Source organism: Cryptomeria japonica, chromosome 10, assembly GCF_030272615.1.
Source record: "Cryptomeria japonica chromosome 10, Sugi_1.0, whole genome shotgun sequence".
NCBI lineage: Eukaryota > Viridiplantae > Streptophyta > Pinopsida > Cupressales > Cupressaceae > Cryptomeria > Cryptomeria japonica.
In genome coordinates, this window is record NC_081414.1 from 806676318 (window position 1) to 806820496 (window position 144179).

General features: G+C 35.3%; 2 protein-coding genes across 2 annotated transcripts; both read left to right on the top strand.

Annotated features, from left to right (window-relative positions):
* Positions 1-36118: 36118 nt before the first annotated feature.
* LOC131859440 (MLO-like protein 6) lies at positions 36119-114422 on the top strand. The gene is made up of 13 exons (XM_059213181.1): positions 36119-36247; positions 36368-36425; positions 36509-36768; positions 36852-36968; positions 37038-37098; positions 37355-37443; positions 37540-37614; positions 37687-37775; positions 37885-37934; positions 38022-38062; positions 113937-114110; positions 114198-114233; positions 114351-114422. The coding sequence occupies exons 1-13, from the start codon at positions 36119-36121 to the stop codon at positions 114420-114422; spliced, it is 1251 nt and encodes a 416-aa protein (XP_059069164.1).
* Positions 114423-114659: 237 nt separating this feature from the next.
* LOC131859292 (MLO-like protein 2) lies at positions 114660-115171 on the top strand. Its single transcript, XM_059212884.1, has 2 exons — positions 114660-114740; positions 114824-115171. The coding sequence occupies exons 1-2, from the start codon at positions 114660-114662 to the stop codon at positions 115169-115171; spliced, it is 429 nt and encodes a 142-aa protein (XP_059068867.1).
* Positions 115172-144179: the final 29008 nt, after the last annotated feature.

Genomic DNA, 144179 nt, shown 5'->3' on the forward strand with positions numbered 1-144179 from the left:
ACTATGAATTTATGTGGGAAAACCCTTTTGGGAAAAAATCCACCACCGACAACAATAGTTTATTCACAATAAAGAATCTTTACAATAAAGTATGTTATCAAAGCACAAATGTTCACTCTGATCACTTTGGTTACACACCACAGTATACAACTTATCATCAGAACAACCACCATTTTTGAGTCTCCTCTTGGCTTCATATACATTTTCATGTCGACCATTTAACTATCAGTTTGCACTAATTAGTTAGACATCTAACTGTCTGTGTCGGTCTGCATTCATGTGAAAACAACTATACCAAATGCATCTAGCAACCAAACCAGTTCGTATTCACAAGTACCAGCTCAAACAAGTCGACTCCATCGGGTATCGAAGTAGCTTCAAAAAATACATCTCTGATGACCGATGACAGACCCGATCGCCGAAGGCGATTCCATCGGGTATCGGCAAGACCAACAATCAGCTATCCCGAATGTTTGATCTTTCTCTCTACGCTCTACCATGTGGCACCCCCTGATTGGTTGTGGGGTCCCTGCTCTAATATCTTAGTACGGCCTCACTATCCACCAAGAATTCTTCTTTGTTGCTGGGTCGGGATTGAAAGTATCACGAGAAATTTCCCATCGCGACCTAGCAACCACCATCGGATCTTCTGTGATCGCCATCCGATCATTTCTATTTGCATGACCCTTATCTCACCTGGACCACTCACTTATGCTTGGCCCCACCATGGTTGCCAAGTCGCATGAAATAGCATACATGCATCTTTCCATAGTAGTAAAGCGATGACTGTTCGATCTACATCTAAACTGCAAATCTTTTATCCTTTCGTCCATCCGATAACCGATGCTACCTCGATGACCGAAGACAACTTCATCAGGTCATCGGGATGACTTCAAACCTACTACTCCAAGTTCTGATATATCGAGTTCATCGGCAAAGGTTAGACCGATAGAGTTCACAAATTTTATTCACATTGTTTCATCAGCCAGAGTTAACCCGATTAGTATGAGCAAAGGTCAAGTGAATTAGAGGCATAATTCCAACAAGACTACCTTAATGATCTCCTAAAATTTAGGGAAAAATATTTGGGACCAGGTTGTATTCTAGTTAGACTAACCAACTTTTCTCTGATTTTCTAAGGATGTGAGTTAGCATGATTGTAATGCTAAATCCAACTTGGTAGCTGAATCCAAGATGTGTAAATATGTAAAATATGTTTTGAAAGTTGAAATTAGGGTAAGATTAGAATTAAATTAGGATTAAAACAATAAAAGGCATACCTAGTATCAAGGGCCCAAATAAGAGTTTGATAATGTAATAAAGTGGAATAAGACCCATAATATTAATTTAAATCAATAAAGGTCATATAATGCATAGAGAAAAGTGAAATATTTAAATAGGTGCTAGGAGAGTGCCAAATTGGACACACTAATAAAGGTGTACAATTTACAATGCTACAATTAATAATTCAATTATTTAAACTCGTCTGCTAGTTTCAACCAACTAAAAGTTAAGCTCATGAGCTTTGGACATGATCTACTTGATCCGTGCATTATAGAGGCATATTTATTTCTATGTTACTCTATATAATAATGTTACAACATGTTGAATATTAATATAGATAGATGAGAAGATGTATGTATGTATATGTATGTATATGTATGTATATGTATATATGTGTATAGGTTTACGATTATATCGTAAGCATTAGGTCTTGGTATATATACTAATATGATCTCAAAGTCATGATGTCTAAAATTTAGCATATTTCTAGAGATTTCTTTTTGGAATGTTCTCAACCATGTTTGACAATGCTATTCCATTGTGGATGACCAAGAAAATAGCTTTTACTAAAAATTTAATAATCTTTATTAATAATATTAACGAATATGAATTATTTGCTACTACTTTCCAAACCTAGATTAAGATTTGGTTCATGAAACCAAAGAAAAATTGTTAGCATAAAGGTATTGCTCTTTACTTTAAGAGATTTTTTTATTTTGGAAGATTTTGTGTGGCTTGTTCAAGATTTACTTGTAGAATTCGAAAGATTTTAATCATGTGTATAGATTGTGGCATAATGCCACCTACATGGTACAAACATTGAAGTAGGGAGGCACTGAAACAAATTTTGGCCTTTGCCCTCTCAATCCACTATTTTGATTTAGTCAGAAATTTTGTTGACTCATTCAACAAGATATCTAATAGTGTTAATGATAATGATTCAATATCTTCACCAAATTACATGCATTCTATCACATAGAAAGTGACTTGTTAAGAAAACTTGAATCACATAAACATGTTACGTATAGTGTATCTAAATTTGATAATTGAACCTTCTTACAAGACAAACTTTTATAATAATGATTAAACACAATTTATTATACATAAAATCATATGTAAACTAAATAAATATAAAATAATTCTATATAGATTTCTATGGCCTGTCCAAAAATAATAGATTTTGTGTAGATCCGACTTTGGCGTAAAAGCTTGGCAAACATGTCCATCATTCCGTACATCCGATATACGGGCACGGCGAAGATTATTTTTCATAATGCTATGATTGTATTACAAGATATTGAAATTAATGGGTTTTGACTTTAGCCATTTGACTTGACTTGGGTGCTTGATCATGGGCGTCCCTCCACTTTTTTCTTCAAAACAAACATTTTGGTTCGTGTTCCAGATGGAAATTAGAAAAATAAATGGTGCACGATATGTATGATGTGTATTTAGTGCAAGTTTTGTATTTCTGAACTTTTGTAATGACTTTTTCTATCAGATATTAATTTAATTCTATTTTTGTATCATTTAACACCTCTTTCGAAATAGAATTTTTTTGGGACTTCTATGTACACTTCTAAATAGTTTTGTATTTCTATTGATTATTAAATAGCATCTCCTACTTATCTAACAAATGTTATCCAATCATACATCATACATTGTAAAAGTGCACTTATAATGAAGTGCCAAACCTTATATATATGAGATAGTTATTGTAATGAGAGTTGGTATAAAGGTTTGCATGCTAATTTTATGAGTTAATATTGTCATCATAAAACATTAACCAAACTAGGAAAATGCAACTGCAAATCCTAGCAAGATATAATCTTTAAGCATTTTATGTGGGTCAAATACTTGCAAGTTTTTTATAGATTAGTTCCTCGACCCGCTTTCAATTGGTACAAAGGTGTGATAAATGGACTAAAAACTAAGATATGTCTAGAGATTTCAATGATTCTTCATTTTTAGAAGATCTTGTGATAGATAGTTTAACATCTCTTGAAAAATTATTGTCATTTTAATATAATTATAAAGTTTGAAGTTTGGAAAGATCTTACTTGTCAAGTCGATATATAGATTTATTTGATGGCCTTAAGATTTAAGTTAATTTTGAGACTAAGAACTCCTCTACACTAGCACCTATAGATTTATCATTTTTTTCATGATTTTAGGATCCCTTCAAAACCTATTTTACCTTAATCAAAAATATTTTCTAAATTATTTCATTATGTAATTCTGTAATATATTTTTCTTACACTCCCAGTGCTTCACCCCTGTGAGCATCACCTAGATGTAATGAGTGCTAAGTGAACCATTCATTCTCATGAGAGATGTGTTCTTGTGAACCACTACTTATGAAACATGGGTCAATGAGTTTGACTCAAAAACTATATGGTTGAACCCTAATAGCAATATCATAGTTTGACTTGCTGTGGAAAATACCTCCTACTTATTAGTAGTACTCACCGCTAGGCTACTACTATTGCAATTGATTGCACCCAACTTTCATTAATTCGTTATTATTCAATTGGTTTTCCACCAATTATATCTATGAATTATTTCATTTTTTTAAATTTTTGTGCATCTCCTTCTTCAGGTGCTTCAGGCGGTCTTGCAGTCCTTTGGAAAGATTCTACTGTACATTTTTCATTAATTGCTTCCTCATCCAATTGGATGCTTGGTCTGGTTAGGAGTAGGATATCAAATTTGAAATTCTGGCTTTTTAATGTTTATGGACCATCTAGGGTTTTAGAAAAAAGAAACCTTTGGGAATTTTCGGTTTCCCTTGCTGCTTCGCTGCATAATGTTTTTCTGATTTTTGAGGGGGAATTTAATGCAATTGCTAGTTTGGATGAAAAGGCTGGGGGAATCATCCCTAACAAACATTATATGTCAGACTTTTGCCACTTTATTCATTCTTTGAATTTGGTCGATTGTAAACCTCTTAATGGGCCATTTACATGGACCAACATGTAGAGAGACTTTTGTCAAATCTCTGAAAGCCTGGATCACTTTTTGGTTTCGGAAAATTGGTTCAATTTGGGTTAGGATTTTGTTTCCTCAGTTCTCCCCTTTACTGGCTCTAATCATTTCCCTATTGTGTTTACTATTTTTGAGGATAGGGCACCTAGGAAGTTACCTTTTAACTTTGAGCCAATGTGGTTTTGAGATCGATCTTTTTTACCTTCATTAAAGCAATGGTGGCGTTCTACCCTATTTTTTCTTGGGTCTCGAATGTTTGAGCTTGTTAAGAAACTGGGCTTTTTAAAGCATAGGATTAGGGATTGGAATGTGACGCATTTTAAGAACATTTTTGGAGAAAAGGCCAGGATTCAGGAAGAAATTGAGCAGCTTAATAAGAGAATTATTACTTTAGGTATGTCCTCTCTATTGTATAATAGGCTAAAGTTGTTGAATCTTCAATGGAACGAGACCTTGGCTAGGGAATTATCTTATTGGAGGCAGAAGTCTAGGGACCTTTGGCTCTCTGAAGGGGATAGAAATACTAAGTTCTTCCACTCCTTTTCTAAGCTTAAGAGGCTTCGCAATCAAATTTCTTGCATTATTGATTCTAATGGTAACAATCTGGTTGATGAGGATGATATTGCTTTCGAAGTCGTTAGGTTCTTTAAGTCACTTCTTACAACGGAACTGGTTGCGGTAGATAATGAGTTTGTGAATTTGATCCCCCCATTAGTATCTCAAGAAGATAATAAGATGTTTATGGCTCCCTTTTCATTGGTTGAGCTGAAAGAGATAGTCTTTTCCATGCATCCAGAAATGGCCCCAAGCCCGGATGGTTTTACGGCTCTATTATTTCAGAAGTGTTGGGAATTTATAGGAAATGACGTGTTGTTAGCCTTGGAGGAATCCAGAAGAAGTAGGTTGATATTGAGAGAGCTTAATACTAATCTGATTTCTAATTATTCCAAAAGTGGACAATCCTAGCTCTTTCTGGGACTTTCATCTGATTGCCTTGTGTACTACTTTATATAAAATTTTTACTAAGGCAATTCTGGTTAGGCTTTCTAGGCTCCTTCCTTGGATAGTTTCCTTGGAACAGGGTGGTTTTGTGCCTGGTCGGGAGACATCTGAAGGTGCAATTGTAGCTCATGAAATTCTACACTCCATATCTCAACAAAAGGTTCCGGCCATGATTCTTAAACTAGACATGCTTAAGGCTTATGATCATGTTAATTGGCAGTCCCTTGTGGTTGTTTTGTATCATTTGGGGTTTTCATGATGTTGGGTCAAGTGGGTGTTTTCATGCATATCTTCTACTCGCTTCTCAGTTTTGATTAATGGTTCTCCTTCAGGGTTTTTCTCTTCCTCCCGGGGGCTTAGGCAAGGGGATCCCTTGTCTCCTTTTTGGTTTATTCTTTTGGCAGAATCATTAAGTAGGGCCATCTCTAATTCTATGACATCTGGTTTATGGTCAGGTAACAAAGTGGATGGCCTCCTTTCTCCACAATCCCATAGCTTGTTTGTTGATGACACGCTTTTATTTGGGGTGACCTCTATGAGGGAGGCTCGAGTTATAAAGAAAATTATCTCTGACTATGCTGCTTTTTTTGGGCAAAAAATTAATAATCAGAAGTCCAAAGTCTTTTTCGTGAATGTCTCCCCTCTAGTTAGGGATAAACTCATCCGCTTTTGGAGTTTCCAAGTAGGGACTTTTCCATGTATGTATTGGGCATTCCTTTCTTTCTGGGGTCGGAAAATGCCTCCTTTTGGGATAAAGTTTTTCATTCAATAACCTCCAGAATTTCCTCCTGGAACCACAAGTGGCTTACGATGGCTAGTAAGATTCTTTTAATCAAATCAGTTTTGAATGCCATCCCTACATATTTGATGTCTATTTTGCAGGCTCCCTCTCAAGTTATTAAGGACATTAAGGTTTCCCTTAGGTCCTTCCTTTGGAATGATAACTTGGGAGGTAGGAAGAAGATCCCTCTCCTTGCTTGGGACAATATTTGTCATCCCAAAGAGCTGGGGGGTGCAGGTTTTCACAATTTAACTGTTCAGAATAAGGCATTAGGGAAAAAATTGGTATGGAAGTTATATGCAGGCCCTCATAGAAAATGGGCTTCCATCATGCTTGCTAAGTATTTAAGGGGAGCTTCTAGAGAAAGGATTTTTACTGCTACATCTATTCTGAAGGGTTCTTCATTATGGAACTTTTTGGTATCTTGTAGGAGGGTTGTTTTACCACATTTATCTTGGGTTGTCCATAATGGGAAAAAGGCCCGGTTATGAGATGAAGTCTAGAATGGGCATCTTTCTCTTTCAGCTATCCGAGACTGGTCCCCTTTGCCCATTATTCTATCAGATCTTTGGGGGCCTTTTGTTACAAATTATTTTAACATTGTTCCCATAGGTCCATGTTTAGTGGCTAAATGGAAGAATATTCTTCCCTTGCCTATTGATAATGATCTTATACTTGCTTTTGTGGAAGAACTTCACAAAAGACCTCTTGTTTTTCACAATAAGGAGGACTCCTTGGTCTGGATTAAGAATGTTGCAGGTTCATATTCAGTAAAAGATGGTTATAATTTTTTGGTTCAGACCTCTTCACCCTCTTGCTGACCTACTAAGCGATTTTGGCATTCGGCTTATCTTCCTAAGGCAAGGTCTTTTGCTTGGTTGGCAGTCCAAGATAAAGTCCTCACTAGGATGCGATTGGACAAACTTGGGATTACAATAGTATTTTCTTGTGTTTTTTGTGGTTATTGTATGGAATCCATGGATCACCTTTCCCTATTATGTCCATTTGTTTATGAGTGTTGGTATTGGCTGTTTGGCGTGCTTGGTTGGTCTTCTTCTCTTTGTCCTGATCTATTTTAGTAATTCATGGCCTGGCCCTTGTTGTTTTCCTCTTCGTTCTATTCATCTCTTTGGGTTGTGGCCCCATCATTGGTGATCTGGAATCTCTGGCTTGAAAGGAATTCTATAATTTTCAAACATAAATCTGCCACCCTGATTGATGTAATTGGTAAAATCCAAACCTCCATTAGTGAGGTGGTACTTTCTTTCATCCATAAAAATTTAGATCACCTCAGGTCTTTTTCTCATTTGGATAAATGGGTCACTTGGAAATGGTCTTCACTTCATGTGATGCCTTCCCATGGGGCTATATCAAATGGACTATGTTCTCTTGTTAAATGCAAGATGGCTAAATGAAGTCCTCCTCCCTTCCCTTCATTCAAAATTCAATTTGATGGGGCTTCTAAGGGGAATCTGGGAAGGTATGGTGTTGAAGTTTTTATTTTTTATCATTCTTCGAAGATCATCAAAGCCGTGGGAAAACATATTGGTCAGGATACCAATAATGTGGTTGAGTTCTAGGCTTTATCCTTTGGGCTTGATCTCGCTCTTTCATTAAACATTAAAGATATTGTTATTGAAGGAGACTCAATGGTGGTGTTTCAGGCAGTTGTAGCCAAAAAATGTCTCTCTTGGCATTTGTAGTATTTTTTAGATCACATTCTTGTGCAACTAAAGTGCTTTTCCACTTTCTCTATCTCTCACTGTTTCAAGGAGATCAACATCATTGCAGATTTCTTAGTGAATAAGGCTATTACTGAGGGTGTTGATTTCTTAGAGGTTTCTCCTTCAGAAATTCCTGTTTCTTGCATGAAGTTTCTTTCTTAGGAAGCCCTCCTTTCAGAAACCTACTTCATTTTATATTCTTGGTGGGTTTTCTTTCGTAAGTGTCTGTAGTGAAGGTGTTGGTCTTCAGGACAATATCTTTGTGGTTGACATTTCCTATTAGAATTTCCTCATGGAGTAGGGAGATTGTTGTGGCTTCTACTATTGGATTGAGATTCCCATTATGCTATTGTCTTCTCCCATCTCCTTGCTTTGTGTGGTTTTTCACTTCCCTATATGGCTATAGGGGGGGGATGTTGTCTTGCCTTATGGCAACATCTCTGTTGTATCTATATTTAGTAGTACCTCCTCTTTAAGTATGGAGGATGGAGGGGCAAATTTTGATTGGCTGGTAGTTCTAGTATTGAATGGGCCTTTGTTTTGCTATCTATCTATTCTACTTGGTTGTGTGCTTGGTCATTGGGGATATCTTTGTCAGTGGGTATCTCAGTTTTCTTTTGATATTTTGCGGACTGTTTGGTACCGACACTCATTACATGCTAATCATTATCTACTTGGTAGGGGTATGTTAGCTATATCTGTTAGATCCTTTTCTTTTTTGGTAATCATTTTTCTTTGTGGTCAGAAGTTGGTGCCTTTGGCATGGGGTTTCATATCATAATGAAAAGAATTGGTCCTTTCTTTGAATCATCTAGCATCGTGGTTGATCTACTATTTAGGGAGTTACAATTTAATGATTGGGGATGTTGTGAGGCATGAGTTAGTTTCATCATTGGTTGAGCAACCTCTTGCTCACTATTTTCTCTTATGATGGAAAGATAATTATGATCTGGTTATCTCATCCTCTATTATATTCTTGATGGCATGCAAATATGGCATCCATTCTATCTTTGCATTTTTTCTTTCTAACACAAAATGCTCTGTTTTCTATGGAGAGTTCTTGTCAAAATCAGTGGATGGTGGTTTTTTCTGAGGAATTGGAAAGAGCAGTTAACGTGGTGTTGTAGATGGTTTCTTATCTTGTTGTTACTTCTTTGGCTTTTGCTTTGGATTATTCTTTGGATCGGTCTCATCTTGCTTCTTGAGGGTTTTCATTATCCTTCTCTGCTTCTTATCTGGATTGGCATATATTTTCTCACCATATTTGTGTTGGCAGGATCGCTTATTCTTGTTTCTCTTCTGGCTTTGAGTTTTGTTCTCTTCAGAGCCTTGGACTCATGTGGTGTATAGACAACTTGGCTATTGGGGTGATGGCACTGGTTATGGTTGGACATCATTGGCTCCATTTTGAGATGTTCTCTTCTAGACTGGTTCTCACAACTTCCTTTATATCTAATGCGGTTGGCTATGTATCTGGGGGGTTTTTATTTGGGATGCCTATGGGCTTTTGTAATGGGTAGATAGGCTTATGTTCTCTTGAGAAATATTGAAGGGTTTTCATACTGGTTCTTTCCCTTTAGTGCTCTTTGAACCAGACACCTGTAAAAAATAAAACTAAAGATTTAATATAATTTTAGTGGTTTCATCTACTTTTATCAAAAAAATAGCTAAGATGCTTGATTTTTAAGTTTGCAAATTACAAAAATTATTTTTTTCAATCTAATTGGCTCAAATAATTTGCATCTCATTGCCATATTTCCCGGATCCACTTTTTGTATGAGTTTTTTTAGGCAAATTTTTTAGGTCACTAAAATGAGATTTAATATGTTTTAATTTTTAAGTCCTTTAAAATATTTTGATGCTAATTAATTAATCAATTTAGATTTAAAAGAAATAAATACTCCATGACTCCTTTCATCTTGAATATAATTTTAAAATATTTAATAAATTTAGAAAATAATTTCACCTAATATTCATATTTGTGCATTCATTTGACTCAATAACAATTATATGTGTTCATAAATTGAATATATACATTTTGATGTGTTTTAAATTATTCATAAATATTTTATGTTACACTCCAAGTTATTATTATTCTATCAATAAGATGATGAAAATTAAATTGTATTTGCTCAATTTAGATTTTTAAAAAAAATACAAGTGCTCTACATTTAATACTAAACACTCCTTTCAACTTTATTACAAGGTTAAAACAATAAATTAATTTAAAATATAATTTCACGTAATACTTGTATATGTTGATCTATTTGGTTCAGTAACTAGTAACTATTATAGAATGGTAAGAACATTATTTTATACATCTACGAAATCAATTACCTTAAAATGTTGGTAAATTTAAGATCACAACTCTTTAACTGTATTAGAATTCCTTAACTTTATGTGAATACTCTTGATTTTAAATCTTTATTTTAGTTCTCCTCATTCAATTTGACAATGAATCTATTTTTTTATATATTTGATATTCTTTTAAGGTAATTAGCATGACAAATAAATTTTGCTTGAAAATATTTTGATGCTAAATATTATTAATTAATTATGAAAATCTATTACAAGTAATAAATATTTTACTTTCTAAGTAATTTATAAATAGCTCTTTGTTGGTAGGATTAAAACAATAATAGAATAATAACATAATATAATATAAAACATTATTAATATAGTCATAAATATTATAAACAGTAATGTAACGTTTAAAATAAAAATATTCTAATAATTTACGTATCAATATTGATGATAATATAATAAGTCAACAATATAATATATTAATAATTAGAATAATAAATAATAATAGTCTAATAATTTTAATATTAATAATAAGAAATTAACATTTTTATAATACAAATAAAATATAAGATTAGATTATGCTTAGAATTGAAGAACATTTCATTGAATAAATATTAATGTAAGATTATACACAAAAAAAAATGTTTAAAAAATAACACAATGAATATTGGTGAAAAATAATATAATAAATATTAATACAATGCAATATAAATAAAAATTGAAGTTTTAATATTGATGATACTATAATAAGTCAACAATATATTATATTAGTAATTATAATAATAAATAATAATAATCTAATAATTTTAACATTAATAATATAAAATTAAAATTTTATAATACAAATAAAATATAAGATTAGATTATGCTTAACATTGAAGACCATTTCAAAATTTTGAATGGACCTGGCTAGAAAAGTTGAAACTGGTATCTGTGCTAGAACCTCTGCACCTCCATCGCATGTATAGAAGGATTCAGACACACATGTTGAAGTCCATGCGGATGGAGAAAACAAGAAGGAAGGGGACCCATCTAGGGACCCTCCTTTTGACCCTAGATATAAGGGGGAATCAATAATGTGGTCTCGAATGCAGAGGGAATATCGAAAGAGGGACTTGAGCAAGAAAAGACTATTGTATAGAAGGATCCCTCAAGATCCCAGGTCCGTATTGTTGGATCAAAGGCAAGAATACATGGGTTGAAACCCACTGGAAAATAATTCTTTCCCAGTGTTTTTGACTTATTTGACAAGGTGATGGGTAAGTTTACTATCTCTATTCCTGTGGTTGTCATTAATCATAATATATCTCTAATAGCCTTCACCGTAGTTGGAAAATTTGTTGGTCCAAGACCAAATATTGATGTGGTGAGATATTTTGCCAAAAAGAAATGGCAATTGAAAGGCCAAGTTGAAATCTCTGCAATGCCTAAGGGGCTTTTTGCCTTAAACTTCTCATGCTTGGAAGATTTGGAAGGTGTTATGTGTGTATGTCCCTTGATGGTTGGGAGATCATCTCTCTCCTTATAAAGATGGTCCCCTAACCAGGAGTTAAAATATTCCTTTTTTGACTCAACGCTTGTCAAGGTTTGGTTGCCTAGTTTGCTGATGGAGTTTTGGTTTGAAGATGTCTTCAAGGGAATTTCCAATTCCTTTCAGGATCTTCTTGCCATAGACTCAATGAATGCATCTAGAAAAAGGTTGGTGTATGCTTTGATTTTTGTTAATGTTTGCCAGAATACTGATCTACCGTCATTCATTAATATTTTCTCGAAGTTGCGGAAATGGGTCCAAGCCATAGAGTATGAATCTTTACCCTCTATTTTCTTCTATTGCAAAAAGTCAAGACACTGGCGAGCGGGTGTCCTAGAATTAAGAGGAATCTTCCTAATGGAAAATGATGTCATAAACATATTTGGATGGAGAAACAAAATAAAGATGATGGTATCTTTCAAGAGGAGAAGAAGCAAAAAAAGGGGATTCCATCCCCGACCTCTATAGGCTCTGCTGAGGAAAAATGGTAAACACTATGGTCCAAGAGATAGCCCCTTTTATAAACAAACAGGTTCCCTCTATCTCTCAAATACACATATCAGAAGATTTGGGGGTCGACGGAGTTAGACCTATAGGTGAAGACTGCTCTGCCATGCCTCAAGCTTGAATCCTATTCCTATTCTTGATCATGAGGGTATTAAAGAGGCAAATAATCTCTAAGAAGGAGAAATTGAAGTTGCTCTAGTTAGTGGAGAAGATCCAATATTGGATAGGGGAATGTCTGTAGTTCCTGAAACTGATTTTTCTTTTAATGGGTTGGATGGTTTGTGATCTCAAGACTCAGTCAAGTTGAAGAAGCCTAATGTCCTTAAGGAGAATCCCCATACTCTGGGTTATGGTGGAGGTATTTTCCAAGATCAAGATGATAAAATATCTGCATGCAATGCAGAAGGTGATGAAGAATCTTTTACAACGGTTGGAAGAAAGGAAAAAAGAAAATGGGTCCTAAAAGTGGAGTGCAAACCAGAACCAGGGATAAAGCGGATGTTGGATATTCTAAATCTCCACCACGAAGGAAATATTATAAATGGCATAGAGAATTTAAAAGAAAACAAAACATTGCTGATGGGATCCAACGAACTATTTGGGAAACTTGTTCTGCAAGTAGAAAATGAAGATTATTTCGTGGAACATCAAGGGCCTTAATCACCTCCACAAAGAGGATATTGTCTGGAATCTGGTAAGAGACCATAAGTTAGATTTTGTTTTAATCCAAGAAACTAAGATGAGTAAAGATAAAGTTGAAAAAGTTAACCTTTTCAAATTAGGAGGGGCAATTGGTAGTAGCTCTGATGGTGCTTCTGGTCATGTTGCTATCTTCAGGAACAAGAATACCATTGAGGGTGAAGCTATTGTAGTAGATTGTAACTTGATCTCTGTTAGATTACACCATAAAAGGGATGAATTCTATTGGGTCTTATCTAATATCTATGCCCCCAATACTAAGGTGGCTAGGTATAGGTTTTGGAAAAAGATTGAGAAGATGAGGGGTACTTTTTCCCATGAAAGTTGGTTGATTATGGGAGATTTTAATACCCCTATCCAAGAAGCTAAAATATTTGGGGGATCTATAGCTCATTTAGACATCAGAATGGATTTTATGGAGTTCATCGATAATATGGCTCTTTTAGATGTTGAGCTACAAGGGGCTTCCTATACTTGGTAAAATAGGAGAGATGGTGATGAGTTGATCCAGGTAAGATTGGATATGTCCCTAATTTCTAATGAATGGCTTGCTAAATACCACTATTCTTTATCCACCATTAATAGAGTTGGGTCAGATCATTTCCCCATCTCCTTCACTATTGATAATCTCATTAAAAAATGCAACTTCCCATTTAGACTTGAGAAAATGTGGTTATCTCACCCTTACTTGGAGGAAAATACATTTTGATGGTGGAATATTAGTGTGGTGGGCACTGAGATGTTTAAAGTGGTTAGAAAATTAAGATTTGTCAAGGACAATGTCTGATATTGGAACAAAGAGGTCTTTGGAGACATTTTTGCTACTAAATCCATTTTACAAATGGAGTTAAAATTGGTTCAGGATAGTATTCAGAAAGAAGGATATAAGTCTATCTCAAGAGCTAAAGAAAATGAAATCCTTGCTAGATATCAAAGTATTATTGCCAATGAGGAAGAATTCTGGAGACAAAGGTCAAGAGATTTGTGGCTTTCTGCGGGGGATAAAAATACTAAATATTTCCACACATGTCTACTATGAAACACAAAGCTACAAACAAAATATCCTAGCTGGTGATAGATGGAAATGTCATTTTAAAAGAGGAGGAGATAGCAGTTGAGGTTGTTCATTTTTTTGCTTCTCTTTTGACTATTGAGCCTAATCTCTATATGATAAAGTTGAATAAAGGAAACATAAGAGAATAACATCACATAACACCATGATGATCTCAGAGTTCACCCCTAAAGGGCTACATCTCCGGGTCTGCTCAACTGCAAGACCCCTCTGAATAATAATAAAGTTAAGAATACAAGAGGTTACACCATTACAATCCAGCCACCAAGGCGAAATATAAACAATATACAAACGACCACATCGGTCAATAATACATAAACGATCCCTGAAAAGAAAAGGATCCAGCTGAACATAACCAAAGCTAAAACAAAGGTCCATTGGAGCATCCACAAAATTGAGCCATCACTACCCAAGGTCTAACATGAAACTAGGTACTCACAAGGGCAAAGACAATAGGACGACTGACAAAAGTACTCCTAATAGGACAAACGACAACACACTAGCGAACGTAGGGACAAGTGTCATCACACAACCTGGTATGGTTACCATGGCAGGCCTTCATAGGTCCCGGCCCCATATGCTGAGTTACCCTGGCAACCTAATCCGAGCCTCCGGCCCATCCAAGCCTCATGTGGACCCACACATCCTCTCGTGAAGACAAGGATGATGGTTTGCCATTTCAGGCCTTCTCACAACATGTCAGGCCTATGTTAGCACTCGTCCCATGTGTGAGGCACATTATCTTACTTAGAGATTACGTTCTAATCTACTGTTAGGTTATCACTTATTAGACTCACTTTCGATGGGTTACCCAGCAGCCACTTTGGGTGCAGCCCCCAATCGAAAGCCACTTTCCCATACGACACTAGACTAAACTCAGACGAACTCAAAAACCAAGGAATGCACATGGTCAGACGAACGGAGTTCAAGAAAGAGGGAACAACCAACTGGTCAAACATGACTCATCATTCAACACCTACACAAAGGATATGACCAATTACGACACAACCACAAAACAACAGTCAACTCAAAACTGAGGACAGAAACAGGTACCCCAAGTCAATCCATACGACAGGGTCCTAACAAACAAAGCATGACTTGCCATTACATAAGCAAAAGCGAATACAGAAATTAAACTCGCATAGGTAATATTCAGCAGATACAATCTTTCTGAATTGATCTAAACATTAAAAGTCGATCAAGCTTTCTACAAGAGCTAAAAGAGATTGCAGTTATCTACCTCATTTAAAATACAGGTTGTTCTTGATTTTCTAACTCTCTAAGGTACATTGCATCGAACATACAAAAGATATGCCATAACGAGTTAATTTAAAATTAAATTTAATCATATTAAACTATAATATATATATATATATATATATATATATTTTAAAAAATACATAAAAAAAACGTTTCTTTTTTATACATAAAAAAATAACATAAGTATGGGGGAGGGTACCCATGTGGACCCCCACGTGGGCCCCCCCCCTTGGGAGCACACGCTGCATCCCATTGGGAGCACGCAGCCCCCATGGGAGAGCTGTTGTTCCCAAAGGGAGCACGCAGCTTCCCATGGGAAGCGCTGCTGCCCAATGGGCACGCAACACCCCTCCACGTGGTGGGGTACTCTCCCACGTGGTTGGGGTTTCCCATTTTTAATATATAATTTTTATTTTTTTTATATTTATTTTCATTTTCCAAACAAAACTGTTTACTGTGTTTTACACAGTCTAAAAAAAACAGTCTCCCTGAGACTAACAGAAATTATTTCTATTTTTTTTTTTTTTTAATTAAAACCAAAACCCCATTGATATATTTTTAAACTACCCAGAACAGGGAAGGGGAAAATTTCTCCAAAAACCAACAGCATATTGGCCAAATAAGATTGATCTTCACAAATTTAACCTCTAATCTGCCAAACCCCCAACTAAATTTCAAATTTTATTTATTTTAAATCATTCTTAGCGAACCAGAAATTGATTTGAAAACAAAGAATGAAATCAAAGAGGGATAATTTCAAGATCTTACTCCCATTCTACTCCAATAATCAATCAAACCGATTTTTCAATAACAAATTCACTTCTTTCAACCAGAACAGTAAATTCTTTTGGCAACAAGAACACAATTTAGAATCCTACCTTCATACGCAATCCTGATAGAGATTTACTGAAGAGCCCAACCTGCAAGCTCAAGAATTCCTCCTCCTTCCAAAATCCCCAAATTTCATCCCCCCCAAAATCCTCCAACCAAAATATTTTCCAAAAATATCCTCCCCCCAAAAATTTCCCCAAAATTTAGGTTATATGGAAGAGTTGACCAAAATTCCATTTTTGGGAATTAAAATTTTTATTTAAAAATAATTCTCAAAAATTAATTCTTTTCTAACTATATCAACAATTAAATTGCTTTCCAATTAAAAATCGATTTTTCTCATTTAATTCAATTTACCCTTTCTAATTTAAAAGGCCAACAGAAAACAATTAAATCTATTGCAATTAAATAGAGAACTTTCTTTTTCGACAGCATATACAAAATGCATTTAATATTCAAAATCAGCTATTTAATTGAACTTACTCCCAATTTAACACGAGTAATCCAATATCAACGAAAATCGCATAACGAAATCCCAATTAATCCAGTCCATTAATCTTCAATGCACAAACACATATATAATCAAAATAATTACTAAGGACTAATTAATCAATTTAACCATACACACCAAGCATGCAAATCGAGAAAGTCAACCAAACAGACGACTCACAAACCCAACCAAAAAGGTATTACCGACGACGACTGACGATGCTCACCTGAGCACGACTAGGGTCAACTAGGGTCTTACGACCACCTAATCCAACTCTAAGGATTAAAGAGGTACACTCAAACCTGCAAATCCAGGTGAAGACGAACCTCGCACTCATGCGGCGTTGTACTTGAAATCTGCTGCAACCAAGAGTCATACATGCATACATATATAAAATTTAATGAAAGCGTTAGTCCGATATCAATACCACGAAATAGGAACACTAAACAACTTGCATACAACTAGTGCGAAAACCACATCAACAGCTATGCATTAAATCAAACATCTGACTATAACATTATATTAAGATAAACTAACCAAGATTAAAAATTGATTAGGGCAGGGGTACTACAGGGGATCCCATCTCCCCCATCTTGTTTACTATCATGGCAGACATCTTGAGTAGATATCTTCAAAAGATGGCTAGTATAGGGGAAATCATAGGTTTGAGACCCTCTTCTTCTAATATTGTTTGTTCATATCAGTAATTTGTGGATGATACCATCCTCCTTGGTTCTGCCACTACCCATGAAGCTAAATATTTCAAAGGTGCTTTACATTTCTATACTCAAACCTCTAGTCAAAGTATCAATTGGAATAAAAATTTGGTCTTCTTTACCAGTACTCCCCCTCAGAGGTAGAGAAAAATTGTTGACATCATTGGATGTTCAGTGGAGTCATGTCCTTCAATTTACTTAGGTCTCCCGCTAGGATCATCCCCTCCTGACTCCTTTTGGAGTTCCATTGTGGAAAGGCTCAATAAGAAACTGATAGGATGGAAAGGTACATTGCTTAGTCAAGCTAGGAAATTGTAGTTGCTAAAATCTTCGTTTCAAAATCTTCTTGTTTATGCTTTGAGTCTATTTATGATCCCCTCCAAATATGTTGAAGCTATTGAGAAAATAAATAAAATATTCTTATGGTCTGGAGTGGAAGATAGGAAAAGGATGCCTTTGGTTGCCTGGGAGAAGGTTTGTATACCTAAAGCTATCAGGGGTCTAGGCTTAAGGGATATTAAAGACTATAATAATGCTTTGTTAGATAAATAGGTTTGGAGATCTTATGGTGATAGAAAGGAATGGATTTCGGTGTGGTTCAAAAAATATCTTAATGGTATTCCTCATATGGCATCTTTCTTTCATTCCTTCGAGATGTTCCACATGGTTCTTTCATCTAGAATAATATTCTCAAGGCTAAAATGGTGCTTGAAGCTGGAGCTGGTTGGGTTTTAGGTAAGGGTTTTTGTATCAGATTTTGGGAAGATGTATTGATATTTTATGAACCCCTCTATTTGTGCCCTAATCTATTGCCCTTTTTTAATATTTGCAAATCTATATTTGTCTCTTTTGTCTCTGACTACTGGCAAAATTCTACTTGGGTTAATCTAGAGGAAATCAATGTTGTCTTTTCTCCCATTCAGCAGGCTCTATTGTCCTTGTTTGTTAATCCTACGGTTGAAAATTATTTATTTGGAGGTTAACTTAGGATGGATCTTTCTCTATGGCTTCAACTATTTATAGATTGGTTTCTCCCCTACCCCATCCTCCTATTTGGGCCAAGGCTTCTAGGTTAAAAACCTTACCTCTAAAGTTAATATTTTCTTCTGGCTTTTGCTCCAAAAAAAAATCCGTACTACTCACAACTTAAGTAAGAGAGGATTCTTGATCATAAATAGATGTCATTTGTGTCTCAATGTCGAAGAATCTGTCTCTCACCTTATGCTTCACTGCCCCTTCATGGTTGATATTTGGAGTTTGATCTTGACGAAATGGAAGATAGCTTGGGTGTTTCCAAATAAGGTGGAAGATTTCTTTGTTCAATGGAAGTGTCCCTCTTACAACTCTTTTTATCAAAATTCTTTGGTCCCTACTATTTCCCTATGTATCATGGCCTGCTTGGAAGGAAAGAAACAATAGAGTCATTAGGGAATCATTTTGTTCAGCTGAGATTCTTTTTGACAAGGTGTGCAGATCAATTAAAGAAAATCTGAAGTTAATTTGCAGTGGTATTAACCACCTTCCTTCCACTTCTATTTCTGAGGAGGATAAGAGGATCTCTATGGAGTTGGGGTTGGAGAATGATATTAGAAAATTCAAAGAAAATAATTCTAGAGACAATGTTGTTTGGAATTACCCCTCAGAGGAATGGGTGAAAGTTAATATCGATGGGACAACTAAGGGGAACCATAGATGTGTTGGAGGGGGGGAGTGGTTAGAAATTCTAGATGGTGCTATGTGGTTGTGGTGGCCCTGCCTTTGGGCTCCCAGTCTAATCATATAGATGAAGCTATGGCAGCTATGGAGAGTCCTATAATCATTGAGAAATTGTATTTTAAAAAAGTTTGGATATAGGGGGATTCCTTAGATATTATGAATTGTCTAAAAGGTTTGGTTAAGCCTTCTTGGAAAATTAAAAATATTATTATAAGGGCCCTTAAAATTATTGAAGGCTTTGATAGGTTTGTTATAGTGCATACCTATAGGGAAGAAAATAAGGTTGTAGACACTTTTTCTAACTCAAGAGTTAAGTTATCATTCCCTTTTATTTGGCAAGGTGAAAGCAATATGTCTTTAGAGGCTAAGGAGGAATTATTTTTTGATCGCATAAATGGAAAGGTTGCTCACTTATTCTCTCATGATGGCCCTCAGATCGAGTTGTTTCATTAATGACGGTCATGCTGGCGGGAAGTTTCTAGACTGCATGAGGTGGAATACCATGCACGCTTTGTGGGCGATTATGTGTTTTCTCTGCCTTCGCTCTGCTATTCTTTGTTATTTTTGTAGAGTCTATTTATTCTCTGGCGAAGGAGGGGCGATTGGAACTGCTAGAACCACGGGGGCAATATTAATAGGAATGAGCCAATAAGCTATGAAGGCTGGAAGAAGGAACATAAAGTTTGGAGAAGATTACAGAAAGGGGGGATAATAGGTTATATGGAGAGGCTACATGGGAAAATGGAGTAGGTTTCCAAACTCTTTGTCAAGAGATGGAACAAGAAGAGAGTCACTCTGTTTGGGCAGATGGTGAAATTGGATGAGAAGTTGGTTGCAGAGGTGACAAGGTTGTCAATGGAAGGGGCCAAATTCTTCACAGATAGAAAATTTGCTGATAATGTGGTGAAGACTTTTCCCAAGGACAAAGACAAAAAGGAGAGGCTTGCCAAGCACGACAGGACTTACTTCGCTCCCAACCAGGTAAAAATCTTTTGGCATAAAATGTTGAAAGTGGTTATGGAATTTCACTAATACATTTAGCCTAAAATTCCAACGGATGTTTCCGACAGAGAAGGTATATTGTGATCAAACTTGATTTTTTTTTGAAAAAATGCTTGATTTCATCGAAATTTTGATGATAATGCAAAATTTGGCTTTGATGGAGAAGGAATTGGCAATGACATTTGGGGTTTTTTAGAAAAAGTGCCTGTGTTCATTGAAATTTTGACAATCGCGTGCATTACTTAAAAAAAAAAGAAAAGACCAAGTCATTTCATAAATCCCGCCTCTTTACAAAATCCCACCTCTCATTCGTCTCGCTTCTGTAGCGAACCTGTGGGTTTAATCGTGGCAGGGAAGATCATTGGTGTGAAACCAACTGGTTCTGTAGCTCAGGCTGGAAGTGGCGATGGAGTATGATTCGGTGGAAGTGGAGGCAAACACTCACTATCGAATCTCTATCCATCTTCACTGGCTTCAACCACAACTATTCACGTAAGAGTCCCAGCGCTGGTTGATCATGGGAAACAACGATCTGGCCGACCAAATTCCCTAAGCATGGGCAGCGCAATGCAGCCTGGGGACTACAAGTTTGATGGGAAAAGCGATGTTGGACACCCTTCTAATAGTAGGGTCGAATATCACGGCGATCCTCCTTTTTCAACCCATGCTTGGGACTTATTGGACTCGGTTCAGAATGATCACAAGATTGGCCACTTTCTATAAAATAATTGAAGAAGGATGCTTTAGGGCCCTACCTCCCTACCCCTCGATGCTGATGCCACTGCTTCAACTCCAGCCAATCGAGAGGTCGACTTCCCAGTGCCACCGCCAACTGCAGATAGTGGTTTGAGCTCCCCCTATCTATATTTGATTGCTACTTTTGGACCATGTTATTTTCTTATGGTTTTGAAAATCATTTCTAATTTCTCATTTTAGGCTTGATCTATTTGGTGGATGTTTGGGATAAAGATGTGAAAAAATTATATTTTGCAACAATTATTCAACCAAAATTTCTCAAGAAATGGTTGGTAATTAAGATAGAGGAGCAGATGCTCTATGAATGTATTGTGATGATGATAATTGTGACAATACATTGAGTGATCCTTTTTTCCTAAGTTTTTGTTTGAAAGGATTTTTCTAAGGTATCTAATGTGTTATGTTATCTTTTGTGTGTTGATTTTTTTTGCATATATGTTGTTTCCTTATAAAATTGTTAGATGCAGCATTTCAAATATTAGCATATATATTCTCTTAGGATAAAACAAGAATTTGCTACTTTTACCTAGATTCCTTTCAATAAAGATGATCTTCATGTCTCTCATCAAAATTTTCACATGTTTGAAACTCCTTCCTAAGAATTGAGAAGTAATCTTATTCATCTTGATTCAAAGTGACTCCTATAATCATCCATAAAGAGACTAAAGTAGAGAAGATCCATAGTAAAATTATTATTCATGGCATTGTCTATATATGCTACCAACTCTTATGGGCTATCTTATAGGTGGCATTCTATTGTCCTACTCATTTAAGACCTTTTACACTTCTAAAATATCAAAAAAATTCATGCATATGAAAGGTTTTGCACAAAAAATACTATATCTGTCAATTATTATGAACTAATCAAATCAATTTCAACAAAAAATCAAATTTCCACATAATTATGAAATAACTCAAAAAAAAAACTCGTTGTTTATCAACTAGAAATATTTACCATAATCATTTTGATACAATCTAAAGAAGTGCTTGAAAACAAAAACCTTTTGTTGTATTGATTCCTTGATGCCTATAATAAACCACCTATTGAAAGAGAAAACAAGTGCATTTAGAGACTTAGGAATTATATAAAAGGATTTCTTACTTGCAACCTTAATCAAATCTACTAATATGAGCCCACCAAAAGCATTAGTGCTCCCAAAATACCTTTTTCCTTAAGAAGAAAATTTGTAGACAAAAAAAATCAAGTATTAGGCTGCCTCAACTACTTTGCTGAAAATGAAGATGGCGTACTTGGGTTCCTCTTCGAACTCACTAAGTTTGGAGGGTTTTATTGTAGAAAAGAATAGAAAAGCATTTTATGATGAGACCTAAGCTCTACAATGAACCAGTGGTGATATTCTCCATGGAATCACTGGTGACTTTTAATCGCTTTCATTTCCAATTGGTTTCATATTACGGGATCAAAATGGGGATCACAATAGGGAGCATGCAGGTAGGGGCCATCCCCCAATGAACACGAAGGAGGGAGGTGGACATAGTTCCCTATGGGTTTAATCACTGCAGGAAAATGGTAGGGTATAATCAACAAATTCATTGTTATACATATTCAAATATTTAGATTCAAATTTTATTATATATTTATCAGATTAATTGGCAATAGCAGAGATGGTGAGAGGTTTCTGTAATATGATATGATCGATTTAAAAGAAGAATTTCTTACAAGACCTAAACCGTTGAACAATTCTACAATCATGTATTATTTAAACACTGCATTTTAAATAATGAACAATATAGTTAGCCTGAAACATATTAACACTACTTTCCATATTTAAAATATATCCTAATTAAGGGGATGGATGACCTAAATCTGCATGATCAAGTGCCATTATGTAAAATATATCCTAATTATGGATGCTAGTATATATGGTAGTGACAGAAAATCCCTGCTATAGAACTGTGAGAGCAATGTGTAGTGGTCGAGTGCTATTTTTTCTCGGTGTTTTGGAGGGGAGCATAAGTGTACTATTAGGAAGGTGGTATAAAATGGAAGCTAAGAGGTATAAGGTTATGAGGTGTGGGTTAGGATAAGATAGGGAGGTAAGTGATGAAGGATGTAATGGTAAAAGAGCAAGTTAGGATATGTTAGGGGTTTGTAAGGTAGGAAAGTGGATGGGGGGAGATAAAAGGATGTGAAGGATGGAATGGGGTTAGGTAGGTGAAGTAAAAGTAAGTGTGTATGAGGTTAAGGTGTAGGATATGATGTAGGAAAGTGGAGGAGGTTAAGATAGGGGATATGAAAGGTAGATGGAAGGTAATAATGGTAGGAAGTGAGGTAAAGGTTATGAGGTGTGGGTTAGAAAATAGGGTGTAGGAAATGGAAGGAAGGGTCATATCACTTTGAGAGTTTTCACCAAGATGAGTAGCCCGAGTATGGACCTCAAATCTTACAAGCCATGAGGATCCACTTGTAGTAGAGGAGCATATACTTGCATCTTGGGAGCTTCTTAGGAGTTCGCCTTGAATTTGGGAAATACATATACAGGAGATAGAATATTGATCAATACACATTACCTAGCCTCATCATGCATAAATACAAGAGGTATAGACTATAGAAAGCACATATCATGAGCCAAAGGATCATATTCGAGAGTTGCTTCATCTCCAATCCTCTACATTTTTAAGATCCACAAATGGGGTTGAGGATAAGTCTTGTTTACTAATTAGCTTGGACTTATGCTTTGGGTTGCATCTATATGTGACCAACCTAAAGGCATAATTTTCAATGCAATTTTTGAGAGGACTTGCTTCCACCTTGTGGTACTAGGAGGATAAAATGCACCAACTCACATTGGAAACCCTCTCCAGATACCATTTTGGAGTGCTTTAAAGTGTGTTCTATTTCAAAATATTTTTGACAGAGATGCATAGATGAGTTTCACAATTTACATAATAAGGTTTCATAGTGGCTCAACATGAGAGTTAATTTTTGGAGTTCTTGTAGTTTGTAGATTACAATCAAGACAAGTTGTCAATTATTTCATTAGGGGTGGAAAGCCCAAAATTTTAGTTTTCCTAAACATGGCCAATCCAAATGACTTTAGGGTTGCTATGGAAAAGTCTCTTATGGAAAAGCAGGTACATGGGAGGACACAAGAGGCATGAGAGAAGTTTGTAACCTTTATTAAGGGACTAAAGTGTCCATAGGCCTCCCCATCCTTCAAAGGATAATTTAGACTTACTATATGATTTACAAAGAAAAAACCAATAGTATCAATATTAGGGACAAAGGTCTACTAGAGCATAGTAGGGGCCATAGGGTAGTCACATTTGACCGTCATAGATGCAAGGATATTTTAGGTATGAGAGACTATAGGGCTATCAAGCTAGGCCTTCTATGACTCAACAACCTTTTAGGGGAGAATCTAGTGTTTTTAGTAATTAGGATCTTCTAATTAAGGTGGGGCCTAGCCAACATAGGGTTATATGAGAGGCACATGTTATGTATATGTTAGTATTAGACAGAGAGTGCCCACAAGGTTTTAGAGTAGATGGACACCATGCTAGGATGTCAAAGTAGATAGTTGATATGTGGGTCTTTATCCTCCCAACCACTCAACATATACCACCATGGGTCTTTACCCTCCCAAACACACAAAGGTCAAAGGAAGCTTCACTGCTGCAACACTCACTTTTTGTGACAGTCTCAAGCACTTAGGACAGTCACTCCTTTTGTGGCCATTCTTCTTCACACAACACTCTCTAAAATTAATTATGATGATAGTGTACCTCCTTAAACCTTCCACCAACACCTAACTGAATACCAAACTCTTTCCCAATCTCGCTAATGGATTAATTAACTGAATTCACTATGAAATTGTGACGATCAATGCAAGGTTTAGGACAGTAGTAATTAGGATCTTCTAATTATTGTGGGGCCTAGCCAACATAGGGTTATATGAGATAGGGGTAAGTTCAATAGTGATTTCTCCTCTACAACCTTTTCCAGTCTGTGTGAAAATGAGAGCTTGACAACATTCTTTCACTTTTAGCTAGCTCAATTTTTCAAGAATTTTATCTCTAGATTTAATATTTCTTTTCTTACATGAATCTATTAATTTTGAGATAACAGATCTTGCCTTCATGAATTGATCCTAGTTTATCCCATTAACCCTGATTAATTTATTTAAAGTGTTTAGTTCCATTTTAATCCTTTCTTTTACAATTAAATATTATTAAGAAATTGTATTATTGTTCCAAATTTTGTGGATATTTAGGAGACACAAATAAAATATAAATGTAATCATTCCATATTTTTGTAGGAGATATTGGAATGAGACTAATAGGAAGAGTAGTAAACATGAGTCACAATGAGCACTTTAGAATAAATCTAAACATTATAAGGAAGAGTAGCTTGGAAAAATAGAAGCGTAATTTATTTTCCAATATGCAAGATTATTACTTGGGAAAGAATATTAAAAGAGGATTGAAAAGATTCCTTGAGCTAACATTGTCTCACTTATCCAAAATTATGAGGAAGGATTCATTAATGAAATGGTCATTAACAAGATGGAGAGAATAATAATTAGGAAGAGATAGATTTCACATGCTACTAGGTGACCAGATTGGAGAGAAACTAGAGGCAAATCATTTAGCTTGGCCATGACACAAAGTCTTAGAATAGATGCCAACCTTGGTGAATGGAATGAAAATCCCAAACAATTAATGAGTGGTGAGACAAGTAGAGGCATCTATAAATTTTGTTTTGAATAATTTTAAGAAAAAATGGGACTAAAACCAAGGGAAATGCACATGGAAAGGATATGATGAAAATCAAAATAAATAGTTTGAAGATAATATTAGTTACCTAAAGGATATTCCACTTGATTATTTGGTATATCATAACTATTTTGACAAATTTTGAAACCATTAGAGGTACCTTTTGCTTATGTAGATGAGGCATTCATTCATGTTGAAGTTGTGATAGCTTATTTGCCTCTTTATAGACAACAAATTATCCATACGAATTATCATATATACTTGTAACCTCCATCCCAAACCACCTATTTCACTCTTCTTCCTTTGTGTACCTCTTTTATTCTTCCATTACCTCTTCGCTTACCTAAATTCAATCCAAAACATAGTGTATATAGCATCAAAAAATTTCCATATTTCATTAATATTATCCACAACATATCGAAAAGACAAATACCACACTTACTGTGTCATCAACCAAAAATAATTTACTTACATATTCAAAGAGTTCAATAATGGAGAAACATCCATGCGGTGCTCTACACATGTCCTTGAAGGTTCAAGAAATACTTATCCTCTATTGGTCCAAACTTTAAATCACTTTCCATGCATGAAAATAATTGCAACCATACACAATTTCCCACCCAATAGATTCTCTCAAACTAATTTACTATCTTAACATAGGGTCAAGGAAAAGTGAGCCAAAATAGGAATCCAAGTGTCTTAAAAGCCTTCAAGACCATAGTGGTGAGGATTGAATTTCTTTCTTTAGTGGTATCTTTCTCTAGATTAATTAGTTGGGGATTCTATTAGGACCTTTTCCTAATTAAAAAAAAATATAAAGATTACATCCCTAAATATTGCATTCGTAATAGAATAAATTTCTGCAATATTGAGACTAAATTCATAATAGATTTATAGTGATGAATAGAGAAATATTTAAGATTATCAAAAAATTGATGTTTTCTTTCTCCCAACCGTCATTGGATATTGGGTGATCTTTGAGGCATTATGTCAAATAGTTCATGTGCCTTATCTAAGCTTACCTATTTTGCATACATGTGTACCTGGGTAGTTGCACTACAACATCTATACTCACTAATCACATTTGGTTGGAATTTTCTAAATCCATTTCAAACACATCTTGTGCATATCCTGCAATCATAGCATTCCATTAGATCGTGTTTCTTTGATGCATCTCACTAAACAGTTCATGCGCTTTCATGTCTATACTTCCACATTTTCCAAACATGTCAAACAAAGCATTTCCAACTGTAAGCATCTGATATTAATTGCCCTTACCTTCTGCTTTGATGGAAGCCCATACTTTGTTCCAAAGCTCCCACTTTGGCACAGGTAGAGAGTACGTTGGCAAATAAAACTGATCGAAATGGAAATCTATTTGTTGCATTGACTGCATTGTGAGGACGCTTATGTATTCCATCGACAGCATAAAGCAGGAAAGGACATGAGAATATCTCCTCGGGGAGGTATTCTATGACAGCTGCGAGGTAGATGAGAGTTTCTTATGCCATTTGCTTTGTTCTATGTAGTCAAACACGAGAACACTGTTTGAATTCAAATGCTAATGGTGATTGTCTTTTTAACAGAAACAGATGAGAAGGGACGTCAAGGGAAGGAATGGGCCCACAACACACCTAAGTAGTCAAAGCTTAGTGTGTGTTGTTTAAGGCTTCCCCCTTAAGACATCATAATTGATTGGCTCTTCACTCCTAAGACCTTCAAAAGTCTTTAATGGCTTCATTGAGTCTTTTTGTCTTCCAAATGCACCTGCACCAACTTGAATTCTCCTTCAATACTTGATTGCCTGCTCACTTGGAATTGAATTGATTTTATAACTAAGAGATCACTTGAATTGTAGGTAGACCCCTTCAAATGATAGGGTAGGCTTCCTTTTATACCTTATATATGTCTTGAAAGCATTTTATCCTGATGGCTTTCAATTAAAGTACTTTCTCTTCTATCTGGTATTGGTGGAGAAGAGGTTGCATTGCATCGTCCTAGGATACATATTTCTGCAGATACAACACAAGTTAACTTTATCCCAGGTTGATGCAAAGCAACCTCTGCTCCAGAGATCACCAAAAAATAGAGAAAGAACTTTAATTTAATGCCATCAGGATAAAAGTCTTTAATCAAGACAGATAAATGGTATGCAACTAGATCTATTTGGAATGCATTACCCAAACACCGCAATCAATCATTCACCTTTGGAAAGAAAGTGGTATGATGAAATATTTAGACATAAAATAGATGAAATGCACTCCATACTATTGCTACACAATATTTTGGTCGATGATATTTTTAAAATAGTAAAGGAAGGTGTATGGAACAACCAAATTCTGATCATTATAAATAATGAATATTTTAAGATCCTTTTATGATATGTAAGTTGAGAATATAATATGAAAGGTCCCTAAAAGAATACACTTTAAACTGATTTTAATATACCTTGAAGTGTGAAATATGGAAGGTTTGTATTCTTAATCTCCTACCCATTTCTTAATTTAAAAGATGATATCTTTATTAACTTGATTTCTCCTTCAATTCTTGATGAATGCTTGATTGAATGTTCACTTGGAATTGAATTGATTTAATAATTAAGAATCACTTGAATTATAAGTAAACCCCTTCAAATGATAGGGTAGGCTTCCTTTTATACCTAATATATGTCTTGAAAGCATTTTATCGTGATGGCTTTAAATTAAAGTACTTTCTCTTATATCTGGTATTGGTGGAGCAGAGGTTGCATTGCATCATCCTAGGATACATGTTTCCGCAGATACAACACAAGTTAAATGTATCCCAGGTCGATGCAAAGCAACCTTTGCTCTAGAGATCACCAAAAAATAGAGAAATAACTTTAATTTAATGCCATCAGGATAAAATTATTTAATCAAGAAAGATAAAATTTGAGTTTGATTGTCATCATTTACTTTGCCAAATTCTTCACACGTAACTCCTGAATCAATTTCCTACTCACAAGAATTTTATTATGTCTCAAATATAGGGAAACAAAAGGCTTCAAATAGAAAACTTGAACATGAAACTAAATCCATTGACTAACCAGAAGAACAAAATTAATAAACGGTTTGATCATCTGAGAGATCTTGTAGACTTGCAACTCATCAGCTAAGTTTTTGTGCGTAAGAATTTTTTTTGTTTTGGTTATGGTTGTGGTGTTTATAGGGAGACATTTACAAATTTATATCTATTTTCACTATTTAATGGTTAATGGGTTTGTAATGGTAATTTAATGCTCTTTCATATTTTTGTATATATTCTTTATAATAGCCTATTATATTGATGTGTTCTATTATGCAGAATGGTTTGGGTCAGACGACTTTGCCATCGGTGCATGAAAGCATTGAACAAGTTCTACTTTTAAAAATTACATGAAACATTTTTAATTTATTTGATTCAGTTTTATTTGCAAAAAATGATTATCAATGATGTTTCCTTTCTCCAAGAATTGTCTAGGATCTTTCCATCAGATAATATGTAACATCGAATGACTAAATATTTTCATTACAAATGCTTATTTAATTTAATTATTATCTGAGCATGAATTAAAATTTATATCTGTATGAAAGCAGAACATACAAGTTGAAGAGTCATGTGCAAGCAAATTTCCTAAAAGAAAGCAAGTAGGCATTATCTTGAATGACATGGAAACAAGCTCATCAGCTACCTAGAAGAGAGCAATTGGAGAATGGCAGAGGAAAGTGTTTTAAGGGTGATAAATAGATAGATAGTATGCAATACAAACAAACAATGTCTAGAGTGTCTGATGTGACATCTCTAATTTATGTCCAGAGGGACTAACTGGTTTTGGAGTTCCTGTGAAACCTATTGGGCAAAGCTTGGAGGAAATCAATGTGTTCATGCAAGGAGAACCTTTTTTCTATTATGAGAATGATACTTTTGCACCGAGGGATATTTGGAAGTCAATATCCAAAAATTTCTATAGTGTGGAACCAGAGTTGGCAGACTCGAAGTAATTTTCAGCTTTCAAAAGACTAAGAGGTTATGTACACAATCTCCCAATAGAAGGGAAATTTCAAGCATTACCTCTCCCCCCCATGACTATTTAGGAAGCACTTCCTCAGACAAAGGACTATTGGTCTCCATGGGATCAAAGAAAAATATTGAAGCATAAACTCTAGATGATGTGGTGGTGTCCTTCGTGAAGAACTCTGCACTATAATTGAAAATTCACAAGGGAAACTGGAAGATAGTGAAGAGAAATACAATCTTGAAAAGTGGGAAGAATGGCTCTTGGTTTGGATGGGGCCAAGTCAGGTGGCTCCTCTAGAGGTTGATGAGATAGAAATCATATTAGGATTTGGAAAAGATCACACTCGTGGAACTTTGTGTGGGAGTGATCGATTGTGGTGTTTGGGTAATGCATTCCAAATAGATACAGTTGCATTCCAAATGGGTAATGTCTTGATTAAAGAATTTTATTCTGATGGCATGCAACTATATCTATTTGGAATGCATTACCCAAACATCGCAATCGATCACTCGCACATGAAGTTCCACGAGTGTGATCTTTCTCAAATCCTAATATGATTTCTATCTTGTCAACCTCTAGAGGAGTCACCTGACTTGGCCCCACCCAAACCAAGATCCATTCTTTCCACTTTTCAAGATTGTATTTCTCTTCACTAACTTGCAGTTTCCCTCATGAATTTTCAATTATAGTGTAGAGTTCTTCACGAAGGACACCACCACATCATCTAGAGTCTATGCTTTAATTTTTTTCTTTGATCCCATGGAGGCCAATAGTCCTTTGTCTGAGGAAGTGCTTCTTGAATATTCATGGGGGGGAGAGTTATTTCTTGAAATCGCTCTTCTATTGGGAGATTGTGTACATAACCTCTTGGTCTTCTAAAAGCTGACAATTATACTTCGAGTCTGCCAACTCTTGTTCCACACTATAGAAATTTTTCGATATTGACTTCCAAATATTTTTCAGTGCAAAACCATCATTCTCATAATAGAAAAAAGGTGCTCCTTGCATGAACACATTGATTTCCTCCAAGTGTGGCCCAATAGGTTTCGCAGGAACTCCAAAACAAGTTAGTCCCTCCGGACATAAATTAGAGATGTCACATCAGACACTCCAAACATTGTTTGTTTTTATTGCATACTCTCTATCTATTTATCACCCTTAAACACTTTCCTCTGCCATTCTCAAATTGCTCTCTTCTAGGCAGCTGATGAGCTTGTTTCCATGTCATTCAAGATAATGCCTGCTTGCTTTGTTTTAGGAAATTTGCTTGCACATGACTCTTCAACTTGTATGTTCTGCTTCCGTACAGATATAAATTTTAATTCACGCTCAGATAAAAATTAAATTAAATAAGCATTTGTAAAGAAAAAATTTAGTCATTCGATGTTACATATTATCTGACGGAAAGATCCTAGACAATTCTTGGAGAAAGGAAACGTCATTGATAATCATTTTTTGCAAATAAAAATGAATCAAATAAATTAAAATGTTTAATGCAATTTTTAAAAATAGAACTTGTTCAATACTTTCATTCACCGATGGCAAAGCTGTTTGACCCACATCATCTCTCATCGTTGGAATTACGATGGCCTCCAGGAGAGTTCCGATGAGGATGATGTGCATCTGACGACACTCCTCTATCAGAATTTTACCCTTTGGAGTCGGAATTCCGATGATAGGCCAAGATCGCTACGGTATTCTTTTGGGGTATGAGCATCCATGGCAGCCATCGAAAAGGTTGGAGGAGATGTCAGAATTGCAACGACCACACAAGGATAGTTGAAATTTCTGACACAAAGTTTTCGACGACTTTTTTGTCGGTAGTCTGACGAAATTGTGTTGGAATTTCGATGATTTGCTGTCGAAATTTTGACCCGAATGTACTAGTGTTTGTTACAGTTGATGGGAGGTTTACTAAAGTTTATAGCTACCATTTTGTGTCTCTAAATCATTTTAGATATGGGAACAAGGTTTCCTTTCCCTTTTATCTGGTTTCTTCCCTTAATGACTGTCTGGCTAACCATATTAAGAACCCTAAGTCAAGCCCTTTGGCTCATTAAGGGTTAATCATTTTAATTTATGAGCATTTGGAAGCTAGGGTTAACAGGGTGAAGGCTAGTTTGGATGATAAAGAGGAGGATTATATCCTTAGTCATGGTTTGGATGATTCTGAGTCTGATGTCAAGGTCATCGCCTCTAACACCCCTAAGAAGAGGGTTAGAATCCCCAAGAATAACAATGATTTTTTGTCAGCGGAGGAAACCTCTAGTTGCAAGGTGAAGCCCAAGGGGAAGGGTAAGAGGATTATTTTATCTAATTTTGATACTGGGGACAAGCAGCATCCTAAAGTTTCAGAAAACTAAGAATCAAAACCAATGGACTTGAATTCCTAGGGCTTACAAGACAAGCCTGAAATGATGTTCGATATATTGGGAACTTCTAGAAGTTCCTCAGTTGATCTATATTGATTCCAACATTGGGTGTTTCATGAAATTAAGACCTTGCATCTTAAGAAGAGAACTTCCTTAGCTAAAATGGAAAGGATTGAAGGGGTTGTGGAGGAAGAGGGTCAAGCGAGAACAAAGGAACAGGGCAAAGGAAGTGTTTCTGAAAGAAATGAGTGTGCCTTGTGCACAGAAGATGAAAAAAGAATGATGTTGGATTTCCTTCAGAAAAATGGTGAGGCTATAGAGCTTTTTAAGTACAAATATGATGAAAAGTTTGGGGAGATCAGCCTTAAAATGCAGTAAATTATGACTACCCTCAAGAAGATCATGGAGAATAGTGTGGCTATGTTGAAAGTGTCTACTACCAATACGTCGAATATGGTGGCTAGATTGGAGAAAATGCACAATGACAGGAGCTTCATGAATTTGGAGATGGATGCTAGGGTCTCTAGCTCCAAGGATATCCCTCGCACCAAGGTTGTGGAGGTACCTATGCCTCAGGATCTTCTCGACCTCAAGGAAGCTACAAAGACCATGTTAATGCTGGAGAAAGAGGCTACTGATAGTCTCTATATTTTCATGTAGCTGGCTAGTTGTTTTTTGTTGCTTCTTTTTGCCAGTATCTTGCTGGTTTTTTGGCTGTCTTTCTGGTTGTTGTGTTTATGTTGTTGTTAATTTTGGTCTAGATACTTTATTGATCTATCTTTGGATTTGATGTACGAGGTTTCGGGTCCCCTCCAAACCTATTTTTGCTTAATCAAAAACATTGAAGATCATTTCATTGAATAAATATTAATGTAAGATAATACAAAATAATAATGTTTAAAAAAATAACACAATGAATATTAGTGAAAAAATAATATAATTAATATTAATACAATGTAATATAAATAAAAAGTGTTATCACTTTCGTCTACAGTAAATATTTAGATTTTCTTTATTTATTTAAATTTTCTTTATTACTATTTAAGTATAATTTATGATTTGTTTGCTAATCACATTCTCAAATAAATATTAAATTACTAAGTCTCTCATTTATATACTACATTTATATGTACTAGTTTGATTGAGTTCTAATTAGGAGATAGGGTGAAGGATCAATTAGCCTTATAGGCAAAAATTTTGATTTAGGGTTAAGGTTAAATTATGGTTAAAATTCAAAGAGGTTATGAATAGAATTCAATTATAGTTAGGGTTCAAATAAGATTACAATTTAATGTTAAGATTCAATTAAAGTTACCATTACAAAATTATTAATCTCTTCTATTTGTTATAAAATACAAGTGCTAGCCACTACGTGGTACTTGTTTCAATATATAAATAAATTTTTAGTACTTTCATTTATCACCATTTAATGAATAAAGAGAAATTTTAATAAGACTAAAAAAGAGGTAAATCATTTTGACATCTAGTGGAGTAGTAATTTTTTTTATATGTATTTCCCTTTCTTCCTTTCTTCTCCTCTCTTTCTATTTTTAATATATATTCTATTCTTAAATATTTTGTAAAAGATGGTAGAAAGATTTTCTTAAGCCTATGTGTATTAAATTTTTTCTTGTAAATATATTTTATATTTAATTTTATTAATATTTTGATTTAGTCTAAGGGGTTATGTTCTATTGGTTAAATCATTGAGTTCTCATTGTAGAGATCAAACTTGAAATCCAAAGGGACATCTCATATGGAATTCAAGGTTGTGAGAATTTGTGACTCTTGGTCTTCCATGTTGTTCAAAATGAGCTAAGATTCTAGTGTCATGTAATGGTGGTGGATTCTAATTTGTGACTCTTGGTCGGGTTGATTCTAGCATCATAAAAATCTATATTTATTTTTTGTTCTATCTTTTAACTTATTTTTTTCAAAAATTATTGTTTAAATTTTATATTATATAACTATATCAAATCTAGTGAATTATAATGAAGTTTTGATAGATAATTTTTTTTCCTCTCAATCCTAAATGTTGTTTCATCAATCATATCCTATTTTCATTAAGCTTCTCATGTCAGATGTCCATGGCATTTGTTTATTTGGTGAGAGAAAATAATGATATAAATATAAGAAAATGTATCCCTTAGCATTTGAGTTATGTTCATAATATTCTTTTTATCCATTGTAGCATGTTGATATTTGTGTATAGTTATGTTCTACTATCCCTAAAATTTACACTTTCATTGTAATATTTGATGTAGCAATAAGGTGCTACTGACAAACACCTTTGTGAGTTTGTTGTGTAAAGATCTTATGCTTTAACTTTAAAAAAAAAAAAAAGCACTTTTATTGTGATATTTCACGTGACAATAAAATAATATTGACAAATACCTTTGGGAGATTCTTGTATAAATATTAAAATATGAATTTCCTTCCCAAAAATATAATAATGAATTCTTAGAGAGTTTTATCCTCCATTTTGAAGAAATGCTTCTCAAAAGTCTTTTTTGGCTACTGCATTTTACTCACAAACCCTAAAATGGACGACCTCAATCGTCATTGAAAATTGTCACATTGAATTTAGTACGCTCTCAAAAGTCTTTTTTGGCTGCCGCATTTTATTCACAAACCCTAAACTGGACGACTGCAATCGTTAGTGAAAATTGTCACATTGAATTTAACTACGGTTGGTGGTGGGTTGTAATCACAATAAGTTGAATTTATTAGGTACGGCCGCATTGAAATGTAAGCAAAATGTAGTATTCCATGTGTTCATACATGGATTCCAAAATCTGGTTAACCTAAAAACTTGTTTTGAATGATTGAATATTAAGAAATTAGAAAGAGAGAAATAATTTTAATAGTTTGACACGTTTTCAGTGTGAATTGAAATAATAATACATGGATTCCTAAGTCTAGTAAACCTAAAAAAATTGTTTTGCTTCTTTATAATCTGAATTGGATTTAGTAAGAATGATTTAATATTAAAAAAAATAAGATGAGATAACAAATTTTAATAGTTAGGTGCGTTTCTAAGGCTAATTGAAATAATAATATAAATTTTAGAAAGAAATATTAGATTTTATAAGTTTATATATTTTATTTATTGTTTAATATAATCATTACAAAACTTAATTTCAATTCTACATTTATAATGCTAATGGATAAATAGTATCTATACATGTTATAATGAAATCATTTTTATTTTTAATACATATTTTTTTAAACTATTATAAATAAAAATATCATTAAAATTATTTTTTAAAGACTTTATTTATGATAATGAAAGACTAACCTTTCTTTTATAATTATCAAGAAAATTTATACAATAATAATAATAATTTATTAATCAAATTATGACTTCTTTTTTAAATTTCAATATAAATCACCAAATTGAAAACCAATAAACACTATCTAATCGATAAAATAAATACACATTTAATCTTAACTAATAATTAACTGAAATTTAAAAACGTGTTAAATTTTAAAATATTTAATCAACTTTTGTCCCATTCAAATGTAATAAGTTTTCAAATTGAGCTTATTTCTAAGCTTTCAAAAAAGCTGAAAGGTCACTACATTTATGTCCTCATTAGAAATTGAAGAGACAATACAATATTGAAAAGTTATTACATTTGAATGGGACAAAAAATTGATTAAAAATTAAAATATTTCATTTAATTAAATACTCTTACTTATTTCTGATCATATCTTCTCTTGTTGCATCAATATTATGATGAAATCAAACCTCCATAATAGAAAATTGCACACAGAAATGTGACACAAATTCATAAACATGTTAAAGGTGTGCATAGTTGCAGAATAAACAATGCCTCGTAATACACATTTAATCTTAACTAATAATTAACTGAAATTTAAAAACGTGTTAAATTTTAAAATATTTAATCAATTTTTGTCCCATTCAAATGTAATAAGTTTTCAAATTGAGCTTATTTCTAAGCTTTCAAGAAAACTGAAAGGTCACTACATTTATGTCCTCATTAGAAATTGAAGAGACAATACAATATTGAAAAGTTATTACATTTGAATGGGACAAAAATTGATTAAAAATTAAAATATTTCATTTAATTAAATACTCTTACTTATTTCTGATCATATCTTCTCTTGTTGCATCAATATTATGATGAAATCAAACCTCCATAATAGAAAATTGCACACAGAAATGTGACACAAATTCATAAACATGTTAAAGGTGTGCATAGTTGCAGAATAAACAATGCCTCGTAATTTCTCGCTTGGAATATAAAAAAACATAGAATGGTTAAACTGACAATCAATCTTTGAAGGACGAAAATAACGAGTCTTTTGTTATGGCAGGAGGGGGCAATGCAGATTTTCGTTCCTTAGAACAAACGCCCACCTGGGCTGTGGCCATTGTTTGCTTGGGCTTTGTACTCATTTCTATACTCATCGAAAAAGCTATTCATTTCCTGTCAAGGGTATTCTAGCAATCTATGTATCTTCCATTATAGTTTATCTTGTTTTTGCATATGTTGCATGCAAATTGTTTCATGTTTGGATTGAATTGCAATGTTTTTGTGTGTGTTTTTGGAATGCAGTGGCTCAAGAAACGCCAAAAGAAATCACTGGGAAAAGCACTAGAAAAGATCAAAGAAGGTGAATAATTTGAATGTCATAATCAATTTCAGTCTCAGTTACCTGAAAAAGTACTTATATTGGTTCTTCTGATGGGTATGCAGAATTGATGCTGTTGGGATTCATCTCCCTTCTGCTTACTGTTGGGCAGAAGCCAATTTCAAAGATTTGTATATCTGAGGGCTTAGGAGATTCTTTCCTTCCCTGTTCAAAGGAGGAGGTTTCAGCAGAGAGTGTTTCTGACAAGATTGAAAAGTTGGCATTACTTGCGCACCATCGTAAGCTCCTGTTCTTAGCTTCAGAAATACCATTAAGGCGTACCTTGGCAAGAGATGAGACTGAGGATGGTCACTGTGCTAAAAAAGTGAGTATTTACGCTTAGTATTCATAGTATTTCTAAAGGAAATGGATTTTTTTAGTGTCTTTTTCTGTGTTATTTTGATGTAGGGGAAGGTCCCTCTGATATCACAAGATGGACTCCATCAACTGCACATCTTCATTTTTGTATTGGCTGTTTTTCATGTCTTGTCATGTATTGTAATCATGACGCTCGGATGGGCAAAGGTATGAGTTGCTAAACCTCATTCTGTGAGTTCTATGCAAAAGAAATTTGTTATAACCTGGCATGTGCAGATGAAGAAATGGAAAGCATGGGAGGAAGAGACTAAAACATTGGATTATCAATATTCTACAGGTTAGTTTAAGATTTTCCATTTCCTTTATTTCCTCATGCAGCAATTTAAGTTTTTGATTTCTTCAAAAGTTTAATTGTTAAATTGACAATTGATTTGTTGTTTTTGATTATCCTTGGAGTTGGAAACGTAAGTAGACATATAATTGCCATGTTGTAGATCCTTTTCTTTAAAGATTTATTTGTTATCTAATTTGTTGTTTTTATTATCCTTCGAGTATACGTATAATTGTGAGGTTGTATAATTGTGAGGTTGTAGATGTTTCAAGGTTTAGATATACTCGTGAAACTACTTTTGGAAGGAGGCATATGAGCTTTTGGTCCAAAACACCAATCCTCACTTGGATTGTAAGTAAACTTAGCAATTCAAATAGTCATTCTTTATTCCAAGTTTAACCTCGATATAATTTCGATGTACTAAAGCCCCAACTCTTGGCTTTGTAGGTATGTTTTCTTAGACAATTCGTCCTATCTATGTCCAAAGTGGATTACTTAACATTGCGTCATGGATTTATACTTGTAAGCATTCTAAGGCCACACTTTTAAGGTTTTTAATTGTATACTTAACAAGAGGAATGTTTATCGTTGTAGGCTCATTTTGCTCCACATAGTAATTTTGATTTTCAAAGATATATAAAGAGATCATTGCGGAATGACTTTAGCGATGTTGTATCAATTAGGTATGTTTCATAATTGTATTTTAATAATGATATCAACATATTTTACATCAATGTCCATCTCTTTCATTCAAAAACTAATTAATTAAATAATTTATATCATTGTGTGCAGTCCACCTCTATGGTTTTTCGCAATCTTATTTCTACTTCTCAAGAGGAATGGTAAATCTACTAGGCATTCTATTTATTTGTATTCATCATTTCTAATAGAATAAGGGCATGCCTGACATGTAAATTAATTTGTTGTAGGATGGTTCACATTCTTTTGGCTATCATTCATTCCATTAATTGTAAGTAACACAATACTTCTACTTCATTTAATTGGTTTGATTTAATTAAGTAATTCTAGAAGACATAAAATATAATTTTTTTTAACTTAGCATGTGATATTCTTATGGTTGTTCTCACCATAATATAAATCTTATTTACAAAATTATAATTGTTCCTTATTATTTATTTTCGATCATTAGATTGCCAATAGTAGCATGTTGTGATGGTTAAGTTGTTGTGTTGTTGTTCTTGCCATCAAGGTTCAAGCCCTACCGGTTCATAGCTCCGAATTAAAAAGCGTTTACCCGTTAATAAAAAAAATAAAAATCAATCATTAGATTTAACTCATATGGTATCTTTTTAAAAATAAGAAAATAAAATAATTTTACATATTTGTTAAGTATGACAAACATTAGAGTTGGAATCCAACAAAGAATTAGAAACTAAAATTATAAGGAAAAAGATTAGGTAAAAAAGAGTTTGTCTATTTTGATATTTGATTGAATTTAGAAGTTAGTAGAAGACTAGAGAATGAAGCAAGCAGTTCTTTGTACAAGGATCTCAAAACAGTATGACAAGTAACCTAATTAGAGTATTCATGATAAATATGAGTAACCATCTCTAACTATTTCTTCCTATAGGTACACTGGTGATCTTGTTTAGGAATTGGTCTTTAATAGAGTGGTTGGAGTTTGATTATGAGATGGTGACCCTTTGTAAACAACTATACCTTTACTCATGTGGTCGTACAAATTTTGAGATTTTTTTCCTAAAAAAATGCTTACATGTGGTACTTGTAAAATATAGATACATACTAGAAGGTGAGTAGAATAACCTACCAAATTTAGGCTGGATAAAATTTGGGACTAGAGATTGGAAGATAGCCTTAGTTAAACCCATTGTTAGTATGTTTTAACCTTAGATCTGACAATGGATTGGGTGTATGGAAACTACAAAGTGGGTGTGATAATGATTTTTACAAATGATGTAAGTTAAAAACCCTAAAAGCTTTACTAGGGTGATAGTGGTGTGTGTATTGCAATAGAAGGGATATGTGGGTAACGACTTCATAAGGTATACCAATGGGAGGATGTTGAAGTAGTTGAAAATATAGGTTCCTAGAAAAGGACAAAAAGTTGTAGAAAACAATATTGTGTTCTATATATATGATAGATATTACCAAGAAGGTAGAAGCAGAAGAATAACTAAAAGTAGACCAATACATATTTTAATAGGAAAATATTTAATAATAAAGTTTTTTGGAAAAGATAGAAATTCTGAAAAAAAATCAATTTAAATTAGGATTTTTTTATGTTATTTGTAAGTGATTTGATTTCAAACTAATTGGAGCCACTAGCGCATGGGTGCTAGTATCTAAGATCATGAGTGCAAGCACTAGTTTATAGAGAGATACAAAACTATATCTAGAAAGGAAAAAATATTTTGATAGTAGGGAGATTATAGGTTGAATGATATGAAAAAGATACGAGGGATTGTGAGATTATAAAATGATTCAAATGAGACATAACCATACAAAAGGGTGATAGAGACCCAAATGAATTGTAATAAAAAGTATGTGCACGAAGATAGATGACCAAAATATAGTATTAATGAATTTAAGCTATCATACATGATTATTCAACTTGATTGTATGACAATGATATCCTAGGCCTATGGATGCAAGCTATAATCTAAAATCTCCATGGCATGTCATTAGTAACATAAATGGGATCAGATATAGTCCTTATAAGAGAGCTAAAAACTTGTACTTCTTATTCATTTTGGTACAACAAAGTTTGGATTAGCATATGATATAGGGCTAATGATTATAAAATGATAATTAATTGCAATAATAATAAATTAAAGACTAGAAAGTAAACACAACAAGAAAAATATAAAAATAAGATATATAAAGGAATCTGGATATGAGAACTAGAGCTTAATATGCTAGACATGGGTTTTAGGCCCCCTAGTTTGAAGGTAGCTATGGCAAACATAAAGGAGTAGAAATGTAGTTACTATGTCCTATAGGTGTTTCTCTCAAAAATATAGTCAAGAACAATTGAACAAGGATGCTAGTGTCTGAGTCCAAGTTTTATCAGCATCACAACTTGTGATAGTCTTCTTTGTGCTTCTATACCACTTTCACTATTGTTAGCATCCCCTCCATTTTGAAACTTAAAATCCTCGCTTTCCCTTTATTATCGGTTATGCCTTTATTGGTAAAACCTTAAAAGTCCTCAAGTTCTATGTTGACCCGATGTTGTGAGTCCAAGGAGGAGATATTATCTATTGGGTGACTAGGCGACAACAAAAAAATTGTGCTACTCAAAATGCCCAACCCTTCCCAATGACCGATACTCCCTTAGAGGTCGATGTCGGAGTATTAGAGACTTCAAAAAAAAAATTTGCATACTCTATCAACTCTCAGGTCAGCCAATAGTCATTAATTACACAACTACCAAGGAACAAATCAAATGAACATTTGCAAGTACCATCTTTATTGGTTGATTAAATGGCTAAAGGAATGTAAAGGTTGTGGCATGAGTCATAGCATTTGATATTGTCACCTTTCCAGATGAAATTTAATGCGCACCCTTTGAGCTAACCGAAGTAACACACACTATCATTGATAATAAATTTACTTTGTCAGAATGGTTTTGCCTTGCGATAACTAGTTGTCGGTTGTTGGTCCTAATCTAAATTGGCCAATAGTGAACAAGGGAATATTATTCAAGTGCTGCATGCCATTGTGTGGAAACAACAAACTGATTTTGTGGAATATAAAAAGACCATCTCCTTATTTGGTAAAATTATGAAACATGCTAAAAATCATGAACAACGGTTGCAAGAAGAAACCCTAGTAATTAGTTTTCCGACGATAATGAAGGTGGTGCTCAAAGGGAAAGATACAGTGATACAACTTGATGGCGAATCTGCGCATGAGGACATCCTCTTCAATTTAATCATTTTTTACTGATAATGCATACAAAATGAAGAGGAATTTGCCGTGGTTCTCTAGGTGCTGATTGAAGAAGAAACAAAGGTAGTGATGATTGAAAATCAAATTTTAGGGCGGAATCTATTGCCTGATGAAGAAGTAAAAAATTAGGGTTATTTATGGTATGGATTTAGTATTTAAGATGTTTATGATGAGTTTTTCTTTTCTTATGGTCATTTTCAAGATCGTTACCTTCCCTAAAACCGTTGCTTTGAAACTACAAATAGATGTTAGTTATAAAAAGGGGTTTTATATAATAGTAAAAGGTAGGAAAAATGGGGAAAGGAGCTTATCTTTTGATACAGTCTTGTTGTACAAAGGGATGAGTCTGTGAACTCATGTTCTAACAGTGAAGAATAAAAGAAGATATTTTTAAATATTTGAAGTTTTTAATGTTTTCTTTAAATTGCAATGAACATTGTTTCTTTGTAGTTACCCTTGAATTTTGTTATGCTATAATGAACTGAATATGTGTTTAATTCTGGAGCTTTAAATTCAGATTAAATCATTTTTTGAAAAGAGTTTCCTATTCTTTCTTTTCCTGGGTAACATCCGTGGGTGTGGAATAAATAAACTTTGTATTATTTATCTATATTCACTTTATTTTAAGTCCAATCTTCACATCTAATTTTATGGTTATGAGTAGGTGTCGGTTTACCTTTTCTTATTTATGGTGAAAAACATAGAATGTCTTCATTCATTGCATATCTTTCAAAGGTAGTTGCCCTTGTAAAATAAGTAGAGAGCATTTGCAAATACCATTGCATGTGACTCAGCTATTGGTTATATTGTCATTGATATGAGCAAGAGAATATAAAACTAAAGTGATAAATTTGTTAACCAACAATTGTCAGATCTAAGCTTGCACACATAGAAAATGGGGAAGAAGGATTATGATGTTCAAAGGCTTACCAAAGTAAAACTTCATGTTAGTGTTTCCACATCCACAATAGTTATGATGATAAAATAGAGTGTATGCCCTAGGGAGGATAGATGCAAAAAAATAATGAAATAGTGAAATAAAATAATTATACTTCAGGTATGAAATGCTCTCATAGAGTTTCACATAAAGGTGGTGATGTGATTCTCTTTATGGAAGTCATACAAATTTTAATGCGATAGCATGATGATATGTATGGAAATGAGATCCTAGGCCTATGGATACGAAATAAGATCTTAAATATCCATAGCATAACGTTAGAATAGAGACTCACATGGAAGCCTCATTCTTGGCTATGTGGCAAAATTTAGAAGCCAAACTTTGAGAGTGGCTAAAGTGGAAATGGTCTATTATAGGATAATTGTGGCTAGGGAAAAGGGGCTTAGATCCCTCATTATTGAAGGCAATTCTCATAACATAATTATGATTCTTAAATGGGTGGCTAAACCAGACTAGAAATATAAGTCTTTCATCACCAAGTATCATGCTCTCCTTCCTACCCTTGGTGACATTAGGTTCTGCCACGTGTGGTAGATAGGTTGGCTGGGTTAGGTGCATATGTTAATAATTTTTAAATCTATATTCACTTGCATAGAATCTTGGTTGAGGCTCGTGCCATGATTTTAAAGGACTTTTCTATTAATGATGAATAACCCCAAGGTTACCTTTTTGGTACTTACCTTTCTCTCCTTTTCCTTTCCTTTCTAGTTAAGGCGATGAGATTTAAATTTTGTTGGTACCACCTACCACTGTATCCCTCAGGATGGTCTCTTTCTCAACCTAGTTTCTTTTTTTGTGGACATGAGTGGCGATTTAAATCAGACCAAACTCAATGAATTCCTAGAATTGAAGAATAATGGAGAGATTTGGAATAAGATGGTTCAAGGCAATCCATATACTTATGTGGAGGGGATGACTGACCACGACCCTAAGCTCTCTATCATATTTTTTTAAGCCTATGATAATGGTGTTGTGAACATTAGCAGTGTCACCTTTCTGGTTTCTACAGAGACCATTGTGAAGGTGACTGGGCTAACCCTTGATGGCATTTATTTTCCTAAAACTCCCAAAGGAAATAATGAAGAGGACTTTGATCATTTCTTTGAACCTAGGGAAGCAGTTTCCAGACTTGAAAGTGGTTATAATAGGAATGAACTATGAGGAATTTGGAAGGAGGTGGCCCTATTGTTCATGAAATACTTCACCTTGAGCATAAGGAAAATGAGGTTCCATATGCAGATCTTTCCCATGTTAAATCATATATGCCACAAGGTAAGAATTAAATTTCCCTTTTGGGATATATCCTCTTTGTCTCAGTCTATTTCTAAAGCCATTGCTAAGGGTAAAACCCCTCTCCATCAAGGCCTCATTCGTAGATTTCCACTTGGCTTTATCCCCCTCTGGTGGGGTCCCTTCTAATGAGATTGGGTTCACCTATGAGCACAATTTATATGTGGATCTTATTGTTACTCCCTCTAATTCTAAATAAGTGCCTCTTTTGGGTTCTAAAATTTCCAATAGAAACAACTCTACTAGAATGGCCAAATTTAAGGCCATTGTCGCCACCAAAAAGGACCAAGAAGTGGAGATTTCTAAAGACTTTGGCTTTAAATATCTTTCCTCAGATGATTTAGACTCCTCAGACACCATGAGGTTGGAAAGTTCCCTTGATAAAAATAGTGCTAACCTTAGACCTTCCACCATAAACCCTCCTTCCTCTACCTTTACCAAACCTCTGAGATCTATCTTGGTTCTTACCAAAATTGTGAAGGTCCTGCATGAGGACGTCAAAAGAAAAGATGGCCTATTGAAATGGCTCTTTGCATAGATGAATGTGGTCATCAAAAAGATCAATCGATCGGAGGTGGTGGCTCAAGCACAGGCTAGGGCTAACATTTGGGTGGATTATTTGGATGAGGAAAAAGTTTAGAGAACTACCAATGATCTTGTGGGCATCATGAGGCAGTGGGATAAGGTGGGTGGAAAGATCGATGATATGGACTCCAAGATCAAGATGGAAGGTACTAAAATCGATCTAGAAGAGGTCAAGAAAACCCAAGAGGCCCTTAGAAAGAAAGTTGAGGAGGTCAACCTTAGTTGCAGGATCAGAATTGGTAAGCACAATTCCTCCCTATAGGCTATCCTAGATGAGATGGAAAGAAAAAGGGTGAAGAAAAGAAAATGCATGGAGTCCTTGGCCATGGGCTCTTGCCCCACCATGTCTTTTATTAAAGATGCCCCTGATTTTGCATTGATCTCCTCTATCTCTATGTTTGGGTCGAGTAAAAAAGTGTCTTTTTCTGATAAATTGCCAAGATTGGCTAGAAAAGGGTACCCCCATGTAGTAGACCATCTCTTTGTTTCTATGCTGGGTGGTTGTCCTATGTTTTGTGGTTGCTCTGTCTTTTAGTGTACAACTATTGGATCTTTTAATGCTATGAGATTTCCACAATCTATGTTGTATTCTTTTGAACTTTTTCTGGATTTGATTGTGTGTGTATTTTTTTTCCCATCAATGTTTCGAATCACACTTTGTGATTCATCATCAGGATGAAAAATAATTACAAGGAGATTTTTCATCTCCTTGGAATTATTTTTCATCGTGATGATGAATCACAGAAAAACCTCCTTGGAATTATTTTTCATCATGATGATGAATCACGGAGTGTGATTTAAAATGTTGATGGAAAAAAAAAATACACACATAATCAAATCCAAAAAAATTCAAAATGATATTGGCTCTTTATTTGCCCTGTTGGGTTTTGCTATGTTTTGGTGAGATTTTTTTGTTGTTGTTTGTGAATCCCTCATGCGTTCTTGGTGTCACTCTATGGTTATGCAATGGTACATGCCTATCTCGCTTTTATTAATCAAAACTTTGGAACACAAATAGATTTACCTATAGTCCTAATAGGAGAGTTGATCACATTGGTTACATTCCTTTATTAAAATGGCATTGAGATTGTGAAGTGTGTTTATATAATTAGGTTTAATGATAGGAAAATGATGACTTTCAGCAATAATAGTAAATTAAAAAACAAAAAACCAACAAAGTAGGATAAATTTGGAAAGAGGAAATAAAAATGACTCTAGATTTGCATATTGAGGCTGAAAATGTTGGAGTGGTGTGCTGAGAACCCTAGTTTGGGCATCTTTGAACTTATAGAATGAAACAAATTTATAATTAGGGGGTCTAGTAGGTTTTTCTTTCCAAAATTTAGCAAAATTATCTGGACATGGATGATGGGCACAAAAGTCCAAGGGTTTTCTCCTATTCAAAATCTGCGAATGTGTGACATAGTCTACTCTACACTTATATAGCACTCTTGGATATTGGATTTGAACTTGAACAAATATAAATAGGAAAAGAATGGTTGTGTTGTATAGGGGCTTGCCTAAGTTAAATCCCATGTAGTTGTTTCCACCTCCACAACAACTATGACTGATGTAAAAAACTTGTCCTAGGAAGGACAAGGCTAAACAATAATGAAAAATATTAAAATTTAATGATTATAACTTAGGTATGAAACCCTTTCATGTAGTTTCACATAAATATGATGATGAAATACTCTAAGTTAGACAAGTCTTGCAAGTTGTGATGTAAAGAAAGGTGATGAGGAGATCAAGTGGACAGATCTACCCTCCTCAAGAAAGGGGTGAAACTTTCACAAAGGATTATCTTCAACGTCTCACGCACATTACATTTAAAAGAGGGGGTTGAATTCACTAGATCCAATCTCAATGGAAAGAGATTGAATGCTAAGTGAATTGACAATGAATTTGAAAAGTAAAGTAACCTCTCTTTTAGAATGGACAAGTTGAATTAAGCAATTTGAGGCTAAGTCTAAAGATGACAAATAAATGATTATAACTTGAGATAGAAATGCGGGGTGAAGCTGTGCACGTAGAATTAGCAACAAAATGCCAAGACAAAACTCTCTAGTAAATTTTAGCGAAAGTTGCTAGGACCAAGTTGAAAGTGTATTTGGTCCTTCGAAAAATCCACACGGCAAAAAGGGCTTTTTCGTCTCTAAAAATGAAGTCTAAACCTGCAAATACAACTGTGCACCTACAACCTACACACATAAAAGAGGAAATGTTATTGGGATTGGGGGTTTGCCTTTAGGTTAAACCTTGTTTTGGAATTAACCAAATGATGAAAAATACTTGCAAGTAAATGACAGTTAATGTTTGAAGTGGAATTAACCTTTAGAGAGGATGCAATTGAAATGTAGATAGAGTTGTTTGAAAGGATATATGAAGTTGAATGCTTTGAATGTTGATAGGGATTCCCTCTTCTTTGGTTGAATCCTTGACTTGAATGCAACACCTAGCCTTGATAGGAGACTCGAGATACTCAATGGATGCTTGAATGCTTGAATGCTTGAACACTTGAATGCTTGATTTTACCTATTGAACTTATTGAATTCATGTATATCTTTGTACGAATAAGAGGAGAAAATGTGTCTTATATACTTGTCAATTAGGGTTTGTAAGTGATTTTTCATCTTAGGCCGACATAGGGAAAGTTTTCCCGCTTCACAATTGACAAGTCAAATGCAAGGTTTAAGTGAATAGGGTCCCAAAATAGGGAAAGGACAAGGGAACCATGCCCATGTCCTAGGAAATGCATGTTTCAGGTGGTATGAGTATGTCTTGGCTCTCCAATCAGACTTAGGGATCTGTTTGCCAATGTGAAGATCGAAATGCGGTCGAAAATGCAAGGTCACGATTTTATGATGCTGCATTTAGCCTCCACCTTTAGAAGGAGTATAAGCATATGCCAATACGACCAGTAAAGTACAAGGAAACAATATTGAAATACTTTTACCATGTCAAGGAGGCAAGATACACAAATCCCCCATTCGAATAAGGAACTTACGACTTTGATTGACAAAGTAAAAGGGAAGATCAAGAGGGAGGAACCATGACTGCTAGTAGCAAGGTTCACCTCATGATGAGTCATGAAAAATAAGGGTTGGGATACCAAGAATTAAAAAGTAAAGCCAAGTTCACTAAGTAACTTTGAGTATCGAGAAGGAAAATATGAGCGAAGTGTATGCCCCCACGTTAAAGTGATCACACACACCTTATCGAGAGTGATTTCTTTAAGGTAGGACATACCAAAGAGAGAGAAAGAGAGGGAGCACATTATTGCAAGGATTTGGCCCCCAATCGAGGAATACACCCAAGGATAATGAACACAAAACACAAAGCACAAGGTAGTTTTGCTTTCCTCGAGGTCAGTATGCTTGTATGATAACTCATGTATATCATGTATATATATATATATATATATACATTTAATAGTCCTCAGTCCCCAAAGAAAGGTAACTACCTTGGAAGAAAGGGAACACAGGTGTCTTTTGAGTCAACATGAAAGAGACCAAAAGAGACCTCAACCCTTTGCATCGTCCTCAAGAAGAAATTACTAGGGAACATAGAAGAGTAGGGATATAGATAGAAGAATGGTCACAAAAGAGAAAGAAAAGAGAGAGAGGTAGAGAATCTGCAGTGCTAATGTAGCTAGTTCAGCATGATATCCACCTCCTGATCTTGCTGATTACTATTTTGGCAAGGCTGGAAACACCCCAGAGGAGCAACATCGAGCACAATAGATGGAGTCGTCACAAGATCCAAAAAAGGACTATGCTCATGTGCTAAGTCACTTTGTTTGATTCTAGGAGATAGAATTAAGGCTTTTGAAAATTTTGCAGACAAATGTTTGTCAACATCAACGTATTCATATTCACCATTAGAAGCATTAGGAGTTGTATTGCCATCATGAATAATATTTTCACCTATTTCTTCATAAATATTTATAGAAAGAGGATCTCGAACATGAATAGAGGTAAAACCATCACATGTTTTTTGCAACTTATGATTTTTATATTTAGGTTCAACATATTGCTTAGGAGAAAATGGAATCATGTCAATTGTTGGTATTTTTGGAGATTGAATATTTTGAGGAACAACTTCAAAAGCTCGAGAACAACATTTTTGTTAGCATTATCTTGCAAAACTATTTCGTCGAGTCTTAGCAGAAGGTTGAGAAGAAGGAAGAATATCTGTTGAAGGAAGAATATATGTTGAAAGAGGAATATTTGTTGGAGAAGGAATATTCTCATCTTTGGTAGTTGGAGGTTTAGGCTGAGGTCTTTTAGGTTGAACAAGTGCAGAGGTGGGTGTCTTCTCTCTATAAGAGAAAGGAGGTGGAACTACACCATACAAAGGAAAAATGTTTGGTGTAGGAAGGAGACTAGGTCCATCATAAGGAGGTACAGGTCTAACCTTAGGAGAAACATTATTGTTCTTCTTAGGAGAAGGCATAGTTTCATCCATAGGAATAGGTTGGGAATCTTCCATAGGAGGAAGATTAGTTCTATCCATCAAGGGAAGAACTTCATCCTCAAGAATGATGGGAATATCAAGTTTTGGAGTGTGAGGTTGGCTCAAGGATAGGATCATATCTTTCTTCCAATTTTTATAAGATTGAAAGAGAGCATCGATTCTTGGTACAAGAGATTAAAATTGTTGAGGCCAAAAGTAATCAATAGGAATGTTTGGGCTTCTTTTGATTGGTCGAAATAAGTTATGGTTAATAGTTATGATTTCTCCATTGTGGGGAAATTTCAAACACTTCATGGAAGATAGCCAACGATAGCCTTACTTCACATAAAATTATTCAGATGAAGGAATAATAACAAAGTTGACGTCCATATATTTAGTGTGAACCTCAATAGGGAGTGTGATAGAACCAATGGTAGGACAAGAAAATTCATCAAATAACTTAATGACCACATTTGTATCATCATAGATTGGTTTAAGAAAATGTAAAGTATAAAGATATTCCCTTATAATGATATTAACCATGAAAGAGAGATCAATAAGCACACCACGACAAGGTTTGTCTTGAATCTTTGCAACTATGTATAAAGGGCCATCAAGTGCTCTAATGGTCTCACTAGGGTCAAATGTGATACATGAATCCTTAGGTGTTTCTTGTTTCTCTACCATATTCACCAAATTTGGAGTCATGGTAATAAGACCGGAGGGAGAGAAAGAGGTATGTTGAGTCTCAATCATATTAGAGGTATGAGAGGGTAAAGGATCAGTGAAAATATTAAGATTTTGATTAGGAGGAGCTACTGATTTGTTTCCCTTATCATTCACACCTGCCACATATATAGTATTATTATCAATCAGGTCTTGAATCTTACTTTTTAATACAAAAGATTTCTCAGTATCATGACCAAGTTGACAATGAAATTGACAAAAAGAATTACTATCAAAGTAAGGTGACGCTGCCTTAGAAGGGTCAACTAGTTTTATTGGAGGAAGTTTGATAATATTTCGTTGTAATAACTAAGACATGATGCTATCTAAAGATTGATTCAAAGGAGTAAATTGTCTTTCTCTTTTGAACAATTTAGAAATAGGAGGCACACCTGTTGTAGCATTCACATTGTTGTTGTTAATGGTGACATTGAATTTGATGAATCCTTTTCTTGGTTTGAAATTTGCAAACGGTTGTTGAGGACTATCAACCTTATCACTTGGAGCCATATGAGTGGATTTCTCTAGTTGACTCACAATTAGTTTGATGCAATAGCATCCCCAGTCGATGAGTAATCTTGCATCAACCAAAACATTTCCCTTTCTTGTTTAGTTCTTTGTGCAGTTTTAGTATTCTTACCAGTATGTACCGGTAGTTTCTTGTTCTTCATGGAAGATCTTGTTTGTAGTTTCCTGCAGTTTCATGTGGTTGATTTTATATTTCTTGTTCACTTGGGTTCTTCTCTGGTCAGTCATCGCTTCTAGTTGGCTATTTCTTGGTTCTCAGGATAGTTCTTGTGCTTATCGGTTGGTTTTCCTTCATTACCGACGTGATTTTTGGCATGTGGATCCATCTTGGGTCTTGTCCGATGTTACTTGGTGTGTGGTTGACCTTCCTACTAATTCACATCGCTTGGTTTTTATTTTCTGGAAAGATTTCTTAAATCTTAGGGCCGACCTAATTACACTTTTCTATTTCTTGCATTGGTGAATGTAATCTTTTGAGGCCGACCCGGATAGGTTCCAGTGTGTACAAATATGATTTTATGTAATCATTTGAAAGGATAGAGGAAGTAGAACTGAGAAAAAAGGATTGAAATTCACATGTTGTGATCCGGTTGATTCTTAGAGTCTCGGTTGGATTGTATCTGGCTGGAGGCTTGCATGTAACCAGTTAACTACTGAATATTCTTTGATGATAATTTGATGATTATCGGATGATTGCTAGAAGTTATATGACTTGAATATGATCTGTTTATATGAATTTGTTATGTTTTCTTACTGCTTTTGTTGTGTCTCTCTTGCTGCATAAGTCGGTTGACTCTTTTCAAGGTTCTTATCGGTTATGGTTGAATCAATCGGTATTAGAGCTAGTAATGGACCGGCTGGTGGAAGAACCATTTGTGATCATTGAGGCATTCCTTGAGGTTGACAGATCATCGATTGGAGGCAGGCTATGTGTATTTTCAATAGATCACCAAGGGGAGGCAATTGAAACCAGTAGTAAGATTGCCAGGTTGAGGCAGTTTGTTGGAGTGGAAGGAGAGATGCGGATGAGGAGAACAAACCCCTAGGGGGTAGAGAAAAAGATGGAAGACTTCAAGAATGAAGTGAGGAATGAAATCCAGAATGGTCTAGCTGGTTTGCGAAGAAATCCTGACTCTAAGGATGAGTATGAGGAAGCTGAAGGACCAGAAGATGAGAGAGAGGAAATATTCCTAAGAGGATCTAATATTTTTGGAAAGTTGAACCTAGAGGATCTTCTCTATTGGATCGGAGAGTTGGAGGGCTACTTTGAGTTTGAGGATGTCAAGGACCCGTAGAGAGTTTGGTTGGCAAATACAAAGTTGAAAGGGAATGCTTCCTTGTGGTGGAAAGAGTTGTAGAAAGATAAAGTGGAGAATGGTGAATTGAAGATCAACCGGTGGAGACAGATGGTTGCAACGTTGAAGGCCAAGTTCATACCAGGAGACTATGAATTGGAGTTGTTCAAGAAGTTGTAGAACCTGAAATAGAGAACAATGATTGTGAAGGAATATACTGAGGAATTCTACGAGGTAATCAAAAATAGACATAGAGAGATCGACAAAGAAAAGGTGGTGAGGTACATCAATGGACTTGCTTTTAACATTCAATATGAGATGAGCATGTTGAAGGTTTCAATAGTTGAAGAAGCTTACCATTATGCTTTGAAGGCTGAGGAGAAGGTGAGAAGAAGACAACAAAATAAGGGAAAGGAGAAATTCAAGATGAATGATAGTATAAAGAAACCGGTTGAAGAAGAGGAGTCAAAAATTAAGTGGAGTAAAGAACCAGAACAAAAGACACCAAGGAAGGGTAGCAGTAGTACCGATAGAGAATTCCCTAGCAAATGCTTCAAATATGGAGAAACTGGAAATAGGTTCTATGAATGTAAGAAAGGAATGGCAAGAAGTTGTGTGGCAAGTGAAGAACCAGATGGTACTGGATCTGACTGTACACCAGAACAAGGAGAATCCCTTATGTTCAAAAGAAAGGATATCGGATCTACTTAGAGGAGGAGTCTTTTCTGGACTGTATGCAAATCAGGTGGTAAGTGTTGCAAGGTCATTGAAGATAGTAGAAATACGGTTGAGAAGATTGGGTTGAAGAGGCTTGGGCATCCTTGTTCTTATGAGGTAAGCTGGTTACAAGATGATGAGAAGGTAGAGATAAAGGAGCAGTGTTGGGTGAGTTTCAATATTGAGCCTTTCAAAGATGAAGTTTTATGTGATATTGTGTCAATAAATGTTTGTCATATCTTGTTGGGAAAACCTTAGCAGTATGATAGAGGAGCTATTTATGATTGTAGAAGAAACCTAGTTACTATTGAAAAGGATGGGTAGAAGTTCACATTGATTTCTTTGAAGGAGAAAGAGAAGGAGGTGAAGAATCTGAGTCCTGAGAAAAGTTGCAAGAAACCGGTAGCAGAGGTTATATCGGAAGATTTGGCCAAACTGGTTACAAAGGTTATATTGGAGGATTTAAAGAAAGATTTGATAGAACCAGTTGTAGAGATTATACCGTAAGGTTACATGAGTTGGCAAAAGGATCTGACAAATGAGTCTAAGAGACAGATGGAACCAGTCGACAAAGGGCTCATGGTAACAAACCGGATGAAGTCTTGTGGCAAAAGAAATCCTGAGTTGCAGAAAAAAGAAGGTAGTACACAGGGAGAATGTCCAAATCTAAAGAAAAGAAAGAAAACCAAAGGGGGTCAAAGGTTAGAGATGTTGGTTGAAGCACCAGGAGAGAAAGAACAGAGATTGGCAGATAAAGAAGATATTTGGAAAAAAAATGAGCATGGGATCTTCATCCCAAATCCTTTTAGATGATCATGAGTTGCCTCTCATGGAACATATTTTTCTACTTGGGTTGTCTGATGCAGGAGCATCTCCGATTGATGAGCAATCTTGTATCAACCAAAAACATTTCCCTTTCTTGTTTAGTTCTTTGTGCAGTTTCAGTATTCTTACCGGTATGTACCAGTAGTTGCTTGTTCTTCATGGCAGATCTTGTTTACAATTTCCTGGTGGTTTCATGTGGTTGATTCCAGATTTCTTGTTCACTTGGGTTCTTCTTTGGTCAGTCATCACTTCCGGTTGGTTGTTTCTAGGTTCCTGGGATAGTTCTTGTGCTTACTGGCTGGTTTTCCTTCATTACTGACATGATTCTTAGCGTTTGGATCCATCTTGGGTTTTATTCGATGTTCCTTGGTGTGTGGCTGACCTTCTTTCTGATTGGCATCACTTGGTTGTTATTTTCCATATAGATTTCTTAAATCTTAGAGCCGAACCAATTCCACATTTCATTTTCCTACATTGGTGAATGTAATCTTTTGAGGCCGACCCGGATAGGTTCCAGTGGGTATAAATATGATGTTATGTACTCATTTGTAAGGGCAGAGAAAGTAGATCTAAGAATAAGGATTAAGATTCACATGTTGTGATCCAGTTGATTCTTAGAGTCCTGATTGAATTGTATATGGCTTGAGGCCTGTATGTAACTGGTTAACTACCAGATGTTCTTTGATGATAATTTGATGATTGCCAGATGATTGGAAAAAGTTCTATGACTTGAATATGATATTTTTATATGAATTTTTTATGTTTTCTTACTGCTTTCATTGTGTCTCTCTTGCTGCATAAGCTGGCTGACTCTTTTCAGGGTTCTTACCGGTTATGGCTCCATCATAGTTAATAATTGTGAAGTGTTGCGCACAACTACGAAAAGGAAGAAAATCAGAATGGAGAAGTTTATCTCTAATATTTTGTTGTAAATTAGAAATGAAAATTCTTTGAATATCATTATCAGGCACTGGAAAAGAAATTTGAGAACACAAATTCTTATATCTACCAATGAAATAAGTCACTTTTTCTTTAATACCTTGTTTACAATTTATTAAATCAATCAAAGTAACTTTAGGACCTATGTTATTTTGAAATTGTTGAATAAAAGTATTTGCTAACTGTTGGAAAGAAGTAATCAAATAGGAAGGCAAAGATCAATACTATTGTAAAGCCTTCTCTCTTAATGTTCTAGTAAACAATTTGGCAAGAAAACTTTGGTCATAAGAAAAGTCAGTATAGAAAGTTTGGAATGTCTTGACATGTGTTAAAGGATCACCTTTTCTACTATAAAGTTTCAATTGAGGGGCTTCAACATGTTTAAGAGGGACAACTCTAACAATATCAAGAAAAAGTGGGCTCGCAACATCAAATCTAGGCACACTAAACCTGGATTGAGTCATAGAAGTGATTTGTTGTTGCAATGATGACACAATTTTTACAAGATTATTAATGGTTGCTTCAGTTGAGGATTTCATGTTAGACATGTTTGATTCAGAAGGTGGTGTGATGTTGTTGCAAGAAAGAATTGATTGAGAATAAGGTGGAGGAACACTATGGTAAGCAGACATTGGTGATGATTGAGTAGGAAATGGGACACTAAAAGGAGGGATAGAATGATTGGATGAATTGCCTCCTTGTGTCACATTGATTGTGAAACAATAGGAATACTTATTGAAGGCATAGATAAAAATGGAGAGTTTATTTACGAAGAGGGATTTCCCCCATGACTAATGTTTATTGGTATAACATTTTGAGTTAATGTAGCCATGATGTGTGAAGTGAAAGAAGGGATACTCATCACTGAAGTGGTCAAAGGAATATAATGATTGATTTGTGTAGAAGGTTGTGAATAACCTAAGGTTTGAGCACAACTCTTTATAGGCATGATATTAGAATGAACAATATGGGCAATGCCACACAATTGTTATCACTTTGAATCATGCACTTTAGACCTTGAATTAATGGATGAGCTTCACTATTAGGGTATTCTTGGGACATCCATTGTTGAAAGTTGTCAAATTGATTGTCCAATTTTGAAAGTTGATCTATGGAAACTCAAGTCAAATCTATTTCTTCATCATTAGAATCATCAATTGGGTAGATAGGAATGTTATTAGGATGGGAAGAATTAGCATTATCCTCATTAAAGAAGTCACTCAAATTAGGCTCCATCTCTTCAGGAATTAAATCTTGGGAAGCCTTAATTCTAATGCTTCATCCAACGAGGATAGTATAGGTAGGACTAATAGTGGTAAAACTCATGCACTAGAGGGAAAATTTGAATTTTGAATTTTGAGAACAAAATTTGCAAAATTGAATAATGGAAAATTCAAGGAAATGATGATTTTACAATTTGAACTTTGTGGAAAGAACAAAAATGACACAATTTTCAAGAAAAAATATGAGAAAGAGAAATTGAAATTTTTAAAATTAGGGCCAATGCGATACCACTTAATTTAAAAATTAAAATTGACAAAATTAGGATTTTAAAATCAAAGCAGATTATAATTAACAACTTAATTTTTTAAATGTTTCCTTGAAAGTTGTGATGTTGAAATTGGGAAGTATTTTTTATTTTAAAGGGATCAAAATTTGACAAAATCAACCAATTTTCTAGATTTAAGCAATCAAATACAGTCATAACAGTCTCTCAAAAATTTGGGAATAAAGCCAAGGACTAGGTTGAAAGTGGACCTGGTCCGCCCAACTTTTTCGGAAATTTTCAGGGATGAAAGTTACGATGATTTTAGAGCTAAACCCAAAAAATTAGTTGATTTTATGAAGTTTAGATAGGCGAATTTGAGCTTTGAATGTGAAAATAGGACCCTATTAGGGTTTTGAAAAAGAAAAGAAATTGAATTGCAAATTTGAAAAAGGTCAAACCTACTGGATAGGGCCACCTTGAATAATGTTTAGAAAGCTGAAATTGGTTGAAATTGATTGAAATTTACACAAAATCCAAGTAAATTTGAAAATTAGGGTTTTAGGACCTAACTACTGAATTTTTAAAAAATTTGAATTTTGAAAAAAGGAGGGAAAATGAAAATTTGAATTTTAAGCAAGAAAAAAAATCTGAAAATAGTCCTAAATTTGAAAATTAAATGTGAATCCAATTTTTTGCACAAGTTCAAGTTGATTTTTGAAAATTAGGGTTTTGACAATTAACCACTTAATTTTGTAAATTTGATTTGCAAATTGAACAAAACAATGAAGAAATTGAATTTGACAAACAATGCAATTTTCAGATCTAAAACAATAGATAACAACTTTTGCAAAACATAAGTTCAATTTTAATTTTAACAACTAGGGTTTGATTGAATTAACCATTAAGTTTTGCAAGAAAATTAAACTTGTAAATGAAAAATATGCAATAATTTTGAATGTAGAGCATGTAAGATGTCGGGTTCACCAAAATGTGATGTGGAAAAAGGTGATGAGGAGATCAAGTGGAAAGCTTTACCCTCCTCAAGAAAGTAGTGAAAGTTTCACAAAGGATTCTCTTCAACCTCTCACGCACATTATATTTAAAAGAGGGGATTGAATTCACTAGATCCAATTTCAATGGAAAGAGATTGAATGCTAAGTGAATTGACAATGAATTTGAAAAGTAAAGTAACCCCACTTTTAGAATGGACAAGTTGAATTAACCAAATTGAGGCTAAGTGTAAAGATGACAAAGAAATGATTATAACTTAAGATTGAAATGCGGGATGAAGTAGTGCACCTGGAATTAGTAGTAAAATGGCAAGATGAAGCTCCCCTGTAAATTTGAGCAAAAGTTATCGGGACTAGGTTGAAAGTGTACTTAGTCCTTCAAAAAATTTGCATGCTGAAAAGGGTTTTTGCATCTCTGAAAATGAAGTCTAAACCTGCAAATACAGTTGTGCACCTGCAACCTACACACATAAAAGAGAGGAAATGTTGTTGGGATTGGAGGTTTTCCTTTAGGTCAAACCCCATTTTCGAATTAACCAAATGATGAAAAATACTTACAAGTAAATGAAAGGAAATGTTTGAACTAGAATTAACCTCAAGAGAGGATGCAATTGAATTGTAGATAGAGTTTTCGAAAGGATATATGAAGTTGAATGCTTTGTATGTTGATAGTGATCTCCTCTTTAATGGTTGAATCCTTGACTTAAATGCAACACCTAGCCTTGAGATGCTCAATGGATGCTTGAATGCTTGAATGCTTGATTTTGCATATTGAACTTATTGAACTCATGTATATCTATGTATGAATAGGAGGGAAAAAATGTGTCTTATATACTTTCCAATTAGGGTTTGTAACTGATTTTTCGTCTTAGGCCGACATAGGGAAACTTTTCCCACTTCACAATTGACAAGTCCAATACAAGGTTTAAGGGAAGGGGGGCCCAAAATAGGGCAAGGACAAGGGCACCATGCCCATATCCTAGGGGGAACAGGGGCGCTACGCCCTTGTCCTACCCTAATTTAGGATAGAAAGCAAGAACAAGCAGTGTGGGGTGCAAGGAAATGCATGTTTTAAGTGGGATGAGTATGTCTTGGGTGTCCAATCAGGCTTAGGGATTCGTTCGCTAATGTGAAGACCCAAATGCGGTAAAAAATTACAAGGTCACAATTTTATGATGCTACACAAATGTTAATGCAATAACATGATAAACAAAAATGGAAAACATGATATTATACTTGAATTTAGAGTGTTGCGATCTACTGCTCAATGTGTTAATACTCAGTTTTGAAATGTTTGAATTATCTTAGAATCAATTAGCCCTATGAATGATAGAAGAAGTTCTTTATATATGTCCACTAGGCATTTTTGAGTTCAAGCTAACACAAAATGGTCTTGAGTACCAAAATCAAGACTAGATTTGAAAATGTGATGGCTGACACTTGCACTAGATACAATTTCAAGAGATTTTGGTAGGGCTATGGAGCTGGGCACCTTGGTCTCACCAAAATATGGTTTCCAAAAAGGGAGTCACAAGTGTTGATGTGTGTAATGTTAGATCTAGCCTTAATTTAATTATTTTATGAAGTTTCGATTGATTAAAGTGGGATAGGCCTGAATCTTTTACATAACCACTAAAAAGGAACTACTTGGGGCACATGAGGGGTGCATGCCCAGCCAAAAACTAAAACCAAAACACACACAAAATTGACAGATAACGAGATTAGAACTACTACATAGAAAAATATTAGAAAAAGAAAACAACCAACCACCCACCATAGACACAAAAGAACGGCCTAATGACTAGGGGCATTATTATCTTGCCAATCATGGCATAACATTTTAAGCCTAGAATAGGGTCCAAATAAGTTTAAAATGATCAAGGAAAAAGAAAATTAAAGTAACTGTGCCAAATAGAATACGAAATTTTAAATAGATTTAATTTACTACACTACACATGATAACAAAAAATGATAAACATGAAATCATACTTGAATATTGAATGCTGTAATCTACGGTTGATTACTCAAATCTGTAGTGCTTGCTCAATAATAATGCCACTTATAACCTTTTTTTTGGAAGTAATCGAGAGGATGAGGAGCGACACAGGTAGATGTGATACCCATTATAGGCATTTTTGAAATCCCAGCATCACAGAATAGCTATTTTTTGACTGCCAACGTATTCCAAATAGCGTTGGGAGATAGAAATAGACACCATATATCTATGTCACCACAGTCCATTGGACAACACACGATCATTCTTGGGCCCACTTCTTTCTGCAAGGTATTCGGTGGTTGGAATTTGGCAAAATTTTCAAGTACTATTGTTATTCCACCAAACTTCCCTTTTGGTGGCCAATTAAACTGTTGCTTGCATGGAAAAATTGGTCGGCTTCATTGAAATGACAGTTCAAAAATCAAACTATTTATTTTTTAAGTCCAAAGCAACTAACAAAAAGTTTTCAAATTACCAGTCTGTGAAACTAAATGGGCACAAGGGTTTGACAAAGAAGAGCACCTTTCCTCATCAATATTTCACTCATGGTAGCCCAACTAAGTTGCACAATCCTCAGATTCTAGAGCACCATCTAGGGTATACTTGGGGGTTCTCATAACTGGATCCCTCTCAGTCACCGGTCACGTTTCCCAACAATATCCCGCTACTCAAATATTTTCTAAATAACATTAGTATACACAAAGGTGCTACCTCTACTCAATCTCAAAATATTTGCACATATAATAGTTAAAAAGGTGTTTATCATTTTCAATGCAGTTGAAGTAATCTTCAAAGCCGCTTTTAGGGTTCTGAAGAGTCCTGAATGTAAGAGATCTCGAAATCTAACTGTTCGGCCAAATGTTGGAAGGTCGCCATTTGGAAAAACACGTTACATTTGTAGAACATTCTCTTAAGCCCCAGATTGAGGATCTTTGCCAAGATACTTTAATCTATAAGTTTTAGATATTCACTTTATCTATTCAACTTGTACAATATTGGGTTTCTGAACATTGTTCTGGAGTGCGTGATTTAGTTTTCATAGACCAAGGGCAAGGATTTTTTGTCACTATCTGTTTATCCAAAGGGGAAAGATATTTGGTTTTTAGGAACAAGTATTCGGTAATCAATGGGGTATGGTTATTCATTCAACCTTGGGTTCCAAACTTTATCCCCTCACAGAATCACATAAAATTTGTCCCCTTCTGAATACAATTACATTCTCTTTTTTTTTTTCTTTTTTTCTTTTTTTCTTCTTTTTTTTTTGAGTAGTGAGAACTTCACATTGTGGAAAGCCTAGAAATTAGATGAGAATCTTCATGAAGCATGATTATTTTTTTCTAAAATCCTGATACTAAAGACATTCTAAAATCCTTATAAATTAAATTCAAATTTGGTTTGCATTGTAAAATTTTTTTTTTTTGAAATCTAGGAGAATGTTTGTCATCACTGTTTTTTGTAGGCGATTAGAGGGAAGATTATGAATAGAGGGAAAAATGCCTGCCTCGGGCTTGTGAAGGTGCAGAAACCACAATGAATCTCAACAAAGACTCTTTTCTCATTCTTGGAAGTAAATCACTCCTCATCTCTTGGGGGAGATATGGCATTGCGTAAGATGTCAAACTCCTTTGTCATAGATTTGCAATTAGTGGGTTTTCAAAAACAAAGTCATCCCACAAAAAGTATTAAATTTCTTATTACTGAGTAGCAAGGAGATATTATAATATCCTATTCAAAAGGCCCAAAGAGCTCAACAGTTGGGAAGAAAAACTCTTTTACTTTCAACACAAGTTGTCAGATTTTGAAAGTGATAGGGTCATCTAGAGGATTCCATTATGGCATCATAACTTTTTTGTCATATTCCAATTTAACCTAGACAACCTTAGAATTATAGCTAAGATTCCAAACTCAAAATAAGAAGTGTGGATGGCATCAAATCCAATTTGTGAAGAAATTAGATTTTTCAACTCAAAATAAGAATTGTGTGGGTGGAAAAAGTGTGAAGAAAATAGTCAGCAGTTAGACTCTTGAAGTGATTTCCCTCTAGAATCAATATATTTCATGTAATTCTCTCCAAAGAACACAACCTCGCGAATCTAGTAGATAAATTTACTTTTCATGTAGGCAATCTATTGGTTAGTGAAATTATTAAAGAGGTTCTTGAAGAAGATTCATATTTGTATTATTCTCAGCCTCTTTCAATATCCAACTATTAAGACAACCTTACAGAAAACACCTGCTAGAAGGGGGAGAAAAGCTCTTGCAGTTGATATCTAGGAAGAAATAGCAATAGGTATACAAACAACTTTGGATAAAAAAATCTCATCCTCTCCAATGAAGAATGCTAGATTGTGGAGAGCGTTTCTCTCTCTACAATCAATATAAAATTATTATCATGAAATTTTAGGGGCATTTTAAATAACCCTAACAAAAGAGCCCTAAATAAGAAATAAATAGATACTTGTGGGGCTGCCTTTCAGCTACTACAAGAAACAAAATTATCTATAGATTTGACTTCTCATATTTGAAAAAAATAGAAAAAATGAGAATTTAGTGCTTCTCCATCTCATGGTGCCCTGAGAGAGCTGGGTATCCTATGGAATCCAATGTCTTTAATGACAGAAGACTTTTTTTGTGATCAAAACTAGATGATTTTGAAAGTCTCATATTTCAATATCTCATTTTGGGTTATCAATATTTATAGTCCTACTTCTATGTTGGATAAAAAGAGGTTGTGGGAGACTCTCATAGGTCTTCTTGACCAGTTGGTAGAACAAAAAGTAGTGAAGAACACAAATGGACACTGAGAGGTGGGTGAATCAGTGTATTTTAAAATTTTAAGTTCAGTGTGCAGATTTAAACGATGTACTACAAATATAAACACACATATATAAGAGCACATCACATAACACCAGATGTATAGGGAAAACCCAATTTGGAAAAAACCTCGGTGAGAATAGCTACTGGAGTCTACTACTCCAATCCAACCTCACAATAAATAATAGTTTACAATGTTTAGAGCACCAACCCCAAAGTTTATGAGCACCTACTCAAAGGAGCACCTACCCTTCCTTTGAGCACCCACTCAGAGATTTAAAGTGATTCTTCAAGTTTACAATGCAATGATAAAGCCTTGTTACAAATAAGTTTTGTAACACTTACAAAATTCTCATATCTTGAGAATGACTTTCTTTGTCTGGTGAAGTTTTTCCTCTGTTTCTCCTCCTTCCTCTATCTGGTTATCTTCTTCTCTTTACTACAACATTACTCTCCAAAATGCTTTGTTCTTGCTCTATTTTTTCTTCGCATGAACACACACTCTCTCTCTCAACAGAAACACTCTCTCTCTCTCTCTCTCTGTCAATAGGAACACTCTCTATACTTCACCGTACTACTTCAAAACAATCGACTCAGGGAGATATATTTATTTCCACCTATATCTCTGTCTCTATAGACACACTTGCCAAAATGAATCACATTTATAGCTATTGTTAGATTAGATCGACTCTATACACATCAGATTTTTCTTCTACTACAATCTTGAATATTTTATTCAAGTCAATTGTCTTAGAGGTCCTGAACTCAAGAGATTTTATTCTCTGTCCTGAATTAAATGCATCATGTCTATCTTCAAATAATTCTCTGTTCTTGGATTACTAAGTTTAGTAATCTTCCTCTGCCCAAAACAATTTGCAATCCTTCCTCAATCCACACAGCCTACGTGCAACTTGGTCATCATTAAAGATTCTTTCATCCTCTCTAAAATGTTCAACAACTACCACACTGAAATCCACCTTCACCAACTTTAGCATATCTGATTTGTTTTTTGTTCATCAGGGGGCCTCATGTTTTCATATTATCCATCTTGATCAGATGGTCAAGGTCAGTTGGCCACCATGTAGATCATTTTTCCTATCGGCATGCAAAAAAATTATTATTCAACATCCAAGTCACTTGTTCAATCCTAGTCAATCATCCACGTGGACTTCTGAGTCTATCATCTTGCAAATATGGCCACAAAGTCTATCACAATCTTCAATTATGTTGGCAAAATATCCTTTCATCTTTTCGACAAGTGTCCTCTGATTTTCTTCGTTCATGCCATGTCGTTAGGTCAAACTTGGTCAGTGCTTGTGTGGACTATTGGGATGCTCAGTTTCATTTAACTCCATGTGCATCATATCTATGTTCTACCCATGTGGGATAAGCTTCTATTATTCTTAAGAATCCTTCACTTTTCCTTATTATCCTGCATCACATATGGGTAGCTTCTTAACCTATGTGGGATAAGACTTTGTCTTTTGCCTTATTGATTTCTTATCCCATAGCCTTTTCCTTATCACCATGGGGATGCACAAGAAACCATTCTTTGTCCTTTATAGTCTTATCGCAGAATAATTTTCTTATTGTTGTGAACCCTTGTGCGATAAGTATTTCCTTAGTATCCTTTTCTTTTTCTTGTCTCGTGGGACCACCACATAACCATCTGTCTCGTGCGGGATAAGTTTTTCTTCATGGCATGCTTTCACTTGTTAGCCCATACAATATTTTGTGTGCCTCTTAACCCATGTGAGATAAGGTTTTCCTCTTTTATTTTTTCTTTTCCTTATCCCGCAAGTCTCCTCTCATCCCTACTTGCTCACGTGGGATAAGGAGACCCTTCAATGCCTACTTCGATTTTCCTTAGCCCATGGGATTTTTCACATGCTATCTTGTTCACGCAGGATAAGAGGCCCCTCAATTCCTTTTGTTTTTCTTATCCTACGTGCCCACTGACATCATTTCCATCTTATGCAGGAGAAGCGTCTTCAACCAATCTCCCTTTGATTTCTAATCAGGCACGAAACCAATATCTATTCAAGTTTGTACGACGTGGGATAACAAGGTGTCTTATTTGCCCTCATTAATTGTTATCCCATATGACATTGTGTGAGCATCATAGCATGTGCGGGATAAGGGAATTTGCAATATTCCCTTTAGTTTCTTATCGCGTGTGACTTTTGTTGGTCACTTTTGACACTGCAGGATTAGAGAGAACATCTCTCTACTTTGACCTCCTTTGACTGTCTTATCCCGAACAACCATCATTGATCACTTTTGACAACACAAGATAAGAGGGACCACTTTGTTCAACAAGTCACATTTTGACAACATAGGATAAGGTATAACACTGTTTTCTTTGTTGGCAATTGACACTCATTCAGGTTAATGGTGTTGTCATTGATAGCAACACACATCAATTTTTGGTTGGTTACTTATCTGGTACTCACCAGTATTCATGGTTCAATAACCAACATTCATGCAACTAGCATTCAGGGTAACTGGCAAACTAGGAACTGGTACACATAGGCTGACATAGAAGATTGATCCGACAAGCGCAACGTGGAGGTGGAAATGGTCCCATAAATTAATGTTTATATATTTTCTAGGTCGACATGTAATCACTTTTGTAAATATGATTGTAACCCGACATAAGGAATTTATGTGTATACATGTAAATGGGTATATTAGTCAGTCCAATTAGGTCACTTAGAAGATATAGATGCAATAGGTTATGTGAGTAATATTTTGATCGACAAAATGCAAATGTAATGATCCGTAGTCGGTCTTGGTTATTTGTCAAGAGGATTATGAAGCGAATTAGGTTATCGGTAAAGAAGGAAACTGTGTGAACTGGTATAGGCACTACTAGAACCGAAACTCATCTAGGATGTCGGATGCACATTCAGAGTTTAGATTTTATTTGTAATTAAACATTTTGGATCTGTAGTTAGTGAGGCTCCTTTGTAACAAGTAGTGTGCTCTAGATAGTGTGCCTTCCTACATGTGTAGGCCCCTCATGTAATATTTATTCATTTGGCTAGTGGATAGATATTGTGGGTCGCTAATCACATTGTGGTTTTTCCTCTTTGAGGTTTTCCACCTATAAATATCTATGTTATGGTGTTGATTCTTGTGGTTGCATTGTTATTACTTGATATTACTTTCCTTTATGCATATTGGTTAATAAGTGGATTTGTTAATAAGGCTAAAAATGCACTAACCGACAGAACATTGATTCACCCCCCCTCTAAATGTTCTTAGATTCTAACAATTAGCATCAGAGTGTGGTGCCTTGGAATAAGTTTAATAGCTTGAGGAAGATCCTATATCCGGAATCCATGGAGATGAGTACAGAGAAGGAACTTGAAGTAGCACTTGAAGACTATGATGCTAAAAGGTTGAAGAACTTGAAGCTACAAGATTAGTTGAATTCTGCAAAGGAATTCATCCATACCCTACAGGAGAGATTGTCATCTGCTCAAGCTAAAAGGAAGGAACTTTTACAAATTTTGAATGATGAAGAAAAGAATGCACTTAAGGAATTGTGTCAAAAGCTGAGTCACGAGAATGGTGTCATGAAGAATGAAATGTAAGCCCTAACCATGAGGATGTCCAAGGAGATTGAAGACTAGAAGAAGAATGAAGAAAATCTTGCCAAATCTCTGAAAGACAGATCTAAAGAAAGCATTAGGTTGGCGCATGAGAATGATATGTTGAAAACTAAAATGGTATAGTCTCAAAACAATGAGCAAGAGTTGGAAAGAATGATGGCAGTCCTAAGAGGAGATTTTGATACTGCCAAATGAGTATAAAGATAAGTTTAAGGCTAGTTCTGCAAAGCTTGATGAATTATTGAAGGATCAAAGGCACAAGGGAGACACTAGAGGTCTTGGATTTGAGCATGGAGAAAGCTCTGGTACTACAAATGAAGATAAAATAAATGGTTAGAAGAACAATCAAGAGAATCAACCTATCAACCGGAATTCGAAAACACCTGTAAGACAACCCAATGCACATAAATTAAATGGTAGATGTTTTGTTTCTAAACAATTTGATCATAGAGAAAGTCAATGCTGAAATAGAGAAAATTTGAATAATAATTCAGTTCCCAATCAGTGTTCCAACTGTAAAAAGTATGGTCATAGGACAAAAGATTATAGAATGAATGTGAAATGCCATGCATGTGGAAAGTTTGGACATATGGCTAATCAATGAAGGTCAAGGAATGATCAAGGATACAACAAGGCAATTCAGAAGAACAATGTCACTTGCTATGCATGCAACAAAATAGGACACATTGCTAAATATTGCAGAAGCAAGAACAATTCGATAGAAAATGATGAGAAGGTAAAGAAAAAGGTTGATGATATCTAGAAGGAGCATGAGAGGAAATGGATTAGAAAATCTGAAGATCAACCGACAGAGGCAAATACACTGGTTACTCAATCAGCAGAGCAAAATGTTCCTACATTGGCAGGAAATTCATCCGAAAACTAAGGCATTAGCCTTAGGGGAGGAAAATTATTGATAGATCTTACAATACCCCTAGTAGTGGTCTGAAAGCTTGTTTCAGACTTTGGTGAAGTGAATTTGAAGGTTTAGCGATGCATAAATAATGGATTTTGAATCTGGTATGATATGCCAGCATGCATTAATGTCAATGAGAAATTAGGGTTCCATGGAATAAAAAGGAAAATCGCTTCATTTTTTATCACATAGCATTCAGAGTGAAGCAAAGCGAGTCTAAGGTGATTAAAGGTGATTAAAAGATTTTTCTAGGGTTTTCACTCACGAAGGTTGTCACGTATTTTCTTCATTTTCAAGAATCTTTCTACGATCGAAATGGTAACTAGATCTACTCCCACTTCGATAGATGTAGCTACCTCTATTATGGTGGACATTAAGGATCCTCCACATTCAAAATTCAAGAAATATCCCCAAATTGCAAAGGTCAATGACTTAATCGGTGTATTTTCTAGGGTTTCAAATGGAGTTCTTTATGTGGAGGTTGTGAGAGCATATATTCATTGCACATTGGAGGATTTGGGATCTTCAGAGATTAAGACAATACACACAACTACCTTGCTGAATAGGGACGGGGTAATGAAACTGGAATTTCAAATTCTAGAGAATCAGGGTTTCACGAATATTCTGGAGATGCCCGAGTTCGAGGATGAGATGATCTATTATGTGCTAAGACAAGTACATAGAAAATTTGTATGGCCAGACCGGCCCTAGAAAATCACTAAGGAGGCTATTCATGAAATTACTAGACTGCCCCAGGTTGGTCAAACATCGAGAAAGAAGAAGATTTCAAACAATGAAGTAAACAAGTTAACTAGTGCCACCTTTGACAACCAGTCGATCCGAATCAGCACCATCAAGGATAAAGACGTTCAATTTGCCAGCATGATCATCGGTTACAAGGTAACCCAATCCAACTGATTAAACTTTGTTTCTAGTTCATGTATCTACTATGCACACAAAATGGTTAAGGAAAATGAGAAATATGATCTTTGTTAGTGGATGTGCTATTAGTTAATTTTGAATTTGGGAGAGAAGAAAGGCACACTCCGATATGGGAATCTCATTGTATATTTGATGTTTTTCTTTTTAAATGAGTTACAGGGATCCAATAAGAGACAATGGGTCTTTGGTATACCAGTAGGCAAGCTAATTAAGGATACTTTAAGGAATTTGGGTCAGAAAAAAGACTCCATTATGTGGGGTTATTTTAAATCATTTAAAAAGGCAATGAAGAAGAGAGTAAGAATTCCCAAGCATATAGTTGACAAATACTCTTCTGATATATGTTTTATGGTGAAAAGGGATGAAAGTTTGATAGAGGGAGTGCAACCCAGAACTATCTGGGTAACTGAGATGGGATATGAGGTTGATGAACAGATCTTGGAATTGTACGCCAAGATTCTTTTTGATGACCCAGTCAATGAGAAAGAGAAAACCTTTGGAATAGCCAAACAAAAGGAATCTGAAGTACAGATATGTTTTAGTAAGAAGAAAAGGGAAGGGAAAATCAAGAAGGTTGGACAATATGTCCAGAAGATGTCCTTTGAAATTAAACAAATAATTGGTTTAGCATAATCATCTTCTTCGACAATAGCAACCAGCAAGAGTGTAATGAAGAGGAAGAAACCAAACACTTATATTGTCGCTATTGCATCTGGTTCTAGGACTGAAGATGAGCCCCCTAAGATTCCTAAGTCTTGCATATAGATTAAAAGGAAGAAGCCTGAGGAAGGGAAACAATAGAAAGAAAAGGTCACCCATTCGGAAGCCCCAAAGAAAATTTTGAAGGAGAGGAAGCCTACAAAGAAGAGGAAACTGATTAAGGAGTCTGTTTCTACTCCCAGTAAGAAGAAGAAATCTGACTTGGATGTAGCATTAGAATCTGGTAAGAGTGTTAAGGTTATACCTCCTTTGTTTGTAGATGAATTAGTAGATCAGATTACAAAGGATGGATTTTTGAATAATATACAACACTATTATATACACATGGATGATAAGGAACAGACACAAATTAAAGAAGAAATTTTATTATATCTAGACATATATAAGAAAGCATTTATTGAGGTAGAAAAGAAAATATCGACATAATTATACAATAAATTAGATGCTAGGAGATTGTTTGCTATTGAAGAGGATACACATATAAGGATGCTGGAATTGTTAAGTATTTGTGGAGCTATCAGTGATGAGGGGATGCAGCAATGTCTCAAATTTACAAATAAAATATTTTTTTGGAGTAGACACCGACATGTGAGTCACATGGTGGGTAGGGTAAATGAAATAGTCAAGGAAACCTATGAGGCATGGGTAAATTTTTTAATAGATAAAACCGATTTATTTACTCCATCGGTATTCCCTCCTAAGTCAGGTATTCAATAAATCTCAGTTGATGATAAGGGCAAGGGAATATTAGGTATGGATCCACCGATTTTGGAACATAAAATAATTGAGGACATTCCTCTAGTTTAACCACTTGTAAAGGTTGTTGAGGCTGGTTTACCAGCAATTGATGTTGTAAAGGTTAAGTAGGTAACACTGAAATAGATCACTCTGGATGTAGAGGTCATTGATGTTGAAAAATAGGTTGAGGACATTGAATCTCGGATAAAAAATGTACATATGGAAGAGGTCAAGGTAGAGAATGTTATTGCACCAAGTGGCAACACCACCTGTGCAAGTCATAAGGTTGAATCCTCAGGCAAAATTTTGGATAGTCATTCATTGTTGGTACTTGACTCATCTAGTCAAGATTTTGAGAAGAAGAACATTGAGCAATTGAGTTGTTTTGAACTAATGTTTCTTGCAACACAAAAATTAAAAAAGGAAGTGTTGGCATTGTGTTGTCATTGATGTCAACTGGTATGGGATGACTACCGATAGAAGAGATGTATGTGCAACACTGCTATGGAGGATTACAAGATGTGATATCTAGGGTATCACCTTGTATTGCAGAACACCGGTAAGGTAAGGAAGATGATCTCAGGAGTCACCTATATACAAGTTAGTGCCTTACTTGTGTGATCAGATAGAAAGATGTTTGAGCGGTGGTTTGCGATGAAGAGATAGAATGTTGTCTGTATCACATCAACACTAGAAGAGGAACATATCACAGGTATGTCATGAGGTTGCAGAACAACAGAACTCCCACCTGATGAAGATGCAGTCATCATGAGAAGCAATGACTCACAGTGAATATGCTCACATCTGATCACATGTCCCTGTTTAAAGAATGTTGCATAAACAGGGAAGCCACTTGAGTACATTGCAGGATGCAAAAGATAAGGTGTCACTCCACCAGTAAGTGGAGATTATCTCTTATTGTGCACTATGTGCATAAGTGTAAAGAGGTAAAGGCAAGTACTTGAAGTCTCACATCGGATCCACTGATGAATTGAGGGAATGCCTTAAGTACATGAGATCAGGACCAACAAAGAAGGAATGTTAAGATAGCAGTTTAGAGGAAGTGAGAAGTGTTTGTCACCTTGACAAACTGGTAGAGGAATGAACATAATTGATTAGAGAAAAGGTAAGGCTAAGCAGATGCAGTTAGAAATAGAATGACCTAATTAAAGATGGAGTCTTGTGAAGGTTGATGACATGGTGTGATCAAGAGTGGTAACCGGTATGTAAGTCCATCATTAATATGGATAAGGTGTAAATACTTGATGGGAATGTGCATGCATAGGTCTATAGGTCTAGCATGTCTAAAGACTAGATTGAGGGTTACACTGGTAGAATAAGAAAGGTCACGACAAGAAGGAAAATTGGCAAGGTGTCATATGCCAATAGGGTTTGTTTATCGGTAGATAGAACCGGTTGTTTGAATGTTTTGGTGACTAGGCATGAACCAAGAGAACAGTGTGATGAGGTGGATATCGAAAATGATGCCACAAGAGGATGAAATGAAAAATATGCATGGGGTGGTGAACTTGCATCAGATAAAGATGGAGTGTACATCGACGGGGTAGGTGTATAGTTGGTGACTATGATAGAAGGTCCCACAAATCACATCACATGTTGCAGATTGTTGTAGGGGTTTGTGGCTTGAGGTCTGAAGGACAAATATGAGCCAGCTAAGAGTGATTGAGGAGATTGTGTCAGATGAAGGAAACAACACAACCAAATCCTGGTGTTTGACCAAGAGACCAGCCGATAGGGTAAAAGCAAGATTGCCAAAGATGGAAGGCGTGATCTAGGAGGCACATAAATGATAGATTTTTGCTAATTGGCAATCTTGAAGATTAGATTGGACAAGATCTAATTAGATTTCGTTTGCCTTGAGGGTGGTGAAGAAACCCTAACTGCCTAATTTTGAAATGGTCTTTTGGCATGAAACCAGTCTATAAAGATGAAGGCAAAAGACATTGTTAAATGCTGATGTAATACAAGAACATTGTGCTACTACAAAGTGTGATACTTCTAAAAGTAAGAGCAAATCATCCTAGTGCTTAATGAGCATCTAAGAATTGAGTGAGAGTGAGAGAGAACCTGGTTGAAACGTTTAACCAATAGGAGAGAAGAACCCATAGTGTTCATACTGGCAGAGCAGAAATGAAGGAGGCTACAGAGAAGGAAGACAAAGAACTAGAAAAGTGTTATACTAGTGAAGAGGAGAGAGTAAGGTGGAGATTCAATAGAGTAGAAGAAGAGGATAAGTGTACCGGTAGAGTTCATCATCAGTTAAGCAGCAGAAGTGAGCAATAGAAGAGTGAGTCGGTGTAGCAGAGAAGGTATCTCACTGATAGAGTAAGACATATGATAAGGTTGCAAGATTCACTTGTAACAAGATAACTACTTATGTATTTTATGTTTATATTGTTAACATTGCATTGTAGCTTGGTGCAGGGGTTGGTGCTCCTTGGGTAGATGCCTTGAAGGCAGGGGTTGTAGCCCATAAATCAGGTATGGGTTGTAGCTCCTTGGGTTGGTTCCCTAAACTTTGTAACTGTGTTTTCATTGTGAAGCTGGATGTGAGTAGTAGACTCCCACAAAATTGCTCACTGAGGTTTTTTCCATCTTGGGTTTTCCTCATATATGCTAGTGTTATGTGATGTCCCTTGTGTGATTGCATTTGTGTTGGTCTCCCCACTAATCGGTCAGTCTACATTGAGGTAGATCTATGCTCACATTGGATTAGTAAAGGGAAAATATATGAGAACCATTGATTCACTTGCTCCCCCTCTTAGTGGTTGATGTATGGATGTCAGTAGTTGATGGTGTCCCTAGAAAGATAAGTCTTCCTACCAGAATTGTAGGAAAAAGAAGAAATCGGTGCAATGAAGAGGCTATGAAGGCTACATTCAGTGGGCTCTTCATTCATGTCTCTTCAAAGGTTGACAAGTGTAAAACAACAAAGAGCTTATGGGAAATATTGAAGAATCTCTATGGGAATGAACCCTCAACTATAGAACTAGCAATTGAAAGAAATATGAGAAATACATCTCATATTTATCTGGATGATGAAGATAGATCTGCTGGCAGCTATAGTAGTGATGAAGAAGGAACTCACCTCTTCATGGCTCAAGAATCTGAAAGCAGTTGGGCAGACAGTTCCCCCTGATAAGATGTGTTTGGTAGTGATGATGAAAAAGAGGAAGACATGGTAGATATCTATTTAGCCATCAAGATCCATTTGATAATTAAGAAGAAGCAGAAGTTTACCTTGAAGGAGAGCTTGTAAATGCACTTGAAGAAATCAATAGAGTTAGAAGGGAATACAAGCTATTCAAGAATGTTGCCATAGTAGAGCAGAATTGGCTATAAAAATTCCTTGAGGAATTTGAGAAAAGCCTCTTAGAGTTGATGTCTCAAGAAGAAGACACCAAGGAGTGTCGGTGTGAAGATCTAGCATTTAGGCTAGAAGTGAACAATGAAGAAAATCAACAGTTGCTTGGAGAAATGAAGTTTCTCCAAAATAACCTTGACAAGTGTCAAGATGAGCTCAAGGTAAGAGTTTGGTTTGATGCCAGCAAAAATGCCTTGGACAAGATAATGAAGAATCAAAAGCATGCCAAGGATACTGAAGGTTCAGGAAGTGGTGTTGATCAATACACCATTAGCAAGAATGTCCCTCACAATGACATTATGTTTGTCTCCTCCAATGGAGAAAACAAAGGCCAAACCTTCTCAGTGAGAAAATCTCCCAGGAAGAAGATTGATCTAGATACAACTAGTGAGGACTTGCGGACAAGAAAGAAGACTGGTGCTGCCAGAAGAAGGAACAATGAATATCCCAAAGGAAAGGGGAAGATGAGAATAGAAAGCTTCACTAGAAGAAAGAAGATGAGGAAGCAGCAAAGAAGACCTCCTACTGGCAGAGGACAGAGAAATGCTATCACCCACATGGGAAAGCAAATGTGGGAGAAGAAGAGACCAGATGGAAGAGCTGCACAGAATGGAAAACCAAGGATCCATTCTCAAAGAAGAAGAAATGGAGATGCAAAACCAGTAAGATCTCCTCATGCATGGAAAAATAAATTTGTAAGTCATATGCCATCATTTACCGGTTACTATTTTGCATGTAATGCCTATGTCCATAGGGAAGAAGAATGTAGAAAGAGATCTATAAGGAATAATCTACAATCTCATAGACAACATGCATATGAGTAAAATGTATCCAGGAATAGATACATGCATGTCCCCTCTCCTGGTTTTGTAAATGTTATTTGTCATGACTGCAATGGATCTGGCCATAGAGAGTTTGAATGAAGGAAGAGGAACCTGCAATCACATGTGTTGGGTCTCAAATCAACAGATTGGATAGGTTCTAAGGAAATGCCAACTCCTATGATCAAACCCTCCAATTGACTTGGCCAACTTATAGAGTGAACCTATTTGGTTACTAACTCTCTCACTTTAGGCTCTGCAGGACCTAGGCGGGTATACCTATTCACTGAATGTCTCCGGTAACCAGTGCTTTTTATAGCAGATGTATTATCCTAATCTAATATCTCCTGATCTTTGAAATGGCATGAGTTCCTTGGATGGAGATATAGCAGATGAGTTCAAGATTGTTGTTGTAGAAGCTATTCGATCTATGTTTCCTAACTACTTCTGTTTGCTTTTTGAAATAACAAATGGTGAAATATAATGATGAGTGTAATCTGTTTTGACCAGTGCCTTCTTTGCTGTTTGGGCTACAGAGTCATTGCACTTTCTTCAGGACTTATTATGCGAGCCTGTGAGACAGTTTTTTAATCCACCCTTTTGTAGACCTATCGGTTATTATTTCTTTTGAGATCAATTTGAATGCTTATATCATGTGTTAATTGAATGAATTTTAACCCTACCTTTAAGGGACCAATCAATGAAGTACTGCAAGGAACAATTACAATTCGCAAGCAAAACTTTTGTTTCAACGTTATAACATGAAGCACATATTTGATTTCAAGAATATGAATAACCTTATCACTTTAGATAATATCACAGACGATTGCCAAAACAAAGTGAGATAATCCACAACACATACGCAAAGAAAAGCAATAGTTCATAGCATGTTTTCCATCGAAATTTGTAAAACTTACAGGCTATCATACATCGCCATCTTTCTTTTATCTAATCTCCCTCTTTTTTTACATTACAAAAATCATTCTCATATATATATGAGGATGAAGGCTTTTCACGAAGAGACACGACTTTTCAAAATACTATTCGTTAACTTGAGTGTTTCTAAACTTAAGCAAAAAGAGATTTAGAAGTCCTAGATGATGAATATAGTCATCGTCTCTGAAGGTTTTGATTCGAGGAGTTTGTTTTTTCAATTCATCTCCCAGTGACAAATATTTGAATATTATCTGGTTGACAGTAGGAGCCATATCTTTACTTCAATCTATCTCTGATAAGGCCCAATCCTTGACGCTGGTAAGCTCTTTTCGCAAATCCTCCAAAGATATCACTTCCCCCTCTTTGTAGACGAAGGGCATTCCAACAGGTTTCTCATCATCTAATTCTTTTAAGTCTCTTCTCAGCGTATCTTCAAGTTTGACATGATTTTCTATATACGCATTCCCCTCAGCCTTTTCCTCTGGTGTCATGGTATCGACATTGTTTAGTACTTCCTGCAATCGTGCTCTTAACCTTTCATGCTCTGTTAGCGCTTTTATCGTTCCGTTGTATACTATCCAATATGGTTCGACCTGTAAGAGCATGGTGTTAAACCGATGTCCTATGATGTCATTGACCAATTTGTCCATCTTTTGTTGGATATTGTCTGCGCGTTTATTGGCCTTTTTTGCTTGATACTTCCAGTACAGAGCATCGGAGACATCGTCCAAGCTGCATCCCGCAGGGTATGAGGTGTATTCGCTGATAGGAGTCCCCATCTCTAGTTGCAATACTTTTGCCTGCAGCTTCTGATTTTCCTCCTTAGATTTTTCATACAGTCCTTTATAGGTGACGTTCTCTCTGATCAAAAACTCTGTCTGGTCCAGGTTCAATCTTGCAATATCCAAGTTGAGCTTTGCAGTGACCCTAGGATCAGTTTTCCCAACCTGATGAACCATGAGGTGTCCAAAAGTTTCTTCAATGTCTACAATGATAGGCCTCTTCCCCTTTGGATACAGTGCCCACTGTAGGAGAGCTTTCTTGTCTGGATCATATCCAGAACCTAGGAACAATTTATCTACCTCCTGGGGCAACACCTGTTGATTCAAATCTTGTCTCTTCAGGAAGCCATCAAATAAGAGTGCTGAGTTAATATCCCAACCGGAGAAGATGATTACACCAGCCTCTTTTAATAGTCTCCTCCCTTTCTCAAGAGTCATGTCTTTCATGAGGACATCAATTTCATCCTATAATCTCTTCATCTGTTCCTCCTCTGGTCTTCCAGCCATGCTTCATTTTACATGAGCTCCTTTGTATTGGTACAAAAATGAGAGGAACTCCCTAGAAGAGGCAAATCCATCATCAGCAATGAAGTCTTCATGCTCAGTCATTCTGATATCAACAACATCCTTGATGTTAATCTCGCCAGTGTCCATATTCATTTCTGCTTCAAAACCAGGGGGATAATCTTCCCTAGGAGAATCAGGTGGGATACTACTGGCAGTCGACTTTGGTGACATGTGAGCTAGGGGCTGACTGTCCTTCTCAATATTAATAAAATGAAGGAATTGCGAAGGCACTCTATGCATAATTTCTGCTTCATGTTGAAGCAGCCTTTTAGCTACTTCCAGAGGATCTTGGAGATTTCCAATTAGGTCTCCATCTATCATTCCCCTTGCCCTTTTCCATTTGTAGGCCTCCCAAACTAACTCACTCTTTCCTTTTAAAGCTTTGGCCTCCTCTCGTTCAAGGTTCTTGATTAGGTCATCTGGCATTTTGGCCACATGTATTCCAGCTTTGAGTTTCTGTGAGGCTCTGGCGGCTCTTATATATCCTTCAGGATCAAAATTCTCCCTAGGCTCACCCAGAGTCATACCATAATAGTCTAATTTATTCTGAAGTAAATGATAACTTTTTGAACTTTTGACAATGAAATCAGAAAAAACTAATAAACCTGGAACAATAGATTGTTTACCGAAATCAGTTAAGTGTTTAGCACTGGCAATAGACAATTGCCTTATAATCTCCAAGCTAGCCACTCTGTTTGGTACCGTAATTGGAAGCATATGGGGTTGCCCTTCATATCCAAATACCCTTATTTCTGTGTGATTATGATGGCAATACCAATCACCCCAATTATGTTCAATCTGTGACTCTGGAGAGAAGTCCTTTGGTCTGAGAAATCTCTTGATTTCAGGAGACAAAGTGTAATCCCTGTGTTGCCCAAAAGCTGCACTGAGAGGTTTCACAAAGTATTCTTGAAAATGCCAATATTGGTTATTCATGAACCTCTGGTCCCATGCTGATACCCATAACTGAACCGGCTTCTTCAGACCATTCTTATCATAAGATCTAATGCTGAACTCATCTGGCCAGAAGTTAATTTCTTGTCCACAATAAAGAAGGATATGCATTAACATGGAGTATAATGAAAAATGAACATTCACAATGTCTCCTTTCAATTTCTCCAGCCCATGATTCAAGGCATCTGCAACATAAGTGGCAAAATCAAATGACCTAGGGTCTTTTGATTGCAAGTCGGCACACAGAACCATAACCCCAATATCCATGAGTGGATGAGCCTCTAGGCCTAGTACTTGGGCTGCAGCATAATATGTATACTTGAAATAGGGATGAAAGTGGTTGACATCAAACGGCACCTTGTCATCTTTGCCGAACTGAACAAATGACCCACCCACTTTTGGCCTGTGAACAGGTAGTCTCCAAGTCTTGTAGATATTTTCCAAACTAAAGAATTCTTGTGAAAGTTTCTTCATATCGATACTCTCCTCTACTTCCCAGTCCAAATCAAAAACCATATCAATAGTCTATTTGTTAATTACTACTAATGTATTCCCTCTGTAATCACATATGGTTTTGGTTCTTGGGTTGTAGCAATCTACCAGAGCTTTCATTAATTCTACATCTACAAACACATTTGGGACTACTAATTTGCCTAAGTTCTTCTTCCATAGATTGCTTATGGGTTCAGGTGCATCCCTTCTTTTGTAACCAAACAAAAATAATTCATGCCCTCTTATCTCGGTCCAAATGTCTCCTAGATTTTCAAATCTGTCCTCTAATCCTTCTTCTTCACTTTTAATCTTCTTGGACCTCACACTAGACGATGGACACTGGTCTAACAAATCCTGAGTCAGAGCTCTCCCTTCTTTCTTCTGTCTCTTGGGCTTCTCTTCAGGGTTCAGCTCTTTTCCTTTCCTACTCTTTTTAGAAGAAGAAGATGAAGGTTCCATAATCACAGTAAATAAGAAAGACAACACTTACTTGGTGGAATGCTCAATTCTTCTGGTTATCGCTCGCAAGTCTCCGCAAGTTCTTTGCAATTTTCAATCTTTTAGCATCGATCTGGTTCTTACGAAAATTCACTCAGTTCAACTGTAATCGTATGGGCAACTTGTGTACAGTTAATGTTCTGCATCTATAACGGCTACTCAAGTGTTTAAACTTAATTGTAGATGTGACACTCTTCAACTGGGCCTTTAACTCTTTCGCGGGAAGTACAGTTCGCTCAAAATGCTCATATCTCAAGTTATCGATGAAACCCTTGTCTTCGGCTGAGTGTTTGAATCTTCCATCGAAAGCTCATTTTCTTCGATACTATTGTTTCGGTGAAAAGCTTATGTCGAGAAGCCGCTTTTAAGACTCATCGAAATCACTCTTTTCGGTGAGTTTCTTTCTTCGGTGAAGGCCTATGTATGTTCATCGATATCCCTTTTTCATCGATATCTCTTTATCGATGAAACAGTTTTGCCTTTGCTTGACGTCATGTTCATCGATGAAAACTTGTATTTCGATGAATGCCTTTTGAGTTTCTTCGGTAATGATATTCCTTCGAAATCACCTTTTTGCCTTTTCGCCTTTTGTTTTCACTTTTTCGATGAAACTTAGAGTATCGATGAGTGGTTTTCTACGTTCATCGAAGGTAACCTTTTGCCGAAATACCTTTGCTTAGTGCTTGTGTTGATGAAAACACTTCTTTTGATGAAACTTCCTCTGCAATGCTCGATACAGTTTGCTGGTCGAAATATCCATTAGTCTTCATGCTTATGGAAACATACATTTTTTTTTATATATTTTTAATTTTTAAAAATAGTGCTCAACAACATGGAGGCTAAAAAAATGGATATTCTCTATAGAAAAGTGAAAATAGAGCATATGGAAGGCAGAGACCTGCATGGAACCAAAGGAGAGATCTCCTTGCAAGAGCAAGAGGTCCACTAGTTTTGGCTACTAGTCATAGCAACATGAGCAGGAAAAGATGGTCAAACTGGTATGTCAAGAGATTTCCCAATCATGAAGTTGGTATGGATGTTGTGTGCTACTATAGCATTGATTTTGGCTGTGATGGAAAATTAGGAAATGGAAAGACCCATGAGCAGAAGAAGGAAAGACCTACTTCCCAGACTGAAGATGGGAAGATGAATGAGATCAGTCAAGTATGGAGGAAGAGGACAATGGACCAGCAATGTACATCCAAGGCACATGTGATATCTCCGAAGGCCTAAAGGAGATGCAGGACCCCAGGGGGGATGACATATTGAATTTATCATTCACCCTCTCAGCAAACATGGCAACATGGAAAAATAGGTTGTTGTCGGTGCAAAAGAAACAAGGAGAAGATAAGTGTGTGTAGAAGCTTCCTTGTCTACGCATCTACAGATCAATGATGGATCACTACCGCATAAGTCAATAGGTGGAGGTTAAAAATTAGTACCAGATGTTAACCAATATGTGCAAGATGTTACTGGCATGTATGCTAACAGGTACTTGCAGGTTATGTAAGACAATAAAGTTGGAAGTTCATTGCATCAACCTCGGTAGCATAGAATGTGGAGTTCATGTCTCGAGTGGCATCGAAAAAGACCTGAATGAAATTTGTTGGCCCCATGGTTGTACATCCAAGAATGCATGCTTTTGGGCTAACCGGTTTGAATCTTGGCATGATGATAACATTTTCTGGCATTGTGTAGATCCAGGATCATGTCATAGGTTGTGGTGGATATAATGGAATTAAAGGATCATTAGATGATCACATATGCATAGCTAAACTGGTATATGGAGAAGATCAGAATCTTGGTAGTGTATCTGACCGGAGATAAGAACTTGAGGTGTATGACTCAGGGGGAGTTCAAATGCTCATGATGCAGAGCTGGCTTACCTGAACTTGTAAGGATACTGACTGCCAAACTACAAGAGATGGAAATTGCAGAGGTGTTTCAGGTTGACCAGTAGATGAGTAGTATTCACTCACACATCAGCAATTAGTATCAGTCTTTCTACAAATTGAGTTCAAATTGCATCAGACTTGCATGCTCAATTGATATTAGCTGAAGGTTAAGTTCCCCATCTCAAGTGTTGTGACTTGAGAAGATGTAACAATCGATGACAAAGATAACAAGTGGTATCAACGGAAGTGTTACATTCAATGAAGACAAAGGGGGAGAAATAATTCTGTCAGTGACCAATAAACATAGGGAGGAATGATATCCTGACAGTAACCTTTAGCATTGTTGTAAAGGGGGAGAAGGATTCTGTAGTATGTCAAATACTACATGAGTTGACATCAATGCCAAAGGGAGAGATTGTTGGCATTGTGTTGTCATTGATGTCAACCGATATGGGATGACTACCAGTAGAAGAGATGTATGTGCAACACTACTATGGAGGATTAAAAGATGTGATATCTTGGGTATCACCTTGTATTTCACAACACTGGTAAGGTAAGGAATATGATCTCACAAGTCACCTATACACAAGTTAGTGCTTACTTGTGTGATGAGATAGAAAGTTGTTTGAGCGGTGGTTTGTGATGAAGAGGTAGAATGTCATTTGTATCACATCAACACTGGAAGAGGAACAAATCATAGATTTTTCATGAGGTTGCAGAATAGCGGGACCACCACCTGATGAAGATGCAGTCATCATGAGAAGCAATGAATGACAGTGAATGTGCTCACATCAAATCACATGTGCCTATTTGAAGAAATGTTACACAAATAGGGAAACCACTTGAGTACATTGCTGGATGTAGAAGATAAGGTGTCACTCCACTAGTTTGTGGAGATTATCTCTTATTGTGCATTGTGAGCATAAGTGTGAAGAGGTAAAGGCAAGTACTTGAAGGCTCACATTGGATCCACTAGTGAATTGAGGGAATGCCTTAAGTACATGAGATGACGACTGACAAAGAAGGCATGTTAAGATACCAGTTCAAAGGAAGTGAGAAGTGTTTGTCACCTTGACAAACTGGTAGAGAAATGAACAAAATTGATCAAAGAAAAGGTAAGGCTAAGAAGATGCAGTCAGAAATAGATTGACCTGATTAAAGATGGAGTCTTGTGAAGGTTGATGACATGGTGTGATCAAGAGTGGTAACCAGTATGTAAGTCCATCGTTAATGTGGACAAGGTGTAGAAACTTGATGAGAATGTGCATACATAGGTCTATCATGTTTGAAGACCAGTTTAAGGGTTACACTGGTAGAATAAGAAAGGTCATGACAAGAAGGACAACTAGCAAGGTGTCATATGCCAGTAGGGTTTTTTTATTGGTAGATGGAACCAGTTGTTTGAATGTTCTGTGACTAGGCATGAACTGTAAGAATAGTGTGATGAGGTGGATACCGACAGTGATGCCACAAGTGGATGAAATGGAAAACGTGCATGAGGTGGCAAACCTGAATAAGATAAAGATGAAATGTACATCAACGGGGTAGGTGTTGAGTTGGTCGACTGTGATAGGAGGTTTGACAAATCAGGGGACATGTTGCAAATTGTTGCAGGGGTTTTTGGCTCAAGGTCTGAAGGAAAACTATGAGCCAGCTAAGAGCAATTGAGGAGATCGAGGCGGATGAAGGAAAAAAAACAACCAAATCCTGGTGTTGGACCAAGAGACCAACCAATAGGGTAAAAAGTAGACCGCCAAAGATGGAAGGCATGATCTAGGAGGCGCATAAATGATAGATTTTTGCAGACTGGCAGTTTGGAAGATTATATCGGACAAGATCTTATTAGATTTGGTTTTCCTCAAGGATGGTGAATAAACCCTAACCGCCTGATTTTGAAATGGTCTTTTGGCAGGAAAACAGTCTATTAAGATGAAGGGAAAAGACATTGTTAAATGTTGTTGTAACAGAAGAACATTGTGCTACTGCAAAGTGTGATACTTCTGCAAGTAAGAGAAAATCAGCCTAGTTCTTGATGAGCATCTAAGAAGTGAGTGAGAGTGAGGGATAACCTGGTTGAAGCATTCAACCAGTAGGAGAGAAGAACCCATAGTGTTCATACCAACAGAGCACAAGTGAAGGAAGCTGTAGAGAAGGAAGACAAAGAACTGGCAAAGTGTTATACCGGTAAAGAGAAAAGAGTAAGGTGAAGATTCAACAGAGTAGAAGAAAAGGATAAGTGTACAAGTTGAGTTCATCGTCAGTTAAGTAGCAGAAAAGTAAGTCGGTGTAGCAGAGAAGGTATCTCACTGGCAGAGTAAGACATATGATAATGTTGCACGATTTAGTTATAATAAGATAACTTGTTATGTATTTGATGTTTATATTGTGAACACTGAGTTGTAGCTCAGTGTAGGGGTTGGTGCTCCTTGGGTAGATGCCCTAAAGGCAAGGGTTGCAGCTCCTGTTGGCATTATGTGAACCGGTATGATGACATGATGACACTGTATATTGTCATTGATATCAATATCCTGAAGAAGAGAGAACCGGTATGTTACCAAGAACTGGTATATGTGAGAACTGGTATAACATTGTGAACCGGTATATGTGCCAAAGTGAAGCGGTGTGTTTGTTTAAGGTGAATCGACATGTGGTTATGGGAACCGGTACATGGAAGCTTTGTATGACTACCGGTAGGTAGTCTCAACTTCAGGGTTTCTGGTTGAAGTGCTTCAAGCCTGTGTGACTCAATCAGAGACTTTGTGTGATGAGTTAGCATTGTAACGAAGAATAGATCATGTTGCCACGTCAGCCTTGTGTGCATGAAGGATCTTGCATGAAGGAGATTGTTCCTATCTACCTCAAGAATGTGCGAAGTCTATAAACGGTGAAAATGCATGATGGGTTATCAGCCGCCATGAAAGCGGTGGAAAACAAATGATGGAGAATGTCTTGAGATAGGTTCAAGATTGTTGCATTTAATGCAATATGCTCAATGGTTAGGATTGAACCATTTGAATTGCTTAACCTAACAGGTTTAGGGTTTAGGGTTTATGCTACTGACCTATCTGTTTCCTATAAGGTCGATGTTGTGTTTCTTTCTGAGGTTGTTGGCAAAAGTTTTGTGTGTGTATCCAAAAGAAGAGATACGTGATTCTTGCCAAACCAGAGGAGAGAAGTGATACCTGCAGAGTGTAAGTGCAGAAGGTGAAGAGGAGCTAAAGCGGATCTACATTGGCATTGAGTGTTGTTACCAAATCATTGTAATACCTGTTGATCTCTAACCACTTCAACAGTTGGGAAATCCCTTAACAGGGTAGCTTTAACAGGCTTACTGTAAATCCTTTGACAGGGTGACTCAAAACCATTGATTTCTTGAAATCCTCTAACAAGATAACCTTTAACAGGGTTTAACCCTTAACCGGGTGATCCCTAACAGGATCGGTTCCTAATAGAACCTATTGTATCAGTCTTTAACCAGAAAAGGCTCCTAATAGAGCGGACTTCTAAAGAGTTCAAAAACAGCTTGTGGGTATTCATCCCCACCGTGGTTTTTCCCAGTTGGGTTTCCATGTGAAAAATCTGTGTCATGTGCGGTGTTATTCATGTGATAGTTTAAGTGATGTTCATGTTGATCTAGCTGTTTATATATTCATGATGATAGATTACCTATTCATGCACTAGGGTGAAATGGAAATGAATTATTAGATTGTATGAAAAGATAAGTGTTAACCGGTTTATGCTTGTCTCAGTTATTCTGGGTTTTTGTCGATTGTACTTTGTTTAAGACTAGTGTTACTGTTTGCCTGCCAAAGCGTAGTGTCTGCTGAAAAATCAGTTTTAGGAATGTGTTTTTTTCTATACTAATTCACCCCCCCTCTAAATACTGATTTGGTACTATCTATTCATCATTGAGTTATCAATTGGTATCAGAGCATCCTCCAGGTCCTCTATATTATAAGCTTAAACACTTGAGGAAAAGATCCCAGTCTAATGATGAAGAGGGAAGGTCCAAAGTTCAACAAAGATAATTTCAATATATGGAAAGATAGAATGAAGATATACATCAGAAGCATGGGTGCTCAACACTGGAGCTATGTTGAGAATGCTTATGTTGCCCCTACCAGTACTCTCACCGATGACCAAAAATGAGAGATGCAGGACAATGGGCAATTCATGGAAGCTCTAATTAGTAGTTTATCTAACATTGAGTTTATTGATGTCCAAGATAAAGTAAATCCCAAAGAAGTATGGGATACTTTTGAAAATATTTATGGCGGTGATGAGCATGTAAAACAATCTAAGGAAGAAAGCCTTAGAGGGAAGTTTGAAGACATGCGGATGGTTGAAGGTGAGACCATTCAACAGTATGGAATAAGAATCAAAATTGCTGTCGGAGATATCAAGAGTGCAGGTGGTAAAATGGAAGATTCTGTTGTGGTAAACAAAGTTTTAAGATCCTTATTATCGATCTATGCAATAAGGGTTGCTGCTATTCAGGAGTTGAGATCAATAGACAAGACTAAGGTATCCCTAGACTCCATCATTGCAAAGTTGATAGCCTATGAGCTAAATAGTTTTGATGGTAGTGTTAAAAAGACTGAATCAACTTTTAAAGCTTCTATTGTACCATCCAGAAAAGGAAAAGAAGCAAGCACCAGTGGTGAACCAAGACAGAGCAGATAAATGGATGATAAGGAGATTCTGATGGAATTTGAAGCTCTTCTTGCCAGGAAACTTCCTAAAGGAACTGATAAATACAGAGGTAAGCTCCCTTTGAAATGCTTTTCTTGTTACTGGATAGGACATATTGCTATAAACTATCCTAATGGTGACAACAAGGACAAACTGGAAAGGTTCAAGAAATTCAAAGGAGGAAACTGGAGAAACTGTTTTGTGGTAGTTGATGAAGATGTTACAGATGAGGAATCAAAAGATGAAGAAAATGAAGATATTGTGTTTGTTGCTATCAAGGAAGATGTGTCAGGCAAGAAGGCTCTTGCCTCCCGCCTTGATAGTTCCAATGAGTGGATTATTGACAGTGGTTGTTCTCACCATATGACTGGTGACCAGAGCAAGTTTCTATCCTTGGAAGAGTATGATGGTGGTGTGGTTTGCTTTGGTAATGATGCACCATGTATGGTCAAAGGCAGAGGGTCCATCTCTCTGAATGGAAAGAGTAGTGTTGACAATGTGTATTGGGTTGATGGTCTCAGACACAACCTTCTAAGTGTTCCCCAACTGAATGATAGTGGTCTCACTCTGGAATTCAAGAATGGAGTATGCAGAATCAAAGGAAAGAATGGTGAACTGGTGGCCACCGGCATGCAGACCAAAGGTAATCTATTTCAGCTGAATGCAAATGTCAGTACATGTCTTATGGCCAAGTTCGATGATAGGTGGATATGGCATGGGAGACTCTATCATGTAAACTTTGATAACATTGTGAAGGCCAGTAAGATCAAGGCAGCTAGAGGGTTGTCGGTGCTGAGAAAACCATAAAATACCTTGTGCAGAGAGTGTCAACTGGGGAAAATGTCTTCCTCAACCTTTGAAGGTAAACCTTTCACTACTAATAATTTACTTGATCTTGTGCATACTAATTTGCATGGTCCTATGAAAACTAGGAGTGTGTAGGGTGATAGGTACTTCATGATTCTCACTAATGACTGCTCAAGAATGATGTGGGTCACATTCTTGAAAGATAAGTCTGAAGCTTTTGGAAAGTTCAAAGCTTTCAAAGCATTAGTGGAGAAGGAAAGTGGTAAGAGGATCAAGTGCCTTAGAACTGATCAAGGAGGGGAATTCACTTCCGGTAAATTCAACAAGTACTATGAAGAACATGGCATCAAGAGGCAACTGTCTGCCCCCTAGACTCCACAACAGAATGGTCTAGCAGAGAGGAATAACCGGATTGTGGTTGAAGTAGCAAGAACAATGCTGATCCAAGGAAAAGTTGCTCACACCTTTTGGAGAGAAGCGGTGAGCATTACAGTATACACAATGAACTGGGTACTCATCAAGAAAGGTAAGGATAAAAATCCTTATGAGTATTGGACCAGTAAGACACCTGTGGTTAGCTACTTTAGAGTGTTTGGTAGCAAATGTTACATCAAGAGGAGCGAACACCAGAGAAAATTTGATGCGAAATGTGATGAAGGAATATTCCTAGGGTATTCCACCAAGAGCAAAGCTCTCAAGTGTTTCAATAATAGGAATTAGAGAATTATGGAAAGCATTAATGTGAGAGTTGATGAAACCTCTGAGAAAACTGAGGAACCCGACAGTGAGCAAGCGGTAAATGAACCGGTTGTAACCTTTTGGGAACCGGTTTCTAGACAACCATGTACCAGTAATAGTGTTCCTACACTGGTAGATGTAGATGCTGATACTAATGGAGATGAGGATGAAGAAGAAAAGCAAGAGGAATCTGTTAGGACTATTCCTCGGTATGTCAAGCTGAATCATGATCCTAAGCAGATCATAGGAGATAAGGATGCTGGAATCCTTGCAAGAAGAAAGGTCAGAGAAAACTCATGTATGATCTCTGAATTTGAGCCTAAATCATTCAAAGAAGCACATAAAGATGAAGACTGGATTAAGGCAATGGAAGAGGAACTTGACCAGATAGAGAGAAATGGTACATGGTCTTTGGTACCCAGACTGGAGCATAAAATGTCATCAGTACCAAATGGGTTTTGAGAAATAAGCTAAATGAGGATGGCACAATGATTAGAAACAAAGCCAGACTGGTGTGTAAATGATATGCCCAAGAAGAAGGAGAAGACTATGCAGAAATGTTTTCTGCTGTAGCCAAATTGGAAGAAGTTCATATGCTTCTTGCATATGCAGCTTTTAAAGGATTCAAGTATCAAATGGATGTAAAATCTGCATTCCTAAATGGAGTACTTGAAGAGGAGGTATATATAGAGCAACCAGATTGGTTTGCCCTATCTAAAGATAGTGACATGGTGTGTAGGCTACATAAAGCCTTATATGGTCTAAAGAAGGCACCTAGAGCATGGTATGAATGCCTGCACTCCCATCTTGTGAAGATTGGATTAGAGAGAACAAGCAAGGATAGCAATATCTACTTGAAATTTGAAGGAGATCATATCCTAATATATGAGGTATTTGCTGATGACATTATCTTTGGTGGAGATGACAAGATGAGTCATGAGTTTGCAGATGAGATGAAGAAAGAGTTTGAGATGTCACTCATAGGGGAGATTAAGTTCTTCATTGGACTGCAGATTCAGTAGATGAAAGATGGAATCTTTATAACTCAGTCCAAGTATGTCGAAGAGGTGTTGAAGACCTTTGGCATGGAAGATAGAAAACCGGTTGGTACACCGATGGTGACCGGTTGTAAACTATCCAAAGATGATGACTCTGCATTGGTTAATGAGAAGGAATATCGATCCATGATTGGTCAGTTGCATTATGTAGTGCATAGCAGACCAGATATTGCACATGTAGTTGGCATTACTGCAAGGTTCCAGAAAAGTCCAAGAGAATCCCACTTGGTTGCAGTCAAGCAGATTCTTAGGTATCTGAAGGGAACTATTGATTATGGATTGTGGTATCCATATAGAAAGGATTTCAACTTGAAAGTATTCATAGATGCTGATTGGGCAGGTAATGTGGATGACCGGAAGAGCACAACCAGTGATGCATTCTTTCTTGGTGGTAGACTGGTCACATGGATGAGTAAGAAGCGAAGTTGTATCTCTCAGTCTACAACGGAAGCAGAGCATGTTGCAGCTTTCATGAACTACACTCAGACAATTTGGATGAAGCATGTATTAAATGGCTTTAAAGTTCCTGTATCTAAGCCAGTAAGTATATTTTATGACAATACTAGTGCAATTAACATCTCCAAGAATCCGGTTTTACATTCTAGAACCAAGCACTTTGAGCTTAAGTATCATTTCATGAGTGAAAAGGTTCAGAACAAAGAGATTGCACTAGAACATGTTTCCAATAAGGAGCAGTTAGCAGACATATTCACCAAGCCTCTCCCAAAGGCTACATTTATGTACTTAAGGGTGAATTAGGGTTGTTGCCCCTTCAGGAGGTGAACTAAAGGCATATGCTCCACATCAGTCAGGTATTGCATAGTCAAAAAATTTTAGGATTGATGTGTTGAAGGATGCTACTCCTCAGGGGGAGCAGCATAATGGAATAGGGAAGCTTGTGCCTCCACTTTAGCATTGTTGTCAAAGGGGGAGAAGAAGTGAAGCGGAGAAGATATCTACAGAAATTGGGGGAGAAGATGTGAAGCGGAGAGGTATCTTTGTATATTGCCATCAATGCCAAAGGGGGAGATTGTTGGCATTATGTGAACCAGTATGAGGACATGATGACACTGTATGTTGTCATTGATGTCAATATATTGAAGAAGAGAGAACCGGTATGTTACCAAGAATTGGTATATGTGAGAACCGGTATAACATTGTGAACTGGTATATGTGCCAAAGTGAAGCGGTGTGTTTGTTCAAGGTGAACCAACATGTGGTTATGGGAACTGGTACATGGAAGCTTTGTATGACTACCAGTACGTAGTCTCAACTTCAGGGTTTCCGGTTGAAGTGCTTCAAGCCTGTGTGAACAGATCATGTTGCCACATCAGCCTTGTGTGCATGAAGGATCTTGCATGAAGGAGATTGTTCCTATCTACCTCAAGAATGTGCGAAGTCTGTAAATGGTGAAAATGAGTGCTGGGTTATCAGTTGCGATGAAAGTGATGGAAAACGAATGATGGAGAATGTCTTGAGATAGGTTCAAGACTGTTGCATTTAATGGAATGTTCTCAATGGTCAGGATTGAACTGTTTGAATTGCTTAACCTAATAGGTTTAGGGTTTAGGGTTTATGCTACTGACCTATTTGTTTCCTATAAGGTCAATGTTGTGTTTCTTTTTGAGGTTGTTGGCAAAAGTTGTGTGTGTGTATCCAAGTGAAGAGATATGTGATTCTTGCTAGACCAGAGGAGAGAAGTGATACCTACAGAGTGTAAGTGCAGAAGGTGAAGAGGAGCTAAAGCGGATCTACATTGGCATTGAGTGTTGTTACCAGATCATTGTAATACCTATTGATTTCTAACCACTTCAACAGTTGGGAAATCCCTTAATAGGGTAGCTTTAACCAGCTTACTATAAATCCTTTGACAGGGTGACTCAAAGCCATTGAGTTCTTGAAATCCTCTAACAAGGTAACCTTTAACAGGGTTTAACCCTTAACCAGGTATTCTAGCCATCCCTTAACCGGGTGATCCCTAACAGGATTGGTTCTTAACAGAACCTATTGTATCAATCTTTAACCGGATAAGGCTCCTAACAGAGCAGACTTCTAAAGAGTTCAAAAACAGCTTGTGGGTATTCATCCCCACTGTGGTTTTTCCTAGTTGGGTTTCCACGTGAAAAATCTGTGTGTCATGTGTGGTGTTATTCATGTGATAGATTAAGTGATGTGTGTCTAAAGGTAAATCATGTTGATCTAGTTGTTTATATATTCATGATGATAGATTACCTGTTCATGCACTAGGGTGAAATGGAAATGAAGTATTAGATTGTATGAAAAGATAAGTGTTAACCGGTTTACGCTTGTCTCAGTTATTCTATGTTTTTGCCGGTTGTACTCTGTTTAAGACCGATGTTACTATTTGTCTGCCAAAGCGCAGTGTTTGCTGACATACCGGTTTTAGGAATGTGTTTTTTTCTGTACTGATTCACCCCCCCCTTTCAGTACCGGTTTGGTACTATCCGTTCATCATTGAGTTATCAGCTCCTTTTGGTTTTAGCCCATAAGTTAGGTAGGGGTTGTAGCTCCTTGGGTTGGTGCCCTAAAGTTAGGGGTTTGTGTTCCTTGGGTTGGTACCCTGAACTTTGTAACTATGTTTTCATTGTGAGGTTGGATTGGAGCAGTAGGCTCCAACAACATTACTCACCGAGGTTTTTCCCATCTTGGGTTTTGCTCATATATGCTAGTGTTATGTGATGTCCCTTGTGTGATCGCATTTGTGTTGGTCTCCCCACTAACTAGTCAGTCTACATTGAGGTGGATCTATCCTCACATAGGATTAGTAAAGGGAAAAGATTTGAGAACCATTGATTCACCCCCTCCCCCTCTTAGTGGTGAATTGTGTCTAACAGGAAGGATCTGAAGATTAACGGGTCATTGAGCAAACAATTTCACTTTTGCAGCAACTTGCACCGGAATGTAAGATAGATTATGTTGGAAGCCCATCCGGTAAGTTGAGAGGTTTGACAGAACATATTTCTAAAGAGTATAAAACTCTACAACAAGTATCAAACCAACAACTAGTAGAGAGGTACAATGCGGCTATATTGGTCACCTGCAACAATATGATTATTTCTGACAAGATTAGTTTGATAGAGGAATTATTAAGGATTATGAATCTCTTCATCAATGTAGTCATATATACTGGTCTTGCACTAACACAAAAAATTTAGCAGTAGATCTAGATAATAAGATAAAAGGAGGATAAGGATAAAATTGAACAACTTCTAGTCAGTTTTGATAGTACAGAGTCATTGACCAAGTTCGTTGATGGTAAAATTATTCTTTTTGAATATGAGATTTCAACCCTGGAGAAGGATAAGGATGATCTGATCTGGTGGGCAAGAGATCTAAGAGGATTGGTTAGTCCTCGACTTAATACATTATTGCTTCATAAGAGCGAGTGTGTAGAATAGATGGGTAAGCCCACATTGATAGGTCTAATAGAGGTGGAAATTTATGATTATATCTTGAATGGCCTGGTATCAATTTTGAGGACCTTAAAATCTGGTTCGGATACTTGACATTTTTGAAGGGTTCTTATTCGGACATTTTCAAGCACATTCAGCTCTAGTAAACACAATTTTGATTTCTCTTTCATTCATTATTCATTTACCCCAACTTTGGCAAAGATGTCAAAGGGGGAGAAGTTGATGTGAAAAATGTTAAGGGACATAAGCAGTAATGTATAGCTCAGGGGGAGCGAGATCAATTTTGAAGATCATTTTTGGGAAGGAACCATAACAACACTTCATTGATCCATTTTTCACATGAGTGTTGCAATCAATGCCAAAGGGGGAGATTGTTGGGAATTGACACTCATACGAGTTAATGGTGTTGTAATTGATGGCAAGACACATCATTTTTTGGTTAGTTATTGATGTGGTACTCACCGGTATTTATGGTTCAATAACCGAGATTCATGCAACTGACATTCAGGGTAACTGGCAAACTAGGAACCGACACATAAGCCGACATAGGAGATTGATCCAACAAGCATAACGTGGAGGCAACAATAGTCATATAAATTAATGTTTATATTTTTTCTAGGTCGACATGTAATCACTTTTGTAAATATGATTGTAAGCCGACATAAGGCATTTATGTTTATATATGTAAATGGGTATGTTAGTCAGTCTAGTTAGGTCATTTAGAAGATATAGATGCGATAGGTTATGTGAGTGATATTTTGATTGATAGAATGTGAATGTAATGATTTGTAGTTGGTATTGGTTATTTGTCAAGAGGATTGGGAAGTGAATTAGGTTATCGGTAAAGAAAGAAAGTGTGTTAACTTGTACAGACAGTGCTAGAATCAGAACTCATCCAGCATGCTAGATGCACATTCAGAGTTCAGATTTTGTTTGTAATTCAACATTTTTTATCCATAGTCAGTGAGGCTCCTTTGTAACAAGAAGTGTTCTCTAGGCAATGTACCTTCCTGTATGTGCAGGCTTCTCATGTAGTATTTATTCATTTGGCCAGTGGATAGATATTGTGGGTCACCAATCCCACCATGGTTTTTCCTCTTTGAGTTTTTCCATGTATAAATCTTTGTGTTATTATGTTGATTCTTGTGATTGCATTTTTATTACTTGCTATTACTTTGTTTTGTGCATACCGGTTAACAAGTGGATTTATTAATAAGACTAAACATACTCTAACTAGTAGAACATTGATTCACCCCCCTCTCAATGTTATTGGATTCCAACACTCTTCACTTAAGCGTTATCCCATAGGGTATTTAACACTCGTCCAACATACTACGGGATAAGAAAAAACATCATGTGAACCTCACATGTTATCTTGCAAGGTAAACACTCTCTCTCAAGAACATAGTGGGATAAGAGGATAGCCTAATTGATCCATCAACAATGTTATCTCATAGGGCCTGTTCCCTGCGTTCGAGCATACCACAAAAGCCTCATATGCATGTGAGCCAAACAATTGCTGCCACATGGAAATCATGACATACTAACCACAACACATGAATCGATGACTGTTTTCGAATGACCAACGTTTGAAGATGACAAATCTGGTTGAAAGCCTTGCAATATAACATGACGTTCAACTACTACCTACATCACTACAACCTTTCTTGAGATCCTTATGAGCAAATTTTGTTTGCATCACTGTAACCTCCATTGACATCCTTTTGACATCAATGATAATAATGCCAACAATCTACCCTTTTGGATTGATTTCAACACACTAGCCGAATTATTCACAGACCATGTCTTCGACCATTTCTCCCCCTTTGACAACAATGGCAAAGGGTGTTAAAATCCATTGTCAATTGTTCTTGAATGCCCCCTTTGATTTTCTATAGCAATGAATGGAACTTCCAATTTTGATCATGACATATATGCAGTACATTAAAAGTTTCCTTTACAACTTCTTAACCTCTGCTGCTTATAGCTAGATGAGCCATTATTACAATATAAAAAGCAGTACCAATACTACTTACAAAAATTCAGATCTCCCCCTGAGACTCTACATGAGGTTTAAGGCAGTAAGTGTAGAAGCAATATGCTCCCCCTGAACCAAAGATCTCAAATCAATGCTTTAAGTGTAGAAGGAGGGTGAGACAACACCCAATTTTTGTCTCAAGTACACAAAGATATTCTTGGGCAGTGTCTTAGTAAAGATATCAACTATTTTCTCACCAGTACAAACATATTCAACTTTCACTTCTTTCTCTACAACCTTTTCTCTAAGAAAATGATATTTGATTGCAATGTGAGTTGTCACACATGATGGGAATAGGATCCAAAAAATCCACCTGAATGTCCTTGAGAGTTTTCTTCATCCACAAAACTTGTGAGTAACATGTGGCAACTGCTATATATTTTTCTTCAGCAGTTGATAGTGAAATGGACTCTTTCTTCTTGTTATGCTATGTCACCAATCTATCTCCAAGGAATAAAGCTCCACCACTGGTGCTCTTCCTGTCATCTACACATCCTACCCAATCTACATCAGTATAGGCTTGCAAACTTAAATATCCTTTCTTTGGATACCATAAGGCATAAGTGTGCCTTGCAGATACTTGAATATTATTCTTACTGCATTAACATGAGATTTCTTAGGAGCTACTTGAAATCTTGCAACCATACATATAGCTTGAACTCTATTAAGCCTTGAAGCTATGATATATAATAGGCTACCAATGATGGATATATACAAGGTCTAATTCACACTAGGTGACTCATCATCTTTTCTCAACTTGCATCCTGTCAACATGAGGGTACTAACTAGTTTGATGTCTTCCATCTAAAATTTCTTCAACATGTCTTTAGCATACTTGGTTTCAGAAATAAATATGCCCTTATTCTATTGTGATATTTGCAAACCAATAAAATAAGATAACTCTCCAAGTATGGACATTTCAAACTTTGACTACATCTGATCAACAAATTATTTGCATAAAACATCTTGGTTACCTCCAAAGATGATTTCATCTACATCTACTACAACTAGGATCATGTGGTCTCCATCTATCTTGATATACAAATTGCTATCAAAATTTCCTTTTCTGAAACCTTGTTGATGGAGGTACGTATCCAACCTACAATACCATGAGCTAGGTGCCTGCTTTAGACCATATAGTGCTTTCTTCAATCTACAAACAAAGTTCTTATCTTCATGCAACTAAAAAACTTCAGGTTTCTCTATGTAGACCTCTTCTTGAAGATTGTCATTCAAGAATGCAGATTTAACATCCATTCGATATACTTTGTATCCTTTATATGCTGAGAATGCCAAGAACATCCTTATAGCTTTAAGTCTTGCAACTAGTGCAAATGTCTCTTCAAAATCTATGCCCTCTACCTAAGCATATCCCTTGCCACATACTAGGCTTGCCTTGTTCCTTATTACCTCACCTTATTCATTCATCTTGTTCCTATAGACCCATTTAGTTCCAATGATATTCTTTTCAGCTGGCCTAGGAACTAATTCCCATGTTTTGTTCTTTTCTATCTATTGCAACTCTTCTTCCATTGCCTTCATCGACTCTTCACTTTTTCTACCCTCATCATATGTCTTGGGTTCCATTTTGGTCATAAGGAAGAAATTTACTTGCTCAGTGTTTCTTGCTCTCCTTCTAGTTTGCACACCCTCATTTCTGATGCACATGATTTGCTCTTCAGGGTGATTCTTTTGTACATATCTATTTGGTGCTTTGCTACATGCTTCTTCTTTACGTTCACTCTTAGATTAATCTTTATCATCAACATATAGTTCTTCAGTCTGAGTAATTGAGTTTTCCCTTCCTTTATGTATATCTTCATCTACTTTCACATTTACACTCTTAATTACCTTAAATTTTTGTTGAAACACTTGGAGGTCTTGCTATGAATAGAGTACCCTAAAAATATACCTTCATCACTTCTAGAATCAAAACTTCATAATCCCTCTTCATATCTTTTGATGAAGAACTTGCTACCAAACACCTTGAAATATTTGACTAATGGTTTCCTATCATACCATAACTCATAAGGTGTCATTTTGTTGTTCACCCTTAATTAAACTCTATTTAATGCACGTATACACCAGTATGGATTGGTTATTTCTAGTTTACATCAGGTAAATTAGCTTCATTCAACATTTTATTGTCATCTCCTTGACTATCATATTTTTCCTTTCAACAACACCATTTTCTTGTGGTGTCCTAGGGGATAAATATTGTCTTCTGATTCCATGTCTCTCATAGTAGTCTTCCAATTCATTTGATGTTAAATCACCTCCATGATCTGATCTTAAAATTTTTATCTTGTATCCACTTTCCTTCTCAACCATCTTCCTAAACATTTTGAATCTTCCATAGGATTGAGTATTGTCTTGCAAGAAGGTGACCCATGTCATCCTAGAGAAATCATCTATAAGTAGCATAAAGTATCTTTCTCCATTTAGGGCTCTTGTTCTTGTAGGCCCACATAAGTTAGTATGAAAAAGTTCTAGTGGTCTTGTAGTTGAGTATTCTTAAGTCTTGAAACTTACTTTAGTTATCTTTCCTCTTTGACACTCATCACAAAAGGTGCTTGTGGGTTTGATAATCTATGGTATGTACCTAACATACCATTTCTTTGTTACCTTAACAAGGTTATCAAAATTGATGTGACCTAGTCTTCTATGTCATAGCCAACTCTCATCAACTTGTCTCATCATACATTGAGATTCAAAGCATTCCTTAAGATTATATACATTGCCATTTATCTTTTTTCCTTCAGCAACAAGTTGTCCATTTCTTTCTTTTATAATTTGACATCCTTTTGAATCAAATGCAAACTTATATCCTTTGTCACAAATTTGAATCACGCTGAGTAGATTGTGTTTTAGACATTCCACATAATATACATCACGATCTTTCAGTTTGCCATCAATGTTTACTGAACATTTTCCCTTGATTTTGATTGATGAGTTATCTCTAAACCTCACAGAACTACCATTCCAATCTTCCAATTTGATGAATTTCTTCTTATTAACAGTCATATGGTTGTAATACCCACTGTCAACTACCCACAAGTTTTTCCTTTCAGCATGTGGGCCACTTTGAACAATCAAACTTGACTCAGCCTTGTCCTTTTCTTTTTCTAACCAAACTTGATTTGATTTCTTCTTTTGTTTTGCCATCCCATTTTGTTCTATTTTTGCATTAGGTTTAGATGTTGATATTGTCTTCTTTTTCTTAGTTGTCCTAATCTTATAGTGTTTTGCAATGTGGCCCAGTTTTGACAATGATATCATTTTACATTTACATTGAATGATGAATTTGAAAATATATTGTGGGATTGAGATACATTTCTCCTACATTCATAACTTCTATGACGATACCCAATACAATGATAACAAATAAAATTCATATCTCTCAAAGTAGCAAATTGATTTCTACTTTCAAAACTATGTGGAGACCTATACATAAGCCTGCATTCTGCAATCCTATGACGATAAGTATTGCATTTATAATAGTATCCATGGAACTGAGATACATACTAATTATTAGTGAATTTATCTCATTTGTCTCCTTGGAGCAGCATAGTTTGGTCTTCTTGAGCTCACCCTTCATGTATCCTTGACCTTTGTGAAGCCTCCATTATCAACATTGGCTTTTCTTTTAGGATCAACATGTTGGTTAATTGATTGATTCTTTGTAGCAGCAACATATATCTTGTTCTTATTGAGTTTGCTGACTATGAAGGTTTGTTTGACTTCACTTTCACTTGAAGAGGTGAAGAGTATCTCCTTGTCTAATGAATCTTTACTGTTAGAACATTGTCCAGCCACAAATCCAACACCTTTTGTGTCTTTGAAGTGTTTTTTCTTTCTCAACATTTTATCCAAAGAATTAGTGCTGCCCTCATACTTGATTCTCACCTTGAGTTCATCTTTGCACTTTTCAAGTTCCTTTCTCAAATTCACAATTTCTTCCTCCATCTTTCGATATTCTTTCTCTTAGTTTTCTAAATCTGATTTAGTCACTTCATACATTCTTTTAGCTTCATCCAACTGAGTGGTTAAGGCAGCAAGATTTCTATTTGATTCTTCAATATTCTTGTTTAGTAAGTCATGCTCCCTTATGATAGACTTCTTGTATTTCTTGAACTCTTTTCTTACTTTGTTGAGTTCTTCAAGAGCACAAACCAATTCTCCTTCAAGGTCAACCACAACATCTACATCTTCTTCCTCACTATCATCTATATTTTTAAATTGATCACCACTATGTCTCTCATTAAGGATCTCTTGAGCCATGAAGACACTAGTTTGTTTTTCATCTTCACTGTATTCCTCAACTGACTCACTTTCATCGTCAAAGACATCACTATCAATTGAGTAAAAAACTTTCTTCTTTTGAAAAAATTCTTCTTCTTGATTTGTAAAACCTTGTACCCTTATCCTTGACAACTTCCACATTGTTTTCTTCCTTCTTCTTCTAGGAACACTTAGCCACAAAATTTCCTATTTTACCATAATCAAAGCATTTCAAAGGTAGATTTCCTCTATATTTGTCTGATCCTTTCTTGTTTTTTCTAACAAAGTTAGCTTCAACATCATGAGAGTCATTTTCATCTTCATTGGTAGCTTGTTCTTTTCCTTTTTGTGTGGTATTGAAGGAAACTTATCTCTTTGAAGGGTTAGAACTTATTATTCTCATCTCATAGGTAGACAGAGAACCAAACAATTCTTCCCTAGAGAAAGTCTTTAAGTCTTTAGCTTCCTCAATAGCAGAGACTTTTGTATCATAATTTGAGGTTACTGATCTTAGAACCTTCTTGACAATAACTTCATCTTTGACTTCTTCTCCAAGTCCTCTTATAGAACTCACAGTCTCATCAACTCTTTTGTAGATAATCAGCTATCTTCTCTTCTTCTTTCATTTTTAGATTTTCAAATTGAGTTCTTGGATTTTGTAGTTTGGCTTCTTTCACTTTGGTATTTCCTTCATATACACTCTGTAACTTGTCCCAAGTTTCTTTTGCTGATTTTCAATACATGACTTTGACAATCTTTGTTTCTGACAGACCACTTAAGATTGCATTCTTAGCTTTAATATTATTTCCATATTCCCTTTTATCATTAGGGTCTATAGGAGGAACTTGAGGAACAATGTAACCATTTTTTATTGACATCCAGACATCAAATCCTAAAGAGGACAAGTAAGTTTCCATTCTTCTACTCCAAAAGGCATAGTTGGTGCCATCAAACATAGGGGCTCTAGAGGAGGACTAATTTCTAGCCATTGTGTTCATAAGACATGATCTACCCAAGCTAGAGAAAGATTTTACTACAATGGAACCTAGGGCTCTTATACCAATTGAAGAACATAAGTGGACACTGAGAGCGAGGGTGAATCACTGTATTTCAAAACTTTAAGTTCAGTGTGTAGATTTAAAGGATGTAATACAAATATAAACACACACACACAAGAGCACATCACATAACACCAGATGTACGAGGAAAATCCAATGTGGGAAAAAAATAAGTGATAATAGATACTAGAGTCTATTGCTCCAGTCTAGCCTCACAATAAATAACAATTTACAATGTTTAGAGGACCAACCCTTGAAACTTTAGGGCACCAATCCAAGGAGCACCAACCCCTGATTTTATGAGCACATACTCAAAGGAGAACCTACCCCTACTCTGAGCACCCACTCAAATATTTACAGTGATTTTTCAAGTTTACAATGCAATGGTAAAGCCTTGTTACAAATGAGTTTTATAATAATTACAAAATTCTCATATCTTGAGAATGACTTGCTTTGCCTGCTGAAGTTTTTCCTCTATTTCTCCTCCTTCCTTTGTCTGGTTATCTTCTTCTCTATGCTACAATATTAATCTCCATAATTCTCTATTCTTTCTTTATTTTTTCTTCGTACGAACACTCTCTCTCTCTCAACAACTACACTCTCTATACTTCACTGCACTACTTCAAAACAATCGACTCATGGAGATATCTTTATTTCCACCTATATGTTTGTCTCTATATCCACACCTACCAAAATGTTGAATCACATTTATAGCTACTATTGGATTAGATCGACTCTATACACATCAGGTTTTTCTTCTACTGCAATCTTGAATATTTATTAAATTTGGTTGTCTTGGAGGTCTGTACCTAAAGAGATTTTATTCTCTGTCTTGAATAAGATCTCAGATTAACTTCCTGAATTAAATGCATCCTATCTATCTTCAGATCATTCTCTATACTTGGATTACTAGGTTTAGTACTCTTCCTTTGCCCAAAACAATCTGCAATCCTTCTTCGAGCCTCATAACCTACCTGTAACTTTGTCGCCATTAACGCTTCTTTCATCCTCTCTAAAAAGTTTGATAAATACCACACTCAAATCCACTATCAATGACTTTAGCAATATCTAATTTGTTTCTTATTCATCAGGAAGCCTCATTTCTTCATATTCTTCATCCATATTAGATGGTCAAGGTTAGTCAACCACCATGTCCATCAATTTTCTATCAGCATACAAACATCTTTTTATTCAGTGTCCAAGTCACTTGGTCAAACCTAGTCAAACATCCACCTGAACCTCTGAGACTATCGACTTGCAGATATGGCCATAAAGTCGATCACAATCTCCAATTCTATTTGCAAAATACCCTTTCATCTTTCTAACAAGTGTCCTCTGATTTGCTCCAATCATGCCACATTGTCGCGTCAAATTTGGTCAATGCCCATGTGGACTATTGGGCTGCTCAGTTCCATTGAACTCCACGCACATCATATATGTTCTACCCGCGTAGGATAAGCTTATGTTATTCTTAAAAAGCCTTCATTTTTCCCTATTAGCCCGTGTCACGTATGGGTACCTTCTTAACCTACGCGGGATAAGCCTTTGTCCTTTGTCTTATTGATTTCTTATCCTACAGCCCTTTCCTTATCACCGTAGGGATGCACAAGATAAGGAAACCTTTCTTTTTCCTTTGTACTCTTATCCCATAGAAATTTTTTTACTATTGTGAACCCTCACGGGATAAGGATTTCCTTAGTATCCTTCTCTTTTTGTTGTCCCACAGGACCACCGCATAATCATCTGTCTCATGCAGGATAAGGTTTTCTTCATGCCATGCTTTCACTTGTTAGACCGCACAATATTTTGTTTTCCTTTTAACCCACATGCGATAAGGTTTTCCTCTTTTGTTTTTTCTTTTTCTTATCCCATGAGTCTCTTCTCATCCTTGCTTGGTCACATGGGATAAGAAAACCCTTCAATGCCTACTTCGTTTTTCCTTATCCTGTGGGCTTCTTCACATCCCATATTATTCACATGAGATAAGCGGGCCCTTCACTTTATTTTGTTTTTCTTATCTTGCGGGCCCACTAACATCATCCTTGTCTCATGTGGGGTAAGTGTCTTCAAGCAATATCCTTTTGATTTCTTATCTCATGAAACTAATCTCTCTTCAGGTTTGCACGATGATGGATAACGAGGTGTGTTATTTTCCCTTATTAATTGTTATCCTGTATGATATTTTATGAGAATCTTAGCATGTGCAAGATAAGGGAACCTACAATCTTCCCTTTAGTTTCTTATCTTGCATGAATTTTTATAGTCACATTTAACATTACGGGATAAGAGGGAACATCTTTCCACTTTGACCTCCTTTGACTATCTTATCTGGAACAACCATCATTCATCACTTTTGACAATGTGAGATAAGAGGGACCACTTTGTTCAACAAGTCAGATTTTGACAACGTGGGATAAGATATAACAATGATCTCTTCACTTAAGTGTTCTTCCATAGGGTATTTAACACTCGTCCAACATACTATGGGATAAGAAGAAACATCATGTGCACTTCACAAGTGTTATCCCGTGGGGTCAACACTCTCTCTTAGGAACATCGCAGGATAAGACGATAGGCCAATTGATCTGTCAACAATGTTATCACGCAGGGTCTCTTTCCTACATTTGAGCACACCACATAAACCTCAAATGCACATGAACCAAATAGCTGCTACCATGTGGAAATCACAACATATCACCCACAACACATGACTCAATGAGTTTTGCCGACGTGATCGACATGTGAATATGATGAATCTATTCGAAACCACAATGATGAATCTAGTTGAAACCTCTCTAGCATAACATGACGTGCGACTACTTCCTACATCACTGCAACCTTCCTTGACATCCTTATGCATGACTGTTGCCTGCATCACTGCAACCTCCCTTGATATCCTTTTGACATCAATGAAAATAATACCAACAAGTAATTCTAGCTAGAGATTTTAATGCAAGTCTCTTTGGATGATAGAAAAGGAGAAATCTTTCCTCCTCATAAAGAAATGAATTTTTTTTCCTCTTTCATTAAAAAATAGCCTTTTAGATTTGGTTCCAACTAATGGAAAATTCACATTGTTAAATAAAAGGAAAGACTTTAATTAAATAGTTGAAAGACTGGACATATTTCTCATGAGTTTGTATTGGCTATTGGATTCCATTATTGTTTTTTCTCATAAATTCAAGAATTATCTTGTTTAGATCACTTTGTCATATCTTTTCCTATAAGCATAAACCAATAGGCTCATTCTAGAAATCATTCTTTCAAATTTGAGACTTTTTGGTTTAGGGACTCTCATTTCTTATCCCTTTTACAAGAATGGTGGATGAATACTCCTTTTGTCCTTGGTTTGAGAATGTATCAACTTTACAAAAAAAACATTTTGTCAAAAGTCAAATAATGTTTTAGAATGTTCACTATTTTAGAAACTTTTTTTACTAGAAATGTATTTTGCAAGAATAGTGTTAGAAAATAAATAATCATTATAGCACAATTTATGGATTTTTCTTTATATGAAATTCAAAAGGTAGTCCAATTGGAATATTAATAAGTCCTAATTGGAGAAGAGATTTATGGGAGGAAAAAATCATGGGAACTATGGTTAAAGGAAGGTGACAGCAATAATAAATTCTTCCATGCCTCAACAAGGATCAAAAGGAAATTGAAAATAATTTTCACAAGAAAAGATAGTACAAATGGTGATCCCTTATACAATGAGAAAGATATTCAAGATGAAGAAATTAAATTCTTTTTGCTATTGCTAGGAAAATAGTCAATTGAAACTTAATATGTGGAGCAAAATAGACTGGATTTACTAGAAAATGTCTCATTTTTTATATCTCAAGTGGATCATGACTGTGTAATGAAACCTTTCACTTTAAAAGAGTTCAAAAAAGTATTATTTTTGTGATCCCCTAACAAGGCCCCAGGGATAGACGACTTCACATCCATTTTTTTTCAAAAATGTTGGGCCTTCATAGGTATGGATTTGCTAAGAGCATTAGAAGAATCTAGAAAGTATAGAACTCTATTGAAGTAGTTAAATTTCACTCATATATCAATTATCCCAAAGATACAAGATCCAAAGACATTTGCAAAATTTAGGCCAATTTCTCTCTATAATTCAATTTACTTGATTTTCATGAAAACAATTTATATCACTCCGGTTCTTAAATACCCAAGATAATGTTAGAGGAGTAGCAAGGTTTTTTTTTATGTAGATAAACACTTCAAGGGTCTTTGGTAGCACATTAGATACTACATACTATCCATTTTGAGAAACTTTATACTTTTGTTATCATAGTGAACATGATGAAAGCATATGATAAGGTACATTGTGTCTTCTTGATGCAAGTTTTAAAGAAATTTGGTTTTTCCTCAAAATGGTGAAAGTGGATTCTTTCTTATCTAGAGCAAAGTTTTCAGTTATAGTAAATAAATCTCTAGTGGGATTTTTCAGCTCCTCCCAACGTGTTAGGCAAAGAGATCCTCTGTCTTCTATTAAATTTGTAATTCTAGATGAGGCTTTGAGTAGAGATTTACACAAATATCATGAAATAGAAAAGTGGCTAGGTATAACAATCTCAAATTCTACCTTGTCCTAAACTCATTCTATTTTTGCTAAGGATTCTCTCTTTTATGCGACAACATCACTTACAGAAGACAAATAATGGCAAATAACTTTGGGCAAATAAACCATATATTTGGTCAAAAGGTTAATGTAGGGAAATACCAAATGTATATTTTCAGTACTCCTACTTGCTTGAAGGCAAAGATTGTTTAGAATTCGGGCTTTCAAATAGTAGAATTACCAAACCAATATCTAGGTATTCATTTTTTCTCAAGAGAAAATAGAAGTTCATATTGATAGATTGTATTATCAGTCATCAATAATAAAATTTCTCCATGGAAAAGTAGGTGGCTCTCTTTAGCAAGTTTCTTACAGCTAATTAAATTAGTCCTCTATGCAATATCCAATTATTATATGGTAGTGTTGAAATCTCCAAAAAAAATTCTTCATGAGAAAAAAAACAATCTATTTTTTTGTGGTAGTGTAATATAGACAATAAGAAAAATATTTCATTGGTTGCATTCGATAACTTGTGTCAAGACACACAATAAGGGGAAGTAGAAATACATAATTTGGAGGAAATAAACCTTTCACTAGGAGCTAAAATGGTGTGTCACATGTATACTAAATGGAATTCTAAATGGTATAAGATAATGCAAGTCAATTATTTTGATTCCATGGACGAAATGAGAATTTTTACAATCACTAACACTCCTCAAGGTTTATTTATGTAGGAATTCATGATAAATTTTAGGGAGAACATAATCCTATTTTTGACTTGGCAAATAAACAAAGGTGGCGATGCTATTTTTTGGGAAGATTATTGGAATGACCATCCATCATTAATTTTTTTAAAAATCTTTCACAAGGAAGACACATTCTAGTAGAATTATGGAGAGCGAAAGCTAGTGACTATTTCCATTCAATTGAGGAACCTTCAAATCTTATTAGATGGAAATTCATACATAGTTTTCCATTTCCACCTAATCAATAATTATTTCTGCAAAGTATTTTTAAAACAAGGATAGTATTTTTTTCTAACAAGCCAAACAAAATTATATGGATTCCATCTAAAATAGGAGACAATACAATTAAACTTGGTTACACGACAATAATAAAATAGGGGGCTTTAGAGGGAAATTAGAGAACTTTTTCTTTTTGTTGGAATGATATGAATCTTCCTAAGGTGGGTTTTTTTTCAAGGTTGGCATTGAAAAATAGAATTCTTACAAGTTTAAGGATAGAGAAACTAGGAATTTCTCATTCCTTCTAATGTGTCCTTTGTGGTGTTACACAAGAATATTTTAATCAATTTCTTTTAAATTATGAGTACAAGCATGTTGGCAGGAAATTTTTAAAAAATTACATTGGTTGTCTCCCCTTCAAAACACTCTATGGGGTGTATTATCTAGTTGGCTCATTTTTTACAAGACAACTCTATTTTCAAGCATTTAGAACATATGTTGGGAACAAAACATGAGGATTATTAGGTATGGAAAATAAAATTTAGACCAAGTAATCTAGCAAATAGAAAAAGAAATCTTAGAGGTAATATTTTCTGTTGTGAGAAAAACTAAATAGGTGAATGATCACTTTCTAGTTAGGGATGCTACTATGCTCAAAGAGTGTCCATATATAAAGTTACCTTTTCAAGGAAGTATTTTTCAAAGCCCAAAGAAAATATTGGATCTATCAAAGATTGCTTAGATTCCTCCTCCCATGGGTAAAATGAAGCTAAAATTTGATAGCGTAGTTAAAGGAAATCCAGAGAAAGTAGGTGGAGGATGTGTTATCTAGGATCACAAAGGGAGTATTTTAGCAACATAGTCTCTAAATTTTCTATCAGCCTCTAATAACATCTTTGAAGAACTTGCACTTTATAAAGGTTTAATTATTTATTTGTCTATAAATATAGACAATAATTAGATTGAGAGTGACTTTAAAAATTCTAAATACACGTAGAAAGAAAGAAAGCCAAAATTGGAAGATTATTTACATCCTTCAAAATGTTTGGGAAATATTAGATAAATGTGATTGATGTGAGTTGAAACACTACTATAGGGAAGGGAATAGGTTGGAATATTGGATAGAAAATTATATTTGTAACTAATAGGGGGAAAGAGAGAGTTACTCTCATTCAAGTATGAAGGACATTCAAACTTCTAGCCAAATAGTTCAAAATAAAAGTACAGGTTATAAAGTTTATCTTTGGCTTTAATAGACAAATATTTAGGATCATTTGATTTTCATTTCCAATCTTCATTTAAGTTTGGAGATCATATTACAACTCTCATGAAAGTATGATGGATATTAAAACTGCTATCTAAATAATTTAGAACAAAACTCATAGGTTATAAAGTATATCTTTGATTTTAATGGATAAGTTTTGAGGATTTGATTTGTATTTCCAATCTTTATTTTAGTTTGGAGATCATATTAGTTGGAAGGGACTGGAATAACAAGAAGCAGTTATTGTACACAATAGATGTCGTCAATGCATATGGGAATCGATAGGATGGCTTGGCATCTTTGTTGATTAATCTTTGTTTGAGAAAAATTTATAAAATGCGTCAATCATTGTGAGTTGGATGTGGAAACTTTCATGAAGGAAAATAGATTTGTTTAATAGTATGGGAAATAAAGTTGTAACATACTCATGATGACTCCTATCATTAGAATGGATCAACACATTCCCAACCTACCTCAATTATGTTTGATGATGATGGTTTAGCGAGTTGCTTTTTTGTTTTACTAACTTCTAATTTTTTGTGTAGGTTATGATATATCATCATTAATTAAAGTACTAGAGGTTATACTGGAAAACATTTTCCCTAAAAAGGGGATCATAAGACCTACCATATATCAAGAAGAGAATTGAAAATATAAAAGAAAATATTAATCACCTAATGACATCAAGAGGAGAGGCTTTCACAAATGGAATATCTCCATACAATTATAGAATCTGTGAATTAGATGACAAAATATGTGAAACCTAAAATTGAGGAATTTCATAGAGAAGATGATTAGTATCATATCCTAATATACTGCTGATCAAATTTCAATGGACTATAATCTATAAATAACTGAAAAAGGTAGAGAAATAAGTACAAACTCTACTTAATAGTCGCATTGGGGAAACCATGAAACTTAGAAAGGACTTGGAATGACAAAACGAATGCAATGTAGGAATGTTGAAAATAATTGAAAGAGTGAGAAGGTCCAAGTAATTTTGAGAATAAGAAAATATAGGAGACAAGAAAATGGTTTAGAGTTGGAAAGAGAATTTCAAAAGGGCCAAAGAAATTACACCACCATATTTGTTTTATATATGTCATTTTAGGTCTATAGTCGCACAAAAAAATTTGTAGAGGGCTAATAAAATTTAGAGGACAAAAGAGGAAATCATATTAAGTGAGAAACAAAAAAAGAACTTATACATCCACCTCCATCATCATTCAAATAACTCGGCATATAGACAAAGAACAAAATTTGAGATCAAATTTCTGTGAAGCAAGTAAAAGATTTGAACGATTCAAATCATTTTCAGAAGACTAAGGATTACATGTATCCTTTTGTATATGCTGATGAATATATATTGTTCTCTAATGTTATGATACTATCCATATATTCTTTGCTACTTAGGATTCACTTAAATTTCTATCCCTATCTTAGGTTTTCCATTATTATTTTTGCAAATTGATCAAAATTTTGTAGCTAGTAAGCTCTAGTTGCATTGCATTGAGATAGGTTTGAAATCAATATCATTATAACCCACTAGTATGGACTTATAGTTGTAGCTTTGGTTATAATCTATTGAGATAGGCTGCATATATTAATATAAGGTTCTCCATCTATTAGGTGTTGTGATCGAATATTGTGACAAAATAGGTGATAACAAATAGGTTCAACTTTTACAGTCATGAAAATAGGAGAACCAAGTAGCTCCCACCACCTTGGTCCTGGGAATTCAGCCTGATCTACTAATAGTGAATTATGTGTGTTAGGCTAATCTAAATAACAACTTTCTTCTCTACCCTAAAGTTGTAGGACCAGGGCGCCCTACCCTCTTGGTCCCGATAATAAATGTAGTTGTTATCTTGCTTTCCTAATTCAATTTTAAATTTAATTCAAGATCTCCATAATGTTCCTTTTTGTGCTTATGATGATAGTTCATATTTCTCTTCATCCATAACTATGATTTTCTCTCTCCCCAGGATCCTCTTACCCTTAAAGACACTTTAGTGCAAGAAGAGATTATTAGCGCTTCTTTTAAAACTTCCTCTCCTAGGAATGAACTTTTGATGAATGATGTTTATCTTTCTCCTAAGATGTCCCACTCTAATAAGGATATCCTAGAGGAAGAGTATGATATCATAAATACCTTCCTTAATGTCGCTTTCACTTCCTTACAGGGTATTCCTCCTCGAGATGAAGAATTAATGAGTTCTTGTACCCCTCCTAAAATACCTTTTATTCATGAGGAAAAAGTCAATACTCCTATCAATTATCTCTCTAATGAAGGAAGCATTGAAGATAAAAAAAGACACATTATTATTCTCATAAAAGTACTTTAGTGGAAGGGGGTCAAGTTAAACATGTTGGTATATCAATCTCTCTAGATCCTTCTTATTCTCCTAAAGATTATCTTGATCACCAACATATTTATCGGAAATATGATGTTATATACTTTATTCATGACCTATCTCCTAACATAAAATTGAGCAAAGATGAGGCCTTAGATGATGAAAATCCTCCTTCACAATCTTCCAAAGGGTAGATAAATAATGATGATAAAACAGGAGAATTTCCCTATAAAGGATATCCCTTCTTCATATAATTATCCCTTTGACCCTTAAAATTTTCCTTACACAACAAAGTTTGAAGAAATACATAATGAAATACCTTCTCCTTTAAAATTGAGAACATCCTATGAAGTTAGATATGATATGATTTCAAAACAAGGCTATAGAGGACAGGCACTTGGAAAAAATGAACAAGGAATTAAGATCCCTATAGACCCGCCCACACAATTTAATAAAGAAGGTCTGGCATATCCTAATTCTCAAACATCTACAGAGGATGCTCGTAAAATTTGAATTCTTAAAGACTATTTTATAAGTCATGGAAACTATCGTCCATCCAAACATACTTTATCAAATAATCCTCCTTATTCTTTACTAGTTCTCTTTCCTCAAGAAAACAATCCTTCTCCTTCCACTAGAATACCTTATCCTATATCTCAAGAGAAAAGACCTATCCATATTGACAATTAAAAAAAATCAGTTGTACAAGAATCTTTTGGAGATTGAGGTATGATAAGCATGATATTTTTCCTTTCATAAAATATAATAATAAGAACAAAGAGGGTGATGAGCATTGTCTTTTTAATCATTTTTATTACCATTCTCATGGAAATTGTAAAGCTTTTAAAGAATTTTTTAAATACCAATATTATCAAAGCTCGCATAGCTTTTACAACTAATTTTTCATTTTTTCTTGGTGAAGAGGTAGTACCATAGCACTACATTAACCTTATTATGGTGCTCCTTACCCTATGACATTATTAGCTTAACTTTATTGAGGGATCTTTGTCATGTGTAGTGATGCATCTTCAATTCCAATCATACTTGGAGAACAACATAATTATTCCTTATCTCTTTTCTTGTGGAGAGAGGATAATATATTTAATTCTCTCTTTTTCAGAGATTGCATTTTCCTTTGAGTTATATTTTTTGTAACTTGAAATCCTTTCTCATATTTAATTACCCTTCATTTGAGTACATGTGTGTTTCTTGGTTAGGACCTATTATTTGCTTGAAATGGTACATATTTAATGTATAATCTCTCTTTAGAAGGAGTTTAATTCTTCTCTTTGTTTGTTTTCTTTGGGGGTATTGATTTTATCTTCTATGTCCTATGCTTTCTAAGGATCCACTTTTCTTATGATGAGTGGTATTTTCTTATGATACAATGTCATTCCTTGTGTGAAGTTGTTTGTTTTCTCAAGGATCCTCTCTTATGCAAGAGGTGTTTATCCTTGAATACAAGCTCTTCTTCACTTGACAATGTATGTCTATAATAAGTGAACCCCTCACTTAGGGTCAAAAGTGTGTTATCCTTGATCAAGAATGCCTTTACACTTGTTGCAAGATATCTCTTTAACAAATATATTTTCCTTTCTTATAAGAGTCATTCTCCTTTAGCTTGGATTTATGTACATTGTTTCCTAAAGAATATATCCTTGGTGATGAAGCTGTGTATCATTGTTTCTATCTTCCTTAAGCTATCAACATACCATTATGTTGACATCTTAAGGGGGCCATACACCACGCCCTCCTTGTACCATATTTTTTATTCAAAATTGTAATTTTTTTAGAATAATGCCTTGATAGGCTATCTTTTTATATGTTTTATATGGGTTGTTGCATGCTCGAAACTAGACCTAACTTTTAGATGAGATGCCTCATTCTCAAGACTAGAACCAGTCCTTTTGTATATCTTATGTGAGGTGTACATTCTTGTAACTAGATCTATCTCTTAGATAAGATGTTTTCATTCTTTAAACCAAACATATTGTTTTTCAATAACATGTCTTATACAGGTTGTTTCATGCTCGAAACTAGACCTAAATTATTAGATGAGATGTTTAAATACTAAAACTAGATGATGACATATATAGCAAGGTGAGTTGACTAGAATAATGCTACTTGCTAGACCTTTGAGCTCTTCCTTTTTCAACTTCTTTATGCTAGGTCAACTAGCATAACAAAACTCGCTATACTATTCAACCCTCCTTGTGTGGAATTTTTGAGATGAGTAGAACTATCATAATACAACTTTATAAACTATTATGAATCTCCTTCTATACATCAATCACACAACATAACATAACTTGTCATATGAGTAGTCATGTTCCCATGGATCACCTATAATAACACAGCTTACTAGCTTATGAATTCCATGATCTCTTTTTCTTTTTTTCTCATGGATCACCTAGCATAACACATCTTGCTAGTCTACAACATCTATGTTCTCTCCTTTCTCCTACCCATGTTCTCATACCTTTTCTACTTGTTGGATCATGGTCCATCACTCGATGCATTCTCTTTTCATGTGACCACTTGTGTTCTTGTAATGGTACTCCAAGAATAAGATTAGTGGTTAAGATATTTTAACTATCTGATTTTATTTAGCTAGTTAACTTGGATATTTTAGTACTATCCCCCTTTATTGTGTGTCTTTTGTCATTGTTTACCTTTGTTTATCTTTTTTGTCTTTGTCTTGTTTTGTGTGTCCTTGCATGTGATTGTGTAAGTTAAGATCCTAAGATTGGGGGCTTGCTTCCTCAAGATTATTGTTGTCCTAAGAAATCTTTGTGATCTTACTTCTAGCTTCTCTTCTACCTCTTCATCATCTTTATACTTTACCATAAGTATTTGTATAGGATCATACTCTTGTTAAAGTGGGGGATAAACGTAGCATCATAAATGGTAACCTTGTACTATGCTCCTACTTTAGTATTTCCTATCTTCATTACCCCTATGCTCATTTTAGTACCTTTTTACTCCAAATCCGATGTCACTTGATTGTACAGTTGAGTGGGCCCCATTCCAGGGCTATGACTCCTTATTTCCTGGTCTATTTGTCCTATTTTTGGAATACAAAGGTATTAGGGTGCCCCTATCTAGACTAAGATTCCCCCACCACCTTGGTCCTCCTTAAATAAGACCCATTTCAAATATGGGTAGGCATTTCTCCTCACCAATATATTTTGGTCCCCATGGCTCCACTTGATCATTGGAGGTTGGCCTAATTGGTAATTTAAATAGGAAACCCTATATAAGGACATTTTATTAGATTATTTTGACACCCACACTCTATCACTCTCATATCCCACCATTCATGCATTCGTCAAGCATTTGTCATCAAGAATTCTCAAGCACTAAAGGTAGAATTTCATCCCACCATTTCCTTCGAGCATCATGGAGAAAAGTCACATCAATCTGCATTCAAGCATATATGTTTTATTAGGTCATTCATGTGTTTGTCATGTTATTGCATTCAACATTTATGATCACATCTAAAGATCATTGTATCATCAATCTTCTATCAGCCATTGTAGATCTAAGGTATATTTTTCAACATTCACTTCAATATTTAAATTTTTTATTTCAATTCAATTGAAGGTTAATTCCTAAACTAGGGTTTGACCCAAGACAAAACCCATATACATAACCCTTTTCTCTCTTTTTATGTATAGGATATTGATTCAGGTGTTGTGATCAAAGATTCTAACTTAATAGGCGATGAAAAATAGGTTTTTCTTTTATTGATACAAAAAATGATGATTGGGTAGCTCCTACTGCCCTAGTCCCAAGAATTTAGCCCAATCTTCTAATAATGAATTCTATGTATCTTCCTAATCCAAAAAAACATCGTGCTTGTCTGCCCAGAAGTTGTAGGACCAAGATGCACTAACCTCCTAGTCCTGGCAATTTGGCCTAAATTTTCAGCTATTAGTTTTGATCCACTTTGTCTTCTTAGATCTCTATTTGTGGTTCTGTGTGAAGTCTAGAAAATTTTATTATTATTGTTTTAATTCAATTCTTTATTGTTTTTCCCTATATCTTGTACAATTTAAAATATAATTTCAACTCAACTCAAGGAGGAACACTAGTATGATCTACATTCAATCTTTTAGACAATAAGATCAATCAGATTCACCTTTCCTCCTTAATGTTGGTGTGGATCTTAGTGGCCTTATCGATTCTCTAGGTGGTAAAGCCCTACAATTTCACAAACCAAACAATGCTAAATTTAGATTATTACACCTTTAGATTGGTGATGCAATTCTCCACAGATAAGCCTCTAGGTGTTGATGTAGCAACTTGATAAATCATAACAAAATCCATCATGAAAACATACTTGAAGATAACTTGTTGTAGCTTAATGATGCTTGTACTTATATCTTCTCCTGAATGAAGGAATTAGAACTTGAAATCAAACTTGTGAATTATGAAAGATGATAAAATGAATTCAAAATGATGCCTTTATTAAGGTTTCTCAAGGTATTTTCACATTTAGGTTGAATTTGAATGGTTAATATCAAATTATCAAGATCAAATTATATCTTCCAAGAATCAACACTTTGTCACTTTTGAATTTAGGCCCCTTTTGGAGGGACTATAGCACTAGGTGCCATATTCCATCCAAAAAATGAGCAAGTAAGGGTGATTCAAGAGTGCATAGGCCTAGGATATTGGAATAGGTTACCGCATAAGAATATGACAACATTTTGGATGAGATAAGGCAAAAAATAGGATAAAAATGATCCAGAAGGAGGAACAATAAAGAAAGTGCCCAAAAAGGAGTGAAAATTATAAAGGGTGAGAATTTATGACACTACAATGTGTGACCTCGTTTATATAGAAAATATTGAGGGATAGGAATAACTAAGGTGGTGACAAGTGTATTATAAGATCACCTATTTACAAGATAATTCTAGAAATATTCCTAATTCACCAAGTAAAATTAATATGTGAACATGTGTGAAAATGTCCTAACTAGGAACTAGTTAGATAATGTGTGTTGTTTATACTACAAAGAGAGAAACTTGATAGGAAATACCCTTGTTCACACCAAGATCTCTTAAGTGCAACTTAGGAAGAATGGTGAAAAAACAAAAATGATATAAGGATGGGTCCTAGATACTAGACCATATTAGGTACACATGTACAAATGTAATCTTTCACATATGGAGAAAATAAAGAAAGCCAATGGTACATAATTTTTTAAAGATACCAAGAATACATATAAAAATGCTCTTAAAATATGTGAAGGAAAAAAAATCGATGCTAGGGAAATATTCCCACATAATAGAGAAGAAGATAAAATATGGAACCCCCTGACTATACGATATATTGCAATGTGATATTCAAAATTTTACATAAACAATGGTCCAATATTGTTATATAGCATTCTTCTGATTAGGAAGAAACAATACAAAAGTTGTATAACTAATTTCTTCCTATTCCTCAAATAAAGAAAATGGAAGAAATATTAATATGCATGTATTATTTGAAAACTACTTGAGTGTCCCCATGTGGATCTTGAAAGTTTCCCCTTCCAAATCAAGCATTCTAGGCCACATTGACAAAAATGACAATGCAAAATCTAGCAGATATGTATGTAGAAATTATATAAATACTTAAGTATATCATCTAAAGAAAATTATGCCACCCTCAAATGGCTCTCAAAGGTATACATACTCATGTCAAACTGTGATAATGATCATGTGGCAAATCAAAAAGTATGTTTGAAGGTTTTCTTCACAACAACAAAGGAATAATCATCTCCATCAAAGATATGATGAAAATCATAAATTGTGTCTTCTAACCTAAAATATGAGACTCTACAAGAAAACTTACAATGTGTATGAAGTAATCATCTCAAGTAGCCATATCAAGGAGATAATGTACATCTTGGTACACTAAATCATAAGTAGTCTTGAATGTAGAAGCACAAGAATCATCAAAAGCAGTAGTAGATGGAGAATATGAGATCTTAATACTTACCATTGGACTATTATTTTCATACCCAAATGATTTTGTGTTGAAACTAGATTCTTTAGTGTGAGCATCTAATGTTGGAATGCATGAAGTATTTAAAGGAGAAGTAGAATATTTTATGGCTCTTTTGTATTCAATATTTTTATAATAATTTAGCACTTCTAATATTTTTTCATCATACGAAATAATATCAGAATCATCTAGGAGAATTAACATATCCAAAACAAGATCAGCTATGATTGAAAATCATTTAGATCTACATACATACTCAAATTTTTTAATCTAAGATGAAATGGGAGAATTAAAATATGAGAAAATATTCCTTGTGTTGGTCTTAAAATTAAGATAGATATTTTCAAGAATATAAATAGTATTAAAATATGAATTTCATTCTCCCAATTATTTGGTGATTGAGGAACCACTTCATAAAAGTAAACAAAGAGGTTAAGAAATTTGAAATTCTTCATCATACGATGTTGCCACACATTCTAGTTTTTATTTATTAATTCAATTATATAGCTTAATATATTGGGACATCCATGATAAATTCCTCAACTTTTATCACAACAGACTAATCAAGAGAGTCAATCCAACAAAAGTACAAGATTAACCCACAAATTCACTCAATCAAGAGACCTCTCAATAATATATAAGGTTGACATGTTCTAGTTAGTGTAATTAAAAGCGTCACTTGACAAAAATAGTGAAGTGGATTCGGTTCTAGTATATGCATATGTTAAATCTGGCCACATAATCTAAAAAACAAAAATTTAAAAAAATTGGGATCAATTTGATCACACTATTATAAAATACAAGAAAAAATATGTTCTTTTAAGAAAATGTACCAAAAAAAACTCTTAGGAGCAAGAATGCAACTAGTTCAATTATGTTAATGACAACCTTAGATTTGCACTAACAAGATCCAAATTATAGTTTGAAAATATTTACATAAAGAACAAACCCGCAGATTTGATATTTCTATCAAGTTTTTTTAATTGTCTAAGTCATCATTCAATGCAAGAGAAGAGCGTAATCAAAATTTTAAAATCCAATAATATTTGTAAACTTGCAATAAATTTTTCTTAAATCACTCTCAAATTTGAGAAGGGCGTTTACATAGCAAAAGCTTTAATACTATGTTAAAGTCACTAAAGGAATCAAGTTCACTTGATCAACGAGAAAACCATAATATCCTTTTAAAATAGAGAATCTAGCAAGAGCATAAATTGGAAATAATAGATTTAAAATATATTTTATGTAATGTAATCAATGATGTGAATATTTAGTCTATGGAATGTATGAATGAGACCTTGTTTAAATAGATAATATTGAGAGATGTGACTCAATAGGATGATGACAAGTGTCTTAGTCTTATGTCATGTGACAAAAAGGGATAAGACACATGACTACAAGATATTTCTTAAAATATTTCTAACTCTTGATTAAACTTAACATGTTAACATGTGCGAAAATGTCCTAATGAAGAGCTCGTTAGATAATGCACATTGTTCACTCTATAAAGGGGGAAACTAGATAGGAAATGTACCTATTCACACCAACATATTTTTTGAGACCTTTTTGCAAGTTTTAGATTAAAATAGGCATAAATTGATTAGTTTTAGTAGTGAAAATAGATTTGTTATCTCTTGTTGATAAATATTTCAAAAAATTGCATCTAATTATGATATATGGGATAAAATCTATGCCCTTAGAAGAAACAATAAATTATTCTAAAATAGAAAAAGTGAGATCTGTTTAGATCTAGGATCCACCAAATGAAATCACTTGGTAAAACATATCTATTGTGAGAAGTTTCTTCTATATTTAGAGCATTGATACTATGCAAGAGTTTACCCATTTGACTCTCATAACCTGTTATATCTTGTAGAAAAATGATACGCATTTCGCAAGAGATTTATAGAAAACGAACATGTAATGATATTATTGATATAATATATGCAAACAATTAGATATTGGATATAAGAAAGGGGTGAGGTGAGAAGGTAGGTGTGGATTCTAACCACTTTGTATGTGCATAAGACATGTGTGCCTAATTTGTCATGTGCAAGAGTTAGGTATTAAAAAAAATGGTGAGCATGTGTGTCATCTACATAAGTTGAACAAATCCAAAAGTTCAATTGAGCTAGTTCGAATATATCTTACCGAAAAATGGTAAAAACCACTAAATGTGAAATTACCTTGTTTCTACTAGGAATTTTTAGCCTCAACTATAATAATAAATATAGTGCATGGAAATCCTAGACTATAGGTGTGATAATGATATAAGAAAAAAACTTGTAATGTCCTCACCCAAAATTTATGACTAATTTTATATTTGATAATTATAAATTTGCAATATAAAGTATAATAACATTGAAACCACAAAAACTAACCAGCTAATCTTGCACTGAAAAGACTAAATTAAATAAAACTTAATATAATGCCACTAAAATTGATCATTTTTTTGAAATGGAAAAGACATAATTAGATGTGAAATCTAATTTACAACAGCAACAAAGATTATAACTCCAAACCCCAAAATTCATGCACAATAACTATTACAACATTGCCAATGTCATTGTGAAAGCTACAAACTAATACTATTTGGTTTACAAATGAAAAATACATAGCGATGGTATTTGATAAGCTTAATAATAGTTTTACAAACCCTTGCACAACACACACAAAACACCAAACTATAAATAAAATTTCTTAATTATGCTAAGAAACTCATTACACACTATAACCCACAATACCGAAACACTTATGCTCGACAGATTCTTCTAATAGTGGGAACAAAGTTGCAAGTTATCATAACGAAAATGGCGTTGGACATCCAAGATAGAAATCCTGTTGTGCGAGGAGCTCCAGTGGTGAATCCCAATGATCAACTCTTTTGGTTCAAACGACCCCGCCTCATTCTCCATCTCATTCATTTTTCCCTATTTCAGGTTACAAATTTTTTTTCTGAAAAGCTTCTTTCAAGTTTCATCTTTCTATGTTTCACAAATTGTAATCGTAGAATGCTTGTTTTGCAGGGCGCTTTTCAACTCGCTTTCTTCTTCTGGGCATGGGTAAGGAAGAAACATCTACGTTCAAAAACTATCATTTCTATTTTTAGATAAGTTCAATTCTTGGCTTGATAGAATTTTCTATGCCCTAACAAATTCATACTCATATAATTGACGCAGTATGAGTATGGCCTGGAATCCTGCTTCCACAAACAGATCGCCAATATTGTAGTTAGAGTAAGCTTGGGGTAAGTTTATTTGACCTGCTAAATCTTTTGAATGCATGAGGCTTTTACAGTTCATAATAATTTAGTTTGATGATTTTTATATTTGATTGCCTGAGATTATTTTTCATCAACGTTTCAGATCAAGCTTCATGATCTATCTTCAAGATGAGAACTAACAAGAAAAAGATACATTAAATATTTCACATCAAGCTTCATGACCTATCATCAGGATACATTAAATTGGCATATTTTTAACAAAAAAATGTGTTTTTATATGATTAGGGTTACAGTTCAAATACTGTGCAGCTATGTAACTCTCCCTCTCTACGCTCTTGTTACACAGGTATGTATTGATAGCTGAACAGATTTCATTTCTTGTTTCTAAAGTAGCATTGTAAGATTGAAATATGGGTTTTGTTATTGCAGATGGGTACAGACATGAAAACAACCATATTTGGTGAAAGAATAGCCACGTCCTTGAAGAAGTGGCACCAGAGAGCTACGAGGAACCTTAGGGAAAGGCAAGAAAATGTATCAAGTGGACCAACAAATTCACCTGAAGGATCTTCTCCAGTTCATCTTTTCCACAATTACAAAAGTGTAAGAGACCCAGAAAGCTTAGAGCAAATGGAACAATTTGAACATAAGCTTAGACCTTCATCTTCTTACGATCTTCGCCTGAATGCCAATAATGATTCCAAGGAAGAAATACAGGGAGACACACAAGACGTTGAGACAGATGCTTCTGATTTCAGCTTTCACTTATCCAAGTAACAATGATTGTTGCGAGAAAAGAGCAACAAAATGATGGCAACTTTCAAAGTTTTGCTATATATGTCAAAAGACCTAAACAACGAGGGTTCTCTTAAGTCAAGTAAAACTATGTACGTAGAAGCAGCATGAGTCAACAAATAAGAAAACCAATGAGGTAGGGTTTATTATTTAGCCTCATAATAAGGTAAAAACACCAAAGTCAATAACTGAGAAAACTTCTTTAGAGATAGCTTATGTGCTGTACAAAAATGTATTTAAAAAAATGTTAATAGTTACTATTTGTAATTGATCAAGTGTTATAAGAATAGAGAGAAGGAAGGGTGATACATTATTATAGTTATTATTAAATGATATTCATATATTAATATTTATAGATTTATTGATGTGGTATTATGTGAAATGATTGATTGTTCAATATCTAGAAGTGTAGTACAAAGCCAATAAATTTTAAATAAGAATGTTTATAAGTTATTTGATGGCATATATAGATATATTTGACTAGTAGCAAGCATATTAGCTTGATAACTAAATTAATACAAAATAAGCATATAGAAATATGAAATAGATTCAAAAATTAAATTAATTATTTCTTATTTTACATCTTTTTAGTTTACATCCATTATGCCTATGGAAATATATGACAAACAAGATTTTGGTTGCAATTTTCGCATATAATAAAGGACCTTGATATTACAATTTAAGGAATTGTCATTTTATTTGCATAATAGTATGGGCAAGACATTAATTTTTTCAATAAAATAAAAAAATACTATTTCATTTCTTGATAAGAACAACCTATATTTATACATGTGAAAAGTGATGAGTAGTTACATTTTATATTTGAATTGTGTTATATTACAATAGATAATGATGTGCATGTAATTTTTAACAAAAATTTAGAAATCTAACTTGTACATGTTTTCCCCATAGTCAATATGTACATAGAATAATTGAAATGTACATATATATTGATGTAATTTTTTATAATGTATTGTTTATGTTACAAAATAAACACATTAGATATACTAACATAGCTATAGAACTTTATGATCAACTACCTTAATATATGTAAACCAATATTAATTTTTTTTAATTTGAATATGATTAATATAATTGACTAAATTATGAATATATACAATAATTTTTTAACTAAACAATTTAAAAAATGTAATCTGAATCTTAATGTAGATGACATTAATGGGTAATATGCTTATTATACATCAATATGTTTTAGATAACACCATTTGATTTAACTTAAATAATATTTAGTTTCATTATTCAAATAAAAAATGTGTATATTCATCTCAAACAAATGAATTTCAATAGAACATTAAAGAATCCGACAATACAAAAAATAATATAGTGAAAAATGCATTCTAATATATTTTCCATTTAATTTTGTGAATATTTAATGTAATGTCTTGATACTTGTACATGAATATAAACTACATAATATTATACAAAATTGATCTAATTGTCAAACTTCTAATCGATGCTTATTAAAGAATAATGATATGTTAATTTTCACATAGTACTTTTATTTGCATATACTCCCAATACATTAGATTAATGTGTTTCTTATCCAGATATTAGTCCTTAGATTAACTTTTTCCTTCATGATTTATTCTTCTTGTATGAACTGAAGTCAAGCAAACCACTGCAATTTCCACTAATAGCATGAACTCAATTTGTTGAAATTCAATTAATCAACTAGTCCCTTTTTTCTTTTCTTCCTTTGTTATCCTATGTACATGCTTCTATATCATCATCTCATTAAATAATCTTGACTCATTCTAGGAGGCATAGTCAAGCAAACCACTACAATTTCCACTAATAGAATGAACTCAATTTGTTGAAATTCAATTAATCAACTAATCCCTTTTTTCTTTTCTTCCTTTGTTATCTTATGTACATGCTTCTATATCATCATCCCATTAAATATAATATCTTGACTCATTCTAGGAGGCATTAGAAAGGAAAATTAATATTTTTCCTTACACAAATATATCCAATTTTACGCCTTTAATTTTTTCTCTATATTTTATCCCTTACTAATAATCAATTTCTCATTTTCAATGGGTAATCTCTTAATTATCATGATAATTTATTAAAGTTTTGTTTGGACTTTCTTATTTATGTTATAATTTTAAGAGTACAATGAGTTTGTAATTAGACTAGAGTTATTAAAATTAAATGTTTAATACTTGGTGTCGAGTATATTTTAGATCCCAAGTTTCTTATTAAATTCAATTTACCAAGAGACAAAGGTCCAATAAAAAATATTTTTAAATCCTTATATTATCACTCTAAGAAAATATGATCATAATATAATTTATGTTCTAGTCAATCAATTGGGCCTAGAATTTAATACCATCATATATGTCAAACACACCAACCCCTACCATTTTGGATCAAGTTTTAATCTAAAGTCTAGGAAAGTACTATCATAACTCCACATTACATGTCTTGTCACAATGAAAATAATAAACACACCGCTAATTTTTTTCATTTCATACATCTTGACATTTTTATGGCCCTTCCTAATGTATAGTTTTTCTTAAAATATCCCTGTTTTTAGCATATATATTTGGTACCTATTTTAATGAAAAAAATTTAGATCCTTGTTTATTGTACCCTTCATATATGTAACTGAATATTTCATCTCAACCACTATCACACCTATCTCTAAATGAAAAGTATTCAAAGAATTTTTATTTGAGATTATGAAAACAAATACTTTAGTAATACTTTTATAATATAAAAAACAATATTGACCATAACTATTTAATGCCAATACATGATTTTTTTTTTCTTACAAATATAAATAATATAGTTATGAATGTTTTTTTTAATAAATTCAGTCAAATATTTTATTAATGGTGGTCCCTTCTCAATCTCCATTTTCTGTTAGGATCACTAGCACCACTTTTTTCTAAACGTAACATTCTTCCTCACGATCATCCTCATCTTTTGACATACCATCATTTTGGTAAAAAAATTTGAACATTTATATGAGAAGGTAGAATTGGGCAACCCTTTAATGTTGCCTACATACTTCGGCAACAAGAAACTGACAATGAGATTCAATATTTTCCATTCATAAAGTGTGAGCATAGTATGAGAAAGCCTTATTTTATCCAAAGTCCCACACAACTTCATCTCTTTGGCCACTTCCTTTATAGCAATGTCCATTAACTTAATTCCAGCAGCTTCAAAGAAATTAGTAAGCATGGGTGGTTTATTAGTGTAATGAGAAACTGTGGCATAGAATGCCACCGAACTGTAACAATTGGAGCTGAGCCCATTTGAGTATTTCGAATCATATTCCACTGATAGATCGCATGCCTAAAGAGTTCCATATGTAACGCCAATATTTACCCACTCCACTGTTGAATAGAATTCAAATTCTCTAGCACCAAGAAGCCTAATAAAATTATCATTCTAGAGGATATGGTGAGAAGTAAATGAGTAGATTTTTCTACGTTTATGTTCCCACATTTTACATGCAGGTTTGCTAGTAGTCGCCATTATATATCCTGATAAAGCTCCCCTTTCATATAAGTTGTCCATATTCCATTCTGTATATGAGCTTGAAATCTTCAAGGTTGACTCCCTTGTTTATGTTGTGAACTTTCACTCAGTCATTGCATGACCAGGCCTTGTAAGGTGAGTCATCCCACCAAATGTTGCCATACTGAACAGTCATTTTGAACATATTTATTCTTATGGCGGCTCTCAATCATTCATTCCAGGGTATTGCATATCTTTCCAATGCTTTCTGCAACACTATACGAGCATATTAAAGATGCCCATAGTTTACAATTGTTAGCATATTGTGAGACCTTATCTCTATCAAAAAGTTCACATTCCAATAATCTCCTGTTCTTAGTCTACATTTCCACGCTGTTTTGTGAAAGGAAGTGGTTTTGAAACCCCTTTCTGTTCCGAAGCTAGTTTTACAACCTTGTTAAAGTGCTCAAAAAATACTTATCTAAAACATTCACTAGTGTTTTTATTTTTGGAGGTTGCTTAAGTTTATTTAGGCGTCATTAGTTAGTTACATAAATATTATGTCTTAATGTTTATCTTTCATAAATATTTGTAGTTGAGTCGATAGTGGTTGGTTTCTACCTATCTTATGTACTCTCTCATCTTATTATGTCTTAATGTTTATCTTGCATAAATATTTGTAGTTGAGTCGATACTGGTTGCATAAATATTTGTAGTTGAGTCAATAGTGTTTGGTTTCTACCTATCTTATGTACTCTCTCATCTTATTGAGACACATGACTTCATCGTGTGTTCTCACATCTCATACCTTTTGCTTAACAGGCTATTGCACATTTTTAGTTCATCTCATTTCAATATATTATTTTCACTCTCTGATGAAATATTATTTTTCCTCTTTCTGTGAAAATTATTTGTAAGTTATGATCTTGACTTGAGAGCTCGCTTTAACATAGTATGAGAGCCTATCTTCCTAAGTTCTGAGGCATTCACCAGTCGTTGCTGAGATCCTGGCTACGCTCAGCTGTATAATTGCTTCTACAGATTCGCAGAGGATGATTTTTGGTGTTTAGAATTTTTTTGAAGAAAATTTTATACTTTGCCTTATTATAAAGTCTTTGTGGCAATATCTTTTATCTTTGGTTCGAGGTTATATTCAGGTGACTATGGTTGGCTTGATGTTTCATTTGCAGCCATACTGCCTAATGCTGCATTCATATTATGGTTCACCTGCGATTCTTGCTTTGATCAGGCCGATATCTATTGTCTGGGACCTCACCGACCTTTGCTGCATACTTTAAAGATTTCAGAGGTTTGATTTTATTATTGGTAGCCATCATTTAATTTCAGTGGCTCATTATTGTTGTGAAGTCATGCATTTGTATCGACCCTCACTAACAGCTTCGTCATCCAAATTGGATCGATTTTGTAACGACAACGCAAAAGGATTCATATTTTCACAATTTTTTTTAATTTTACAATATAATCAATACATGTGAATATGATATCATGAAACATATATTCAATGCAGTAATCAATTAAATTGTCATAATTCATAATTTCAATTACATCATAAATGCCAATAGAGTTATAGAACTAGCAATATCTGATAGCAAACCACATGAGCTCTATGAGATAATGTAGACGTCTCCTCCATATCTTATTCTGATTGCTTGAGGTGCAATGTGATCCCACCATAGTGGATTAGTCCCAATCCACCTCTCTAAATAGATTTTGAGACCCATGGTGAGAGAGAGACATTGATTTGGTCCATCTCCTAATGACCAAACTCCTAAGTTGTTGATTGTCTCAAGGTTCAGATACTTAAAACATGTTATTCCACATTTTGATATTACTTGAGTTAATATCTATCTATTCCCATCATAAATTCTCCTTTCATTGCAATCCATCGGATGACTAAGCAACAAGGGCATCCATAGCCAGTATGTAGCTGGCCTCTAGGCCCACATGTTCTTGGCGGAATCCATCCAATTATCCTAGATCCAAGTGTGTAGCCCTCGTTTGCATGCAACTAGCAGTAGCCATCTACTAACTAGGGGTACAACTCACACTCTACCTACACAATACGCTCCTTGACTACTATCAATCTCGAGCAGATAAGATTATCTAGAGCGGGTCATAGGATTTATCCCTCAAATAGAGATGACTAGTCTACATCTTAGAGAAATACTATGTTGGCAACATCAAGGAAGGAAAAATGAGAAGGGCAGGGGAAGGGGGGGGGGGTTGATTTAGTTTTCACTAGATTACACAATTTAAGCACAATCTTAGATCTGATCAACTGCAGTAAGAACAAAGATAAACACAATAACACCAATATTTTGATGTGGAAAATCTAGTTAAGGGAAAAACCATGGTGGGAACATACCCACAATAAGATGATACCCTACAGTACTAGGTGTAAATATTACAATGAGGAAAGCACATGCATTTAGGCACAATGACTAGAGCTCATTGCTCATATTACAATGACCCAGAAGGCTACAACACTCATGTAAGGTTCACTACCTTACAATAAAATTTGAACTATAATCCGACAAAGATGAACTGCAAGAATAGCATCTTCTAATGCCTGATGATAGTTCTAGTTAAGCTCATTTATTTTTTTTGCAACAATCTCTGCTAAATACTGTTGAGAAAAATGGTGTCTCAACCTTGCATTTATGCGAGGTTACTATTTATAGTAAGTTTTTATTTGAGCACGAAATGGTGCGAAACTCTCCCTGAAGCTTCTGGTTGGCTAGATAAGCATTCCGGTAAAGTTTCGTCGCAAGGTCACAGCTAGTTTTGAAGATATTAAAGTTTTCGTCTTGGAGGGGTGCAATAAAATGTTTAAACTTAATTTTGGGGACTTTAGAGGCTCCGAAACTCCCTGAAAAGTGGCCGTAACCGGCAAAGCCGGTTACGAGGTGATAGAGCACTTCACGAGCTTTCTGGCGCTTCAAACGGTTCGTCAATCGGACACTCGGTTCTCAAGTTATGGCCTCCGGAAGTTTGTACTCCTGAAATAGGAAAAATAATTTGTATCGGATACATAAATGAGCTGTAAAAGGGAGCAACACGTGTTGATGTGTGCTTTAACATGTCATAGGGCATCTAGAAGGGAGATAAGGTCGGCTACACCTTATTGGGTGGTTTTAGCCCATGGTTTTGTAATACCGTTTGACGGTTTCTTGTATTGTATCTCCTATTTATGAGGTGTGTGAGATAGAGGTTGAGAGTAAGAGTCCTATGGCTATTGAGTTGCCTCTGAATCTCTGATTAATGGTACTCCTGTGAAGAGCTTGCTCTGCAAGTATTTTGTAATCTGTTTTTGATTGCTGAATAAAATATTGACCTGCTTTTGGAGGGTGGGGTTTTTCTCCCGAAAGGGTTTTCCCCACGTAAATCATTGTGTTGTGGTATGAATGCTATTATATCTATTTTCTATAACTGTTGTAATGATCTGAAAAAGTTTTGCATTACCCTCCTCTCAAGGTTAGTGTAGGAAGTTGTTTCCGCTACTTAACTTGCTTACAAGTGGTATCAGAGCCTGATCACCTTTGGTTTCAATTGTGGGCAGTTGGGTTTTTTGAACGAATCCAGATTTGAGTGGGAGCTTGTGCAGAAGACACTTTTTGATCTTGTTGCAGGAATATTCAGATGGCGAGTTCGTCAGGGAGAATAGAGGTGGAGAAATTTAACGGAAGTAATTTTGAGATGTGGAAGCTGAAGATGGAAGATCTGCTAATAGATCGAGATCTTTGGGATGCTGTTGATGCGAATGTCCAAAGGCCCTCAGATCCTACTGCGGCAGCTCAGTATGATGTTATGGACCAAAAAGCCAAGGGTCTAATCAGACTGTGCCTGGCAGACTCTGTTCTAATCAATGTCCATGAAGAAAACTCTGCAAAGAAGCTATGGACTAAGCTTGGTGAGATGTATCAAGTGAAATCTTTATTAAATCAAATTTTCTTAAGAAAGAAATTGTATTCCTTGAAGATGGAAGAGGGTGGACGAATTGCAGACCACCTAGAAGCATTCAATATGATTGTAGCTCAATTAGTATCCGTCGGTGTTAAGATGGACGAGGAGGAAAAATGTCAGATCTTGCTTTGCTCTTTGCCTGATTCGTGGGATTTTCTTGTTATGGCTATCGGTAGTACTTCTGTTGTTTTGAAATCTGAAGATGTGGTGGGTGCCCTACTCGGTGAAGAGATGTGAAGGAAGGTATCCATCAGTTCAAAGGAAGCCCTAACTGTTCGTGGAAGACCTAAGGAGAAAGGCAAGAAGAATGAGAAGCGCGGCAAGTCTGAATCTAAAGGGAGATCGAAATCTCCTGGAAAGTCCAAAGTCATTTGCTGGAATTGCGGTAAACCGGGTCACATCCGTAAGGACTGCAAAGAAGAAAAGAAGAAGAAAAAGAAAAAGGTCGATTCTGATTCTGAGTCCGACAAGGAAGATGGCGATGCATTTATTGCGGCTTTGGCGACTCATGCAGGTAATGATGCCTGGCTAATTGACTCAGGTGCATCTTTTCATATGACTTCCAATAGAGATTGGTTTTTTGAATATGAAGGATTTAATGGAGGTAAGGTGTACTTGGGTGATGATTCACATCTAGACATTGTTGGTCGAGGTAAAGTTAGAATTAGGTTTTCTGATGGTAGAATAAAAAGGATTAATGGTGTGCTGCATATCCCTGGATTAAAACGAAACCTATTATCTGTGAGCAAACTAATAGATGCAGGTGTGCAGGTAGTCTTTTCTGAAACAGGATGTAAGATGATTAAGGGTGCTATGGTAGTTGCTAGAGGTGTCAGGTTTGGCACTTTGTATAAGCTTGAAGCATACACTGTTGAGTGTAATAGCACTTCTGTAAAAAGTAAATCTGTGGATACTTCATTGGAAGATTTGAAGGTTTCACCTTCAGCAGATGGTAATGGTTTTTGGGTACCTAAGGGTGCTCTTTCGTCTGAAGCAAAGTTACCTGCAGAGAAGACTATGTTATGGCACCAAAGACTTGGCCACATTGGAGAAAAGGGTCTAAGGACCTTGAAAAATAAAAATCTTGTTGAAGGTTTGAATGATTGTAATCTTGACTTTGATTTCTGTGAGCATTGCATTTATGGAAAACAAAACCGCGTTCAGTTTTACTCGAGTTCTCATAAAACTTGTGGTGTTTTGGATCTTATCCATTCTGATGTGTTTGGTCCAGTAGATGTCTCTTCGATTGGAAAATCCACATATTATGTTTCATTTATTGATGATTTTAGTAGAAGGACATGGGTATATTTTCTAAAGAGTAAATCTGAAGTTTTTAGTCGTTTTAAAGAATTTAAAGCAATGGTTGAGTTGCAGACTGGAAAGAAAATAAAATGTTTGAGAACTGATAATGGCGGTGAGTTTTGCTCTAATGATTTTGATAGATTCTGTAAAGACTGTGGAATTAACAGGCAGAAGACAACTCCGTATTCTCCACAGCAGAATGGAGCTGCAGAAAGAATGAACAGGACACTGATGGAGAAGGCTAGGAGTATGTTGAGTGGTGCTAGTCTCGAACAAAAGTTTTGGGCTGAAGCTGTTGCCACTGCTTGCTACCTGATTAACAGGTCTCCTACATCAACTCTTGTTGATAAAACGCCTATGGAAGCATGGTCAGGTCACAATCCTTCATTGAGACATCTTAGAGTTTTTGGTTGCGAGGCATATGCACATGTGCCAAAGGAGAAGCGAACAAAGTTGGAGAACAAGGCTGTGAAATGTATCTTCATCGGGTATAGTTATGGTGTGAAAGGATACAAGCTTTGGGACCCTATTGCACAAAAGGTAATTCACAGTAGAAGTGTTATTTTTAGAGAAATTAAGTCTCCTTCTATTACATTGCAGCCTGAACAGACTAAAAAAGAAGATGTGATTCAACTTCCTTTTACACCTGAAAGAGTTGAATCGAGACCCCTAGATAGGCAAGAATTTGAGGAGATCTCGTCTAGCTCTGAATCTTCAGAAGAGGAGGAAGAACCTCCAACTCAGCTTGTTCGAAGGTCTACAAGACATAGACAACCACCTGAAAGGTATTCACCTAATGATTGGAGATGTATTTTTGCTCTGAATACTAGTGTGGATGAACCGAAATCTATAGAAGAGGCATTAGGTATGAATGATGCAGAATCCTGGAAGATTGCTATGGAGGAAGAAATGGCAGCTTTGAAAAAGAATGATACATGGGATCTTGTACCATTGCCTGAAGGATGAAAACCTGTTGGTTGTAAATGGGTGTTCAAGAAAAAGATTGGTTCAGATGGAAGCATTGAGAAGTATAAAGCAAGGTTGGTTGCAAAAGGCTACTCTCAGGTTGAGGGTGTTGATTACGGTGAGATATTTTCTCCTGTTGCAAAAATGACGTCCATTAGATTTTTGCTTTCTATTGCTACTGCTTATGATTTAGAGGTTGAGCAAATCGATGTGAAAACTGCTTTCCTTCATGGTGATTTGGAGGAAGATATTTATATGACACAGCCAAAGCACTATGTGGTGAAAGGCAAAAGAAATTTGGTCTGTAAATTGAAGAAATCTTTGTATGGCCTCAAACAAAGTCTTAGGATGTGGTACCAGAAATTTGATACATATGTGTTGAGTTTGGGATTTGAACGTTCTAAATCAGATCACTGTGTTTATTATAAATCTTCTGGTGATCATTTCTTATTCATTGCATTGTATGTTGATGATATGTTATTCATTGGTAAAGGGAAAGGTATGATTTCAGAACTGAAGTCTCAGCTCCCTGCTAAATTTGAAATGAAAGATCTTGGTCCAGCAAAGTCCATTCTTGGGATGGAAATTAGAAGAGATAGGGTGAACAGAAAGCTATGGCTAGGCCAGAGTAAGTATGTGAATTCAGTGTTACAGAGGTTCAACATGCAGAATTGTAGACCATTGAGTGTTCCTTTTACAGTTGGAATGAAACTATCTATTTCAGATTGTCCTACATCCCCATTGGAGATGGAAGACATGAGCAGAGTGCCTTACCAAAGTGCGGTTGGAAGCTTGATGTATGCTATGGTCTGTACTAGACCAGACATTGCCCAAGCAGTGGGAGTACTTTCTAGATATATGTCTAATCCTGGTAGAGTTCATTGGGATGCAGTCAAAAGAGTCTTCAGATATTTGAAGGGTACTTCAGAGTATTCTTTGTGTTATCATGGTAATTCAGTTGGAGACATGACTTCCCTTGATATCCATGGTTATGTGGATTCAGATTGGGCAGGTGATATTGATAGCAGAAGATCCACCAGTGCTTATGTGTTTACTTTGTTTGGTGGTGCAATTAGTTGGATGAGTAAGCGACAGGCTGTGGTTGCTCTATCCACTACTGAAGCAGAGTATATGGTAGCTACTCATGCTTGTAAAGAGGCCATTTGGCTTAAGAGACTGTGTTCGGATATTGGAATAAAACAAGGTACAGTGACAATTTACTGTGACAGTTAGAGTGCAATTAGCCTAGCTAAGAACCTGACATTTCATGCCCGGACCAAACATATTGATGTTCAGTATCATTTTGTTAGAGATATGGTCGAAGATGGTAGGGTGAAGCTGGTTAAGGTGGAAACTTTGATGAATGTTGCAGATGCTTTAACTAAGGCTGTGAGCACAGAGAAGTTCAGATGGTGTTCAGAGTTGATGGGCCTTATGGCCCCTAGCAATTGATTCATTGTGTTAACATTCCCTTTCGCTCTTGCAAGGTGTTCGACAAGTGGGAGATTTGTTGAGAAAAATGGTGTCTCAACCTTGCATTTATGCGAGGTTACTATTTATAGTAAGTTTTTATTTGAGCACGAAATGGTGCGAAACTCTCCTTGAAGCTTCTGGTTGGCTAGATAAGCATTCCGGTAAAGTTTCGTCGCAAGGTCACAGCTAGTTTTGAAGATATTAAAGTTTTCGTCTTGGAGGGGTGCAATAAAATGTTTAAACTTAATTTTGGGGACTTTAGAGGCTCCGAAACTCCCTGAAAAGTGGCCGTAACCGGCGAAGCCGGTTACGAGGTGATAGAGCACTTCGCGAGCTTTCCGGCGCTTCAAACGGTTCGTCAATCGGACACCCGGTTCTCAAGTTATGGCCTCCGGAAGTTTGTACTCCTGAAATAGGAAAAATAATTTGTATCGGATACATAAATGAGCTGTAAAAGGGAGCAACACATGTTGATGTGTGCTTTAACATGTCATAGGGCATCTAGAAGGGAGATAAGGTCGGCTACACCTTATTGGGTGGTTTTAGCCTATGGTTTTGTAATACCGTTTGACGGTTTCTTGTATTGTATCTCCTATTTATGAGGTGTGTGAGATAGAGGTTGAGAGTAAGAGTCCTATGGCTATTGAGTTGCCTCTGAATCTCTGATTAATGGTACTCCTGTGAAGAGCTTGCTCTGCAAGTATTTTGTAATCTGTTTTTGATTGCTGAATAAAATATTGACCTGCTTTGGAGGGTGGGTTTTTCTCCCGAAAGGGTTTTCCCCACGTAAATCATTGTGTTGTGGTATGAATGCTATTATATCTATTTTCTATAACTGTTGTAATGATCTGAAAAAGTTTTGCATTACCCTCCTCTCAAGGTTAGTGTAGGAAGTTGTTTCCGCTACTTAACTTCCTTACAAATACACCACATCAAAAGATAAATTTTCTTATTCACACATACACCACTATCTGATAATGTTGACTCAAGGCCCATACCTCACCGAACCACAAATATAACACCTTTTTATACAAGGTCAGCCAAACCCTTAACACCTAATTATAAAATTGTATCACATGATACATAAATCGACCACCAGAGCAATACAATGCCATAGACAACATAGCACGGACCTAAATCAACTCCTCGAATGTGCATCATCATCAGAAATCTCGCCAAGATCAAATGCAACACGTTACACCACCAAAATAATTGCATAACATGAAGAATATCACCAGACCCAAAATATCTTCAATAACTCGCACAAGGATCAATGTGCATCACCAAAATAACTAGAAAATGATTAGAAAACACCAAAAAACACGTTAGAAGCATCCACAATAGCTACACCAACACCACTTATTCAAATCTTCATCTATCAACACACTAACACTCAAGAACACTTAATATCAACAACTCAAACAAGAAAGATAGCTTGAGGAGCATCAAATAATGAACTATCTAAAATGAAGATACACACAAACATCTTAAACACTCTTCATAATCCATAACCAAAGATCAGATCATATTGGAGCACAATGGATCAAACACCAGAACACTGCAACACTAAACACTGAAAACCAATCTCCATACCAGAATCCTCAACTCAATCAAATCATCACATAGCATCATGGAATTGATAAAGAATAAAATATCTCTAGTTGATTCAATATCCTAAATAGATAAACAAACCAGATCAACTCACTAGAAACACCGAATCACAAAAACAAAAATCTACAACACCAAAACACATGAATATGTTGACATCAAAGACAACAACATATCCTAGCAGAAGTAATATCCAACAATCTCTACCTTTGGCATTGATGACAACATATGAATGTGAAAACAATCAATACAAAGGAATAAATTACCATCAGCAAACACCCCCTGAAATCCTACACACAAAGCTCCAAAGATAAAGTGGTTTCTCACATGCTTCTCTTCCCCTTTGACAACAATGTCAAAGACAAAATGCAAATCATGCTTCTCTCCCTCTAAGAAGGAAAATGTCTCCCCATTAAGATAAACTCACAACTAAACATTCGAGCACACACTAACTAGTTTGGCTAAGTACCAACACCAACTCATCAACACAAATAAGAAGATAGGACTGTGAAGTCCACTAGATTGATGCATCTCAATGCACCTAGTTCTTATCAGGAGGGATAGAGACCCCTAACTTGTCTCTCAAATAGACAAATGTATCTGTAGGAAAAGGCTTAGTAAAACTATCTGCAATCTGATCTTTTTTAGATACATAATCTTGTTTTACTTCCTCATCACTGACCTTCTCCCTCAAGAAGTGATATTTAATTGTTATATGCTTTGTTTTGGAATGAAGTATCAAATTCTTCAAACTATTAATAGCACTTGAATTGTTACAATAAATAACTGTAGGCTCATCATACACAACTCTAATATCTTTCAACATTTGTTTCATCCAAACTACTTGCGTACAGTTGCTAGCAGCAATAATGTATTCAGTTTCAATAGTAGATAGAGATATTGCATCCTATTTCTTACTTGCCCATGAAACCAATTTCTTCCGCAAAAATAAAGCTCCACTGGTAGTGCTTTTTAGGTCATCAGTATCACCTACGCAATCAACATCAATATAGGCACATAACATCTAATCATCATTCTTTAGATGCCATAAACCATAATGAACAGTCTGCTTCAAGTATCTAAAAATATTCTTCACTGCTGGTAACATGAGTCTCTTTAGGATCACCCTAAAATATAACACAAAGACAATCAACATGCATGATATCCTATCTAGTCTGAGTTAGGTACAACAGTCCACCAATAATAGATCCATACAAAGTCATATTAACTTTTTGGAGATTCATCATGCTTAGACAACTTGCATCCAGTCGCCATAGGAGTTCCAATAGGTTTAGAATCAGGTAACCCAAACATTTTCAATAATTCCTGCACACACTTAGATTAAGAAATGAAAATACCTTTACTGATGTGAGTAATCTGTAATCATAAGAAGAATTTCATCTCACCTATCATAGACATCTCAAACTCCTTTTGCATATCATCAACAAATTTCATACTGAATTTATCATCTCCTAAAAAAATGATATCATCAACAAAGACTTCAAGAATCAAAATGTTATCGTTATCAACCTTAAAGTATAAGTTACTGTTATTAGTACCTTTACAAAATCTTAACTTCATCAAGTACTTAATCAATCTAGTATACCAGGTTCTAGAGGATTGCTTTAGTCCATACAATCCTTTCTTCAATTTACATGCCATGTCTCCTTCATCTAATAATGAAAATGCATCTACTTACTCAATGTAAACTTCTTCTTTGAAATCTCCATTCAAAAAGGATGACTTGACATCCATCTGATAAGCCTTGAAATTCTTGTAAACAATATATGCAAGCAACAATCTAATAGCTTCAATTCTAGCTATAGGGGAAAAAGTTTTTCTCATAATCAATACCTTCCATCTGAGAGCATCCTTTACACAATAATATTACTTCATTTCTTACCACTTCACTAGCCTCATTCAGTTTATTCTGGAATACCCATTTGGTACCAATCACATTCTTGTCCTTAGGTCTCAAAACAAAGCTCCCATGTGCTATTCTTCTCAATTTGTTTTAGCTCTTCTCCATAGCTTTTATCTAGTTCTTATCTTTACATGCTTGAGCAATATCTTTAGGTTCGATCTTGGAAATCAACCTTGGAAATCAACCATATCTCTTTAGTAGCAAGTCTTTGTTAGACAACTCAGATAACTGATGGACAACTGAGAGGGGGAGGGTGAATCAGTTGTCAACATATTATAGAAATTTAAGCATTAAAACCTTATTACCGGAATACATAAACCAAATATCGTAATAGTAGATATAGAAGTTAAGCACAAATATAAGCCACATAACATTTACCAACCATGCACAAAAGATAACACCAATATTTGTACATGGGAAACTAGGTAAAGGGAAAAACCATAGTGGGAAGCCTATCCACAGTCAGAAAATACTTTTGCAGTAAGTATGTGATTATAAAAAAAAAGGGGCCTACACATGCAAGAAGGCCAACAACCTAGAGCGTAATTCTCAACATAAAAGGAACCTCATTGGCTACAAAATAAATCCATACCATAATCCGAAAAGAAGAGTGAACTGCAAGAATATCATCTCCTATGAATGAGTACAGTTTCGATTAAGCTCAATATAGGAGGTCTTAAACCTCTTTCACCAACCCAATTCGATCACCTATGATCAACCAAAACCTCTACATATAATTACAACCTTATTCGTACACAAATATTCCCATAACCTATAACCCGTGATATAAAAAGAGATCTTACATCATATTTATACCAACTTGGGACCTAAACAATTAGGTCGGCCACCTAAAAGATAATAAAACAAAGACATAACATAAAACTGCAATCCAATAATAACCCAAGTTGGCCTAAGCCCGAAACAATATAATCCAATCAATAAAAACTAATCGATAACGCATCGGGATCATCCACCAAAAGGTTACATAAATCGGTCCATAACCTCGCAGAATAAGACCAGACCAAAAATAGGTTGCCATAAACAAAATCGAACACCATCGATCAATAGGAACATGAATATGATAACCAACAACATCTCAATAACCATCTAGAAGCCAAACCAAGACCACTTACCAATTGCATCAAAATATCTTCAACAAAGCTCTGTCGGTAAAACCCTTACCGATGAACAAGAGGCTTACTAGAGGAAATGATAGCCTCAAAGTCATCAAATCCCAAACCAACTGATCGTGATACACATCTGAATAGAATGAATGATAGATCCAAACCAATTCCATAAACCAAATAATATCGGAGCATACCGGATCAATATCATAATCCAACAGCTCTACCGCAACCTACAGGAAACCGATAAACAACCAAAATAGTTAGTGTTGACATGCATGAAAAACATCAATGGAACACATAATTAATTCCTCCAATTCGCCAACAATCTCCCCCTTTGGCATTGATGGCAACACTAGATGTGAAAAACATTCTAGTGCCAAGAAATGCCAAACTAATCTCCCCCTTTGGCATTGATGGCAACACTAGATGTGAAAAACATTCAAGTGCCAAGAAATGCCAAACTAGTCGCCCCCCAAAGGAAGATAGACAACAATCTCCCCAAACTGATATAACAATGAAGTTCTGAACCAATAGACCATACTCTCCCTGTGAAAGATATCTTGGTTAAGCTCTGATCTCTCTCCTTTGACTGATATTTTTGTTAAGCTCTATTTTTCACAAATATCTCTACCCCTTTAACATCAAAGCCAAAAATCTGACATAAACATCAAAGAAAAATCATTAATCCACTAAACCACACAATTGACTACTCCCCTTGAGTAGTAGCAGCAACACATCAATCTAGAATGAATAGAAGCTCTAATAGATGCAAGTTGGACTGATGCCAATCAGCATCACTCAAGTCTCTACTTGATGGGCAGAGACCCCCAATCTATCTCTGAAGTACTCAAATGATTACTTAGGCAAAGGTATAGTGAAGATATCTGCAATTTTCTCTTTAATGTTCACATAAACCATTCTAACTTCCTTTTCTTCCACCTTCTCCTTCAAAAAGTTATACTTGATAGATATGTGTCTTTTCTTAGAATGAAATACCGGATTCTTTGATATGTCAATAGCAGTAGAGTTATCATAGTGAATAACTATCGGTTCATTAAAATCTACCCTTATATCCTTCAACATTTGTTTCATCCATAGAACTTGTGTATAGTTAGTATCTGAGCAACAAAATACCCAGCTTTAGCAGTAGATAAAGAAGTACATGATTTTTTCTTGTTGATCCATGAAACAAGTGTCTTTCCAACAAAGAAAGCTCCACTGGATGTACTCTTCCGATCATCAACATCTCCAACCTAATCCACCTCTTGTTGGTTAACAAATTTGTCAATCTGAACTCTCCTTCAAAATTGACCGTGTTCACCCGAAGACAAGTGACAATCATTCCAATAGTTGGAGAGATTGCAATCAAACCGCAATCTTCCTCTGTGTTTGAAAGGGGTAGCTCCCTCGTATGATAGGGGTATTTGTGATTTTTGTGTAATTTTGACCTAAAGGTACAAAAAAGAAGGAAATCAAAAAAATAAAGAAAGTAGATAACAAAAATCTCAATCCCAGACACATGAATACACATTGAGATTCCACAATTGATAACCATTACAAGGGGGTTTAAGCATAAGATGGGTTTGAAACATGCAATGATGATGAATGATGCACAACAAATCTCAACATACAAAGAGATAGGCTATACTAGCACAGACAAGTCAATTACATAGATTATTAAACTAAAAACCAATAGATTCCACTGATACACAAAGGGATTACTAATTTAACATACAAGAAATTAGTAATAATAAACCATGAATACATTCAACACATACAAACTCAGTGTATTCTTGATTATTCTTTTGAAAATATACAACTTCAAAAGCTTTGTGCGCAAAATGTGAAAACCAAAAGTTCTCCAACATCTCCCCTCTATATGAGTCCTCATTTATAAATGAAATAGCCTTGTATTTATAGGCTTGAGAGAATAACTACCTTGATAACCAACTCATAACCACTTTGAATAACCACCTTAGGTAACTACTTTGTGTAACTACTTAGGAGAATCACTTAAAATAACTACCTAACTTAATCACTTGGGATAACTACCTAAGTCAATGCTTAATATAACTACCTTTTTGAAGATAAGTTAGGATTTACCTAACTTTTACAAAAGTAAGCCAAAAAGATAACTTCAATTACAATAAGTGACATAAGTAACTTTTTTTGAAAGGCAATTTGGAACCCATTACATTCAAGATAGAACTCGATGTTGATTTTGTCAAGGTGGCCTGCATGTCTTCATCTGTATCTTTTATCTTTGTAACCATTTCATCATCACCTCTCTTGTTACACTACAAAATGTAGCTACAAGTTGGAAAATGTTAGACAACATGACTTTACACTCATTATCTACACATTTGTATAAAATCTTTTGGATCTCCTTTCATCAAATTTTGTAGGAATCCTTTCATGTTTTGATAGATATTAATACTTCACTTTAGAATGGGCTCCAAGGATGCTAACATAGGTTGTAGGATGAGCTTTACGTTTAAAAAAATTTCTTTCATGAATGTTTTTAAAGCTTTTTCAACATCATCGGTTCCTATTCATGTAAAATCTGCATGCACCAATAGAGCACATCCACACATACACCACATCCAATTGCATCTTAATTTGAGCATCTCCTACAATCATCTATAATCATCTTTTTTCATTACTTGACAAAATACTCTTCTCTCTCAAAGAATTTTGACAAATCACTCAAGTAACATGTGACACATCAACCTGAGGTCTCCTTTATCAATATCATGTGCCTGAAGTTTCTAAAAATTTCCACTGAATCCATTTCTTACAAATCATTTAATCATGGCATTTGATAGGATGACAACTCATTGGGGCATTCTATCAAAGAATTCAAGTGTATTAGCTATGCTCCACATTTTACATGCATCTTTCCTCAATCGGGCCATGCGCTACCTGTCCTTCCAAACTTATATACATGTCAAACCGAATATTTATAATTTCAATATCTGATAGAAATCTTCATTCCACTATTTTTTTATGCATGGCCATAGTCTTTTCAAGAGCTCCCATTTTGCACAGACAGTGAGAATGTTGGAAAGTTTGTTGGATTTGGAGATGTACTTGCAAATTACATTATCTTCAAAGTATTTTTAAAGTCTTTACAACAAATCCATTTTGTAGCTGTGGAACAACAAATCCCTTGCCGAATCTATTATGTGTTCATACTCCAATCACTTCAATTTGATCATTGAGATGATGTCTCTTTGAAATATTCTGTATAACAAATGAGGTACATTAGCTATCATTCCACATTTTGCATACGCATCTATGAATGATATGTTACACCTTTACACCTCAATGTTATAGGCCAAACTCTGATGTCAAAGATGTGGCTTAGGTTTTATTTGTATTCCTACTATGAGCTTGTTAGTTAGATTTGCGGAGAAGTTCTTGAGATCGTTCTGTCATATGTATTTGATGCAAATTCTTGAAATTGTGGCAGGGTTTGTTATAATAACTAACCTTTCTTTGGGATGATATCGCCTACTTCTTCAATTGAAGTAACTTGTTGATGAATTTTCTTTGGAAACTTTGCATTAAAGTTAGCTATCTTTCCAATTGGATTCCCTGATTCCAATTACCACCCACAAGTACGTCGACATTTTATTTTATTTGGCTAACAAGGCTAGAGGACCAATATACTAGATTTAATAATCATTTGTATTCATCCATCAATGTCTTAGACAACTTGATCAACTTGTCAATGTATGAGTTCAAATGACTAACTCTTCCATGAGCGAGAATACATCAGTGATTTTTTGTAGTTTACAAAGTTAGCAAATTTGTCGACGGTGATTTTGACAGCCGATGACAATTATAAATGACACTAAAAAATCCTCCTTCAGTGAGTCTCACAAGTTGCTGAACTTGTGAGACTCACCTCCTTTTTATTTGATGACTTCAACATTTTTGGCTACTTTGGAAAACATACCAAGTTTCTCATCAAGCTTTTTATATTGAAATCTTCATGAAATTTCCACATTAGTGATTATTTCCTTTCATCTGCGAGATGGTATTGGTCTTTTTGTCTTCTTACGCAATTCACTGATTTATATGAAAGTGCCACTAGCTGGGAATGACTTTTTCTTTAACACTTAGAGATAAGTGAATAAATTGAGAACACAACATATTTCCTTGAAACTTTGTCACATTATTAATAATACTATGAGCCTAAGACTGAGAAGAGACAAGAGTTGATTTTTTTAAAGTTTAAAAATAGGGCTAACAGCTGGCTCTGACTGGAAATAAGGACTGTAAGGGATGCAAAAAGAACCCAAAATCTTGTTTAGAGATTAATGCATTATCCAATGGGAAAAAGAGTGACACAAAGAGGGGACAACAAAAGGGACTAACTGGAGAAACCAGACACAAACCAAAAATGAAACGAACACAACAAAAATTCTAACTAAATATGTACATTATAGGTAAGGGCTACCTCAAATTTCTCTAATATGGTCATACAAAGCAATTTATAGGCTGAGAGAAATAGGTGCTTCTATGGAAAAGTGACATGAATCCATGTGACACCTATAAGTTGGATAGGTGGAGTAAATCAACATGTATAAGATGAAAAATATCTTTGACCAATGAACCAAACAACCATCTCTCATCATAAATCTTTGGGCTCTCTTGAATCAAATTGCTACCATCCAAGCAACAATGATTGTAGAGCAACAAAATCATGGCAACTTTCAAGGTTTTGCTATATATATCAAAAGACTCAAACTATGAGGGTTCACTTAAGTCAAGTAAAACTATGAATGTAGAAGTAGCATGAGTCAACAAATAAGAAAAGTAATGAGGTAAAAACATCATAAGTCAACAAATGAGAAAATTTCTTTGGAGATAGCTTGTGTTTTGTACAAAAAGTGTATTTAAAAAGTTTATTAAGAGTTAGTATTTGTAGTTGACCTAGTGTTAGTGTTATAAGAATAGAGAGAAGGAAGGGTGATACATTATTATAGGTATTATTAAATGATATTTATATATTAAAATATAGATTTATTGATGTGGTACTATATGAAATGATTGATTGTTCAATGTCTAAAAGTATAGTACAAAGTCAATAAATCTTAAATAACGCTGTTTATAAATGACATATATAGATATATTTTACTAGTAGCAAGTATATTAGCTTGATAACTAAATTAATAAAAACTAAGCATATAAAAGTGTGAAATATATTAAAAAATTAAATTCTCTTTCGTTTTACATCTTTTTATTTTACATCCATTATGCCTATGGAAATATATGATAAACAAGATTTTGGTTGTAATCTTCACATATAATAAAAGATGTTGACATTAGAATTTAAGGATTTGTCATTTTATTTGCATAATAGTATGGGCAAGGCATTAGTTTTTCCAATTAAAAAAAAACAAAAAACTATTTTATTTCTTATGTGAAAAGTGATGAGCAGTTACATTTTATATTTGAATTGTGTTATATTAAATAGATAATGATGTGCATGCAATTTTTAATAAAAATCTAGAAATCTAACCTGTACATGTTTTCGTCATAGTCAACATGTACATAGAATAATTGAAATGTAAATATATATTGATGTTCATGAAATTTTTATAATGCATTGTTTATGTTACAACATAAACACTTTGAACATACTAACATGACTATAGGATTTCAAGATCAGCTACCTTAATATATGTAAACCGATATTATATTTTTCAATTTTGAATATGATTGATATAATTGGTTAAATTATGAATATATACAATAAGTTTTAAACTAAGCAATTTAAAAAATGTAAGAATCTTAATGTAGATGACACTAATGGGTAATATATTTATTGTACATCTATATGTTCTAGATACCACCATTTGATTTTACTTGAATAATATTATTTTTCATTATTCAAATAAAAAATATGCATATTCATCTCAAACAAATGAATTTCAATAGAACGTTATAGAATACACAAATACACAAATAATATAGTGAAAAATGCATTCTAATATATTTTTCATTTAATTTTGTGAATAATTTATGTAATGTCTTGATACTTTTGCATTAATATAAATTACATAATATTGTACAAAGTTGGTCTAATTATCAAACTTCAAATTGATGCTTACGTTAAACAAAAGGGTTGTTGAAGAAATCACGGTAGGAGAGTCCTCAAGGAGAACAGTCTAGACCATGCAACAAGAGTAAACACAATATAAGAAACACAATGTGATGGAGGCGATGCAGAATGTGTTATATTATATCATGGAATGTAAATACAAATTAGCCAGTAGTATGTGGGATTTCAGATTTGGCTCACAAACTTGATTGTAAACATGCTCAAAATACAGTATCTGGGCTCAAGCAGGAATGTGAGCAAACTCTGGACCTCATAATCTTTTTATAAATCTTCTATATGTTAAGAATTGATTATTAAAAGATTAATTACCTTGATTTATATGATATTTAAATCTCTAGAGTGATCCACGTAGGCCCAAGATGAAAACAAATACCAATGAAGAAGATGTAGTGTGAAGAACAACAAAGTCGACCTCCGCCAAAAGAAATCCTTCGGAAACAACATAGAATGATGTGTAGACCCAAGGGAAAGATCAAAAAAAAAGAAAGGAACATTGGAGGATACAAAATTAGGCTTCGCAATCTAGATAAATGATACGCAAGATTCTCCATTAGAAAATAGGTCCATGCGGCTCCGGTGCACAAGCTAGAAAACTGCCCTACATTCTAGAAGCGATAACTTCTTGGAAAAAGATCCAAATGACCTGCGGACCGAGGATAAAGACGATGAACATGTCGACCAATGAAATCCAGCTCCATAAGATTCAGTGAGAAAATGCAAAAAAACATAGATAAAATGTTGAAACTGCAAGGTTGAACAGAACAGAAAACAAAATGAAATAAAATTGTTTTGTGTTGATGCAAGATTGCTAAGAACCAGGGATTCTCCTACATTAGACATGTGGGGTTGATAAAAAAAGTGGGTCCCTCACTTTACCGTGGGAAAAGAAAAACTAAGATGGTATACCTAAGCCTGAGAAATCCATGATGCATCTTCAATTGGTCTGTCCTTCCATTTCACAAGATAATCTCTGTATTGCTTGCCTCGGGTGCTATTCCCAATTCTGCTATCCAAAATATCATCAATTTGGTCTAGTACCCTCCAGGGCATCTTCTTCTCCAAGTCTACTACACTATCTTCACTCAATTCTGCCTCATGATTCTGATGTAGATCTGCAATTTTGAAAATAGGTGAAATACCCAAGGTATTCAGTAACTTCACTTCATATGCATTTCTGAAACTAAATTTCCTCAAGATCTTATAGGGTCCAAACTTCATCATCTTCAACTTATTATAGGTACCAACTGGAAATGTTTCCATTCTTAGATACACCATTACTTCATCCCCAACTTCAAATTGTTTGTGTCTCATCTTTTCATTTGCCTTCTCCTTACACCCATTGTTCATGTCCTCTAAATGTTGTTTGATTTGACTATGTACTATCCTCAAATTTTCTACAAATACTTCTTCCTTTGCACTCCTTTTATGCTCACTACTAATATTCCTTAACTCTAATATGCCTCTAGGGTGTATTTCGGTAACAATCTCAAAAGGTGTTCTTTCGGTACTCCTGTAGGAAATTTTTTTCTGTGCAAGAATCAAATCCCAACTTCTAGTTTTCTCTCCAGCAAAGCATCTTAACAAATTTCCCAAACTCATGTTTACTACTTATGTCTCTCCATTACTTTGTGATTGAAAATTAGAATTGAATTTCAAATATATCTTCATCTTCTTCTAAAGTGTTCACCAAAAATATCCAACAAATTTAGTGTATCTATCTAAAACTATGCTCTTAGGTAATCCATGTAATCTAACCACCTCCTTGAAAAATAAGTCAGCCATATGCACAACATTCGTTGTCTTCTTATAGGGTATGAAATGTGTCATATTTGAGAATCTATCCATCACCACAAATATAGAATCATTCCCTTTGTGTCTTAGGAAAACCAAGTATGAAATCCATCCTTATGTCTTTCCAAGGTCTCTCTAGAACTATCAAAGGTTTATACAATCCAATATTATGACTGCTAACTTTTGCAAGTTTAAAAATTCTATAGCTCTGAATGAATTTCCTAACACCCTTATGAATATGAGGCTAAAAGTAATTCTCACTTACCAAAGCCATTCTCTTGTCAATGCCAAAATCTCTTGGTAATCCTCTAATATGCTTCTCTTTTATCATATTTTCTCTCAGAGAACTCCAGGGCACACACAATTGATTTCCTCTAAATAGCATCTCATCTTGAATGAAATAATCCAACCATTTTCTTTGTTCCATCACAACTGGATCTTTATAATCTTTCCAGAGCTCAACTAAGTCAAGGTCTTCCTCATACAATGTCTTCAACTCATCAAACCCCAACACTTAAATTCTCATTTTGGTCAACAAATTTATTCTCCTACTCAAAGAATGAACAACTTTGTTTGACTTTCCACTCCTATGTTTCAGAACAAAAGTATAACTCTGCATGAACTCAACCCATCTCATGTGCCTCAGGTTCAACTTACCTTGACTACTCAGATACTACAATGCTTGATGATCTCTATACAACACAAACTCCTTAGGCAATAAATAATGTCTCCACTTCTTCAAGGCTTGAATTATGGAATAAAACTCTTGATCATACAAAAAATATCTTCTCCTTGCATCGTTCAATTTTTCACTGAAATAAGCTACTGGTCTTCCCTTCTGACTTAACACTGCTCCAATTGCATTCCCACTCACATCACAATCCACTTGAAATGCTTTGTTAAAATTTGGTAAAGACAACATAGGCTGCTCCATCACTTTCTACTTCAACAACTCAAAAGTTTTATTTGCATCAGATGTCCACTTGAAATTCTTTATATCTCCTCTAATTGTTTCTATCATAGGGCTACAAATTGAATTAAAATTTCTGATGAAGTTGCAGTAGAAACTAGCCAATCCATGAAATGATATCACATCCCCAATTCTTTCCAGTGTAGGCCAGTCAACAATTTCTCTTACCTTCTTAGGTTTCATCTTCAATCCATCCGTAGATAGCACAAATCCCAAATAGACTAACTCTTCCTTCATGAAACTACAATTCTTAATGTTTATCAACAACTTCTCTTCTCTCAACCTCTGCAAAACTTATCTCGAATGCAGCACATGTTCTTCCTTTTTCTTACTGAAAATCAAGATATCATCTAAGTAAATAATAAAAAACTTACCCAAGGATTTCTTCAGTACCTTGTTCATCAACATCATGAAAGTACTCGGTGCATTAGTCAGTATAGAAGGCATCACCAACCATTCATACAGTCCTTCATTTATCTTGAATGTTGTCTTCCACTCATTTCCTTCTTTGATTCTAATCTGATGGTATTCACTTTTCAAGTCTATTTTGTCTAATATTTGGCTCCACTTAAACAATCCATTATGTCATCCATCCTAGGTAAAGGAAACTAATACTTCATTGTGATCTTGTTTATTGCTCTAGAGTTAGTATACATCCTCCATTCTCCATTCTTCTTAGGTACTAATATTGCTATAACTACACAAGAGCTCAAACTTTTTCTTATCAAACCTTTCTTCAACAACTCTTATATTTGTCTATTCAACTCCTCATTCTTTAATGGTGTCATCTATTGTGCTTCTTTTTTAGGCAAACTGGCTCCTGGAATAAAGTTCATGCAATGACTGATACTTCTCATAGGCAGTAATCCATCATGTATATCTAAAATGATGTCTCCATATTCTGTCAACTCCTTTATCTCCTTCAGTTGTTCTTCTACATGCTCTATACTTTCAGTCTTCTTAGGAACTAAAGCAAAACACATTCTCATGTGTCATCCCATCTAGAAATTTCCTTCAATCCACCAAACAAATTTTAACATTAGTACAAAATTCACTCTTCAAAGGTTCCTCCAAAGATAACAAGGTCTTCCCCATCCCATTTGTAACAATAGTGTATATATTCTTCCTCCCATCATGTATTTCTTTTCTATCATATTGCCAAGGTCTACGCAATAAGATATGACATACATCCATAGGCATAATATCACACAAAACTTCATCATGATAAGATCCAATCTTTAATTTTACCAAACATTATTCACTTACTAATACCTTATGATCATTTTGAATTCATCCTATTTGGTAAGGCTTAGGGTACTTCAATCTCTCCAAATTCATCTTATTCACTAGCTCTTCTAGAACAAGGTCATCTATACTACCACTGTCAGTTATAAATTTAAAACTTACTGGGTACTTTGCATCTTGTCTTGAACAAATTATTCATCTGTAAGGGTTCTTTCTCTCCTCCTATATGGAACAATGCTCTTCTCATCATCACCAACTCTCCATCCTCTAGTTTGTTAGTTGATCTGGTAGGTTCTTCTTCTGCCAATGCTTCTCTTCCATGGTTTTTTGTCTTCTTACATTCAAAAGCATGCCACCACTTTAGCGAGCATACATTTTCCCCCACTTTAGCAAGAATGCCTTTGTCAAGGGATATGAAGCTAAAGTAGAGGAGGATACAGAGAAAGAATAGTTGCGATAGGGAGACATTTTTTTTTTATTAGATGAGGTTGCACCCAATGATGTGATGTTGAGATTTGGTACAGATGTTGATACTTGGTACATCTCAAACACATGAGCTACAAACTAGTGTGATGGACGATAAGATAAAGAAATGGATAAGATAGCGTAATATAAATAAACCTCTCTTTGGAGGAAAGCCCCTAGCTATGGACATATATGAAATAAATGGCTGCCATTGGTATAAGATACGCTAGTATGGATAGTAGGATGTCTTATGCTAGATGGTCATATGATAGGGCATGATATACCGATATGGATAACCATACGGTAGAGCAGATAAGGATAAAATTTTCCAACATGGGTAGTGACACACTAGATAGCCATGTGATAGGGAAGATGAAGATAAATTTTCCAGCATGGGTAGTGATGTGCTAGATAGCCATGAGATAGGGCAAATAAATTTGGTAAGTAACTTAGATTGGCCCCTACAAAGGCACTCAAGAATGGTTTTTCCCCCATGTAGGTGATTGTGGGAAAACAAAAGATCAAGTTGTTTATCCCTCACCTAGGCGATCTTGGAAAAGATAAAGATCAAGTGGTTTGTCCCCCACCTATGAAAACATGAAAAAGCAACTTGGTAAAGTAAATTGATGCAAGAGCTACAAGATAAAATGCAGATATGATGACCCCCCCTTAGAATGATAGGTATGAAAGACAACTCATTCTAAGGAGAAGAGTAGTTGTGCCCTGTCAACATATTAACATGTTTCTTTGGAATGCCACCAAGAGCAAGTGGCACATAGATATCCACAACATAAAAAGATGCAATGCAAGAGGACAAGGGGATATGATAGTTTGGTATCAGAAGCCATAGCAGTGTCAAAAAGATGTATAGTATCACTACGAGATGGGTGTATCATCATAGTGCCAAATTTCTCATATCTGAAGAAGAACACATGAAGACAAAGAGAAAATAAAAAATTGGGTCAACATGGAAGAAGGAAAAGAATGCCCCCAACACACTGCATCATTCCTGAATGTCAAAAAGAAAGATATGACAAATAAAAGGAGGTAGAGAAATAGAGGAATGTGTACGACATAAAATCCCTTATATCCGAGCACCTATGGAGTAACTCAAGTCCTTCATGAGAACACAATAGATAAAAACAATCAAGCTACCCTATCTGTGTACCTATGAAGTGACCTGGGTCATCCGAGAGGGAACAAACAGATAAAGAAATCATGGGGGAATACAATCACATGCACATGCAAGCACATGTAGATGAAAAATAAGTTCTAATGATCAGCCCTTGGGGGGGATCATACAATAGGAGATCATCATCCTCAAAAAGATCCTTGTCCTCCCAATCTAGGTCATAGGAAGAAGAGGGGTGAGCTTGAAGAGGGACTATCGCAAGGGCCGCACTAGGTACCTCACCAGCAACAAGAGCAAGAGACAAAGTACAAGCGACATCTTCATCTATAGGCTCAAAGGAGGCGAGGGTGAATGATCATGTGAAGATCATAAACAAGGTCGACATGTCCTCTAAGGAGCCGAATATGCAGGCCTATGTGGAGGAAGTAGGTTACTCACTTGGAGAGGATGAAACAAGAATAGGATTGCCGGCCATTGGAAGAGGGTCAGTGATAAACTCAAGAGAAGGCGGGGCCTTCTCGATCATGCAAATAGAAACAAGGAAACCAATAGGCACTGAGATAGGAAAAGGAAGGGATGAAGAACATACCTACGAAGACTTGCACCATCAGAACTCTGGAATAGGGCCCTACTCAAATTGTGTTTACATGAGATAGGAGTGTCAGGCCTCCTATCAACCTAGCAGGTTGAAGGACCCTAGGATAACTTGGATGTTGGAGTGGTCGTGAAGCAGGAAGGGTAGACAAAGTTGCACTTGGCACCACCCGCGTATGTGACATGTTAAGGGGCTGGGACAAGGGATGCATATTTGACAAAGAAATGATAAGAGGCGGGTCCAAAGAAGGAGCAATGAGAGCTTGCACCTATTTAGATGGAGGTTGATTGAAAGCCCTTGAAGCAGTAGGGAGAAAGACTGAAACAAGTGTTGAGATTGGAGCAACTGAGGGAATAGGCTCCAAAATTTAGTAGTGCGGGGTGTCGAATCCACACTAGCGGACTATAAGGAAGCATTGCGCTCTTGAGATTGAGCTCATCGAAAGAATTTATGCTCACACACACAGTGATTCCAATAGAGGTGAGGACCACCAACCAGAGCCGAAGAGGATTTAGGAGCATCGTGCTCCATAGGAGAGGCCTCTAGAATTGTGTCAAGGATGAGAGAAGGCCCAAGTAATGAAACAAGAGGTGCATCCTGGAGGGGTACCAAGTCCACAACAATGGGCACCTAACGTCATTTTGCTCGAGGGGTGACTAAAAGAATAAAAGGTACCGGCATAGTTTGTGATGAAGGTACATGAGAAGAGTGCTTCCCTTTCTCATAACAAGAGGGCTTAGGAATATCGGCCATGATTGAGCACTCAAAGGGAGGGCAGGTTGC

What these genes read in the sequence shown, in the direction of transcription:
- LOC131859292 (XM_059212884.1), top strand. Translation starts at nt 114,660, where the DNA reads ATGTGTTTTTATATGATTAGGGTTACAGTTCAAATACTGTGCAGCTAT. An exon ending in TCTACGCTCTTGTTACACAG is followed by an intron (nt 114,741 to 114,823) that starts GTATGTATTGAT and finishes TTGTTATTGCAG; the next exon opens with ATGGGTACAGACATGAAAAC.
- LOC131859440 (XM_059213181.1), top strand. Translation starts at nt 36,119, where the DNA reads ATGGCAGGAGGGGGCAATGCAGATTTTCGTTCCTTAGAACAAACGCCC. An exon ending in TATCATTCATTCCATTAATT is followed by an intron (nt 38,063 to 113,936) that starts GTAAGTAACACA and finishes TATGCTCGACAG; the next exon opens with ATTCTTCTAATAGTGGGAAC. An exon ending in CTTTCTTCTTCTGGGCATGG is followed by an intron (nt 114,234 to 114,350) that starts GTAAGGAAGAAA and finishes TAATTGACGCAG; the next exon opens with TATGAGTATGGCCTGGAATC.